Genomic DNA, 132958 nt, shown 5'->3' with positions numbered 1-132958 from the left:
TGATTTTCTCTTGTAGTTTTCCCTTCAAAGTGTTTTTCTACTTGTGTTTTAGAAAATCTGTCTAATGTTTGTTATTCAAGAGAGACAAACACTTTGGTTTCACATACTTGTCAAATCTAAGGGTGATTCTCGGTTTGGTGCCGTTAGTGCAAAACGTCATCAAGCAAAATTGGTTTAGAACCGGACTTCATTGTATCATAGAGGCAAATATCATCTTAAGGAAAGCGGCTACGCACCTTGAAGCATCTCATTCTTCTTCTTCTTCTTCTCATATCCACGATTGAAAGAATTTCTCCAACAATTCTAACCGTTCGATTTGTAGAGGCTTTTCTTGATGAATATGGGCCGTTACATTTTTATTTTTTCATTGTTCATTTAAGCCCTGTTTGGATTGCAAGAATTTTTTGGAAAAGTTTGAAAAGGAAAAAATCTTAGTTTCTAGAATTTCCTACCGTTTTAACATGAAAAAATATTACTTTTATGTTTGCGTAGGTAAGCTGGGATTGGCCCTCAGACCTCAAGATTGAAGAACAATCTTTTCCAATTGAGCTAGAGGCTCAACACCAACAAAAAAATTATAACTTGGACCAACAATATTTATTTTTTATTTGGATGAACTTTCAATTTATGATAACCCCTATAAATTAACCATAATCATATTAATTCCCTCTAAATTGTGGAAAGAAAAAATTCCCACAAAAAAATCTGTCAAAAATGTTTTTCTGGCAATCCAAACAAGGCCTTAGTAGCCATAAAAAAAATCTCTACTAATTGGAGGGTTAGAATCATCCAATCAAGATAGATTTTGCTTTGTAGCCCATGTATAACAAGACCAATGAAATAAATGGTTCGGATCATTGACCAAGTGGCCCCCCACTTGTACAGTTGCTTCCTCCATGTTCCCTTGTAGAAATGCGTGCATCCATCAGATAATCACCTAATTTGCATATTTTTGAAATGAAAAGTTTCAGGGATAGAGGTACAAGTGGGACCCACTTCTTCACTGATCCAAACCTTTATCTGTTTAGGCATTTCCATAGACGGTGATGCATAAAAATCACAGATTAGATGATCTTAACCATCCAATTCGTGGCCTCATTTTACTTGGGACACCCATATCTAGACCTGGCAAAAGCAACCCGTGCCCGCGGGTCGACCTGACCCACCCGCAAATTTGCGGGCACGGGTCTGACTTTTAGTTACCCGTCAAATGTAACCCGCGGGTTGACCCAACCAGCAAAAACACGGGCCGGGTCGGGTCAACCCGCGGGCACCCGCATTTTTACAGTAATTTTTAAGAATTTCTCGAAGAATGTTATCAGCACTTGGCAAATCATCCTATGGAAATGATTTTTGGTGCATAACCTATTTACGCTATGGCCCATCTAATGGACGGTTTGGATCATCCGATGGTGTGGGTCACATCATACTTTTAATAAAGTGAGAGTGCTCTCAGTAGTGTTGATAACATTTCCTTTTTTTTTTTTTTTTCAATAGGTGTAATACTCTGTGCAAAGATGAGCAAATGGCCGAAGGTTTCTAGAAAAAGTAAAAAACAAAAAAAAAGTAATCATTACAAAACAAAAGTAAAATAACTGAGTTTATAAAGTTTGAAATGAAAAATTACGGATAAATCGTTATGAAGTTATAAAATTACGAGAAAAATACAACATGTATAGAGTTATTACAATTACGGGAAAAACTTCTGCGGTGCGGTCAAATCACGTCAAATCAAGAGAATTACAATCCCATATTATATCATATTATATTTGCGGGTGACCCGCGGGTTGACCCGGCCTACCCACGGGCCGCTCGGTTCACCAAAATTCTGACCCGCAAAAATGCGGGTCATCTCTTGACCCGACCCGTGTGACCCGCACCCGCATCACCCGCCGGTTGACCCGGCCCGACCCACCCGTTTGCCAGGTCTACCCATATCCGGTGTATCTATGACTGCAGAGCAGCTAATTTACTTAACGTGAGAAGGATTCAAGGGACCTGATTGCTTCGTACACTGGAGTTGCTGTCCCATGTGAAGAAAAGGCGCGAATTTATCATTTCCAGAAATTTAATGTGTGACTCAACCATAACAAGCCCCAACAGATAAAGGGTTCGGATCATTAAACAAGGGGGACCCACTTGCTTGTACTGACCAGATAAAGGGAGGTTATATATTTACCCCTTTTGCTTCCTTGGGCTACCCACTTGTAGTGTAAAAGCGTAGTGTTAAACATGTTTTTAAATTTCGATTTCAGTAAAATTTTGGTCCTGGCGAAACCGAAATTTTGGCTGAAATCCAGAAATTTCTGACGAAATTCTGTAGAAAGTACCTAAATTTTGATTTTTGGGCCAAAATTTCAGTCGAAATTACCGAAATTCTGTGAACAAATAAAAAAATGGCATTTTTTTTTTTTAGAAATTTCTGCCTAATTTGGATCGAAATGTAGTAAATTTCGGTTTTGGGAGGGTTCAGTTTCGTATTTTTCCATATCTATTTCTCGTACTTTTCTTTTTGAAACCCTTGAAAAGGACTTCCTCCCTGCTCTTTCCCGACTCCTGTTTTTCCAAACTGAGAAAGAGAGACTATATACCTTTGTCTGGTTGACCCCAATATCTCACCTCTGGTCCAAAAATCACCGACCCAGTAAGTAAAATCCCCATTTTCTCACAATTTTCTTCGTGGGTTTTGTTCTATGAATCAACCCTACCTTATATCTTATCTCACATTTTGAGATTTCTCTTTGCATTTTTTGTTTCTGGGTTTTTCTTTTCTCGGTTATTGAAATGTTGTGTTTGAATTGGAATGGCAGAAGAAGAAGGTTGGCTTTTTTGGGTTATGTTTATGGTGTGATGACTTTGCCAAAGGAGCTGGAGCTCGAAAAGGATAGTGGATTTGAGCTCCGAATTCAAGTTCCTGATGTGAGAGGGGCAATGAAAGTGAGGTTTTTTTTTTTTTTTTTTTTTTTCTTTGTTTTTGAATTTTTAATTATGTGATCACTGTGATTACTGGGTTTGTTTTGTTTTGTTTAGTTATTTTATTTGTTTTTATGCAGGTGGGATTGTTGGGATTTTGATTTTCTATGTTTTTTATTTATTTATTTGGATGTGTGGAACTGATTTTTGTGATTTTGATGAACTGTAATTGTTGCTTGTTTCATTGCCATCCATTAATTGATATATCTTTTTTATTTTTTGTGGAGTTGTCAATTGAAAATCTGATTTTGAGGATCTTTTCTTCTCCTTCTAAGAACATTTGTTGATTTTTTTCACTTGGATTAAATTTCATTTAGATGAGTACCTCATATGTAATCTTTTATTTTAGACACCATTGGGTACTTGGGTCGTTGGAAGACCGGAGAAGGGAATTGTTAAATTTGAACTGTATCTTACTTTTCTTTAATTTTCTCTTGTTATTTTTATTTTTTTGATTAGTTGTTATTTTATTCTTGTGGTGTTTTCTTTTAGAGTAATGGTAGATGAGAGTATGAGCAACTCAACTCAACTCAACTCCACTCAACTAAGCCTTTGTCCCAAACTAGTTGGGGTCGGCTATGAATCCTTTAGAAAGGATTCGTTTCATAGAAAAGTGGCAAAGTTTACAGCCGGCTGCCAACCTGACGCTTACCCTCCTCCTTTATCCTGGCTTGGGACAGGCTGGACAGGCTGTGAAAACACAGGCGGAGTTAGAGTATGAGACTGCATGTATAATTTATTTATTTCTGTTATTCTGTTCAGATTTGTTATTGAATTGCTTAGTTTTGAATTGACAGGGACTGTATGATCTTAGAAAAATGAAAAACGTGATTTTGGTTGGAAGGTCATTGACATGTGTGTGGTTTGATGCAGGGTTTTGTGAGGAGTAGAGAAGCTCGGGAATTTCTAAGTGGGGCTTTAGCAGGGGCCATGACAAAAGCTGTTTTGGCTCCTCTTGAAACAATCAGGTAAGGTTTTCTCTATTTTTTGCCTTCTCCTCAATTGCTTGCTATCATGGTGGTTATTATATCAGCATCTAACTAAATGTGCTTCTGAATGTACACGAAGCTTCAATTTGTTTACATTAAAACCACGTCAAATAGGAAATGTGGTTAGTAATTTTTGAGCCCACCAACAAGGCTATAAACAGTAGGTTGTAAGCTTTAATGCATTATCTGAATAGTTTCTCTTTTACGAGCTAATTCTGAAATTGGACAAGGGTTCATGTGCTTGCTATCTTTGATGATTTTTCTAGGGTCTCGGCCGATCTTTGTAATGTCAATTACTTGATCAGCGGGAGAATTTTATTTGGTCTCACTGGAACAAAAATAAAAATGATTTAATACTGGTTTAGTTAAATATGACTCGGTGATTTACTTCTCTCAGTAGTTGTCCTTAAACACACTATGCATCTGGCCATTAGTGATATGATTTTTATTTGTCTATATATTAAAATAGAAATTTATTGACAACGTAATTCATACAATAGGATTTGGAGTTAAAACTACATTTGAGAACTCTATCATATAGTGGCTCAGTTGTTTTCTTTGGCTTTGATGTTGGATCCTTTTGCTGCATTTAATGCATCATGGTGTTCTGTATAGAAACATAATCTTATGGGAATTTCAATGTCTAAGATACTGAAAACACATCATCAAGTTGCAACTACTCTTCAAATTAACAAGTTGCTAGTGCTGAAAATATTCAGCGACATTCAAAAGGGTGAATCTTAAGCGACTTAAATCAAGTTTGAATTGTCGATCCTGTTTTGTTTTTTAGCACTTAAAATGCCAATGCAAAATTCCATAGATATTCTTCTCTGGTGATTCCGGAAGGTACTCTATTTCTTTGTGGCATCTTGGATGAGAAGCTGTGAATGCGATATTGGTCAATTTTTATTCTTCCTTGTCAAGAAGATAGGTGTATAAAATGTTACGAGGGAGATTTTTCTTTATAGGTTTAAAATGATGATAATTCTGAGACATCGATTGCCTCAACGAGAATTTTGCTGCTTCGAGTTAATTGCATTGTTCCTTGTGCTATAAGAACGCAAGAACCATATTTACTGGACTGTGAGCAACGTTCTGTAGATCCGAAGAATTGGATGGGGATGAGAATTTATATCAATTCCATAACATTTTAATTTATTTTTGTTTATTATCTTGTTATATATTCCTTAGATAGAGTTGTAATTGTACACTAAATATATCTTCCAATATTATTGTATAGCAGTCTGGATGCGTCTACTTGTAGAGGTATGCTGAGATCTTATGAAGTTATGATGCCAGGCACTAATTGACTTGACCTACTTTTTAAATTATAGTAGTTGAATATTTCAAGCCTTTAACTGTGTTATTCAAGTCTTTAATTAGTCGAGTCCATGTTTTTGAACATTGGTGTTGATGTTTCCAATGTTTGAACTAAAAGGACAGTAAAAGTGATTCCCGTTGCCTGAGATTTATTGCAAAACGAAATCGGTTTAAATCATAGCATCTGATTTGATAGTGCCACTTTTGCAGGACAAGAATGGTGGTTGGAGTGGGATCCAGAAAGATCTCTGGTAGCTTCGTTGAGGTCATTGAACAGCAGGGATGGAAAGGACTCTGGGCTGGCAACACCATCAACATGCTCCGAATAATCCCAACCCAGGCAATCGAGCTCAGCACATTTGAATGTGTCAAACGCACGATATCAAAAGCCCAAGAGAAATGGAAACAATCTGGGTCCCCAAAATTGCGAATCGGCCATGTTAATCTGGATCTGTCCTTTTCATGGATCTCGCCAGTTGCTGTTGGTGGTGCAGCTGCTGGGATTGTGAGCACACTTGTCTGCCATCCTCTCGAAGTTTTGAAGGTAAAGGAAGTTCTAGAGTATTAGTTGGATGAAAAAGATGAAATTGAATGGAAGAATGGGACCTTTGATGGCAAAATGCCAGTGTTAGAACTTAGAAGAGTCCTAGGGCTTACGTTCTATCTTTTTTCCTGATAACACACAAGTATGCTTGGATTCAGTAAGTGAACTCAAGGTTGCGACTTTAGGCACCTTCCAAAATACGTATAGAACTAACTGGATGCAGTTTGAACCTAACAAAAAAATAAACTTGAGTCCTATATGACAATTTTACATGACAAAAAATGGAAAGATATTTGGTTTTATGTTTGATTATGGCTTTAGAGTTAGAATTTATCTTGTAAGTTGAAAGGAGGAAATATTATTGCCGGTATTTAGTTAGAATTATCTTATAGGTTGAAAAGGGGATTTTTTTTTCCGAAAGGAGGAAATATTATTGCAGGTATCATATTAAGAATGACTTATTTTCACAATGTGATGGTTCATGACTTATTTTCACTTAGTGATGGTTCTGGTCCTTCTGGATGCTTTATTTGGCCTGGTACTGCATAGAAATGTTATGGAATGTTACAATTTGACGACACTTCATGAGGAATATTAAAATATTGTTGAGTGGGACTGATCCTTTTTCCATTTTTTTTTAATATCTCTACATCAGGGGATAATGTGGCCATCCTCAAAGTTAAGCAAGATGTACATGTCAGTTTGTCTATATGTAAAAAGATAAAATTAAATCAAATACGAAAGTTAATCATTTGCGAAAAGCTATATGGTTGGAAATGCCTACATTTATGGGTGGCAATTCTAGCCTCCTTCTATTTTTGTTCTTTTCCCAGAACAATCTCTAAAGAACTTGTGATTTTGCAATTTGTTAGATGCCCCTATCCATGGCATTTTTTCCCTCCACAAATGGCAGGGTTAGGAGGATCCTATTAGGGCTGATTTTTGGTACACACCCTATCCATGGAAGGGCCTTCCAAATGAATGCTTTGGATCACGCCAAAAATGTGGGGCCACATGTGTTTCTGAGCTCGAGCTTAGGAACACTTTCCTCTTGTAGTTTAAGGAAAGCGTTCCTGAGCTCGAGCTCAAAAACACATGTGGCCCCACATTTTTGGGGCGATCCAAAGCATTCATTTGGAAGGCCCTTCCATGGATAGGGTGTGTACCAAAAATCAGATCTAATAGGATCATCCTAACCCAATCAAAGGTGGAGGGGAAAATGGACAGACACTGTGTGTCCATGTTTCTGGCCAGTTTTTCCCTCCACAAATGGCAGGGTTAGGAGGATCCTATTAGGGCTGACTTTTTGTACACACCCTATCCATGGAAGGGCCTTCCAAATGAATGCTTTGGATCACCCCAAAAATGTGGGGCCACATGTGTTTCTGAGAACAGGAACACTTTCCTCTTATGGTTTTACTATCTGATTTGTTTTTCATGTTGTTGGAGAGAACAGAAACTCCGTTATTGTAATTGGATCTTCTAAAAGAATATTTTACTTAAGTTTTTCATTTTTATTTCAATGGGAAAATGACTTATTTAATGAAAAGTAAAAGGTTTCTTTATTAGTTTTTTTATCTGTTACAGGATCGCTTGACTGTTAATGCTGAGGCCTACCCGAGCATCGGCCGTGCTCTTATCAAGATCTACAAGGACGGTGGTATTGGCGGCTTTTATGCTGGCATGTCGCCCACACTGATTGGTATGCTCCCATACAGTACATGCTACTATTTCATGTATGAGACGGTGAAGAAATCTTACTGCCAAGCAAATAACAAGAAGATGTTAAACCGTTGTGAAATGCTTCTGCTTGGAGCTCTGTCCGGTAAGAATCTGGTTTTGTTTTTCATTCATTTGTTCTTGCAATACATCTTCCAAAAACAATGCGTCCATGGAATTTCTTTCAAGTGAAAATTTCAACCTTATTTCTTTTAGATGTTACTGAAACTGTTTCCCAGGTGCATTTTGATATATTGTTTTTCTGACATGCTTATTTTGACAAATCAGTACTTTGATTGGTTAGAAGCAATGTTGCTAGAGCGGGAATCGAAAGCGGGAATCGAAGGCTCCCGGGATGGTAGGAAGCGGGAATCGTGAAGTCGCCGGAGAGTTACCCGAGAGTCGCTTGGGAGTCATCGGGGAGTTGCTGGGGAATTGTTAGGGAATCGCTGGGAAGTTGGGCATCGCCAGAGAATCTTAGGGGAATTGCCGGGAAATCGTGTTTCACATAGCATTAAATCGCGGTTCCCAAAAGTAGGAATCGGATTTCCAGGGAATCATAAACCGCGATTCCCAAAACTGGGAATCGGGTTTTCGGCGAATCCGAACCTCCCAGTTTTTTGGGATTCGAGAAGATTCCCGTTTCGGATTCGAAAACCCGGGAATCGAGGTTCCCCACTCCCAGGGAAGAATCCTGCTTCCTTGGTTAGAAGCACTAGAACAGCTTTTATATTTTCTTAAATATGAATTTTTCCGTTTACCTTCCATGTGAGTATCTGATGTTGAGCAGATAATCTGATGACAAAACTCTTCTTCTGAATGTTGATAAATTGTTCTTCTGACATGCTTATTTTGTCAAATCAGTATTTTCTTAATTTTGATTTTTTTTTTGTTTACCTTCCATGTGAGGATCTGATGTTGAGCTGATAATCAAGTGAGGAGAATATGCCTTACAAATTGAAAGAATGCTGTTTCTGAGATGGAAGAGTTTTGATTCACCTCTAAAACATGTTGTTTGATAAGCACAGTTTTCATGGCTTCCTCTCCATTCACATACAAACCAATTATCTGATAAGCACATTTTGCATGAATCTGTTTCCTGGTGTGTAGTTTTGGCCTCCGATCAGTTAGCAGACTTGGCTGTGGATTGTTTACCTCAACTAAGAATTTTCGAAGCACCCCTTAGTTGGGATGTAGCTTCTTCATTGCCTTTCTATCTTGGTTTGTTTTTACAATGTGTTATTGCAATATCCATGAATTTCCCTTTTGATTCTCGCTGGGAGTTGGACTGGTAATTTGGGTGTTGATGGACAAGATCTAAAATTATGGGATATGGCACCTTGATTGGATTCTTTATTTGTGCTTGATGCATTGTTTAATTGTTTCCTTTTTTTTTATTCTCTCGTAATCTCTTTTACCCATGATTAAGAAGTAAAAAGTAAAGTGCTGGTTGCCTGACCAGGGTTTTGTTTTGTTTTCGTTAGGCTTCACGGCGAGCACAATCAGCTTTCCAATGGAAGTTGCAAGGAAGCGTCTTATGGTTGGCTCACTGCAAGGGAAGTGTCCGAGCCACATGGTTGCAGCATTGTCGGAAGTCATACAGGACGAGGGCTTGAGGGGTCTCTATAGAGGGTGGGGTGCAAGCTGTTTGAAAGTAATGCCATCATCTGGCATTACATGGATGTTCTATGAAGCTTGGAAAGACGTTTTGCTCGTCGAAAGAAACCAACTATAGCCGATTTTCCATTTGGGTTGGTCTCATATCACTTACTGATGACTCTATCGGAGAGTCTGATGATTTTTTTTATAGTGAGTTTGTGCTTGGTTTGTCAAAGTGCAGTTGAAAAAAGGAAGGAGGCATTGGTTTTATGGTAACAGGTTTCTCTGTCAAACAGGAGAATGATTTATATTGTAGTTCCTGTTGCTTGAAATGGCAGCATTTTGCTCATTCTTTTGATCTTTGCTAATTCTGTTTCTCTTTTGGAATTTTTCAGTACAAGAAGTCAAGAAGTCTTACTTCCATTATTAGTTGAATTATAGAGTGAAGCAGCTAAAATGGAGATATATGTTTTATATTGGCATTCAGTATTGAACCCACAACCTTATGTGTGATTTTAGCACAAACAACCCTTCACACTCTAAGAAAAAACAAGAGAAAAGGAAAGAGCCGGTAAATTTCTTGGTCTGATTATATATTTGTAATTGGGTAATGATATATTCCTTGTACAATTTTTTGTTAGATGATGTACTTAAACGTACTCCTTTGTGTTGACAGTCCTCTCTTTATTTTTCATTTTTCTGCCTTGGCTGGTGGAGGCCGTTGCAATTCACAAGAAAACAGCCAAAGGGAGGAGTGAAAGTTAAAGAGAGGACTGCCATTATAAAAAAGGCTACTGATGTTGGCACTACCATGTTTTGATAAGAACTAAATCAACTTGTCTTTTATTAATTATTATTTAAACAGCTGTTTTGTTGATAAAGTGAAAGTGTGGATCCACGTCATCAAGGTGGATGGAAGGACACTTTCCATGCATACAGCATCTTCTTTACAAAATTGGTTAGGAGTCCAAATCAACCTCCATTAATCACCCCTTCTCAACTATTACCTCCAGATCATCCAAAAATTGCTTTAAGAACCTAAGCACATTTATCAATCCTATCCCTATTACTTTCCACTAACTTGCTCCATCCCATTTTGAATTTTGATTTCTTTTTAGGAACAATTACCAATGGGGGACAAACATTAGGCAAAATTATCAACAGAACTCATGCTTTTCAAAAATTATCAACGAGGGACAAAAGAGCTCTTGTCAGTAAGAGCTAGACGAAAATGCCCTTTGGCATTTACAACACGTTTTGACCTTGTTTTTTCCTGTTTTTCTCTTCTTTTACTTTTCCATTATCACCTTTTTTATTTTTTACCCTACTAGTCATCTTCCTCCTTCTCCAACCACCATTGTTGCTGGCAAATCTTGAAAACTTGAATGTTGAGTTCTTACCATTTATCTCTTTGTATTTAGGTTTTTTTTTTTTTTTTTTTTTTTTTTTTTTTTTTTTTTTTTTTTTTAGGGTTTTGCACTATTTTTTATTCATCTATTTTTGATTTATCTTATTTAGGGTTTAAGCGTATTTTAGGGTGAGTTCTGGAGATAATGCATGGATGGCTTCACTCACTTTTTTGGAAGACAAATGGTTGTATAAGAAAAAGTTGATGTAATACATGAATGGATGGCTACACATTTTTTGATTTACTTAAATTTTTTTTTTCTAATACACAAATTGGGATGTAATACATGAAGCACATTTAATGAAAACAACATCCATTTCTTTTGTTATTTCTATCATGAGTAGAATTGTAATGCCATTATAAGAGTTGCTATAGGTAGGGGGTTTTGTAGCAAAAGGGGTTTATCAACTCTCTGGAAGGGGGTTAGTAACTCTTAAAAGCGAGGTTACCAATTTTCGAATGGGCTTATCAAGTGCTTGAAAATTGGCCGAGGTACTGAAGTTTTGGAAGGGGGTTTTCAAGTCTCTAGGATTGGAGTTATCTAGTATTAAAAATGGGGTTACCAATTTTCCAAATGGGGTGATCAAGTCCCTGAAAATTGGCCAAGGGTCTAGAGTTTTGGAAGAGGGTTTTCAAGTCTCTGGGATTGGGGTTATCTAGTATAAAAAATGGGGTTACCAATTTCTGAATGGGCATATCAAGTCCTTGAAAATTGGCCGAGGGTACTATAGTTTTGGAAGAGGGTTTTTCAAGTTTCTGGGATTAGAGTTATCAAGTATCAAAATAGGGTTACCAATTTTCCGAATGGGATTATCAAGTCCCTGAAAATTGGCGGAGGGTACTAGAGTTTTGGAAGGGGGTTTTCAAGTATTTGGGATTGGGGTTATCTAGTATCAAAATGGGGTTACCAATTTACGAATGGGCTTATCAAGTCCCTTAAAATTGCCCAACGGTACTGGAGTTTTGGAAGGGGGTTTTCAAGTCTCTAGGGTTGGGGTTATCCAGTATCAAAATGGGGTTATCAAATTCTCAATGAGCTTATCAAGTCCTTTATGAACACGTTTTTACTTCATGTTTTTTTTTACTCATTCATTTTCACGTTTTTTTCTTTCTACCCTACGATTCATCTTCCTCATCCTCCATTGAAAGGGAGAAGGAGAAATGCAAAACACTAAAACAAATGAAAAACAAAACCTAGATATTGAGAGATAGATGGGAATGAACTCACGTTTCAAATTTTCGAGTTTTCCCACCTCTAATGGTGGCTAAATGATGAAGAAGATTACTCGTAAGGTAAGAAAAACAAAGTTGAAAATGAAAAAGTAAAATAAAAAAGTGGGAAAGAAGAGAGAAGAGGGAAAAGCAAAACGTGTTGCTTAAGAAAGGGGCATTTTCGTCTAGCTTTTAATGACAAGACCTCTTTTATCCCTCGTTGATAATTTCTGAAAAGCATGGATCCTGTTGATAATTCTGTCTAATTTTTGTCCCCCATTGGTAATTGGTCCTTCTTTTTATACGGCAACGGCAAGTCTCATCATATACTTCACTAGGAATGAGAGGCCCACCGATTTTTTTTTTTTTTTTTTTGGAATGTGGGGCCCACCTATTTTTAATAATCCTAACCATTAATTGGCTGGGCTCCATTATAGAGATGGGTTACACGTTTATAACCAGGAAATCTCTCCCGTCAAATTACCCAAACCCTCTCATCATTCGATTAGCAAGAAAAATGGGTCATGGCCCACTCGCTTAGGAGATAAAATTCTATAAGGTATTGATTCTGGGGTCTTCCCTAACAACATCTCTGTGGATCCAAATGGACCATATGGACGTGGTTTGATCCGTTGATCTAACATGCGACCACAAATCCGTGGTTTGATCCGTTTGATCGGTTCGGTACGAGACTAACCCTCAAGTGGGAAATTATAGCCAATCCCAAGAACAACTTATCCAATTACTTATATACAGAAGGAGAATGTAACGGCCTGAATAGGCCATGACTTATTTGGGTCTTTTATTTCTCTAGGAGTCTTAGTTACGGTTAAGATATTTGAATAAGAGATAAGCTAGGTAGTAGTTAGTAGAGATGCCATGTGGGAATAGGAGCGTTATCTTTTCCTTGTTTGTAGGGATGCCGATGGGAATCTTTAATTTATCCTCGTTGTAGTTCTTTTGAGAGTTGAGCAATAGAATTAATTCATAGCATAGAGAACCGATGTTATTTTTGTAATTTTACCAAAAAATTGAAGCATTTAACCAGCCAACTTTATGGTTTGCGCTGTCTGGAGCCACTTTTCTCCATGGTGACGATATATCTGAGATGGAAAGCAGATCTCCTCTGCAATAATGGACCCGAATTCTACCCGAAATCTTATTGCTCACGATTCGGATCGATCCCATGAAATGCCGAAGAATGTAGAAAGTGAAGAAGCTCCGGGCATGAAGAGGAGCGGTTCAGAGTGGGATTTGGAGGATTTTTTAGAGCCCGAAATGAACGAGAATCGGAGCTATTTTAAAGAGGAGAAAAATGAGGGAATTAGGCTCTCTGCTGCTTTCTTTGCTGAAGATAATTGCTCCAGGGAATTGAGCTTCGATTTCGAAAACGGGGTTAGTATTTTTCTTCTTTCCTTTTCTTATTTTTTGTTGGAGCCACTCTCGGAACAGTCAGACGCAGGCAGTATTAAACAACATATAACTATCCACACGGGGACACGTTTATTAGATTGGAACCCTTGATTTGGTGGACCTTCATACCCATCCACATGGTCTTGATTCTGTCTGTAAAATTATGGCCCATAAAAATCAACGCTTCAATTTAACATGGACGGCCATATCTAAATAGAATCAACGGTTCACAATTAACAACAGAAAATATTAATTATTGTATGTTAGGGTTGCTAAGGGAAAAATCCGAAGTGAGAGACCTATCAAATGGACGGTTTGGATAAATTATAAGTGAAAACAAAAACCAGGCATATTTGGATGGCAGGAATTTTCTGGAAAAGTTAAAAAGGAAATTTTTTTCCAGACTTTCTTGTTTTTCCCATTGTTTGACTACTTGTGAAGAAAAATAAATAAATAAAATTTAAACGGGGTCAATTTATTATTTGAGCAATGATAGATACAAGGGAGCCCTTGCATAAAGAGCCGTATAAGGGCTCTTCATTGGATCCAAGTCATTTTCAGTTACAATTTTTGAAAAAGTAAGATCAGTTATATTTGATGACGTGGATCCAATCAAGAGCCCTTTTTTGGCTCTTTATGCAAGGGCTCCCTTGTATCTATCATTACTCTTTATATTTAGAGAAACCTTTGATATCCCTATAAATAAGTCATGACCATAACATTTCCCTCTAAATGGTGGAAGGAAAAAAATCACGGAATTTTTTTTTATAGCAGAAATACTTTTCCTGCAATCTAAATTGAACCTCATATTTTTTAAAAAAGTTAATTAGTGAAATATATTTCAAAAAACAAATAACAAATAAAAGGAGAAGGGGAAATGATATATTCGCCCCATTTTCTAACTTGGGACAGCCCCCTCTAGTGTAAAAGAGTAGTCATAAATACACTAGAGGGGGGCTGTCCCAAGTAAGGAAAGGGGGCTAATATATAACTTCGCAAGGAGAATTGAGGAAAAAAAGAGGAATTAGATGAGAATAATGGAGATCAACCGATGGAGAAGATTTTTAGGGCACAAATTATTTAGGGATTTACTAGGGACCATCCCAGAAGGCATTTCGCGGACCAGCCGTTGCATGATAGAGTAGCCACATAGGCACACTTTTTGTCTTATTCATTTAATTCATCCTATGTGGCTGCTCTCTCATGCAAGAGCTAGTCCGTGAAATGCCTTCTGTGCTGGTCCGTAGCAAATCCCACTTATTTGAAAGAAAACTTCAAGATGAGCAGATAGAGACTAATTTCATTTGATTTGAACTTAAAATGAAGGAGTTGTCGATGTTTTACTCTATACCAATCTTCCCTTATTCTAAATAGAACATAACTCTCTCATCCCTTTTACTTTTTTGGAGCTGTTTGTTTCGTTTGTAAGAAAATATCAAGATGATATAAGATAGAGACTTATTTCATTTGATTTGGACTTAAAATGAGAGAGTTGTGGATGTTTTTCTCTATACCTCCATGTCTTACTAAACAGACCATAACTCTGACTTGGACTTAAAATGAGAGGGTTGTGGATGTTTTACTCTATTCCTCCATATTTTTACTAAACAAACCATAACTCTCTCATCCCTTTAACTTTTTTGGTGTCGTTTGTTGCGTTTAAAAGAAAACTTCAAGATTAGGAGATAGAGACTGATTTGGTTTGATTTGGTCTTAAAATATGAGAGTTGTGGATGTTTTACTCTGTACCTCCTTTCGTTTTTACTAAACAGAACATAACTCTCTCATTCCTTTGACTTTTTCAAGCCGTGTGTTATGTTTGAAAGAAAACTTCAAGATGAGTAGATAGAGACTGATTTTATTTAATTTGGACTGAAAATGAGAGTTTTGGATGTTTTATCTAACAAGCTCTACTATACATTTTCACTACACATATATCTACATGCACAGCCAATATATAGTATGTAGAGAGAGAGATTCTTGTTACACATAAAAGGTGGGGCCCTGTGAACTGACAGTCTGGATCTTGTTATCATTTTAGAAGACAAATCCAATATAATTCAAGTCTACCCAGCCTTTTTTAATAATCTAGGTCTTTAAATACCCCTATTAAAATTGTGAGGAGTGATTGGGGGTGCAACTCGGGTCGGGTTGAGGGCAACCCTAAACCAACCCGAGATAGCATTCCCTCAACCCTAACCCGACCCAACCCGAGCCTCGGGTTGAGGATGGTCAACCCTAACCCAGCCCACCTCCAAATCGGGTCGGGTTGAGTTTGGGTTGAGCCGGGTTGGAGTCGGGTTCACCTAAGGCCAGACGGAAAAATACAAGAAAGAAAAACATAATCATGAGAAAATAATAATAAATTAGAGGTCAGAGGTTGGGTCGGGTCGGGTTGCCAAGGCCTCAACCCTAACCCAACTTGAATTTAAATTTGAGAAAATGCCAACCCAACCCGAGCCAAAATCGGGTTGAGCCCGACCCAAGTTGCACCCCTAGGAATGATGCGTCTCGCATTAGCATTCCTCTTCTAATCTTTTTTATTTATATTTCCAAGCATCTAATGATCCTCATGGTAAGTAGTTACTGGTTATATGAAACTCACGGGTATTAAAATGTTTGGTGTGGAGTGTGACACTAGCAGGATACAAAAAACAGCTACTTAGGTTGTGGTCAATTGAAAGCAGGTCTAGACTGGTCCCACAATCTCACTCCCAAGCATTCAAGCATTTCTGCAACAGTCGATTCTCAATCGTCAATCTGTGGTATGTATGGCATGAATTTTATATCTTAGAAAACCACTATAAAGAGGGTGGCTGTTAGGCTCTTCCCTAACAACCACTTTTTGGACCCACATCTGCCACGTGGATGTGATCAGATCTGTTGATCCGATAGGCAACCGTAAGGCCAGCCAATTTCCTTCCGAGAACAACTTAAGATCGGATGATCCTAGCTCGTTATTTACCAAGATCAACAGTCTCAATTGCACATACATGTCCTTGTGCGGGACCCAAATTTTAATTGTTAGCATTTAACAACATTATGGCTGCCGCCTAACTAATTGTTAGCATTCCTACGGACTTTCTTTCGGTAGGAATGCTTCATAGTTGTATTTCAAAACTCTATGGCGACGAATGCTGTCAATTTTTATTAATCGGGGCGAATCAAAGGAAGCGATTCTTTGATTCTTGAGTTCCAGACATAGAATCACCAAAATGGTTAGCAAACAGAGACAGATTCAGACCCAAAGATATTGACATACATCCACTAAAAGTTCTTTATCTGAAGTTGGTATTTGTTTCATATCCTTGCAATGTTACTTTCATGAATGAGAAAAGTAAGAAATTTTCAGAAGTGGTATTGACTTGTTTGTTCACTTGGATGCAGCTGGAAGTCCAGCTTCCCCACAGAAAGCTGGAAGTGGAGATAACAAAGTGAGGGGAGCAACAAGTGGTTCTTCAAGAGAGCAATCAGATGAAGACTTAGAAATAGAAGCTGGCCCATGTGAGCAGAGCACAGGCAGCATTGATATAAAGCGTATAAAGAGGTACATTTGATTCAAAATAACTGCATTTCCACTTCTTCTATTTGCCTTTTCCCGAAAATGACTAATGGAAATGCTGGAAAAAGAGTGGAAATATCACTTCTCAAGTATGTCTCTGTCGCCATGGTTCAGGATGGTGTCGAACCGGGAATCCGCTAGACGGTCGAGAAGAAGAAAGCAAGCACATTTGGCTGATCTTGAGTTGCAGGTGTCTGATTTTTTTCTTGTACTTCATGCCTACGTCTTTCGGTGTTCAATAATAGAAACAATAGAAGTTTTTTTTTTTTTTGAACGGTTGAAACAATAGGAGTATTCTGATAACTGTAACTTTTGCTTTGCCAAAATGAGTGATTTTTTCACATAATCTTCACATGTTCCATGACTTGGCAAAGAAAACTGATTCTCCATGAAATTACTTGATTGAAGGGTGGGAGCCTATGGAAAAATGATAACCACCATTTTCTTTCCAAAACTTGGATAAAAAGTTCGAAATTCAATCTAGATAAGAGCCAGAACTTCAAGGGCAACTGATATAACTCAAGGGGCATTATATTATTCAGCACTTCACGAATTCAACTGGAAAACTTTCGAATTTGCCCTCAGCCTGCATAGCAAGCTCATTGTTCTTTCAATTCCTTCAAATTTGTTTCTTAATTCTAATTTATTTCCACAGGTTGATCAGCTAAGGGGAGAAAATTCATCTCTATTCAAGCAGCTTACAAACGCCAATCATCAATTTACTGAAGCCGCTACGGATAATCGGGTGCTTAAATCAGATGTGGAAGCTTTGAGAATGAAGGTACAGCCATTTCACACTACTACAGTTATCTCTGCAACTGAAAACTAACCACTCAGAAACTGGTCCTAACTGGAATAACAAAAGAAGCCTTCTCTAAAGAATTTTTGTATGGTGTTTTGCAGGTAAAGATGGCAGAGGATATGGTCGCCAGAGGGTCCCTGACTTGCAGTTTGAGTCATCTCCTTCAAAACCATACTGGAACACCACAAGAACTACTTAATGCCAGTAACTTATGTCGGGTATCGGAAGCTGCACCGACTGTAGCAGTCAAGGACATTGGTATTTCAGTTTCTGGACAGGTTCATATCATCGGATTAAGAGATGGAGAGAACAATGATGGGAATATCAGGAATAGATTGAATCAAAGCCCCGCACTGCAGAGGATTGCAAGCTTAGAACACTTACAGAATAGAATTTCCAGCGAGGCACTGAGCTGTGGGTCGGAGATTTGGGCATGGGATTCGCATGTGAATCAGGTTTCCAAGCAGGGCTAAGGCCTCTGGCATGATCAAGGGAGAGTTTATGTTCTCCAGGTTTCTGTATTTTTTTCTGTCAAATAAACATGGCTTGCAATGACTCGAAGGCTTTGATCTCTCATATTTAGTTATATTTTGCAACTTGCATTCCTATTGATGGTTGATAGTAGAGTGGAGCTGCTATTGGAGCCTTAGTAAAAATAATCCTTGAATTCTAGGTATGTTTTGTGGACCTGTTAGGTTTGCGATGAGGGAGCAGGGAATGGAACTCACATTGGGTTCCTGCTCATCAGCTGTTGGGTTCATTGCTCAATCTGATAAATTATTTCTTGGCATCTAATTTTAACATGATGAAAATGTCAGAGGTCACAGTAAGTACGCAGCCAGTATTCTTTCCATGAAATCTTCTCTTAAAAAACCAATAATATTACTCAGAAAAGAAAATGCGCAATAGCCGTAGAAGTTTTTACAATGAATTAGTCACTTGAATGCTAGGTATACAATCAAGGACTGGTGAATGGATATACAGAATGCCACATACTAACCTTGAAGACCACATGGATCTTGCAGTCCAGCAGAATCTCTTCTTTTCAGAAATGGAGGAGAGCAAGTATTGCTAGGTTGAGAGCTTTGAGCAAAAAAGTACAAACAGAACAAGCACAACCCTGTTTCAGTAAATACACTAACAACCAATTCAGTTGGAGATATATAGACGCTGCAATAAGTTGGATATCTTTTGATGTTTAGAAGAATATGGAGAGTACATGGATCATAGAATCCAAAAATAATGAGGACATGACATCAAGCCAAGATGAGGTTGATAACCCAGAAAAGGAACCAAAATTTTCTAACCAAAGAATGTTATTCTTCACAATTTCAAAATGCTAAAATGAATGGCACATGGGGTTGAGCCTCTAGCTGAAGTGGTTAAGAATTTGTCCTGCAACCTTGAGGTAAGAGGTTCAAATCCCAGCTTACTTACCAAAAAAATGAATGGCATATGCAAAATTACATTTTAGATAAACATAAGTCGTATCAAGTAATTTAGTTTTGAATCAACTATTATGTACAGATCCTAAAAAAATATGAAAACTGTGTTGCGGTATTTAGCACAATAATTCCATTAGAAGCACTAGGTGCAGATCACAAAATTGGATTAATTAATAGCTAATGCAAATTGATGAACGCAGACAAATATGATTCTTATCGAGGCTTTTATTTTTAGAAACCATTTTTTGTACAAATCCCAATAAGATAAAGGAAACGACATTCTGGTATTTAGAACAAGTTTTCATTAGGAGAAACAAAATAGCCTGCAAAAATAAGTATTTAGATCTATAATCAAGAGGCAATTAAGTCAAGATGAAGTGAAAGAAGAGAATGTAAATGTAGTCGTGGAAGCTATTTTGGTTATTCTTATTTTTTGAACAAAAAGATGATTTGCCAGACCAGAGAGATGCCAATAAGATGGTTATTCTTATTCTTATACATCCATGTGATGCCAACGGCGTACTGAAGTTGTATCCATGAATCATAGGAGAGAGAGAGAGAGAGAGAGAGAGAGAGAGAGAGAGAGAGAGAGAGAGAGAGATGCATACCAGCAGCATAAGCAACAGTAGCATCCGAGGCCAATCGTCCCAAAGCTGACAACATAAAAAGACTAAGGGACACCTTAAAAATTACAATAGAAAAGTAAGCATGTAAGTATGATGTTAGTTCATCAATAATGCAGAAAGGGGCAACAAAGAAGAATACAATGACCTTTCTTGCAAAGACAGTGCACGTTGAAAATTACAAAAGGGGCCCTTGTTTTATGAAACTATATCCAGGAATTTGATTGAATAAGAGAAAAAGTCTAATATGATGTTTGAATTTATAAAGACCCATACAACGACTAGGATTTTTCAACTGGGTACTAGTCCTGCAAAAATCTCCAGTAAACTCTGGATGACTTCTCGTTACACGGAGCTCGAAGCATTTTTCTCATCATTAAGTCAATGATGCTAAGATAGGGGATGTGGGTTAACCGTATGAATTCTATTTTTGAACTGTCAAGGATCTGCAGTGTCTTCCAACATTACGTTGGGGCTTGCATGAGTGTGATACCTCATGCCAAGGCATGGAGCCCCTATCGAGTGCAACATCCTTTGAAAGCATGATATTTTCTCCAAGAGTGGTATCTCTTTCAGGGATGTAGAGGAATTTTTTGAATCAAGGTTTGCCATTCTATAAGAGGGTAAATGCCGTTTGAGACTAAGAGACAATCCTCTAAATATCCTTTAAACAAATAGAAATTGGATAAATTAGTGACTTTTGAAGACCATTGTAACTCTCATGTCTAATCTTTCATACCATTTTATTCTACACAAATCTATTTAACTTAATGTAAAAGATGAATTCAAAGTAATGTATGCATTTGATACCGTCATCGGCATGTCTCATTGTGAGGTTCTTTCAAATCCATGATTTTCAATCTAAGAGCTAGTGGATAAAGACTACCAAATCCAATAATCGAAAGACTACCAAAACCATGGTTTCACAATCAAAGAGCTAATGACTAATGTTTAGTTAGAGATCCAAGTCAAAACCATTTGGGGATGAGATAAATTTTGATTATTCAAAGGAGTTCCACATGTCAAGTGTTTTCTTCAACAGAAAAAGATAAAATGAAAAAAAATTAAAACAACCCTGCAATTTTACAATTGAGTTCAAGGTCTACATGAAAGTCTATGGCGTATGTGAATGAGAAGGCAATTGAAAATTAAGAGAAGATGAAAGAACAACAACATTATACAGATGTATAAACCGGCCATTTGGAAATATCAAGAAAGCCCACCATAAAATATAGAGAAAATGACCAAAAAAAAGGTCTTTATTATGATAATGACGTGTCCAGAGGGGAGATTTGAAAATGACTAATATAGAGTGATAGTGACTTGTTTGGGTGTTTTAAGACCAAAGTACCCCTCAGTTGAATTTATTTTTTCACTTTGGGAATGAGTAAAAAGATATTTTCACAAAGATATTTTCACCTCTCTCTCTCTCTCTCTCTCTCTCTCTCTCTGTAGCAATCACCGGCCTTTCTCGCCGGCCTCTCTCTCCGGCCTTTCTCTCTCTTTACTCTCTCTCTCTCCGGCACTCTCCGTCGACGGCACGGCACCCTCTCTCTCGACCTCTCGACGGCCCTCTCTCTCGACGGTACCCTCTCTCGACGGCCCTCTTCGTCGACGGCAGGGCACCCTCTCTCTCGACCTCTCGACGGCCCTCTCTCTCAACGGCACCCTGTCGCTCTCCCTCTCTCATAGGTTGGTACTCTCTCCCTCTCAGTTGTTTTTTGGGATTTTAGGGTTTTGAAAAATTAGGAAAACCAAAAATTAGGATTTTAGGGAAACCAAATTTTTAGGATTTTAGGGAAACAAAAAATTAGGGGTTTTGAAAACAAAAATCAGTTTGAAAATCAGTTTTCTCAAAACCCCTAATTTTTAACCCCTAATTTTTTAGTAAATCTATGGTTTAAAGTCCTAAAGGTTGGTTTAAACCCCTAAGTTTTTACTAAATGTATGGTTTAAAGCCCTAAAGGTTGGTTTAAACCCCTAATGTGTTACTAAATCTATAGTTTAAAGCCCTAAAGGTTGGTTTAAACCCCTAATGTTTTACTAAATCTATGGTTTAAAGCCCTAAAGGTTGGTTTAAACCCATAATGTTTTACTAAATCTATGGTTTAAAGCCCTAAAGGTTGGTTTAAACCCCTAATTTTGTACTAAATCTTTGGTTTAAACCCCTAAATGTTCGTTTAAACCCCTAATGTTTTACTAAATTTATGGTTTAAAGCCTTAAAGGTTGGTTTAAACCCCTAATTTTTTACTAAATCTATGGTTTAAAGCCCTAAAGGTTGGTTTAAACCCCTAATTTTGTACTAAATCTATGGTTTAAAGCCCTAAAGGTTGGTTTAAACCCCTAATGTGTTACTAAATCTATGGTTTAAAGCCCTAAATGTTGGTTTAAACCCCTAATGTGTTACTAAATCTATGGTTTAAAGTCCTAAAGGTTGGTTTAAACCCCTAAGTTTTTACTAAATGTATGGTTTAAAGCCCTAAAGGTTGGTTTAAACCCCTAATTATTTACTAAATCTTTGGTTTAAAGGCCTAAAGGTTGGTTTAAACCCCTAATGTTTTACTAAATCTATGGTTTAAAGCCCTAAAGGTTGGTTTAAACCCATAATGTTTTACTAAATCTATGGTTTAAAGCCCTAAAGGTTGGTTTAAACCCCTAATTTTGTACTAAATCTTTGGTTTAAACCCCTAAATGTTCGTTTAAACCCCTAATGTTTTACTAAATTTATGGTTTAAAGCCTTAAAGGTTGGTTTAAACCCCTAATTTTTCACTAAATCTATGGTTTAAAGCCCTAAAGGTTGGTTTAAACCCCTAATTTTGTACTAAATCTATGGTTTAAAGCCCTAAAGGTTGGTTTAAACCCCTAATGTGTTACTAAATCTATGGTTTAAAGCCCTTAAGGTTGGTTTAAACCCCTAATTTTGTACTAAATCTATGGTTTAAAGCCCTAAAGGTTGGTTTAAACCCCTAATGTGTTACTAAATCTATGGTTTAAAGCCCTAAATGTTGGTTTAAACCCCTAATGTGTTACTAAATCTATGGTTTAAAGTCCTAAAGGTTGGTTTAAACCCCTAAGTTTTTACTAAATGTATGGTTTAAAGCCCTAAAGGTTGGTTTAAACCCCTAATTATTTACTAAATCTTTGGTTTAAAGGCCTAAAGGTTGGTTTAAACCCCTAATGTTTTACTAAATCTATGGTTTAAAGCCCTAAAGGTTGGTTTAAACCCATAATGTTTTACTAAATCTATGGTTTAAAGCCCTATAGGTTGGTTTAAACCCCTAATTTTGTACTAAATCTTTGGTTTAAACCCCTAAATGTTCGTTTAAACCCCTAATGTTTTACTAAATTTATGGTTTAAAGCCTTAAAGGTTGGTTTAAACCCCTAATTTTTTACTAAATGTATGGTTTAAAGCCCTAAAGGTTGGTTTAAACCCTTAATTTTGTACTAAATCTATGGTTTAAAGCCCTAAAGGTTGGTTTAAACCCCTAATGTGTTACTAAATCTATGGTTTAAAGCCCTAAAGGTTGGTTTAAACTCCTAATGTTTTACTAAATCTATGGTTTAAAGCCCTAAAGGTTGGTTTAAACACCTAATGTTTTACTAAATCTATGGTTTAAAGCCCTAAAGGTTGGTTTAAACCCATAATGTTTTACTAAATCTATGGTTTAAAGCCCTAAAGGTTTGGTTTAAACCCCTAATTTTGTACAAAATCTTTGGTTTAAAGCCGTAAAGGTTGGTTTAAACCCCTAATTGTTTACTAAATCTATGGTTTAAAGCTCTGAAGTTTGGTTTAAACCCATAATTTTTTTAAAATGTATGGTTTAATGACCTAACGTTTGGTTTAAGCCCTAATAATTTTTCAGAAATCTATGGTTTAAGCCCTAATAATTTTTCAGAAATCTATGGTTTAAGCCCTGAGATACAATACAATCGAAAATATATGGTTTAAACCAATAATTTCTCACACCTTATTGGTTTAAACTCTAAATCTTGAATAATATATGGTTTAAATCAATAATTTATGACAAATCATTTGTTTAAACTCCTTTTTCGGAAATCAGCCCCTAAGTTTTGAAAAACAATGGTTTAAACCAATAATTTATGAGAAATCATTGGTTTAAACCCTTAATATTTGAGAAATCAGTTGGTTTAAAGCAGTTCCTAACTTTTTTTTCACCACATTCTGTTTCAACAGGTCGAAATCTGATTTAGTGGATTTGATTCCATCTTTTTCCCCTAGTGATCATCTCATCAAACCATGGTAATGCCTCCGTTATTCTTTTAAGCCTTGTATTTTTAAAAATGTTGTATATATCTAATAATGGTTTGTTTTGCAGGCGTCTTATGGTACGTCAAGATGCTGCCCCTCTAAGTTTGACGAATTCTTCAGGTCCCTCCGTTATTCAGTTTGGAAGTTTAAATTAATTGTGGAAGAGCGTGGTCGATGATGTGTTGTTGTTTTGCAGCAATGATTGCGGGTTGTTTGTGCTTAAGGAGATGGACTGCCTGGCACGTGACGTTCCGCCAGAGTTCAGTCAGGCAGATATAGAGCTGATGAGAGGACAATTGTTGGAGGATTTCTTAGAAGGGCGGTGTGGCACGGTTTTGAACTTGTAGGAGTTGATGAACATGCAGGCTTGGCGAGGTTGAATTCCATTTCAAATGTAGGCTTGTAAGAAACAATATCATTGTAATGTTTATATGTGGGTAAAGGCTGGGAAGATGCCAAAAATCATTTTTCATATCAACATTGTATTTGGTTTGTCTTTTTGTAGCAACAACCAGAAAATGCTGTTGTAAATAAGATAGGCTTTACATGGATATGTAAGTGGTACACATTCCAACACGAAAACATCTCTGTTGTTCTATATGTGGATCTTATCAAATACATGGATGATGGTTTGTACTCTAAAAATTTGTTTAAGATTTTGAGATCCAATGTAAGCCGAAAGTTGATTACTTCAGTCAAACTTATAAAAGTAAATTTGTGGCCAATAATCAGTTTTGAACCCAGACGTGGTTGGGGAAAATGAAAAAAAAAAAACAACGACCAAACTCTACTGCGGAATTCCGACGAACTTCTCGGAATTCCGCACCCGGAATTCCGAGAAAATCGTCGGAATTCCGCAGTAGCCATATACAGAACCCCAACAGATGAATATGTTACTGCGGAATTCTGCCGAATTCTCGGAATTCCGCAATAACCCAATTACGCAAAAAAAATTGTGTCAGAATTCTGATTTTTTTTTCGGAATTCCGAGAGTCGGCCCAGGCGCGCATAATGTCTGGACCGACTCGTTGAACTCATTTTAATTTCTTTCTCCCTTTTTCTCCTCCATCTCAAAAACCTCATTTGTTTTTGTTTTTTTCTTCTCTAAATCCACCATCCATCCTCCCTCCATCCTCGATCCTCTTCTTCCTTAGCAAACCCTACATTTCTCTCCTAAACTCTACCCACATCATTTTTCTTGAAACCCTTTCCCCTTTCTCTCATTTTTCCATCTTTTAGCTGTCCCTTCCCCTTCCTCTTCTTTTCCCCTTTCTCAATTAAGTCACAGTGAGAGGGGTACCGACCTCTTTTGTGCCGGTGGCGGGGAGAGAGAGGACCGGCGAGAGAGGTAGAGAGAGTGCCGGAGAAGACCGCCGGAGAGAGAGAGAGAGAGAGAGAGAGAGAGAGAGAGAGAGAGAGAGAGGTGGGTGGGTGTATACTGTTAAGTGCTTTGGGTTTCTCAAATTAAAAAAATCTAACAGCTGAAAGTAATCATCATAGCCTTTAATTTGATTTGATAGGGGGAGAGAGAGAGGGAAAGAGAGAGAGAGAGAGAGGGAGAGGGAAAGAGAAAAACGAGAGTGAGGGGCATTCTCGTCCTAAAGACTTTATATTAGTCATTTCCAACTCTCTCCCCTTGACAGGTCATTGTCATATCAAAGCCCTTTTTCTTGGTCATTTTCTCTAAAATATATTTATAAATATTCAAACTGCTACACAAATACTAATTGTAAATGAGTACAAGTCAAATACAAATGGAGTTGCATTAATGATGACCTTAAGAAACAGCCTCTTGTCATGTCCAGTCGCTGCAACCCTTAGTCCTGACTCTGCTCCACCTATCGTGTTAGCCATGCGTGCAAAAATGCCATTGGCAGTGTCTTGAGAAATCTGCCATTCAAGAGGATCCACAGGCACCCTATATGCAATTCCACCTAAATAAATGAATATTTCCACTAAAATTATATAGATTTTTTCCAAACCAATAGCTGTAGGAGGTCAAACCTACATTAAGAGGTGACGGTCATGCCAATAGTTCAATCCTTCTTACTTGCCCATACCAAATATTAGTCATCTATGGGCCTTTTGGATACCCGGATTTTAGAATCTTGGATAGATTTCCTCAAAAATTGTAATTGGGAGACGAGAGAAGAAGGAGACCGACGGTTTCGCTTCTCTTTAGAATCTTGGAATATAAGTAAGAAATCCAGGTTTTAGAAATCTCTACCCACATCACCACTTAAGATTCTTGCACTCTTTGGTTCCACAAGAGTAATAAGGTGTAATCCAAACCTAAGTTTTTTATATGGTGTAAGCCAGTATTAGGGGTGGACATGGTTCCGGGTTGAGAAGAACCGAACCGAACCGAACCTGCCTATTTGATTCGGTTCGGTTCCATTATATGGTTCGGTTCCGGTTCAAACTATTGGGAATCGATTGTACATGGTTCGGTTCTGGGTTTGGGTTCGTGGAACTGAGAACTTACCCCCAATTGATAAATCACCCCCTGTTCCGTGAGAAAATTCACCCCCCTTTAACGTTTTGCTTTGCCTTTTAAATTTTAATTCACCCCCCTGTAATATTTTGCTTTGCCTTCTAATCTTAGTGTACATTGTTGCATGACTGTGTGTGCGTGTCTTAAGTTTCACTGGATATACATTGGATTGCCTTTGTCTTAAGTCTACTATGACAAATTACAGTGATCTGGACTAATGATTGCATAATCTATCTTAAGAAAGTGTGAAAGAATATACATTGGATTGCATGGCTCACAGACCGGATAATGGATATACATTGCATAACTCAGAAACTGGGGTCGATGAAGTTCGGTTCCAGAGAAAAATGGTTCGGTTCTAGTTTCAAATTCTAGGAACTTAAATAGATTGTGCTAAAAATATCATTTCCATGGGATGATCCTAGCACTATGATCTATAGAGAAACTGCATATTATGTAACCTCTATAGATTGTAGGGGAGATCATCCTATGGAAAACATTTTTGTAGCATAGCCTATTTACATCTCGGCTCATCAAATGGATGCTTTGGATCATCCTATGGAGTGGGCTGTACAGTACATTTTGAAAAATATCGACTATGGGGGCTGGCAACATATAAAATCTCATCCAAACAAATAAACTTCTACTCTTTGATCTTGTCAATGAATCTCTATCTAGGGTGGAGCATAACCTAGCTATGTTAATCTTAACAAGTGGGATCTCTTTTTTATGATCAACGGTTCGATTAGCAGATACGTGTGCAACATCTACAGTAGGTCACTCCCAGGGGTATGTTGGTCAAATAATAATAATGTCAAACATTAGGGTTTCCCTTCCCATTTATAACTACGAAAAGTTAAAGAACCCTTTCTCTCTATCTCTCACCATCGATTGTACTCTCAGGGATTTTTCTCTTGTCACCGATTTTCCCCCCAAAAAATGGGTGTTTTCACGTTCGTCTGCAGAAGTTCCGGCAATGAATGGAACGCAAAGCAGTTCTCCGGCAATCTCGAAGAATCAGCTTCATCAACCTTCGAGTTGCAGAGAAAATTGGTGAGAGCAGCTCAATCCAGCGAGAACGGTGCTGCTCGGAGCTCATTTTCTATGATTTCTCCTTCCTCAGCTGTTTTCCAGGTCAGAATTTTTTTTTTTTTTCTTGTTCGATCTGTAGTTTTGTTCCTCATTTTGATCTGTTCTTCGTTAGGGTTTTTGTTTTATTTCATAGTCTATTTTTTCTTATTAGGCTACTTCATTTGCAGTCTTGTTTAGAACGACTATTTAGGGATTAGGATTGTCTGCTTTTGTTTCATTTTTTCAAATTTCTAAGATTTTAGGGTTTTCGAATCGTGTAGAAGACTATATTTTTCCAGGTATTAGTAAACCCTAAATTTTTTTAGGGTTTTAGAATCATTTCCAATTTTTCGTATTAGGCTAGTTCATTTGCAGCCTTGTTTTAGAACGTCTATTTAGGAATTAGGATTGTTTGCTTTCGTTTCATTCTCAAATCTATAGGATTTTTGGGTTTTAGAATTGTCTAGAGGACTATATTTTTCCTGTTATTATTATTTTTAATTTTAGTTTCTGGTTGATCTGTCTTTTGTTGTGATTTATAATTAAATATTGTCTTCTTGTTTTTTCAATCAGTTGTTAGAAGTTTATAAAGATAATTAACACAAACATCAAACAGTTCATTTCTGGTTTTCTTTTTCAAACTAAAATGCTCACATCAGCATTTGCTCCATACACATTGCTGTCTTTTGCAGAGGATGCTCACTACTCTAGATTGGTCATGGTGCAAAAATCATACCTATCTGATGGTCCAAACCAATCTCTCAGATAGACTTTTGTCTATTGAGTGTGAACCAGTGACTATTTATTGCCATTCGTCTTTGGGAATCCAAGTTGCGTTGGTTCCACCACCATCTCCAACCCGTTTAGATGCACATTGAAAATGGTAGTGAACCTTGTAAACCACAATAAAGGCATCTAACAATAGGGTTAGCGTGATGACTAGATACATATGATTTAGCATTTCTAGGCATATATCTAGATTTCCTAAGAATTATGTCCACAATTTTATCTCCATTTATGAAACCATTTACACATATTCTTAGCCTTTCATTTTCCATTTGAAGAAGGTTGTTTTGTTTTAAAAATTCATTTTTTCTTACCATTAAAAAAAATCATTTCTTTCTTCTTCCAAGCTTTTAGAGGAACTTGCCAATTTATGATTCTCTTTTTGAAGCTCACTACCTTGGCAAGTAAGCTCTTTTATTTCATTATCAAGCTTAAGATTTTCAGCTTTGTTTTCATCTTGAGAGTTTGAGAAAGATTTCTTCTGCAAATCTTTAAGTTTTTCCTTTTGTTTTTCATATAAATACAAAAGAACTTTATTTTTAGAAACTTGGCTTTTCAAAGCAATTAACAATTCCTCATATGAAAGTTACTTTCATTGTAACTGCCACTATCGCTACAACTGGAACTCTCTTTGTGAATTTGGTCGCAATTTTTTCAACCATATTTCACTTTTCTAAATCATTTTTCTTTTGCTTTTCTCTTTTTCTACTTTTTCTTGAATTTTGGAATCTCTCTCTTTTTTAATCTTTGATTTGTTTGCTATGTAAGAATTTTTTGCTCTCCTCCAGTTTGCATGTGGAAACGAATGCCAAAATAACTGTAGGAAAGTAATTCCTTACAATGCTATGTGCAATAATCACACGTGCCTTGTCCTGCATCTCCTGGAATTGCTAGAATTTGGTCTATCCATGTTCCTCTCAGAGTTGCTGTCTTTGGCTGGGCGGCCATTCAAGAGTGTATTCAGACAGTGGACTTCTTAAGGGAAAGGAAGATGTTGATTATAAATCATTGTGCTCTTTGCATTGTGGATGGGGAATCAGTGAACCATCGTTTTATTCATTGTAAGTTGGCTGGGAGGTATGGGGTAGTCTACTGGGGAGGTTTGGATTTTTTTGTGTCTTTCCTAAGGATATCCTTCAAGTGTTGGTAATTTCATTCCTAGCGGTAATTTGGGTGTTATGGAAAGAAAGGAATGCAAGAACTTTTAAGGTTCTTGTGAAAAGTGCCTCATACTTATCGTCTAAGGTTATTGCTCTAACGGTCTTTTGGGCAAAATCCCTTCCTAGCTTTAATTTCATCTCCGCCTTTGATCTTTGGAATGGATGGAGGGAAGTGTGTTTCAGTTACGAGATTAAAATCCCTATTGTTCAAGTTTGGTAGGAGAAGGGGTTTCTCATGCTTAATTTTGATGGATCTAGTCTTTGTAACCCGGGCCCGGCCGGTATTGAGAGAATACTTAGAGATGAGGAAGGAGTGGCGAGGTGGGCTTTTGCCTGCCCTATTGGAGTTGTCAACTTTAGTGCGGCGGAAGTTCGGGCTCATATATTTCCATGGTGTTTTTGCGGACTTCTTTAATGAGATAAAGGACATTGTGGTTATATCCAGTATCTCCTATCGCCACATTTGGAGATTGGCAAATGGAGTGGCAGACAAGTTAGCTAGGAGCGGGGTTCATTTGGAGTCTCTTGAGCAATATGATTTTTCTCCCTCTTTGACTTTTTGTATTCGCCCTCCTTGTTTGTATGTAGCTTCTGATCTCTCTCTTTGTATTCCTCTTTGTATTTTTTGACCATCACCGTCCTTTTAATGAAAATCTTTTACCACTAAAAAAAAAAAAATTGAAACGTTTTTATACGCATCATTAACAAGTTTCATAGCGCTCTATTATGCACATGAGGCTCATCTTGTTTGATATGAACTCTTCATATGGTGGTTTCTACATTGGCCAGAGTATAGCTTAAATATCAACCCTTTTTACTTTGTTTTAGAGTGGCTCTTTTGTCCATTAAATATGGCTCCTTGCATGTTTATATTTTGTACTTTCTTTATGGACTTCCATTGGGTAGTTATGATCAACCATCGGCAGTGACACATCCCAAGTGAGGCCTACCAGACCAATGATTTTTTTTAATGTCCGGATCCTTCAAATATTTGTGTTGCTGCATTATTATCAAATTTGAACTTGGTCACAACGATGATAATAATTGTCATGACCATCATTTGTTTTTCGGATAAATCTTTAAAATGGCAGGCTCTGCTACATACCACAGAGATTGGGACTGCCTTTTTTTTTTTTTTTGACTGTAGATTGTGAGTGACTATACTTATGATCTTATAGTTTGGATTTATTTCTATGTCTGAATTGATACCATTCTTTTTTGTTCTTTTTGTATCAAATATTCTCATATTCTTGTTAATTGCCTTTTTTAAATCTAAATTATTTATTGTTCTCAACAGCATGTCTTCCTTTGCTTTCCTTCCCTTCTATTGTATTTCTTCTTTCTGTGTTCTTTTCCTCTGCCTTCTTTATTTTGCCTTCTCCTTCTTATGGTTAGTTACAAGAAATGGGGGTTTCTGCAGGTGATTATTGGAGGAAGTGGCGGCGGCGGCGGTTTCGTTGCAGGTGGAGGAGGTGCTGCTGCAGCAGGCTCTGCACCAGCAGCAGCGGCGGAGGCGCCTCCGGCTGAGGAGAAGAAGGAAGAGAAGGAAGAGAGTGACGATGACATGGGATTCTCACTCTTTGATTAGTGAAAATTAATATTAAGCCAGAGTCTTTGGCAAATATTTCCTCTTATGTCATCTCTAGATGAATCTTATCAGATGGATTTTGCAGATTAGAGTTTGAGTTGAATTTTATAGTTTGCTGCTTTTGGTTGGGCTTTGCATGAATGCGATTTCATTGGGTATTATTGATACACATTAAATCAGGTAAGTACTCAGATGAGATCAACATGATCTAGAATTCTAGATGGTTTGATGGGCCCCAAATTGTTCAGGGTTTGAGAGTCATCTCTACATCTTTGGTAAATGATAGTGGTGGAGCAAATTCAGTGGGTAAAATTCTCGTCTAATGATTATCTCACACAGTTCATTTGCTTAATTATATCGAACAGTTCATCTTGCATTAGCTATTATGAAAGAAACGAAGGGAAAAGAGGTCTTCTTAAGGTTTGAAAAGGGAGATTTTACATGGTGCCCGGCCTTTAAGTCCAGTGTGGGCGGTACGATAAAAGTACCACCCTTGATAATGATCCAACAGTAGACTCTTAAAGGGAACCTAATAAAATGGATAGATGCTGTTATATGAATGCTTTTGGTTACCGTTAAAAAAAATTAAAAATTAATGCTTTGGGTTGTCCCTAAACTCTCAAACCCTACTGCCTTCAATGAACTATTGAAAATTCCTAGATTCACTAGTTCCACCAATGTGCTATTATTCTTCTTCTGAATGTAGTGAGCTAAAAACTATTTATTATTTCTTTCATATATTAGGATCAACAATGGAAAATGAGAAGGGATTTGTGAGCGGCCATCGCAGAAGGCACATTTCACGGATGGGCTATTGCATTTGAGGAAAGCCACACCAGCTCATTTTTCAACAGATTTTGTCTTCATTCATGGTGTGGCTGCTCTCACATGCAACAGCCCATCCGCGAAATGCCTTCTGTGATGGACGCTATAGCAAATCCCAAATGAGAAATATTAGTATCATCTCTAATATTGATATATCAGTAAGGTACCTATATTTACCTTGGCCAATATATTCCTTATCATGATGAAATCGCCAATGTATCACTTTTCATAAATGATTCAATAACACCAACTCTAACCTCTTAAGCTTTTGGAGTAATTGCTTGTTTCACAATTAGACCCACATCTAATTTCCTGCTTCTCTCTGTGAGGAAGAGTTATATTTCATTTCATGAAGTAGGGGAGGATAAAGAACACTAGAAAAACAATTGAAGAAATAAAGAAGAAGAAGAAAGAAAAAGACGAAGTGAGTAACTATTGTCATTTAAAAATTCCTTTTGCTGTTCTATTTTTTCCCTTTTCTTCTTTACTTTTCTACTTCTCTAATAACCAAACAATAGAAACCCCCGGAATCTAATTCATGTCTCCTCCCACTTCACTACTACCCAACTATTCTATTCTACTGTTTGGATGGCAAGAAAAAACATTTCTGATGGAAAGTTTTTTGTCTTGGAATTTTTTTTCTTTACACAATTTAGCGGAAATGATAAGATTTTGACCAATTTAGAGGGAAATGATAGGATTGGTATATGCTAAGGGCCATTGCAGTAGGCATTTCGCGGACGGGCAGTTGCACAAGAGAGTAGCCACATAGGCTCAGATTTTGTCTTATTCATTTAATTCATCTCAGGTGGTTGCTCTCTCATGCAAAATGGCTTCTGTGGTGTGGTCCCTAGCATATAATATAAAGGTAGGATTCTTCAAAAAAAAATTCCTTTCCAAACTTTTCCAAAAAATTTGCAATCCAAGCAGGTTGAGGAAAGTCTGACGAAGGTACCAACAGAACTAGAATTTTGGGGGATGAATATATGAAAAACGCACGAGGCAAGTGCCGTATGTTTGGATGCACAAAAAGTAGGAGAAAGTAAAAGTAAAAAATAGGAATGCTAAACTCAAGGGCACCCTTTCAAAAAGAAGGTGAAAGGGGCAGTGAAAGTATAAAAGATTTAATTAACACCTTATCCAACAGCTTAAGCTTTTGGAGTAATTGGTAGTTGGCTGCACATCATCTCATTATTAATGCACTTGGTCATCCATTGGGGACACCCTTTCACATCCTTTTTGCAAAGGCGTCCTTTAGTCTTGCATTCTTAAGAAGCCTTTGAGTGAGCAAATATTCCAAGTTTAAAGAGGTGCAAATCTATCATCTCCCTTATCTCCTCTTGTTTTTAATCGGAAAAAGGTCTCGTTCACTCTCTTTCTCTCTATACGCACTATTTTCTATGTCCCTCCTTACCAATTCTTTACTTACTGATTCTAGAAAGAGCTAGAGATTGTCATGGATAAGACTACTCTGAGTAGTAGAAGTAGCAGGCTAAGAAGTGTTGGTTTATGCGATGATGTGCTCATCGATATCTTATCTAGATTGCCCAAGAAGTCTCTTCTCCAATTCCAATGCGTCTCCAAAGGATTTTGTCATCTGATTTTCCAAGTTTTTTTTCTCTCATGGGAGAAAAACACCCCTACCCTTGTCTGGTCTCTTCTATGAACGTGGATATTATGCTCTTGTGCCTAGCACATGTTTTCCCACAATATGCTCAACTCTTAGTTTCTTGCCATCTCATTTTACTTGTAGGGTTATCCACTCTTGCAATGGATTGCTCCTATGTAGGGATGATTCTCAAACACAACTATATGTCTGTAATCCCATTACCAAACAATTCGTCACTCTTCCTCACGCTCCTAAATTCCATTCTACCCGTGCCATTGCATTGGCTTTCGAACCCCTCAAGGGCCCTCAGTATAGAGTCTTTCACCTCTTCAAACCAAGCCCAAAGGCACATATTATGGTAGAGTTGGGGATCTTTTATTCTGAAATGGATAAGTGGGTCAAGACCAAAAATATGAAACTTGATCGTATCCCTGGGCTTTTGGGCCAGCCTGTTTTCTTCAATAGTAGGCTTTACATGCTTACCAATTGGAACCAGCTGTTGTGTTTTGATTTCAAGAGGGAGCATTTTAGGCTGATCAAGCTACCAGAGATTACAAGAAAATTCTACTATGGGTGCTTAGGGGTGTCACAAGGGTGTCTAAATTATGCAGAGAACACTGATTCCCAACTGCGAATCTGGGTGCTCAAAGATTGTTCCACTGTTAGCTGGGTCTTAAAGCATGATGTCTGTGTCCAGCACTTACAAGAACAACAACCTGCAAGTCCTAAGCTACTTGTTTCACAACAATCTTCATGTTATTATATACGCTGTCCTTGGGTTTTCGAGCCTGTGGCTTTTCATCCGGATTTGGATGTGGTCTTTCTTCAAGGGGTGCAGAATGAGATCCTTTCTTTCCACCTCAACAGCCGAAGGTTGCGGATTTTTCTTTCACCAAGCTATTCTAATTTTAATGGGTTATCTTTCTCTCGCTGTCCCATGCCCTTCTCGCATTGCCCTGCAGCCTCTTTATCTCTCTCTGTCTCTCTCTATGATAAACTCTTAGGTATAGTTTGATAGTAAGGGACCATCCCACCCTTTCAATCTTCTAATTTACTGTCTGTTTCTTCTTTCCTCACTTATGGTTTGTGTTCTTTTAATTTCATATGTAATGGTCTTCACTTATGGTTTGTGTTCTTTTAATTTCACCTGTAATGGTCTTCACTTATGGTTTGTGTTCTTTTAATTTCACATGTAATGGTCTTCACTTATGGTTTATGTTCTTTTAATTTCATATGTAAATGGATGTTGTAACGGTTTGAATTGGATTATATTTGTTCATTTGACTATTATTACTTGGGATTTGCTATCGTCCATCGCAGAAGGCATTTCGCGGATGGTCTGTTGATGTGAGAGCAGCCACCTCGTGAATGGAGACAGAATCTGGTGAAAAATTTGTCATACAAAAGAAGCAAGAGTCCAATGACCGTGATTGTGAAACGAAAATAATACAAATGCAAAGAAAGAGGAAAAAGAGAAAATAACAAAAGAGAAATGTTCAAGTATGAATATACCCTAAAGAAGTCTTGCGATCAAATAGCAAGATCATCTCTCTGTCAAGACCCGAGTGAGCTAATTAATCCACACTCAAATTAGCGGACTGCGAGTCAAATATTTATATCATGACCCTCTAGTATGTCCAAGATAACCTCAACAACATCTGCGAATCTCCATGGAAAGCTAATCCCGTCTCTCACAAATATTGGGAGCCTGATTAAATTTGTTTGCCTTCTTACTTAATCACATTGTCAAAGAACCCTGCAGTTATACAGTCAAAGAGCCTTGTAGTTACATCCCCTACTTTTAATAATTTAAATGAGTTTCCTAGTGTGATCTCACGGGGATAATGTATGGAATTTCCAGTTAGAAAAAAAATGTATGGAATTTGACCAACATATCATTGTATCAATCCATAAGTTGTGGTTGCAATAATCTGTACCTTAATTTTTTTCCCCTTCAAATTTTCAACTGAATTTGTTTACTACCATACATTCAAACACCCCCAAAACTCCCTAACTTCATAATCATTTTATACTTACAAAAATTTTAGATCAAACAAACATGTCTACGCTGACTGTTGATGTTATCGTCATATGGCCTAGAGAATAGCATCACTTCGGCCGTAATTATTTCTTCTTCCTTTTTGCCTTTCTTATAGATGATTTCTGAATGATGGGACAAAGGCCGACCCCAACTGGTTTGGGACAAAGGCTTAGTTGAGTTGAGTATAGATGATTTCTGAATGATGGGCCTATGCAGTGCATAAATCCCTCCAAATAGTTGAGTTGAGTTTAGATGATTACTGAATGATGGGTCTATGCACTGCATAAATCCCTTCAAATATTGTCTTTTGGAAGGATTAGAACTATGAAACTCTCACCGAAGGTAGTTGGTATTCTTTCTTTCTTGAGGTTTGCATTTTTTTTTCCATTTTCTGTGATTGAGTAACATCCTCTACCGTGATTTTTTTTTATGATAAATTGGTGTCTCCAAGTGGAGATAAGGGTGAAGTGCTAAAAATCTGCAAACAAAAAACATGAAACTAGTGTCTCCAAATGAAGGGAATTTGGAAGTGACAAAAAATCAGGAAACAAAAAACTCTACTCAATATCGGATCGTCTTTTTTCTTTGTTCCCTCTCAAAACTCTCTCCTTCTACTGCCCTACCCATCTCTTATCACTTGAAGACACCGATTTATCATGGAAAAAAAATCCTAACTGCCAGACACGGCCTTAGCAGATTTCATGTCATTTGTCAACTCAACTAAGCCTTTGTCCCAAACTAGCTGGGGTTGGCTAATGAATCCTTTAGAAAAATTTCATGAAGGTGAAAGAATTTACCCTGCTCAAATTGACTTTAGTCTAATCCATCAACTCAACTAAGCCTTTGTCCCAAACTAGTTGGGGTTGGCTAATAAATCATTTAGAAAATTTTCATGAAGAAGGTGAAAGAACCTACCCTGCTCAAATTGACTTAATCTAATCCTGACACAATCATTTTCGGGCTCCATATCATTTGTCAACAAAAAAAAAACTGCTATCCAAATAGCCTCTTTCAAATGACTCACCGGTGATGAGAATTCTTGAGAGTAGGGGTGCAACTAGCGTTGGGTTCAACCCGAATTTTCGGCGGGTTGGACTTCTCAAAGTTTGAGTCGGGTTCAGGTTGGCAATTAGGAACCACAAGAGAATTCGGGTTTGGGAATCAGGCAACCCAACCCAACCAAAATTTGAAAATTCCCAAAAATCAAAGTTTGTTTGTTGAAAAATCCAAAAAACAATAATTCTTCTTTTGCAATTACCACTCCGTGATTAACAGCAAGATATTCCAATAGCCAGGTCAACCCGACCCAGCCCGAATTGGGAAATCAGTTTGGGTTCTGGAGAATAATATTCGGGTTGGGTCGCATTCAGTTTGGCAAATTAGAGTTTCAGGTTGAGCACAACCTGACCCGAGTTGCACCCTACTCGAGAGGAGAAATAGAAGAAAAGTTTAGGCATCAGGAAAAGATTAAGGTCTCCTAGAGTGCGGTTTCAAGCAAATATGAAATTAGGACACGAGCGGCTTTGATGTCTTTTGCAAGTAGTACAAGAGTAACATATGAAACGGTTTCCTTTCAAAAAAAAAAAAAAAAAACCAACCCGACCCGAGGAAAGTTCTCTTGTAGGGTATTGGAAAACCCAACCCGAGTTGCAAAAATCCAGAAACCAAATTCAACATGGAGTTAGAAGTCAAATGCAATAATTTACAAGCACTTCCTGCACATTGAAGGGGAAAGAAATGGTCACTAAAAGCGCCATGATATAAACAAGGGATATGAATCCTCCAATTAAAGAAAGCAGCATTGATTGAAAGGTTCAGATGATCGGAAAGGATAGAAATTTATAGGATACCCTTGTCGAATATGGGGGCAACTTTAAGGACGGAAGGGATTGTCGATTGTAGAATTGTAATGAAACACTCTCTGGCAGGCCTGCTGTATATGTAGCAGATCTGTTCAGTGATTTAAGACCGTTGATCTAATGAGCTACCAGACATGGAGAACTCTAGTGTGCTGGATGGAAAATCAGATCAACGGCCACGAGACATTCTAGCTTGGAAAATAAAATAAAAATTCAGGGGAAGCATGTATAACATAGAAAATCACATCAACAGACTCGTTTGCATAATTGTGTGCCAAACACACAATGGGGCCAATAATGTTCTTTCAAATACAAGAAGCAAAATACAAGGCACTCTAAGGTGTACTGTGACTCAGAAAAAAAAATGAGGGCTAATGGGTCAGTTAAAAACAGTCCATCCACTCTTAAGGAACTGTGATTTGAATGGCTCACATTGTCAAAAAATTGGGTTCATAGTGGTGATGGGTGGGCACATTTAGTTGCTATTGAACTTCGATTTCATCAACAGGTGTTAAAGAAATCAACACTCTGACTGAGGCAGTGCCCCTTTACTACTTTCTCACATAAATTCAGGACACTACTGCAAACAAGTTTTTATTACAATGCAATCTACACTACTCAAGTTATATACATATGTAACATACAATTTCAAGAAAAACATATAATACATACAAACTAACTTTACAGTATAAGTAGAACTACTTACAGAAGAGGCATGACCTGCAAATTTTCCAGGCACTAGATAGCCTCTTCAAAGAAATACGATTAGGGAGGAAATTGCTTCTCAGAGCTGTGATTTTCCGATGTGAGATGAAAGAGCCAGTGGGTGTTTCATGCGATGTTTTCACCCAATGAAATGATATTGGCGGGTCCTGAGAAACGCCTTTTCTATTATGATTCTGAAGCGCTGATTTCTGTATCAAACGGAACAATTCAAAAAAATGGAACAATTCAAGGATTGGGATATGGTAACAATCAGCTAAAAATTGCCACATAGGAAAAGAACCATACAGAAACAAACACTTATTTGGATGCTATTTGATATGCACTGATGCGACATGGATACGCTCAACATCCATACTCTCTTTGTTTTGTAATTGTAACAAAGGAGTGACAGTTATGGTAACAATCAGCCAGAATATGTTGCATACAAAAAATGCCATTAAAAAGACAACTAGTTGAACTTGAAGGTGATGTGACAGTCATGGGGCATATTCACATCCAACACAGCATGCACATATTCATGGTGTAAAATGATGGGCCCCACCCATGCTATCCATGTGGTATAAAAAATCCACTATAGGAAATATTCCAGTAAAAATTTACCATATAAAAAGTTAAAAAATAACAATTTTTCTTGGAAAGAAACAAACGACAATGGAAACAAAAACATGGTTAGTATATTATGTGTGTATTTATCAATTGGTAGCTAACGTTTAATAGCAACATGCAAAAAGATATAATAGCAACTATATACATGGTTTTAAATTTCGGCCAAAACGAAATGAAGTGGCTGAAATATTTCGGTTTCGGCCACGAACAAAACGAAATTTACATAAAGTCGTTTCTTTACAAGATTTCAGCAAAATTTAACTGAAATTCCGAAATTTTGCCGAAATGTTGCCGAAATTTAAGTTCAAATATCGTTTCTAGCCATTGCCATTTTTACAAAATTTCCACTGAAATAGCTTAAATTGACACAAAAAATCGATGAAATTTATACCGAAATTTTAGACATTTAGCTCAAAATAAAAAAAAATGAAATCATTATCCTATTTTTTACATGATTTCGGCCGAAATTTCAGCTGAAACCGAAGCGGAAACTGAAATTTAAAACTTTTGTCAAGACGTCGAAGAATGACAATAAATTTCACAAGAACAGAGCAGGTACACACCTTCATCAGATAGTTGTTCAACCCGGGCAACAATATGCTTCCCATATGTGTATTTCTTTAATGCGTGCAGGTGAACTCTTATGCGATTAAGCAATATTTCACGTTGCTTATCAGTACATGTTTCAAGAATCTTCTGGACCACATAATTTGCAAACTGGTCCTTCATCATTGTCTAGAATATAAACACCAGACGGGAATTAAATTCACAGAAAACAAGTTCCAATGAAGCACATTATACAACACTGTATCCACAGTTAATTTTAAATTCACAGAATAAAAACAACAGCTTTATCAACCCATGTATACTCAACAATGAAAATATGGAATCAGAACAAGAACAGAACGTTTTTAACAAGTATAAACTGCAAGTCCAAAATGAACTTTTTTTTTTTGGAGCGGTCAATGAGTTGAAACTAACCTATGAAAAGTTAAACAGCTAAAACTTATGACGCAGGTTAGCATAATAAGTAGCCATCAAGGTTTAAGGCAAAGCATGATCTATTGTCCAATTCCATGTTACCTTTCTAAAGCAGTTACAATTACCTCAACATGATCTCCACATCTAAAGAAAAAATAATAGTCAAAATTGTACTGGTAAAGGGGATAAAACTAAAGCTTCTTGTATGTTGACATTGGATGCTCCAAGTTCACTAAGTTGGATTAGGACGATGCAAAAAAATTATTGTACATAATCAATGGTTAATTCTAACCAATGGATGCAACATAAGATCTAGTGAGATAGGTACAGGAAAATGTGCCCAAATTTAACAGCAAGTCAAATGAGACTTAACTAGAAGCTAAAAGAAAATGAACCATATGATACTTCTCAGGAAGAAAAGTGGCAAGGCAGGTACAACATAAGATAGGATAGAACAAAAATAAGCCAAGTACTATTGTTATTATTAGAAAATGAAAAGGCACAAGATCCCTGCCACAGGTTTGTATGGTGGAGAAACAACTTAGTATTGGTTTTGGATCTAAGTCACAAATATCGTTCTCGGGAATTTCTCAGCAAGGGAAAATTTTGGGATATATTAATTTTTTTGAGGTTGATATAAGGAGAAATGATAAAAGTTTCTTTAGAAACATATAAAAAATATATATAATTAAAAAAATATAAAATAAATAATATAGTGATATATCACAGTAAATGAAAATATAGTTATAATTTTAAATTCTAGGGGATTATTTCGGGATTTTGTTGTTTTATCTAAATGTCATGATAAAATTGCTATATTTTGAAAATGTCGGAGATATTTGTGACATAGGTCAGGATAACTGTTTTCATAGGTAAATATACCTAAGACAGACAAACAGGAGACAGAAATGGAAGAGAGGAGAAAGACAGATAAATCCCACATCTTGGATAAAAAGGACGAAAGTGAGCATTCTGCTGGCCTCCTGTCATCTACAACCTAACTGAGATAGCAATAAATTACAGAAAACCCCTTCAGGGAAAACATATTTATAATGGAATATAAAATGCCTATTCTATCCATGTACATACAACATAAACATCTAATATTGTCTAGAGAAACTAAATGCCTATTCTACAAATGTATATACAACATAAACGTCTAATATTGTCTAGAGAGACGAGTACAAAACATGTTTTTTTTTAAGCCCGGAATTTATCTAAGAACTCAGGCGCGTGTGCCTTAAATTTTATTAATATGTAAAGAGTACAAGTGGGGGGGGGACATACCACCTTACCTCCAAATCTAAGAAAAAAACTACTGACAATGAATACTAGGAATTCCCAAAGCATCACATTTAATAGTAACCCTAGCGGCAGATCCTTTCAATATCTAAAAAATTTATTACATTTACTTTCAGACATAATTGGCCAAAGAGTCCTTCCAATATCTAAAAACTTTGTTACTTTTACTTTCGCATGCATAATTGGTCAAAGAGTCTAGAACTTGATTTGCTTCTGTATAAGCATGAAAGATCTGTGGTTTACGCTCCAAACTCTGGCTACGCAAGAGGCAGCAGAGTTCGAAACAGTCCTGTGGTAGAATGATTTGACGTCGAAAGTCCCAGAATAGCCCCAGATCCAAACCCTTTTGTCTTCCCCTGACCTTTCGATATTGACTCCATCAAGTGTTGCCATCAAATTTGCCACCCTATCCAGTTATCTGTTGAAGAAGTTTCTCCTGAAATTAATATTCCAATTCACATTGACATCTTCTCTGACTTTTGTTATTTTACTGTTATTTTTTAGTTTTTTTTTACCATCTCTGTAGCTGGTATCTTTTCTTTTCTCTTCATAAAGCCTATTTAACATTAAAAAAACAGATTCATTACGGGCTTCAATGAATTCTACAGACCAGCTGTCCATCTACAAATTTTAAGAACACACACAGAAATCACAGATTTGTTACTGGTACTCTGACTGCCTGGTTAATTTTAGCTACCCATCTACACATGAAATATGCTACGCCTACAAGTGATCGAACTTCTGATATACTTACAATCATGGTTTCAAATTTTGGTTTCGGAATGCGTTTCGCTCCTCACCGAAACTGAAATTTCAGCCGAAATATTAAATAATGAATAAAGTCCGGATTTTTTGGTGAAATTCCTTAAATGTCGGACCAAGAAAACGAAATTTCAACCGAAATTCGAAATTTCAGTCGAATTAAAGTAAGGTTTCGGGTATTGCCGATTTCGGTTTCGGTGCTGAGTGAAATCCGAAATTCGGTCGAAATTTAAAACCATGCTTACAATTTTGACACATAAAGATTAATACACACATACATCTATATAGGCATAAATATATCCATTCAGCATATTTTCTAAATTATAAAAAGTTATGCCGGTCTAGTTAATAACATTTATAAACACTAGTTTTCCTTTATAAAAAATATTTTTGTAGCAACCATTTAATTGTATAGTTCAAAAAAAGAAATCAAAGCAACATTTATTTTTCAACAGTCAACAAACTAAGAAAAACACAAGTTGCCCAAATCAACTAAGAGAATCCCAAGTTGAATCAACTGAGGCCGGAAGCAAGTAAATCCGGATCTGAATTTGTCAACAGGGCTGACTACATGCATATGTAATAGTATCGGAACAGCCTTAGGAATATCCTTAAACATCCAAGCATTGACTTTTCTCAACCCCCAACCCCTCTCTTACCACGACGTATATTTCACAACCATCGAAATACCAATGAGAAACTATTTAAAAGTAATCAAATTAGGACACATGATTCTAAATTCAAAAGCACATTTCTTTCTCAGTCGGCCCACATCAAACTTCCATTTAGGACTAAGACTACATAATGGGAAAGAGAACCTACATTCCATAAATTACATTAGTATTTTCTCACATTGCGAAGGACAACTGAGAGTAACTTGCAATTACTGAATAAAAAGAGAATAGAACCAAGTATCAATCTTTAAGAGCACCGGAAGAATAATAAACAAGTAAATGTTCTATTCAAAAGCAATCAATACTTTTGGTTACAACGTACCAGCAAGTTATCGTTTCCTTCTGTTTGTCCGACAATTTCCTCAATCAAAAATTCTCGTTCTGCAGCATCACCATGCTCCAAACATTTCTCAATAACATTGGATGCAAATTTATGCTGACTCATCTGTACAATTTGCCCAGCCAGTTTCCTAATAATTTGGCTTCTTTCATGTTGTTTTCCTCGCTCTAAAACATGCTGCAATCAGTTTAATCATATTAGAATTGACATCCAGTAAACAAATTGAATGTATGAGTCCATTCAAATATCAGGACTAAAGGCCCACTAGGAAGGCAGGACATTTGGTTTGGAAAGAAAAACAAAATCAGGTATTTTTAAAAGCAATATGAAGCAAAATTTATTAAAAACAATGAAAAGAGGTACCAAACAATGCCTTATAACAGATCGTCTAGCTAGGGAAGGAGTAGATAGGCAATCTTTGGTCCCTCCTTGGAGGTTCGCTCCCTTTTGTTACGAAATCTTGGATAGAATAGAGGGATCCTGCAAAAATTGCATTCTCTGTTACCATCTACTTTATTTGGCTTGAAAGAAACCAAAGAGTGTTTGAAGGTAAGGCCTCCCACAAGCAAGATATTCTCAGTAGCATTCTTCTGTCCACGCGTATCAAAGTGCTGCACCTGAAGCTTCAAGATAGTTCGAGTGATCTTGCGACCAAGATCGCATCACATTTTAACCTCCCTCTTTTTCATAAACAAAAGCCCACCAAATTCTGCAGATGGATTCCGCCGGATGGGCTCCATCAGAAGCTGAATTGTGATGCGTCTCTAAGCTCCGATGGAGGATCCGTGGGGGGCATTATACGAAACAGTACAGGGGATCCCCTGGGATGCTACTCTCTTTGTATCCCACCTGCTGCCATTCACGAGCTAGAAATTGAGGCCGTTCTTCATGGAGTAAAACTGGCCACGGTGCTCAACACCAGACATATATGGATTGAATTTGATTCCGTTCATGTTGTGCGTGTTGCTAAAGGCATCCAAAAATGTCCGTGGAGGAGCTTAGGGACTATGGATTCAATCACCTCGATCCTTCAGCATTTTAACTCTTGGGATATATCTCACTCATGGAGAGAGGCAAACAAAGCTGCAGATATTCTCTCCAAATTCGATTATCAATGTAAGGGTGTATCGATCCTCCCCAACCTTAGATCCCCCCCCCCCTCCCCCTTTAATGATGCAATCCTCTCCGATGCATCAGGAGTTGAATATGCTAGAATGTAATCTTTTTCTTTTTTAATATATCTGGTCGGGGTCCGCCCAACCCCAGCTTACCTACCAAAAAAAAAAAAAAAAAAGGATCCTCTATCTCTTTCAATCATGCAAGGAGATCGGCTAATAGTGTGGTAGATCGTCTAGCTAGGGAAGGAGTAGATAGGCAATCATTGTTGTGGTTTGATTTCTTGCCTCCTTGAGCTGTTTCTGTAGTTGTATTTCTTTTTCTTTTTCTTTTCTTGTATTTTCCTTGTATCCTTTGGGTTGACCAGCCCTGTCGCCTGTTCTTTTTATTAATATATTCTTGCCAATAAAACAATGCCTTGTGACAGAGGTTACCAGTTGGATGCATACATTTCCCCCAAAAAAATGATGCAGGAATAATTATAAAATGGCTTCACTTATAATGAACCCTTTTAATTACCAGATGAAAGTAGTTGCGAAAAAATGCCTAATAGCATGTTATCATGCATATCTAGTCCAAGACAAAAAGAATTTTGAATAAGAATAACCAGCATTATTGTTCACTAATTCCACCAAGATCATCGGATGGACGAGAAAAAAAAAAGGTCATTTTTATGTCTCTACCACCTAGTGATGCTAGATTGAAGGACATCCCACAAACATGTGATCTGAAACCCTTGGGACAAGAAGAATGAGGAAGTTCAGCTATTTCCACAAAACTATGAAAAAGATAACACATCATGGTTGCTACCTATCACCAATTCTTCAACAAGCTAAGCAATTGCATCTGGAGATTGATATTTCTCATCCCAACAAACACATCAACGCCTTGGAGGTAAGGATAAAAATAAACAAGGGCAAAGATGTAGGAGTTTTGAAGACTCAAAGGTCTCAAAGGGACACTCTGAGAATGATTCTTTCAGTAAAAGAAGAGGAAAAAACAATCATAGTAAACAATCATGACTTGACAACTCGAGTAACACCAATCAATCCCAAAACTGAGATTTGAGTACAGAGAAATGCACAAGCACAGTTGAAAACAATGACGCCATGAATAACATGACATACAAAACCCGGTGTCAAAAACTCCCACAGCCAATTCTCTCTTGCAACAACATCCAAAACAAGAATGGATCTTTAACAATAATTTCAACTATCTCAAAGTTACTGCATGTCATCAAAAGGTCAGTCGTTTCTTTGACTTTGGGAAGCATGAAGTTTGATCAAAGGTCGCTGAAAGTAGGTTAGGAAGATTCACCTTATTCCAAAATATAAATGGAAAGATCTTTAACAATAATTTCAACTATCACAAAGCTAATGCACACCATCAAAGGGTTGATCAAAGGTTGCTGAAAGTAGGTTAGGAACAAGAATGAGGTGATTTAAAGGCTAATGATTTCTTGGGGAGGAAAAAGATTGATTGAAGATAGCCATAAGTAAGGCAGGTATAGGATTTTAGTATTGTTTGCGCTCTGGGGACAATGAAGTCTGAAGGTGGCTAAATGTGGATTAGAGACACGAAGAGGAGGTGATTCCATAGTCTTCACTCTTGATGGATCCATGCATAGTTTTCAATTTCCGCCAAAATCAACAAGAAAAGACCGAAATGTTTCCGATTCCATCCCCATCGAAACACATGCCGAAATTGAAATGCATAGGGAAATCAAAACCATGTGTATTATTGGTATACTATACCCGTAATTATATTTATATGAATTGCATGTGAAATGTAGCGTATGTATCATGTATAAATATTTACAAGAATTACACGTGAAATGTGATACGCACTGAATTATCAGACATGTGCAACAACAAATGACACTAGCTTTTTTTGTTATTAAATCATTCTGGGTGGGTTTTTTTTTTTTCCTATGTGATTTTTTTAGAATGTATTTATGCTTATTCTAGCACTTACTGATGTTTCATCTTAAGTATCCATCATTTGCATATGTTTCACTATGTTTGCATAGTTTTTACAAGATTTCCACCGAAATTTCGAAGCAAAACCTAACTGTTTCCATTTTCACACCAATCAAAACCGAAACCAAATTGTAAAACCTTGGATCCATGAAGCAAAAACTTCGATGGCAGCAAATTGGGCCATTTGATTTTACCAGTAGCAGGGAACGCTTATGAGATCTTAGAGAGGAAGTTAATTAATGTTTCCATGACCAATAGGCTTTAAAAATTCAATCTAAGTTGAAGCTCAAGCAATGTTGTAGGGATCAAGTTGGCAAATATGGAAGAACCTCCTACGATGGAAGTAGATTCTCTAAATGTCATCACACAAAAACTAAATCCAACAAATCCACTGGGTAAGTTCATGTCTTCGCCCACGATTTTAAACTTCCTATATCACTGAACTTAACAAGGATTTCACAAATAAAATAAAATAAAAACATTCCAAAAGGATATGTAAGTCACCAAAAGGAAAGGGCAAACAAACAACACAGTGAATAATAGGTATACAAGGTGTCACCTGAGTAACATAATTGCCATACTGGTCTTGAGCTAGAGAACAAGCTGATTGCAAGATCTCCTCCACGATGCACTGACTGTGCTTCTCATCATTGCAATGCTCCAAAACTCTCTGTCACACATATCCACACAAAATAAATGAATAAATAAATAAATATAAGGGCGATAGAGGGAGATAAAGAGAAGAAATCAGATGTGCGGGATTAGAATAGACAAAACAATAAGTGGAGCCCTCACAACTGTTTCCGATCCCCTTACTTTACCTGGATAACACGACAACCATAAGGATGAGTGGAGAGTGATGCTACTTGACCACGTAAAGAAGAGATGATAAAGTCAATTTTCTCTGTTGGCACACATTCAATGCATTTCTGTATAACATGGTTTCCATTTTGATCACGTACACATTGCATAACATGCCCATCAAGTTCAAGGACAAGCTGAGTTTTCTGATCAAGCTCAATAACTTCAAGCGCCTGCACCAAATTCACTGAATGAGAATCAGACAAATTTGTTACCCATATTTTGATTGGTAGAAAATATAATAATAATCAGTGTGACATTTCAATAGGGAATCAAGTGTTACATAACATAATAACCGGTGAAGCAAATTATATAAACACACACACACACACACACACACACACACACAAGGAAAATTATATATATGCCTTGTTTAAGTAGAGGCCCACAACCAGAACTGACAATAATTGCTCTTCAGGATTCACAGCAACACAGATACATCCTAAGATATACAATACGGTATCATAAAAGACCTATAGCATATGAGCAAAATACTATAAAGGCTAAAAGATTTTGGATCCGTGACTATTTATGAAAAATGCATATAAGTAGGGAAAAACGAACAGAAAACAGATAACAAAATTCCTATTAGATAAAGTTAGGTTTGTAGTCTTAAAGGAAAACTATTAAATAAGTCAATCGCCAACAAAAAAACAGGGATTGTGAGGCTTTCAAAAGAACTAAAGGGCAGCACAGATAATCTCTGAAAAACTTCTGGGACTGCATTTTAGAGAGACGGTTGTTTTCTACTAGGTGAAGATGTTCTAGTAATAAGATCACTTTTATCTCGTCCAAAAAAATTTTAAGGTAATTTTTCCATCCAGGAAATGAAGAGCAACTAAGTAAATCTTGAAAGGTCTAGTCAATTGTGCATTTTGCAGGTGCACTATAAGTGACTTGTTATGATTATTCATCTAAGCTAATCATCTTGAAGTATTTAATCATTTGGGAAACCATAAAACCAGAATTCCTAAAGGCATTTTTGTTATGATTATTCATCTAGCTAATCATCTTGAAGTACTTAATCAATTGGGAAACCATAAAACCAGAATTTCTAATGGCATTTGCTTTTATACAGATTAAAAATTATATGACACAATTTAGAAAAGATGTGAAGAGATTTACAACATAAAGTTATAATACCTTCTGAATTACTCGGCACCCATACATCTGAAGGCTCAAAGGCAAAATATGGCCAGCAAGCTGATTAGCAAGTTCTTTCCTTTGCCCAGGGCTTCCATGCTCAAAGAACTGCGGGAATACAGAAGCAGTTTATCCAAACATTTTACATCATTCAATAAACAATGTATAAAATCCAAACCTGATCGGGAAAAGCATAGATAGAAGATGGAAAATCAAGAAAATGGAGATCAGGAATACAACTCAACTCAACTCAACTCAACAAAGCCCTTGTCCCAAACTAGTTGGGGTCGGCTATATGAATTCTTTAGAAAAAATTCATAAAGAGGGTAAAAGGAATCTACCTGGCTCTAATCCTGGTTCTTGTTGGGTTCTTCTACGTGGATCATTTTCTTCCATTCTATCCTATCCAAGGTCATGTTCTCTGTTATATTCCTAGCTATCAAGTCTTTCCTCAATGTTACTACCCGAGTTGTTTTCGGTCTGCCCCTACCTCTTTTTACTCCATCAATTTGGCACGAGTCGCCTCTTCTCACCGGAGCATCCAAAGGCCTACGTTGAATATGTCCAAACTATCTTACGCGGTGCTCTCTCATCTTCTCCTCAATTGGAGCCACCCCAACCTTTTTACGAATGTCTTCATTTTTAATTATATCTAGCCTTGTGTGGCCGCACATCCATCTAAGCATTCACATCTCCGCTACACTCATCTTATGCACATGCTGCTTCTTGGTGGCCCAACATTATGAGCCGTACAGCATGGCTGGCCTCACAGCTGTCTTAAAAAACTTTCCCTTCAACTTGAGAGGGATTTTATGGTCGCACAGAACTCCTGAGGCAAGCTTCCACTTCAACCAACCTGCTCTTATTCTATGGTTAAGATCCTCTTCAATCTCTCCTTCCTTATGTAGAATTGAACCAAGATAGCGAAAACAATTATCCAAACATTTTAATTCATTCAATAAACAACGTATATAATCCAAACCTGGTTGGGTAAAGCATAGATAAATGATGGAAAACTGCACCTTTTGAATAACATAATTTCCAAACACATCAGTCATCAATGTTGGAGCATGGGGGAGAACTTCTTCAAAAACAGATGCCTTCTCTTCATCACTACAATTTTCCAGCTTTTGCTGAATAAACCGACTCCCATGTTGGTCAGCGCTGATACCAAAAATGCACAAACAATTATTTTATTTTTTATTTTTTTGCATGGGAAACAATGCTACAAATATATGATTTTATGGATATGAAATCAAAAGAATTTATCTAGAAGCTTGCCTGAACTCAACAATACGCCCCGCAATATCAGACAGCTCAAATCTGCGAGTTTTGCTGGATTTCAACTCCTCAAGAAAAGAATATGGTTTTGAGTCATCAAATTTTTCTGTTCCTCTTTGTCCTTGCCATCCAGAATATGCTCCTACATCTCTATTGGTGCCCACTGGAAACCTCAAATTCTCAATTTTCCTTCCTGAAAAGCTCATCCCAGACATAAGCGAGCCGGGTAGAACCGGACTCGCAAGAGGAGAGGTTGGGTATTGCATCAGAACACCTAAATTTGGGGGACTTCCGTATGAATTTGGACTGGCGATCCCCACTTTTCTAGGGCTTGGAATGCTTAGAGCTCGACTTCTCGGATACTGGGACTTCTGGTCAGCTGTATATGCAGCCAGGGGAGGCCCTTTCTGTGGATCAAAAGTATCCTGGTTTCCTATAAAACCTACACTAGATGCCAATGGATCATATTGTCCTGTGGCATTGTATGCATCCTCAGAAGGATGCTGAAAGTAGGGCATATAAAGAGGATCGGTGAAAGAAGGCTGCAGTGCTAACCCAAACTGCCCATAAAAATTGTACAGGTGTTGCAAATCGGATCCGGGTGCAATATTTCCCCCAGTGGGCCCACCTGCAGAGTGAGCATTAAAGCCTGGACCCGCAGTATTATCGAAAGCCATGGGAATAGCACTATGAGAAGGATAACCAGTTAAAAATGGAGGCATAAGTGCAGCATTCAGAGCGTATCCACCTATACTATACTGGGGAGCAAAAACGCTTGAAGGCTGCAAATTTGGGTAGAAAGGATTTCCCGAAGCCATATAAGCAGCGGCAGTTGCATACAAAGGGGGGGTTGGCTGCACCTCAACTGAAGAAAACTTGGGGTGAGCATAAGAAAAGTGATCCATACCATTATAGGAATGGTGCATTCCTTGAGAAATCATCGGAGAATGGGGACCCTGAACTTCAGAAATGGTGCCTCCTTGTGGATACAATTGGTACCGTTGCAAATTGCTATGTTGAGCATGTTGTCGCTCTTGTTGATTTCTACGACCCTCTGTATTGGGCAGGTTTGATATACTAAAAGCTTTCATTTCAGATTCAATGCTACTAATATCTGACCCACTCACACCACTATTTAAGACATCGTCATCCAAATGAGCGTCCCCACTGATTGATTCCCCTTGTAGGCCAGGATGTGAACTTTCTGTTGTGTCAGAAGATGATGAGCCTGGAACAGGGCCCGCAGAAGGATCACTATTTGATACCAATCCAATGACATGCACACCCAGAGTGGGTGTACTTGAACGAATGCCCACGGTTGCCGTGTTTGACTCCTGTATTTTAGCCACATTGATGGAAGAATCAAGTGAAGTGTTGACATGGGGATCTTGTTCACTTGCTACCTCTGTTGCTCCATGACTTGATGAGCGAGACTGGTTATATACAGGAGATGGAGTGCGTGGAAAGTCTTCCTGGCAGATTTGAAACAATCATACAACATAGGAATGATATTTACAGACTAGAAGAATAGAAAGAGATAATCTATTTTAAAGCACTAGCAAGCCAAACTCATATGTAATGTAAGACAAAAAACAATGTGGACCATAGAAAATAACACCAGTTTATAATAAGGGAATGAATGTATTAGAACACAACAGTTTTCACATGTGATAAGTACAACATTACAATTCATACACAATTATCCCAAGATTAAGTTCCTTGCCTGTATCAAATCCACCAGACTTTTGTGACGACCTGTCAATGACGTTGTGAACTGTCCTGCCAGAAACCCAACACTGGAATCTGCCCAATCACCAGAAGCCTGTCTAGGTGATCTCTCATCCTCGGGCTCCTCTTTATGAGTAGAGAGGGCAGCTCGAGGTAAATAAAAAGAACCACTACTACTGTCATCAAAAGAAGTCAACCTTCGATTATCCCCAAAACCGCCAATATGGTGAGCTAGACGCCGGTTCTCCTGTGAGACAAGGGGTGGAGGAAGCCTTGGATTCAAATTAACATTAGACCAGTAGTATGCTAAGTAGGCCGGATCGGAACGGAGTTGCTCTTCAGACGCGTAATTTTCAATCGCATTGTTAAAGTTCACCAAGCTCTCTGCCAGACTAGAGTTCTGTTGACCAATAAGGTTCCCAATAGCGGCAAATGAACCTTCCATGCTTGGTGGTGCACTTCCACTCCGACCAGGGACCACGTCCCTTCCATTTCCAGGAAGCCTATGGCCCCTCAAAAGGAAACCTAACTCCTGCGCTGCCATATTACTTGACGATGATGTAAATGTTGTGGGGTCCTTAGATGAAGGCCACTCTCTGGCTCTACTGCTATCCACCACTCTCATTGGACTCTCAGTCGTCATTCTACATGAAACAAAGAAAAAACAGTAGAACTCCTTCACTAAAACTGATTTGAGAGTTTCCACAAAAGTAACATGACAATATCAATGTTTGTCACATTTGTTATTATGATGAGAAACTACGGGAAAATTAGCACGCAAAGAAATAAACAGGAGACAAAGAAATATCCAACAAGATGGCAAAGACAAACATCCCAAATAGATCATTCATCATAAAATAACTTGCCCAGACATACAATCAAACTGCAATAAATCATAACCTTATGAATCAAAAAGCAAGTTCAAAGCCTTGTAATACCCTCTCAGACATGACGTCATCCAGCATGTTTACCTTGAAATCTGACTGGAAACAAAGCCAGGTTATTCTTTAGTGCCCATTTAGATGCAAAAGTAGAAGTACAATAGACGGAAACTAAAGTAAAGTAGCATTAAGTAAAATAAATTTTACTTTCCATAGGGTGTTTGGCTGTCATTTGGGTGTCATGGGAAAGTATAAGGCTGCCCAAATAGGCAGCCTCTGATGATCACTGGTTGCAGGTGACTCGCAGGCTACCAAACCAAAATGCCCTTATGGTGGTATCACTATCACCACGTTCCTCAAGTCCTGAACGAACATGGACTCACGAGGTTTTGGTTCTCGTTCAGAAAACAACAAGCCAACTTCGATTCTGGCTGGATAGGATGGGGTCGAGGAGGAGGTTGCCAAAAGTGAGTAGGTCTGTCAGGTGTGATGGAAGACACTGAAAATGCGACGGTAAGATCTCCAAAAGGGCTGGATTTCACACTTACGGTGGATACAGCTGCTTGCAAACAACAACCGGAGAGAGACGATGACAGGAGCGACCAGAGGGTCAATTTCTGGCAACAAAAGAAATGGTAGTGAAAACAGAAACTGGTTCACACCAACGGAAAAACAACATTAAAAACAATTTTCAAAACCGAGAATGTTGGTGAATGATTCCAACCAATTTACGTTCCTTTTCCGCTTGATTTGAGAGGAAACTAGAATGCCCTTCATTCGAGAGAAGAAGAAAAAACTCGCCGACAAGGAATGCCGTCGAAATCGGGATTGGCGAGCAAATGTTCTTGGGAAGGGGAATCACTCTCATCGAAGGAACACCATCACTAGATCTCCAATGCGGAAGCAATGGTCTCCAATGCGGAAGCAATGGTCTCCAATGCTGATTGTCGTCCGTCTTATAATTCTTATTACTTGATCTTCCTAACACCTCTTGATGAACCTCTTTTACGTGTTGGAGAAAATCAGAGCCAAAACAACTAAAAACTTCCACAAGCTGAAAACCCTATTCAGATTTGATGATAACTCAAGCTCGACTCAACTCAAAATGGTTGAGAACTAGATCAAGTTTTTCATCATTAGAAAGATTATGAGATCTGATTTTTAAAGGTATTCAAATGAAGGTGCAAGTCTATGGCTTCCTTTGTCTTTCTTTCACTCATCCCTGCTTTAAAATTTGGGTACCCGTAAGCTTCTAGCAATTACTTGCAACAAAAGAACAAAGAGAGGAGAAACATCAACGATACAACCAAGTGCCCAGGCTGCAGGATAGATATGTTGTTGTCATGGTAATGCTTGATCAAGTTCAGCAAAATAAAAAGTACATAGATATATCTCTAAAGGGGTTCTCATTTTTCATGTCACAAGTAGGTATCCAATTCATCCATGTTTTTGACAAAAGACCAAGAGAAATCCTAAACCTGAGGGTTCGGTTGCAAAAATCCAGGACCATTGGAAATGCAAAATTAACTGACATGGATTCAATGGGGCGCCCTTGCGACAAGAATCTTGAAAGGGCGCCCTTAAGTATAGCTTTCCTCAAAGACCAATTAACCTATAAAAACAGTGGGTACCTTGAATAATTATAGGCTATATGCATATCTTTACACAACAACACGAGTATCAGATTCACTAAATAAATCACAGAAAATACTGTAAGCAGATTTGGATTAAAAGAACAATAGATGAAAAAAAATGAAGATAAAAATGCCATTTTTAAGTACAAAATAGAAGTTCAAAGAGAAGCCTTTTTAAAGCCTACGCATTCACAGCTCTAAAAAATAAACTCCTGAAGCATTATCAACATTAATCTTCTATTAGCTAGAGACAAACCCATGACGGAAAGTACAAGAAAACCAAGTTTTCTATCAAAATAACATCCAAAACAAAAATAACCCATCCTATAAACTAGATTTCTACTCAAACGCTCCAAGCAAACAGAAAATATGAAATCTAGATTATCGTAAACCCTAGATTACCTTCCAGGGGTTTAAACAAGAAATTCATTTCTCAAACCCTAGATTATCTTTCACAGTGAATCGACAAAACAGGAATAAGGATTAAAAGCTTCATACCTGGTTTTAGCAACCAAGAAACCCTAGCTTTCTAAGAGAAAGCTCGAATTCATGTAAAACCGAATGAAAAATTCGGATTACTGAAATTCAGCTCACATAAAGAGAGAGAGAGAGAGAGAGAGAGAGAGAGAGAGAAATCCGGTCTCGAGGTTTTTCCTCGCTCGAAAACCGAAATGTAGACAGGTTTTGGATCTTTCTTTTTATAAAACAAGATCTATAATGACTCAAATACCCTTTTCTATTTCTGAAAGTCGAATAATGCCAAACGCATCTTCCTGGAGCTAGTAAAACCGTAAAATCTTCCTCGGGACACCCCCTTCAGTGTATTTATGAGCTCTGAGTTATGAGTTATACTTATGACTACTTTTTGACACTAGCAGTGGGTAGCCCAGGGAAGAAAGGGAGTGAATATATCATTTCCCTTTTTTTTTGGATGAAGACGACACGTTTGCTTCCGGAATAGATTTTGACCTTAGATTCGGGAATAGGCTAATAAAAAAGTACGGTATGGCTTACACCAGAGGAGGATGATCCAAGCTGTTCATTTGATGGGTCACGCATAAAAAATTATTCCCATGGGATGATCCCAACCCTCCGATCTTTAGTGGTTTCCATAATTTATGGATTGGAGGGCTACATATATGGAAATGAGTTTTTGGGCACAACCTATTTACGTTGTGACCCATCAAATGGACGGTTTGGATCATCCTATGCTTTAAGCCATACCGTGCTTTTTTTAAAAATACACTGTACGGGCTTACACCATATAAAATCTAGGATAATCATTTTCAAATGACGATTTTACCCCCTCCTTTTTTATAAAATCCGACGTAGAAATTTGCAGTACTACTGTGAATGGTCAAGAGAAGGGTAAAGAGAAATAAAAAGACCAAATTGCCCCCATTTAATAAATTTTCGGGAAGTAATTTATTTTCATCATATGACTCTCGCTTCGTTGATTTCGATGGTTAAAAGCAAGGGTACTTTGGTAACGTAGTGCAAGGGATATCGACCGTCAGATCTTCAGCGAAGATTCCGTTTCGGGCTTTTAATCAACGGTTGGGATTGAAGCTAAAGGAGCATAGATTCAGGTGCTTGTCGGAAACCGAATAAAGATGTTGTTAGCTTTTGACAAGTGTCGGTGGGACCCACATTGGGACGGCTGGCGGCTCACGTGGTGGAGCGAGATGCGTTCTCACGTGACCAATAAGGGAGATCTAAGTGGGGCCCGCTTCGGATGGAACAATAGAGTGATTATGTGGAAGCGGGGCCCACGAAGAGAACAAATCAGGACGAATCTAATTGTTTCACGGAAGAGACGATTCTGAGCTGAAAATTTGTTTTTCTTGGGCGGTTGCGTCCGACTGCTGAAATGAAAAAAGAGACCTGTCTCGCAGGAAAAACAGAAAAAGACGCCTTCCGATTGGTGACATCATCAGCTTTTCGCTTTCCCCGGATGTGATTGGCTATAAACATCCGTCCACACAGTCCTTTAGGCCCGTTGGGCCTGACCATATCTTGGCTAGACCTGGCAAACGGGTGAGCCGGGCCAGGTTTCACCTAATCTGTACAGGTCCGGGTGGTACGTGCCGGGGTTTTACGGATCACAATTTGGTGAACCTGGACCCCACCCCGTGCGGGCCGGGTGGGTCACCTGGTGTTTTTTTTTTTTTTTTTTTTTGCAGTTTTTAGTCCTACACTATAATAGGATGATCCAAACAGTTCATGTGATGGGCCATAACGTAAATAGGTTGTGCCCAGAAAATCATTACCATAGGATGATCCTAGCCCTCTGATTCTATGGAGGAATTGCATATTATTATTTATGGAAACCTCTATAGATTGGAGGGCTAGGATCATCCTACGGTAATGATTTTTGAGGCACAACCTACTTACATTGTGTTCCATCACATGGACGGTTTAGATCATCCTATGATATGGTCCGTACAGCACTTTCAGAAAAATAAGGGCTTACACCATATAAAATCTCATTCATTTGGGTTTTTACGGGCACCCACGGATCCACCAGGCCCGGCCCAGTTTTGACGGGACCCGTAAGGCCAAGTCAAATTTCAACAGGACATTAATTTACAACCGAGTGTACACATGACACATCCCCATTTCTGCCATGGGGTACAATATCTAGAAAGAAGGGAGGGTGATAAAAGGGGGAACATCCACCCCGCTAACCTTTTTTGAGAGATAGTTGGCTGTTGAATTGGCCTCTCCAATGATGAGTGATTTGAGGAGTTGAAATGACATGATTTTTCTTATTTCTTCCAGCATTTGCTTTTCCCTCTATTGTTGCTTCTTTACCATGAGCATCACTTTTCTATGCTACATGATTTCAGGCAGAGACGTCAAAATGGACTCTAGAAAGGTAAGGCTCTGGTCGATTGGTTGCACACTTGCACCCATCACAATTGCTTAAAACATTTAATTATTTCAATGGACCAAGGAGGCATTACTTAGCTTTAAAGACATCAAGCAAAAAGGCATCATATGACCCTATTTCAATGGACCAAGTTATTTTAGCTCGATTGCTGAGCCTCTCATATAGGCATTGGGTTACTCTTGGCCAAGAAAGAAGGTCATTTGCTACTTTACTAAAAGCTCAATGATGTTCACTAACGATACTCTGTGATATAGAATTTTATGCCATCATACAAACTCTAGCAGCACTCCCTAGTGCAAAGAGAATTCATAATCTTTTCAAATAATGAGGCCTTTAACTACATCAACGGTCAGCACAAGTTGAATCCAAGACATGCACATCCGTCTTGCAAGAGTTCTCATTCACTCTGAAGCACAAGAGTGGAAAGCAGAACACAAAAATGTGGGTGTCTTACTTGCAAGAGTTCTAATCCACTTTGAAGCAGAAGAGGAGAAAGCACCACACGGCAACAATTGCACTTGGTCAAAAGAATATTCTACTAAGAACTTAATCCCAATGCTCGCACTTGCCAATGGCATCTACCTGCCTGAAATAGAAACTGGGCCTTTTGATTGATGGTGAGATCATGGTTTTAAATGTCGACCGAAATTCGAAATAGGTAAAAACTGAAACGGTCATTTATTTCGACCGAAATTTCAGTTTTTCCAAAATTTGACCCAAAAAATCTTTTTTTTTTAATATTAATTTAATATTTCACCGAAATTTAATATTGAATAAAATATTTGTTTCGGGTTTGGTACCAGATTTCGACCGAAATTTCGAAATTTCAAGGTCCGAAACCAGTACCGAAACCGAAATTTTAAACCTTGGGTGAGATTGCAGTTTGAAAAAGGCCAACCCTCTGTTTTCTTTTATGTGAAAGCAGTAGTAGGTCCCATCATTGGCAAACAACTTCCAGCCGTTGGTATTCGATTGACTTCACAACAACCGGTCTAATTAAGACCGGCATATAATACAACATCAGAGATGTATAAACACTATCAATGTAAAATCAAATCTTCAACTACATGGGGAGCATTTGAAATGGCTTAGAAAATCCTAGTCTGAGATTCCCGACTAGACTGCAAGAATTTTTTTGAAGGCAATAATATCCGATGGAAATGCTGTTAGTGATTTTGCATTTTCAAAATCATGTATATTACATGTTTTAGTGTTTTGGAAAATGTTTTATCAAAAGCATTTGGGAAAAAAAAAATGTTTTCTTGTAAATATTTGCTTTTACAAAAGGATGTAGAAGTGTAGTTGAAAAGATAGTCCCGTACCGGATGAGAGAAAAGAAAGAGAAGGGCTTATAAAGCACTACCTTTTCTAACTCTTGTTGATTGCACATTGGGTTGAACCCATGGTTGGACCCGCGGGACGGTGCAACGCACCGTTCGCACGCTCGCGGCGTGGGCAATGGGCTATAGGGCGCATAGTGGCGCTTTATTGGTGCGTTGTAGAGGTGTTTTTCACACTGAAAAGACACCAGATGGTCTATAAAAATGTGCAAACTTCAGTCATTTCAAATAGAAATCGAATTGGCAATTCTGACAGACTTTACACTCTCTTCTACACTCCTACAAAAATTCCCAAGTATTTCTACATGCTGTTTTTATTTTGTTTACTGTTCTAGATACTGTTTTTCTGCAGAAACAGAATCTAGAGATTTATCTAAGGCTTGAAATTTCGGAAGGGCATTTCGGGTTTGATTCCGCTAGTGCTACGCGTCATCAAACATTAGTAGGGCTTCTCTACTAGGCTTCATTGTATCTTGGAGGCAATTCGCGGATCCCCTTTGCACACTACTAGTGGGGGCGAATCTTGTCTTAAGGAAAGTGATATCACGCCTTGAAGCAACAAGTTTCTGTTTTCTATCATCAACAGTACCCTCAACAAATTTTCCAACAAATACAACGCCCAACTACTGTAAACCCAAAGATGTTAATTTACATCAAGAGTAAGTGTTGGAACTATATATGCCTGATTTTACATGAATTTATTAGATCAATGGCTAACATATATGTACTTATTTGTATATTGGTATACTCTTTGCATATATTAGATGCTGGAAGATGCATCTCAAAAGTCAAAACTTACAAAACAGCCTAGATAAGAATTACGGGAGAAAATGGGATCATGTTACCAACAAGTCTCCATCTACTCAACACTGAATTGTCAAGATGAAAACTTACCTCCCATAGTTTGCCTCGAGGAGGGTATTACTCAATCACAGAAAATTAAAAAATGCAAACATCATGGAAGAAAAGAATACCAAATACCTTCAGTGAGAGTTTCAAAGTTCTAATCCTTCCAAAAGACAATATTTGAAGGGATTTACGCAGTGCATAGGTCCATCATTTAGAAATAGTCTATAAGAAAGGCAAAAAGGAAGAAGAAATAATTATGACCGAAATGATGATGTTCTCAAGGCTGTATTGACGACAACATCAACATTCAGCCTAGCCATGTTTGTTTGGTCTATAATTTCAAGAAGGAAGTATAACATGATTATGGAGTTGTGGAGTTTTCGGGGCCATTTGCATGTATGGAAATATGAAATTTCTGTTGAATCATTTCAGGGAAAACTATCAAGGTACATAGTATTGCAACCACAACTTACAACTTATGGAGTGATTATGGAGTGATACAAGGAAATGTTGGTCAAATTACATACTTACATACCGGCATTGTTAGTTGCCCAAATAACATGATTATCACCTATACAACCTTTTTCAGGTAAATATCGTTGAGAGATTAAAACATTTCAGCTAAATAAGTAAGAAAGCAAACAAATTCAATCAGGCTCCAAAGATGAACTGACCACGAGATGATATGCACTACGAAATTATTCTGGACGAGATTACTCACAATTACAACACTAGCCTGCTTCAACGTTAAATCATAATATGTTTGAACCAACTGATGCAATACCCAGACTTGTGTATCAAGAAATGAGTATTGGAAAAACTAATCTAGCGGATTTATAATTAGTAAGAAGGGTCAAGTTTTATCTCGATTGCAGTAATACTGTAGTCCCCAACAACTTTTTAGGATGTTCCTTCAGGAACCCATTCAGTTCAATGATATTGACATGGTTCAAGAATTCTTCCCAACTCTCTCTGGAGCATCACAAATGTTGGATATCAGTAATACTGTAGTCCCCAACAACTTTTTAGGATGTTCCTTCAGGAACCCATTCAGTTCAATGATATTGACATGGTTCAAGAATTCTTCCCAACTCTGTCTGGAGCATCACAAATGTTGGATATTAGTACTTGCAAGACCGTGCTTTAGAAAAATGGCTAACGAAACCCATTTAAGATAAAAGAAAATGAAACTATTCTAGCAGCTAAGAATGTTGCGCCTATAGGGCATTCTAATTTTGATTTAATGTTCCCAAACAAATACCACGTAGGAAAATAATAAAATAAAATTATTTGCCATAACTATTTGATTGTTGCAACCTTAACTTCTCCAATCAACACACACACCCACACACACATCTAAAGTGAGATTTTTGACAGCCACCTTTCCCTCTCCTCCTTCCACTCCTCTCTTTCTCTCTTTCTTTTCTCTCCATCTCTTCCTTCTCGCCTCCTTCTCTACTTGTCTTTCACTTTCTCTCTTTCTCTTTCTTGCCTTCTCCCCTTTCCCTCACAGCTGATCTGCAATTGTCATATCTCCTCCCCTTTCTCCTCTCCTCATCCTCTCCCAAGGTTTGAAATTTCGGTTTCAGTTTTAGTTTCGGTCGAAAACGCAATTTCAGTTTCGGTGGAAATTTCAGCGTAAATCTTATAAATTTCGGCCGAAATTTAATTTCGGTTTTGGTTTTAGATTTCGGTCTCGGCCGAAATATGAAATTCCGGATTTTGGCCAAAATTTAAAACCATGTCCTCTCCCTTTTCTCCCCACTTACCCCGTAGCAGGGAGAACAACTGGCTCTTCAAGCTCACTCCCAGGTGCGGTTTCAGTCTTTTCTATCTTCTCACCCTAATCTCGCATCTCCATTCTCCTTTGATTCTTTTCCCCTTTCTTTTCTTCTCCCTATAATCCCCGCTCTTTCTCCTTATTCTTGACACCCCTTTCCATAACCTTTTTCCTTACACATTATCCTATTATCACATTACCCTAATTCGCTTACTTATTACCACTCCCTATCCACGACTAGATTTTGTTGAGCCCTAGATAAATTTGTAAGCAAATAACAGTCAAATTGCACTCGCAAGTGGAAAATTACATAAACAAAGCGAAAAAGGTCAATTTTACACAACAACCACCACCGTTTCTTTCATTTTTCACAACGAAAAAAGCATAGAAGTATTACTAAGAAGGGCTAAAGAGTGCACCATAAGTTACTTCCCATATTGAACTATATACACTTTTATGTTCCAAAGTTCCAAGAAATTAACCTGTGAACCCTGCACTTGCACCAGCTAATCAGTCTGAGCTAGATCATATTATCATCGAGGGAGCTCGCTCAACATGGTCAAATGTGGGAGAGATGGGATTAGCTTTCCATGGATATTCGCGGATGTTCTAGAGGTAATCTTGGATATAATAGAGGGTCATGATATAGAGATTCAACACATTTAATGATGGGCTAATTCAGATGTGGATTCATTTTCTCACTTGGGTGTTGACAGAGAGGTGATTCTGTTATTTGATCACATGCATTCTTGAGGGTATATTAATAATTGAACATTTCTCTTTTGTTATTTTCTCTTTTTCCTCTTTCTTTGCATTTGTATTACCTTCGTTTGATCATCTTGGTCATTGAGCTCTTGCTTGCTTTCTGTCATTAATTTTTACCATTCAAAAAAAATCTTGTGATCCTTTTCACTTAAGAGTAGTGGCATTGTGAGTAACAATAGCTAAACAAATTATATATATATATATATATATATATATATATATATATAGGGAAATGATATATGTGCCAAGTGTTTTTGATAAACATGCGCTCCACTTGTTTGTCGTCTAGCATTTAAAGGGTTTAAAGCGCTTTTTGAAAACCCTAATATCCTCTGACATCCCTTTAAATACTACACGACAAACAAGTGCAGCGCATGTTTATCAAAACCAAGGAAGCAGAATTCGTTCCTCTAGGCGGGGAATCGCGAACCGTTTGGAACGCGAATTTGATTCGGGATTCGATTTGAATCCCCGAAAATTGGGAATCGGGGTTCGGATTCGTCGGAACCCCAATTCCCAATTTATGGGAACCCCGATTCCCACTTTATAGGAACCCTGATTCTCTGGGATTCCCCAGCGAATCCCAACTCCCTAGCGACTCCCGGCGATTCTCCGGCGAATCCCCGACGAATCCCCGCGAATCTACGTTGACTCTCTGGCAAACCCACGATTTCCGCTTCCTACCATCCCCGGAGCCTTCGATTCCCGCTTTCGATTCCCGCCCTGGCAACCTTGATCAAAACACTTGGTGCAGATATCATTTCCCTATATATATATATATATATATATATATATATATATATATATATATAATTTGGGGAATCCGGGGAATGTGCTTTCACCTTGCCAATTCCTGGGGACCAGAATCCAAGATTTCCAAAGGGTTTGTGGGATTATTCTTCATTAGAATCCCCGAGAGCGAGAGGCTCATTTGAGTTGGACATGATAGCAGAACTTACCTTGGGAAGAAGAAGCTAGAGACCAGCAATCTCAAAAAATGGGCCTTTTGATTTACTGTGAGATTACAGTTTGAAAATGGCCAACCCTTTGTTTTGTTTTCTGTGAAAACAGTAGTAGGTTCGATCAATGGCTAACAATTTCCAGCCGGTGGTATTCGATTACCTTTACACCAACTGGTCTAATTACGACCGGCGTATAATAAAACATCAGAGATGTATAAACACTATCAATGTAAAATGAAATCTTCATCTACATGGAGAGAATCTGAAATGGCTTAGAAAATCCTGGTCGGAGATGCCCAACTGTACTGCAAGAATTTTTTTTAAGACAATAATATTCAATGGAAATACAACGCCCAACAAGGGTAAACCCAAAGATGTTAATTTACATCAAGAGGAAGTGTTGGAACTATAGATGCCTGATTATACACGAATTTATTAGATCGATGGCTATGTGTACCTATTTGCATGTTGGAATACTCTTTGCATATATTAAATGCTGGAAAATGCATCTCAAAAGTCCAAACTTACAAAACAGCCTAAATAAGAATTAGGGGAGAAAATGGGATCATGTTACCAACAAGTCTCCATCTACTCAACACTGAATTGTCAGGATGATAACTCACCTCCCATAATTTGCCTCGAGGAGGGTATTACTCAATCACAGAAAATTAAAAAAAATGCATACATCATGGAAGAAAAGAATACCAAATACCTTCCGTGAGGGTTTCGAAGTTCTAATCCTTCCAAAAGACAATATTTGAAGGGATTTACGCAGTGCATAGGTCCATCATTTAGAAATTGTCTATAAGAAAGGCAAAAAGGAAGAAGAAATAATTATGACCGAAATGACGATGTTCTTAAGTCTGTATTGATGACAACATCAACATTCAGCCTAGCCATGTTTGTTTGGTCTATAATTTCAATAAGGAAGTACAACATGACTATGGAGTTGAGGAGTTTTCGGGGCCATTTGGATGTATGGAAATATAAAATTCTGGTGAATCATTTCAGGGAAAAGTATTAAGGTACATAATATTGCAACCACAACTTACAACTTATCGAGTGATACAAGGAAATGTTGGTCAAATTCCATACTTACATACCGGCATTGTTAGTTGCCCAAATAACATGATTATCACCTCTACAACCTTTTTCAGGTAAATATCTTTGAGAGATTAAAACATTTCAGCTAAATAAGTAAGAAGGCAAACAAATTCAATCAGGCTCCAAAGATGAACTGACCACCAGATAATATGCACTAAGAAATTATTCTGAATGAGATTATTCGCAATTACAACACTAGTCTGCTTCAACTTTAAATCATAATATGTTTGAAGCAACTGATGCAGTATCCAGACTTGTGTATCAAGAAATGGGTATTGGAAAAACTAGTCTAGCGGAGTTATAATAAGTAAGAAGGGTCACGTTTTATCTCGATTGCAGTAATACTGTAGTCCCCAAGAACTTTTTAGGATGTTCCTTCAGGAACCCATTCAGTTCAATGTTATTGACATGGTTCAAGAATTCTTCCCAACTCTGTCTGGAGCATCACAAATGGATATTAGTACTTGCAAGACTGTGCTTTCAAAAAATGGCTAACGGAACCCATTTAAGATAAAAGAAAATGAAACTATTCTAGCAGCTAAGAATGTTGCGACTAGAGGGCATTCTAATTTTGATTTAATGTTCCCAAACAAATACGATATAGGAAAATAATAACATAAAATTGTTTCTCCATAACTATTCGATTGTTGCAACCTTTACTTCTCCAATAATCACACACACCCACACACGCATCTAAAGTGAGATTTTCAACAGCCACCTTTCCCTCTCCTCCTTCCACTCCTCTCTTTCTCTCTTTCTTTTCTCTCCATCTCTTCCTTCTCGCCTCCTTCCCAACTTCTCTTTCTCTCTCTCTCTTTCTCTTTTTCGCCTTCTCCCCATTCCCTTGCGGCTGATCTGCAACTGTCACCATCTCCTCCCCTTTCTCTCCTCCTCATCCTCTCCCAAGGTTTGAAATTTCGGTTTCGGTGGAAATTTTGGTGTAAATCTTATAAATTTAGGCCGAAATGTGAAATTCCGGATTTCGGCCAAAATCTAAAACCATGTCCTCTTCCTCTTCTCCCCACTTACCCCGTAGCTGGGAGAACAACCGCCTCTTCTTCCTTCCCTTTTTTCTTCCTCTTTCCCCTATTTACTCTCTTTTGCTCTTCTCATATCTTCCCACGGCTGATATCACATTACAGCCACCTCTTCTCTTCCCCCCCCCCCCCCGCCTTTTGCTTCTCATCTTTCTCCCTTTACCTCTTTAATTGATCTCTCTTTTATCGATATCTCTTTATCTTGGTGCAGAGCAACCATCTCTCTCTCTCTCTCTCTCTCTCTCTCTCTCTCTCTCTCTCTCTCTCTCCATCCATTAGCAGGATGACCAAGGCACAAGGCCTAGCACGCTCACTCCCAGGTGCGGTTTCAGTCTTTTTTATTTTCACACCCTAATCCCATATCTCCCTTCTCCTTTGATTCTTTTCTCCTTTCTTTTCTTCTCCCTTATATAATCCCCACTCTTTCTCCTCATTCTTGACATTCCTTTGCATAACCTTTTTCCTTACACATTATCCTATTATCGCATAACCCTAATTCGCTTACTTATTACCACTCCCTATCCATGACTAGATTTTGTTGAGCCCTAGATAAATTTGTAAGCAAATAACAGTCAAATTGCACTCGGAAGTGGAAAATTACATAAACAAGCGAAAAAGGTCAGTTTTGCACAACAAGAACCTCCATTTCTTTCATTTTTCGCAATGAAAAAGCATAGAAGTATTACTAAGAAGGGTTCAAGAATGTTATTGACAACGCAACAGCATAGGATGTTCCTTCAGGAACCCATTCAGTTCAATGTTATTGACATGGTTCAAGAATTCTTCCCAACTCTGTCTGGAGCATCACAAATGTTGGATATTAGTACTTGCAAGACCGTGCTTTCAAAAAAATGGCTAACGAAACCCATTTAAGATAAAACAAAATGAAACTATTCTAGCAGCTAAGAATGTTGCGCCTATATGGCATTCTAATTTTGACTTAATGTTCCCAAACAAATACCACGTAGGAAAATAATAAAATAAAATTATTTCCCATAACTATTTGATTGTTGCAACCTTAACTTCTCCAATCAACACACCCACCCACCCACACATCTAAAATGAGATTTTCGACAGCCACCTTTCCCTCTCTTCCTTCCACATCTCTCTTTTTCTCTTTCTTTTCTCTCCATCTCTTCCTTCTCGCCTCCTTCTCTACTTTTCTTTCTCTTTCTCTCTTTCTCTTTTTTGCCTTCTCCCCTTTCCCTCACGGCTGATCTGCAACTGTCACCATCTCCTCCCCTTTCTCCTCTCCTCATCCTCTCCCAAGGTTTGAAATTTCGGTTTCGGTTTTAGTTTCAGTCGAAAACGCAATTTCAGTTTCAGTGGAAATATCAGCATAAATCTTATAAATTTCGACCGAAATTTAATTTCGGTTTTGGTTTTAGATTTCGGTCTCGGCCGAAATATGAAATTCCGGATTTCGGCCAAAATTTAAAACCATGTCCTCTCCCTTTTCTCCCCACTTACCCCGTAGCAGGGAGAACAACTGGCTCTTCTTCCTTCCCTTTTTTCTTCCTCTTTCCCCTATTTACTCTCCTTTGCTCTTCTCACATCTTCCCACGGCTGATATCACATCACAGCCACCTCTTCTCTTCCCCACCCCCACCCCTTTTGCTTCTCATCTTTCTCCCTTTACCTCTTTAATTGATCTCTCTTTTATCGATATCTCTTTATCTTGGCGCAGATCTCTCTCTCTCTCTCTCTCTCTCTCTCTCTCTCTCTCTCTCTCCATGTAGCAGGATGACCAAGGCACAAGGCCTAGAACGCCCACTCCCAAGTGCAGTTTCAGTCTTTTCTATTTTCTCACCTTAATCCCATATCTCCCTTCTCCTTTGATTCTTTTCTCGTTTCTTTTCTTCTCCCTATAATCCCCGCTCTTTCTCCTTATTCTTCACACCCCTTTGCATAACCTTTTTCCTTACACATTATCCTATTATCACATTACCCTAATTCGCTTACTTATTACCACTCCCTATCCACGACTAGATTTTGTTGAGCCCTAGATAAATTTGTAAGCAAATAACAGTCAAATTGCACTCGCAAGTGGAAAATTACATAAACAAGCAAAAAAAGGTCAGTTTTGCACAACAACAACCTCCGTTTCTTTCATTTTTCGCAACGAAAAAGCATAGAAGTATTACTAAGAAGGGTTAAAGATTGCACCTTAAGGTACTTCCCACATTGAACTATATACACTTTTATGTTCCAAAGTTCCAAGAAATTAACCTGTGAACCCTACACTTGCACCAGCTAATCAGTCTGAGCTAGATCATATTATCATTGAGGGAGCTCACTCAACATGGTCAAATGTGGGAGAGATGGGATTAGCTTTCCATGGAGATTCGCGGATGTTCTAGAGGTAATCTTGGATAGAATAGAGGGTCATGATATAGAGATTCAACACGTTTAATGACGGGCTAATTCAGATGTGGATTCGTTTTCTCACTTGGGTGTTGACAAAGAGGTGATTTTGTTATTTGATCACATGCATTCTTGAGGATATATTAAAAATTGAACATTTTTCTTTTGTTATTTTCTCTTTTTTCTCTTTCTTTGCATTTGTATTACTTTCATTTGACCATCTTGGTCATTGAGCTCTTGCTCGCTTTCTGTAACTAATTTTTACCATTCAAAAAAAATCTTGTGATCCTTTTCACTTAAGAGTAGTGGCATTGTGAGTAACAATAGCTAAACAAATTATATATATAAATACATATATATGTGTGTGTGTGTAATAAGAGATATCAGAACTAGAATTCTTCAATATTAAATAGGAAAACAACAAAATTCGTAGTTGACGGGAAAAAATGAACCTTTCCCACTCAAACAGTTAATATGTCTATTAAATATTAAACTAAAAGCAGAACACAGATCATGAGTGAAGAAAGAAGAAACAGACACTCTTAGTTTATCATATAGTGAGAGAAAAAGAGGCTGCAGGGCAATGCGAGAAAGGGATGGGAGTGACAAGATTAAACCCATTTAAATTAGTGTCGCCTGTTGAACAGAAAATCTCCAACCTTCGGCTGTTGAGGTGGTAAGAAAGGATCTGATTCTGCACCCCTTGAAGAAAGACCACATCCAAATCTGGATGTAAAGCCAAAGGCTCGAAAATCCGAGCAGAGAGTATATTATAACATGAAGATTGTTGTGCAACAAGTAGCCTAAGACTTTCTGGTTGTTGTTCTTGTAAGGACTTGATACAGACATCATGCTTTAAGACCCAGTTATCAGTGGAACAATCCTTGAGCACCCAGATTCGCAATTCGGAATCCGTGTTCTCCGCATAATTTAGACATCCTTGGGACACCCCTAAGCATCCAAAGTACCATTTTGCTCCAATCTCTGGTAGCTTGATCACCCTAAAATGCTCTCCTTTGAAATCAAAACACAACACTTGGTTGTAATTGTTAAGAATGTAAAGCCCGCCATTCAAGAAAACGGGCCGGCCCAAAAGCCCATAGATAGGAACAAGTTCCATAAATTTGGTCTTCCTCCAATTGCCCATTTCAGAATAAAAGATCATCAACTCAAACCTATCCTCCATTGGGCTTGGTCTGAAGAGGTGAAAGACTCTATAGTGACGGGACTGACTGGGGTCGAAAGACAATGCGATCGCATGAGTAGAATGGAATTTAGGAAGGTGAGGAAGAGAGACGAATTGCTTGGTAATGGGACTACATACATAGAGTTGTGTTTGAAAATCATCCCTGCAGAGGAGCAATCCATTGCAAGAGTGGATAACTCTACAAGTAGAATGGGATGGTAAGAAACTAAGAGTTGGGTCTATTGTGGGGAAACACGTGCCTGGCACACGAGCTAAAGATCCACGTTCATAGAAGAGGCCGGACATAGGTAGGGGTGTTTTTCTTCCTGGGGAGAGAAAAACCTGGAAAATAAGAGCACAAAATCCTTTGGAAACACATTGGAATCTGAGGATAGACTTGTTGGGCAATCGAGATATAATTTCAATCAGCACATCATCAGATAAATCAACAATTCTGCAACTGCTATTTCTACTTAGGGTAGTCTTATTCATGACTCTCTTTCTATCTCGAATCAATCAATAAACCCTAGTGATTTCACTTTAATAAAATGAGAGAGAGAGGGAGAGAGAGAGACCTGTTATTACAGTAAAATGAAATGAAAAGATGTCATTACCGGAGAGCTTTGAGTGCTTTCCCTTCCTCAAAAACGAAATACCCTAGAGGCTTAGTCACAAGTCAAGTAAGTTTTTATATGGGGAAATGACATCCCCCACCTCTAAACGGATAAAATCACCCCCCTCCTCAACGTTTTCTATGAGAATGTTTGACGGATAAATTGACCCCCTTTTATCTAAAGAAGGGTTAGCAAACCTTGGAAAAATCATTTAGGAAAATGTTTCCGTGGTTACCAAGAACCTATGTTCACAATTGAAGATCTGACCTTCTCAGTATGAGAAACAGATAAATAAAGATTATAATATCCCAAATATCATAGCCCATAATCCTCTCCTCGACTCTATCGCTCAATATCTCATGCACACACGCATCTAGACAACTCCAAAGAGGACCTCGATCCGTCCTCTTCCATCATAAGAACCAACACCTCACCGTTGTTTGTTATCGTTAAACCCGTCAGCTCTATCAATGCCTCAACTGTGAAAGAGACACCACCACAAACCCTCGTCACTTTGTGCACTTTGTTTCTAGCCACCCATTAAGGTTATTGGAATATTTTCAACTATTGTATTTCCTGTTAGACGATACAAACTGTCACAATTTTCTTTCTTTATCAAAATCATGTTGCTACGTATGATTTCTATGGTTTCACTTATAGAGTATTTGCATTCTCTAGATACCAATTGGCTTAGGGATGTCAAAAAATTTGCATCTTTGAGACCTATGTCATGCCATCTAATGTGAGAACTACTCTGCCAAACATGTTGATCTTCACTGTACTAACATCTATAATGTCACAAGTAAAAATATTCTATCCTAGAGCAAGTATGAATTGAACACCCAAAATCTAAATTCACTCACCAAGAGAAGTTCCTCACCGATAGAAGTGATTATATGTGGAGACAGTGAGGACATCTCCATTGACCTATTTCTCCTCATCTGCGATTATTATCATTGTATTGCCAGAACTCCCACTCCCATCGTTCTCTCTCTTCATAGAATGCCATAAAAAATTCACTACATATGAATTTTTTAGATCTTGACCTATCTTTTTTAGATTCTTTGTCAAATGACTTTTCTCTTTGATTCTCCTCATGAGCAATCAATCTATGATGGGAGAAAGCTCACCCACGCTTCTCAATTCTAGTGGTTGGAGAGGGGCAATCTATCTCTTTAATTCTCTTCAATTGTCCTGAAGACTAGGCTTTCTCCTAATCTAGTTTTATAGCTAGAAGTGAAATAGTGGCATCTTCCATCTTCACTACATTTTTTTTTCAGCAGTAGCTTTTCACCGCATTTTCGTATGAATTAGGAAAGGGGTAAGAAGAAATAAAATAGGTTTGACATAAAAACCTATGTCCACGGGCGATGATTTGATCTTCTCACCATGATAAATAGATATATTACAAGAGGTTTCATACCAAATCTCATAGGCCATAACCCTCTCCTCTCTCCCCATTGAAAGGTCTAACTCACCGTTCAAGAGACAAAGCTCTCGTCCAGAGAATACCCTCATCACTTTGCTCTTATTTGTAAGGCATATTATATGCCATATGCCTTACGTAGTTATGTTTAACCTAAACCAAACCGAAAACCCACCCCATACTACAAGAAACAAGCTCTTTAGTGGCAAAAATAGTCATCGCTAAATATCTTGATGTCGTCACTAAAAGATTTTAGTGGTGACAAATTCGCCGCCACTGAGTTGCCACTATAGATGTATCACTAAAGATAATAGTGACGACTATAACATATCGCCACTGATGAGATATCTTTTAGTGATGACATAATTGTTATCACTAAAAGCCTATAGAATAGTGACAAGACTTGTCGCCACAAAATTGTGAAGAAGTTGTCACTAAAAGGCCTCTAGTCGCCACTAAATAATGTGATTGAAGAATCTAAAACTAGGTTTTAGTGACGACAATTGTCGTCACTTATTATTTATTAATAGTGACAAGAATGGTCGCCACAAAATTGTGAAGCAGTCGTCATTAAATGTCATACATTCGCCACTAAAAGAATGACTTAAGAATCTAAACCATATATTTAGCGACGACAAATGTCGTCACAAATTATTCAGTATTAATGACGACTTAAAGTTTGCCATTAATATTTACTAGTTCTAACACTTTAGTGACAACTTTTTCTACGCCACTAAAGCCTTAATAATAATAATAATAATAATTTCTTAATATTTATTAAATAATTTTTAAAACCTGTGAAATATTTGTCACGCAATTAAAATATATACAAGCCTATGATCTTAATCACAAACAATTCAAAGCAAAACTAGATTTAAATTGATATGAAACCATGTCTTCACATAAACAGAAATATTCATTAAACAGAACAAGCTTCCCAATACTAACGCAAAAAATAAAGTTCATACATTTAACCAAAAATCTAGAAAAAAAAGAATCCCAAGTCTAAATTGCATGTAGTGCATCTCCACGCTCAAGAAAATAACATTTTCTGTTAGGGACAAAGTAGCTCTGTCAGCTTCGTCACACTAAGTTCAACAAGCAGTCCATTGGCGTCCTCTTGAAATTCAGGCTGAGCTATATACACACTTCAAAAGCAACATCTATTCCTTCGCTCATCTGTCACCAAATAAAAAATAGTATGATTAACAAATGGAGAATAAGTAGTATAACATGCATTATAAGAGTGATGTACAACTGAAGTAAAGAGTAAAGGAGTATTAATAATAAAGATGTCAATAATGGAGATGTTGATATTTTATGCACACACATAATCTAGGTGAGTAAAACACAAGTGTTCTGCAAATGGGGTGAGAGCAAAATAGGGCTTTTAGGAAGTGAGCAAAATTTTTTTATCACTTTCCAAAAAAAAAAAATTTAATTGCATTTAACTTACTGCGAAGGAGGTGCAGACAAGAGGCCCCCAGTGCGTGTTCCATTAATTTTCCCATAAGATTGTCTTCTAATGCCTTCTGTGATGCCTCCATTGCATTTTGTGTTGCCCGAAATTCATCCCCCATCTCTTGCATCTCCCTTTTCTGAGCTTTGAGCTGCTAAAAAACAACCCATTACAATGTCTATTTTAGAATCCAAGGGTTCAAATAACAAACAAAACTACCCATTTAAAGACTAATCTAAGTAACCCTGCTTATATCCAAATCAATAAAAGAACTGACTTGCAAGATATAAAAACTGAAAACCCCTACTAAAAATATATCAAATTAGGTACAAAAAAAAAAAACAAGAACCATGAAAGCACCCATCAATAGTTACAGCTCCCAAATCTATGTAAGAAGGATTTCATGCCTATCTATCAACGCATTTCAGTAGTTGTGTGCCTTAAACGTCAGTGATATTCTATTGATCAATGCATTTCAATAGTTATGTAACCATCAATCAAGCTTGGAATGAGAGATCTTAGCCTTACTACTACAAAAAAGAGTAACATCATTAGTATAATTAAAACCCATGTTGAAAATTTGTGATTTGCTAGCGTCCATCACGTAAGGCATTTCACGACTTGGGAAACAATATGCAAACCGAAATCAGAAGGGGGTCTTGGCCTAAGGAGACTAGGGGATATGAATAAAACTTTACAAGTCAAGAACATATGGCAAGTCCTCAACTCCCAGGCCTCGCTGTGGACAACTTGGTTCATGAAAAAATATGTCAAAAGTAAAAACATATGGACAATGTGTATAACATCAAAGCCATCATGAGGAGTCCGAAGCTTTCTCAAAGCCAGGGAGATTGCTAGACCTTTCATTTGCTACCAGGTTGGAAATGAAAGCAAGATTGATTTATGGAATCAGCCGTGGCACCCTGCTGGTCTTTTATCCTCCCTCATTTCGAGGAGCTGTACAGATTCATCTCTGGCTGGTCTTCATCTTCTTTCTCAAATTCATCAAAATAATCAGTGGAACCCAATCCTTGAAAAATCTCTCTGAATGAAGAAAAATCTATTCTGATGCAAGGCCTGTTCAGCAATTCTGCCACAAATACTCCAATATGGATGCCTCAAGCAGATGGGAAATTCAAGACCAAAAGTGTTTGGGACAAAATCAGATCAAGGGAATCAATTCCCTCATGGACAAAGACAGTTTGGTTTAAAGGATGTACCCCAAGGGAAGCCATAATAACCTGAAAAGTAGTTCAGAACAGCAAGAGACAGACTTCCGTTTATCCAAATGCCTAACAGAAGTTGTCCCCTGTGTTGTAGAGAGATGGAATCTTCGAACCATCTGTTCTTTTCCTGTGGTTTTTCAGCTTAGATCTGGAGATCAATTCTTTCGAAGGCAGGATGGAGAAGAAAACCAAAAAAAACTATGATTTGGCCGATACTTCGAATTTATTGCCGACACACGTGTCATGTCCGACACGACACCCGTGTCCACAGGTGTCGACACTCCTTTAGACACTTTCAAACGTATTGCTAGAAGTGTTAGCAACTTTATATGTATGTGTATGAGTGTGACACTATTTCTAGTTTTTTATGGGTTTCCATATCAGATACATCGTATCCGTGTCGAAACTCGGCACACAAATCTGTGTCCACAAATCATGAGCATATGTACTTTCTATTTTAGCCGTGTCCCCGTTTCTAAATTTTGGGAGTTTGAGGTGTCCGACACCCCGTGTCCGGGTCGAGACGCGACACTCGTGTCCGTGTCCACAAATCATAGAAAAAAAAACCATTGCAGAGGAAGAGAACTGGATTAGCCAAAACTTTAAAGGAGAAGGTCAAACTGCTTTAGCAGTGAAACTTGGATTTCAAGCTTCGATCTATCATATTTGGAGGGAAAGAAACAAGAGAATCTTTGAACAAAAGTCTACTCACAAAACTCAGATTCTGAAAGACATCCTAGAAAAAATCAAATTCAAAATCAACAGTTTCTCTGGGTGTAAAGACTCAATTACTGACAGAAATATCAGTGCAGCTGCACTCTTTGGATATAAATTCCGTGAAAAGAATTCTTCAGATAATTCGTGTTGCTTGGGAAAACCGAAGCAGGGGGAGGTCAAATTAAATTCAGACGCCTCTCTAGAAGATGATGGGGCAGGTATTGGTGGTTTGATAAGGAATGAAGAAGGAATGCTCCTAGCTATGTTTTCCATGGAAACTAACAGAGAAGAAATATTTGGTCTTGAACTGGGAGCAATTCACAAAGGAATCCTGTTAGCCCGGCGTAGAGGTTACTCTGGGATTTGGATCGAAGTTCCTTTTTTCAAGGATCCTTCGCAGACAAACACACCCCTACAAGTTTCCAATATATTGCTCCCCTATAAATCAGCTTAAAATTTTTGCAAGATCATTAACTCTCCATCCCATTTGTTCCTTTTTCAAGAGAATCCCTTCATAGACAATCGCATCCCTTCCGTTTATAATTTCCAAAGTACAAAACCTACCCATACATGTCTTTCCAGTAGGGGTGGACATGGTTCGGTTCGGTTCGGTTTTGGGGTATACCCAGAACCGAACCATATATAATCGGTTCCTTGAAATTGGAACCAGAACCGAACCATATATGTTTGGAACCGAACCGAACCAGAACCATATATAATCGGTTCGGTTCGGTTCTGGGTTTACCCAACCTTCACCAAATGTAGATATTTTTCCTAATCGTATTTATAATCGGTTCGATCCTGTTTATATATGAACTACAAAGACTAACATGCACGAATTTGGAATAATTAGGCACAAATTTGCACAAATTTGGGCAATGCAAAAATTATATATGACCTACAAACATGCACAAATTGGAATAATCAAGCACAAATTTGGGGGGTGAATTAAAATTTTAAAGGCAAAGCAACACGTTAAAGAGGGGTGAATTAAAAAGGGGGTGGGGTGATTATATCAAGCGATGAGGCATTGGGTTTTAAGGTGAGGGTCGGTTCTCGGTTCGGTTTTCGGTTCCGGGATCCCAAACCCAGAACCGAACCGAATTTCCATCGGTTCCAGGTTATCAGAACCGGAACCGAACCGTATAAATATGGAACCGAACCATATGTGCCGGTTCGGGTCAGTTCCTCGGTTCGAACCGGAACCATGTCCACCCCTACTTTCCAGTAATGCCTCCTCACCTCCACCTATTTAAAAACAATTGGGCGATGATGGGTTTTTTATCTTCAATATTTTAGTCTGCACTCCTTCCACACTAACTTCCCTGCCTCCTTCCGTCTGTCCAATATCTTCTGCTTATGGCAATTATATGCTCCGGCTCCTTCATTAATATCACCCCCGCCAGGTATTATTTAATTGTTTTATTTTTACTTTATAGGAAAAATGTTTATGAAATTTCCTACATTTTTCGACAAGTAAAAAGATAACCTGAACCGATCTTATTCAATTTTTACTCAAAGGGACTTTCAATTTTTAGAACATCCCTTCAAATCAACCACACTAATACAATTTCTCTCTAAATTGTAGAAGAAAATTTTCCATCAGAAATGTTTCTCTAGCAATCCAAACAACGTCTAGATTTCTGTGTTAGATACATGGTTTTCATCGCAAGCGTAATACCGCACCATCACCATTCAATCCTTTACTATGTCTATTTTGGTATAGGGAAATGATAAATTCGCCCATTTTCTTCACATGAGACAGCCAACTCCAGTCTACGTGGCAATCATGCCCATTGAATCCTTCCCAAGTGAAGTAGATCGGCTCATCTGCAGTCATAGATGCACGGCTTCTAGCTGTCCCAAGTAAACCTAAAAAGAGGCGGATATATCACTTCCCTTTAAAGATGATAGCTCTGAAACCGTTTCATGCTGATATGGACCGTCCTCCTTCCATGATAAGGATATGCCACATCTGGTAGGTTTCTCTTTTTTTGGATTTGTATATCTTACAGTTTTTTCTGTCATTATCACATATAGCTGAACACTCCTTATATTATGAATTATCTTAATCAGTAAAAATTTCATATTGTTACCAATGATTCAAGTTGATTGGACTGGATTTTGTCTAATAAGGGTCTTCTGTCTTGCAATTTCCATTCTTAATTCTTATGTGGTTTGTTAGGCATCACCGGTTTCTTATATTTGTTTATTGGCTTATTCCATATGTGTATGCATTATAGGAACTGTCATGAATTACAGTTTTCTTTTTATTATGAAATGGTTTATGTACTACCAATGTCAAACTACATATCAAGTTGATGATGAAATGCAGATCCCACGAGCCATTTCCAACTCATCTGATTGTTCTAAGTCAACTTACATTCTCTCATAGCATTGCCTAACCCATCTATTCGTTATTTTTCCAATTTCAGAATCGTTCTTTTTTTCAGTAAAAAAAGACATTCACCCGTGCATCGCACGGGCTGTCTCACTAGTACCCAAATAAGAAAAGAGTTAACCTCACTAATATGATCAGACCCATGATGAAAATCTAATTTCTTTTTATTTTTCATAACAGCAGAGACAAAGTAGTGAGGAGCCAACACCAACACCACACATCAAAGGGAGATTAATTATGAAATCATTAATCAAGAAGAAACAACACCAACACCACACATCAAGAAACAATCTATTAGAAGAAGAGCATAACTAAGAGAGGAAACAACAAACTCATCGAAAATATCGCTTATATACATCCCAAACGATAGAAGAAACAGGAAAAAATCAAAACCATGAAAAAAAGGGAAAACCACCACAAACTGCAAACCTGAAACGAACCTTCTTCTTGTTCTTCAAACCTTAAATCCTAAGAGACCCTGAAAAGAGAAAAAAATGAAAAATCAGAATAGAAAAGAGATAATCAGAAATAAATAACAGATTAAACCCTCGAAAACAAAGATGGAAACCCCGGAGAGATGATTACCTTGTCCGAAATCAAGGGATTTCTTGGGCGAAATTTTTAGGGAGAGGGAAATAGTTCTGAGATAAGATTAGGATAGATAGAGAGAGGGAGAGAGAGAGAGAGAGGAACAAGAAGAAACCCTAGATTCTTCGTCTGCTTAGAGGAGAAGAAAGGAGATGGATTTGGGTCAATAAAAGGAGAATAAACCCTAGAATATTGGGGCTTTTTGAGAGAAGAAATGGGAGGAGATTTCGCACAGGAGGGAAACAAAAAGCTGCGCGGGAGTGAAAAGGATTGATTAGGGCATTATTTAATTTTTTTAGGGAAATGATAAATGATCCCCTTTTCATCACTTGGGACATCCAGCTGCATTGTACGTGGCAATCAGGTCACTTAATTCCTTCAAAAGTGAAGTACATCAGGCCCTTTGCAGTCATAGATATACTATAGCCAGGTGTCCCAAGTAATTAAATGGGGGCATTTATCATTTCCAAGTTTTTATACGGTGTATGCCTTTTCAAAAAGTACGGACCACACAGATGATCCGAACCGTCCGTGTGATGGGACATAATGTAAATAGGACGTGCCCAAAAAATCATTTCTATAGGATGATCCCAACCCATTGATCTATAGATAAACTGCATATTATGAAAACTTCTATAGATCGGAGGGCTAGGATCATCGTATGGAAATGACTTTGTGGGCACAACCTATTTACGTTATGGCCCATCACATGGACAGTTTGGATCGTGCTATGGTGTGGTCCGTACCATACTTTTTGAAAAATAAGGGACTATAAGGGCTTCCACCATATAAAATCTCATCATTTTCCTTCTATTTTTTTTATAGTCACACAACGGAGTGGTTTTCAAGACGGTCACTAGATGTCCACTACTAATAGGTAGTTTTCTTGTAGTATGATCATATGAATGGATTGCTAGGCTATTTGGTTTAACGATGCACCCTATGAATTCCAAAAATCATGAATGATATTTTCAACCATTATACTAGATTTCCTATAGTTTATATTGATCATGTATTGTCTTTTTTAACAAACATTGACCAGCATTTTAAACACCTTAACATGACTTTACAAAGGGCAGTGATAAATTGACCCCCTTCTATGATGAATTCACCTTGTATTTTTTCAAAATGGATTGTAAAGCCTTCACCATACGGGTGGGATCTGAGTTCACCAAATTTTGACATGTAAAATTCCGGGTCAATTTTTAGCCGGACCCGTACGGGTTGGGTGAAACACAGCCCGGCCCACCCATTTGCCAGGTCTATCTAAGATCTAGTTAGTCTCTTATCTACAAATGTACACTAAGTTTGCAAATGAAGATCATTATGTCCTAATAGATCTTCTTACCTTTTCTTTCTTTTTTCGTTATAGCATGTCCATTTGGAATGGAATCAAGACCATATTGGTCGCCTAATGAAGACCAACGGTCTTACTTGTACATACATACATCGGTCTGAAGTGTTAAAGTCATAGTCAGTCTCTTGTAATTGAACACACTACCCCATTGACATTATTGAATGTAATCAATTGGTGATTCTTGTCTTAACAGTCCATTCATAGGCAATTTGAAGATGGCTAGAAATTTTCAACTTTTGTGATTTTGGGATTGTATGACACGGTGGGGCCTATCATATTATTTAGTCAAATTTGCGTGCCATTGCATAGGATTAGTGACGCTGTATAAAGTGGCCACTAAATTAAATCTTTAGTGGCGACTAAAAGGTCTTGTCACTGAAATCTAATTATTAGTGGCAACCTATATTTCGCCACTGAAGAAAAGATTTTCCATTAGACCATTTTAATGGCGACTTATGAAAGGTAGTTACTGATACTAAACACGCCAACATTTCCCATGAAAAAAATTTCCCTGCCAGCAACAAGATTGGAAGTCACCACTAATGTATTAATTTTAGTGGCGACAAGTGGCGACTTTTATTTGTCGCCACTACAAACTAGTTATTAGTGGCAATTACCAGGTCGCCACTAAATTAAATCTTTAGTGGCGACTAAAAACTCTTGTCACTAAAATCTAATTATTAGTGGCGATTTATATTTCGCCGTTGAAGAAAGACCATTATAGCGGTGACTTCTGAAAAGTCGTCACTGATATTATTCCCGCCAACATTTCCCGCGGAAACTTTTCCCCGTCAACGGATAAAGTGGCGAGATGTTTAGTGACAAGACAGATGTTGTCGCTATACTTAGGCAATTACGTAGGGTTAGTGACGAGATATAAAGTTGCCACTATCTTATAAGCTTTTGTGACAATTTTTTTTAATTAGCGACAAGAAAAGAAGTGGCCACTAAGGTTTTTATTTTAGTGGCGACTTTTATTTTTCGTCACTAAAAACTTGTCATTAGTGGCGAAATGCAGGTCACCCAAAACACCAACTTACAAGTTTCATGATCTTCTCATGAAGACAATGAGCCATAAAAATAATCCAAACTTTTGTGATCTATGCAACTATTGGTTTTGGTGTGTTAGGCATAGGGTGTAAGAAGTTTCTAATTGAATGGCCTTGCATTAAGCAATTCTTGAATTGGCAGCATCACTAGGTTTTGAAAGGTTCTTGGGCTCAAAGTTTCTGCTCTAGCAAGTTGCTAAAGTTAGCCCCAAGAACCCAAAAGAATTTGGATGAGAATGGGTAAAGTTTAATGGGAGCATTCTTCTAAATGACCCTTGGTCACTCTTCCTTGCTCAGAAGGGTTAAGGAATGCAACTAGCTGATGCGAGAAAAACAACCCATGATGCTAATCCGAATACCAGTTCAATTTTTTGCACAAACAATTCTATAATAGTTTACATTACTCTTATTCCTGCATAAATGTCAACATTAGGGAGAGCATTCGCGTCAATCCTAGATTAAGCGGTTCTTGCCTCGGTATCAAATTTATTTATTTTTTTTTCAAATTGAATTTGTAAAAAGGCCTTTTAATTAAAGAAAATTCTTGATCGAATGCTAATTCTAGATTAGAGTTTACCTACAAATTGCACCAAAAATATGTTAAGGGTGTACACCAACCTAGCTAAACCTAAGACTTTGTAGCATGCTAATACAAAAGTTAAGGAAACATCTTGGAAAAGAAATAATTAATTTATATTATCGTGGGCTGTTCATTTTTTTAGTGGGTCAAATGTAGCAATTTGGTCACTAGTCTCTTATTACTAGGTCTGCTCTCGCTCTCATCTAAATATAGATGAGAGTTAATACACGGATTCCCTTGTTTTGATTGAATTTTTTTTTAATCTCAAGTTCTTTTCCGCACATTCTCTTCCTCGGACACCCCTTGTAGTGTAAAAATAGTCACAAATACACTAGAGAGGATAGCCCGGCGAATATATCGTTTCACTGTGTGCCGGCGTGTGTGATTAAATGTGTTGATCAGTTAGTCTAGCTCCTTGATCTATAATGAAAAGTTGAGGGTTTTGTCAAGAAAAGCTAAACCATTAATTTTCTTGTCGGTGTTATTCCTATGGATGGGATTCAGACCACATGGATCACCTCATAATTATTCATGAAATCAGCGTTCTTGATCACAAATAGAGGTGCCACATGAAACCCATGTTCGATGGTTGAAACCCAACCTCAAAGGTGAAAGTTTAGGGGATCAGTCTCATAAAAAATGTAGCTTGAGTCCTCCTGCCAGTTGGGTCAGATATTTAAGTATTTTGACGACCTTTGGACAATTTTAAACCATTTACTTTGAGAGGGAAGTCAAAAACTAAAAAACGCTTGCATTTCTCTGTCATTAGGCCTCTATACAGGACCCACTACTACATAACTCATTAGAATATGCCAAGTGATATATTCACCCCCCTTTCTTCCCTGGGACAGCCCCCTCTAGTGTATTTATGAGTACATCCTTTTAAACTACAAGGGTCTGGCCCAAAGGAGAGAATTGTTAAAGAGAATCTTTAAGCGTGTAGCGTGTTGGGAGGATTGTAAGAAACGGGCTTTACGTGCCAGGCTAGCGAAATGAAATTTCTAGGATGATGATCTTTTTGCTTCTCTCATTATCTGCACCCAAAAAATTTAAAAAAAATTCCTAACACCTCCTCAATCTCCTCTCTATAAATACTCGAATTGCTAATCATCGTTCAATTCTCAGTACGGCAAACTAGCTATAGTAATGGCTGTAACCACATATAACCAATTCTTCCTTCCCTTCCTCCTTGTACTACCCATTCTTCTCTTCATGATCTTGAACCACATTCTTCGCAAAGGTACATCTTCAAAATCCCCTGTCCCACCTGGCCCAACTCCATGGCCCATCATAGGAAACCTTCTTGACATAGGAAAGAAGCCCCATATTGCCCTAGCCAAGTTATGCCAAACCTATGGTGCACCCCTCATTTCAGTAAGGCTCGGCTCGCCCCTCTTAGTAGTGGGATCCACCGCAGCCGCAGCCACTGAAATTCTAAAGACCCACGACCGTCTACTCTCGGCTCGACATGTACCAAACATAACCAGCGTCAAAAGGCCAGATCCTCACAACTGGTCGATACTTTGGGCTCCCGAATGTAATGATCAATGGAAGAAACTACGCACCATTTTACGATTAGAGTTGTTCTCAACTAAATCCATCAACGAGCAAGCGCCGGTGAGGGAAAAGAAAGTGATGGAGATGGTGGATTTTCTAGTTGGAAAGGAAGGGAAAGTGGTAAAGTTGGATGAAGTGGTCTTTGCCACTGTGTTTAATATGTTGGGTAACATATATTTATCAAAGGACTTTATTGAATTGGAGGATGGTGTAGTGGCTGGAGAAATGAAACAGCTTTTTTGGGAAATGGGGGAGATGACCACCACTGCAAATATAGCTGACATTTACCCAATGCTGGCACGGTTTGATCTCCAAGGCCTAAAGAAGAAGGCTTGGGATTTTTTGGATAGAGCAAGTTCTATATGGGAGGTTTCTATTCAGAAAAGGAGGGATGGCAAAGATGGTGATGTTTCAAGGAGAGATTTCTTGGACATTCTGATCCAGAATGAATTCACCAACAATCAGATTAACAACTTGCTTATGGTATGGTGACACACACACTCTCTCTCTCTCTCTCTCTCTCTCTCTCTCTCTCTCTCTCTCGACCCTTTTCCTATTTTCCTTTGAAAAATATGAGTGTCTCTCACTCTCTGGACCCTTTTCCAACTTTTCTTACGTTCTGATACTGGCATGTGTCACGGTATTAAGCATAGTCACATTGTCTAATATTTCTATAAGAGAAAAGATATTTCCACCATCTTTTTTGTTAATTACAGCACTAATCATGCAGACTACAAAACAAGCTATTCTTAACAGTTTCTCTTGAATGGACAGGAGCTTTTCACAGCAGGCGTTGACACTAGTGTGACGACCATTGAATGGGGAATGGCAGAGCTCATCAAACACCCAGAAGCCATGAACAAAGTTATTGAAGAACTGAAAAGAGAGATCAAAGAAAATGTGGTGGAGTCTAATCTCCCTACCCTCCCATACCTACATGCTTGTGTAAAGGAGACCTTGAGATTACGCCCTCCTATCCCTCTTCTCCTTCCTCACCGAGCTCCCGAAGACTGCGAGATGATGGGCTATAGAGTCCCCAAGGACTCTTTAGTTCAGGTGAACGTGTGGGCCATATCAAGAGACCCCGCGACCTGGGAAGAACCCCTAAACTTCAAGTCGGAGCGTTTCCTCGACTCCAATTTGGATTACAAAGGGAACGATTTTGGGTTCATACCTTTCGGCGCTGGAAGAAGAATTTGCCCTGGACTACCCATGGCTACTAGGCAAATTCGTTTGATTATGGCGTGTTTGATCTACTACTTTGAGTGGTCCCTTCCCTGCGACATGAACCCTAACCAGCTAGACATGAATGAGAAGTTTGGCATCCCTTTTAAGAAGGAACAGACTCTCCTTCTCATCCCCAAATTTAAAAAATAATCACTTCATATTGCTTTAAAGTGTTTTTGAGATGGGTCCAAATAATATCTTAGGTTTTAGTACCTAGGAGGTGCCCCTTTTGGAAAGCATGTTGTTGTCCTGAAATATTGTTGAAACCCTGTTATCTTGTTAAATTATCTAATGATTTTGATTTAGCTTTTATTAAGAAAGGAAATGATATCCATGCTCCATTTATTTGATAATGGAACTCCTCTCTTCATTTTATACTTTTCTAATTAGCAATAACAAGAAAACAGCATCAACTATGTGCCAACCTGATTCATGCGAAAAATATGTGATCATGACTTGATTTGGGGTATTCCCATGAGATTATTACCTACATGGTCTGGGTACCACACCACATTGACACCCCATTTGTAAAATCAATTCATACAAAAATCAACAGTTTAATTCATCTACTTATAATATTTTTTTTAAAGATAACGATTTATCTACTTATAATATGCATTATATTAAGTAAACTAAGTTTCTTTAGGGGATCTTAGAAACTCTAAACAAGCATTAAACTAAAGTTTACCTAAATGGATGCAAACAAAACTAGAAGAAAGCCTAAACTACAAATTAAACTACATACTGTTAAAAGTTTCTTTCGAAACATGCTAACCATTATCCATGAGTCTGGCCTTACATTAAGGCAACTCTCTCTTTTGGAAACTAACCACCTAAGTTTGGGAAGGTTGTTGGTTTGCACTAAAGGACTTGCTATTCTTGTGCCCAAGTTGCCAAACGAATTTGGCTGAGTTAGGAAAGTTCCATGGGAGCTCACTTGGCTTATAAATAAGGCCTTTAGTCCTTCTTCCTCTCTCTATTGATTACCACCTCCTGTTAGGGTGAGTTTACGCTAGAAACGGAAGATTTACCATTAATCAAATTGAGAGGAGAAGGAAGAGAAGAGCAAAGGGCATTTCTGGGTCGATCTTGTGCTCGGGAAAGCAAAGATAATCCATTGGTTTCTTCAGTTTTGGGAAGCGCAATGGCCCAAGGTATGTCTAACCCTTTTGTTAGAATTTAAACTTTTCTTTGATTTGAATGCCCAAGATCCAAATGGATCAATTTAGGCAATGTTAATTTAACATTTGCTACAAGAGCTATAGGTTAAAAGCATTCAAATTTGAAGAAAATCAAGCATTTCTTAAAAAAGTGCTCATTAAAGACGTAATTTTTGGAAACAGTAGTCATATTTTTGAAAACTTTTTGGCTGTCAGAAAGAGGGGTTGCCACTAAAGAGGTCTGAATTTTGCGGCGATCGGCCAAATTCATTTTATTCTTCGACAGATGGATCCTACTATGATCCAACGGTTGAGGAAGTAAGTATAGCCAAAGATGGGTTCAGTATTGGAAAATGTAGGATTTTTGATAAATTTGGAATTTTTTTGACCCGGACCATATTCCGGAGATCGGCTGGACCTTTTACAAAGCTGGATAACCGATGACTCTCCCCCTAAAATTTAATAATGATTCAACGCTATTTTGCTTCTCAAAGGTAAGGCATTTTATTACTAAGAAGCTGTCAAGAGGAGGGGAAAATCTCATTTCTCTTTATACTAAAAGAGCTTACACCGTATAAAGAGAAATGAGAGCTTACTGAGAAACTGACAGTGGGGAGGGGGGATTTTATCCGTCGTCGGAGGGAAAATCTCATTTCTCTTTATATGGTGTAAGCTCTTATAGGCCCGAATTTTTCAAAAAGTACTGTACCGACCACACTATAGGATGTGGTCCAAACCGTCCATGTGATGGGCCATAGCGTAAGTAGGTTGTGCCCAAAAATTCATTTCAATAGGATGATCCCAGCCCTCAATCTATAGGGGTAATATGCAATTCCTCTATAGATTGAGGGCTGGGATCATCCTATCAAAATGACCCCGTGTTTGTTGGCATGGGCCTGGTGCCTCCCATTACTTCCACCAATAGGAGCTTACAACCATGGTTTAAAATTTCGGTTTCAGTAACGGTTTCGGACCCCTGAAATTTCGAGAAATTCAGAAATTTCGGTTGAAATTTGGTAATAATTAAAAAAGCTTATTTAATTCATTTCGAAATTTGGGACCGAAATTCCAAAATTTTGTAACATTTCTTTTTTTTCTTTTTTTTTTAAAATTGCATTTTCTCAAAATTTCGGACCTAAATTCTCGAAATTCTGAAATTTCAGCCAAAATTTGGTAGAGGCCAAAATTCCAAATTTCGCCAAATTCGGTTTCAATGATTTCGGTCAAAATTTAAAACCATGCTTACAACATAACCCAGTATAAAGAAAGCAGCACTGCCAAATCAGTAGGTCTTTAAATACTAAAAGATGAGATTTTACATGGTGGCACTGGCTGACCTTTACATGTAGAGTTCGGAGAGAGAAAACCCCTCCGTCCCTTGATTTTTGATCCAACAAAAGCTCTTTTTTTTACTTTTTGTTGGGTAAAAATCAAGGGCAGAAGGTTTTCTCTCTCCGCCCTTGTTCCCACACAGTCAGCCACCATATAATTTCTCCCAAAAGACAACATAAGTTAGCTGGCACATCAAAACATGGTAGCGCTAAAAACAATTCCCTTTGCAAACAGCTAAATATTAGGGGGATTTTCGTGGTACGACGTATTTACTTATGGTTAAGATCTTTGAACAAGATGGACCCCACTCTATTTTTATAAAAATATGTGCACATGCACCATATAACGCATATTTATTAGAAAATTCATTGCCGCCCTTATTCCAATTTCAAATCGTTCATTTGAGGGGCCAATATAAATAGGCCTTTCACCAAAAATCATCTCCAAATGATGATCCTAACCCTCCAATCTGTAAAGTCTGATCAGAGGGTTTGGATCATCCTATGGAGATGATTTTATGGGCAAGGCCATGTTGGGCCCAACAAAAGAGTAGTTTGGATCTTTGGATTAGTTGGGCCCAATTATTATTATTATTATTTTAAATACACTACTTATGAAGGCCTTTCTGCCTGTTATGGCACCAGCAAAAAACATACACTTCTTCAACAATTCACTTGTTAGGCACCACCAAAGGATCATGTTTGGGGGAGAGAGAGTGTGAGTGCAGCTTGTACCAGAGAGAGATGGGCCTGTTATGGCTTCACAATAGGCACAGGAGGGTGAATATATCCTGGAAGGGGTGAAAAATTCACCGACCTTCTCTTTTTCCTCTTTCTTTGCATTCGTATTACTTTAATTTGACAATCTCGGGCATTGGGCACTTGCTCCTTTTCTCTATTACATTTTTTACTATTCAAAAAGATTAATCTTGAGATCCTTTTCACCTAGAGTTGCGGCATTTTAAGTAACAACAGGCAAGACTAGAGTTCTTCAAACAACAACAAAGTTAGTTGACGGAAAAAGTGAACTTTTTGTAAGCAGAAACACAAATCCAATTTATTTCTCATTTGAACTTTAAAATAGACTTACCTGCCATGATTGAGACTGCCATTATTTTAGAGTAAAACTTGTAATTTCACATATAGATCAACATTCAGAAATGTGAAGTACAATAGCTAACAAACTAAACCCTTGCTTTTGGGATGAGAAACACGAGTTGTTCTCTCACTAGAGTTAGACCAAACTTTTCATCCATACTTAGCTCGCTGGAGTCCCCTCCATTTGGAAGAGACCACTCAAAAGCGTACATCAAAGAAGCAACAATCAGCTGAACAACACGAGTAGCTAAGGATAATCCAGGACAGATTCTCCTTCCTGCACCAAATAGAGTAAATTCAAAGTTGTTCCTTCTATAATCCAGATTAGATTCAAGAAATCTTTATGGAGAAAACTTCGAAGGGTCTTTCCATATCTCACTATCTCTTCCAATTGCCCATATATTCACAAAAACTCTGCACCCCTTTGGAATTGTGTAGTTCATCACCTCACAATCATCTAGCACTCTGCGTGTTATAAAAATTGATGTGCAAATCTGTAATTTAGGATGAGATAATACCTTATACGAAATTAATCTGGTAACTCCAAAAGCAGATTTCAACAGTAACAATTTTCTGCAATAATAAACTGTAAAGGAAGAACAAATCGTTAGATCACTTATCGAGTTGAGGCACGAAGAATCTTCGTTGTCCTTAAGGCAAATCTCGCCCCCAGTATGACGAATCAACGGTGCAGATGGGCGTCACGGCGTATGCCTCCAGGATACAACAACTCTCGCTCCAGGGGTGTGCACTCACGCAGCCCGGATGCCTAACAACTTGCTTATATGTGCCAAAAGCCTTGATCAGAAAGGTTGGGGAAAACCAGAAGGAAAACCAGAGAGAAGATAGCAGAAGAAGAATCAGTTCTGTGTGTCTTTCTATCTCTGTAAAACCGTTTTTATAGAAAAATAAGAGACACGTTGGGATGAAACGTCGCACTCTTTTAGTGCGTGAGAGACGTTTCCCAAACGGTCACAAAACCAAGATTTAAGGAATCTCAAACGGTAAAAAGTATTAAATAATGATTAAAGAAAAAAAAAAGAAAAAAAAAAGGCTTTGGGCCCACGCGCGCGGCCGGCCGAGCCGTGCCGGGCCGGGCGGCGCGCGTGTGTGGTAATACCAAAAGCCCACCGGACCCAAGTGGGTGATCCGTGCGCGTAGGATTCTCATGACCTCTTTCTCATTCACAAGACTAAGAGAGTGAAAGTATATATATGGCCACTCTCACCCTCTCACACTTCCCATCTAGGACTAAAGTTTTCTCATGGCTTTAGTCCTTTTGGAGGGAAGCTCTAACTTTGAGTGAGAAGCCCTAAAGCAAAAAGCAAAGCCAATGTAAAAGACTAAAAGCACCCCTTTGTAAGATTGAATTACAAAAAGACTTTTGCATAAAAAGTCAACAATCCCCCACTAATTCAAAATTACAAGAAATAAATCATAAATGTAAATAGATTTGATCAAGACAAAATGTGTTATGCATCAGTAGAGGTGTCTTTTGGACTTGAACCTTTACTTAGTGCAGGTATATCGAGTTTATCAAGTACTTGGTGAATATACGTCTTGAACCAAGCACTTTTAGTAATAAACTGAAACAACATACCACACACACAACACAGAAGGCATAAGCAAGTTCATACGGTGTTGCACTTTTCGGCCATGTGCTATATCCTAATTTCATGAGAGCTCTAGAGAATTTAGCCCAATTCTCATAGGAAGCGGCCACACTTCCACACTCGTATAGGTGTATCTATCAGGAGTGCCCTGTAACTACGCACCCCACTGACAATCAGCATGACAGCTAGTCAGCTATAGATAACATTAAGAGTCCTACAACTCATCCTCTTACCGTTACAGGTTGCACCCACACCATAGGGATAGGCTTAGTGAACTTAATTCACATACAACTTGGTGCAAAACAGATCACTCAAATAACTTGTTTTTCCCATTGAACCTACTTCTTGGGATCTCCAGTCAGATAGGTTGGGTTCCTGTTATAGGTGATCTAAACAGTGGGCTTCAGCCCCATCCCCCTCGATGTGCTTATGACTAAATTTTTATTTAGTCATTTTGTAAGACAATCTGATATATTATCAATTGATCTTACAAAATCTATGGTTATCACTCCATTCTTCAACAACTGTCTTATGGAGTTATGCCTCCGACGAATGTGTCGGGATTTTCCATTATATACATTATTACCTGCTCTTCCAATAGCAGCTTGACAATCACAGTGGATTGTAATACCTGGTACTGGCTTATTCCAAAGTGGAATATCAGACAGAAGGTTTCTAAGCCATTCGGCTTCCTCACTTGCTTTCTCTAAAGCAATAAACTCAGACTCCATAGTGGATCTGGCTATACAAGTTTGCTTGGTAGACTTTCAAGAAACCGCTGCACTTCCTAGAGTGAAGACATATCCACTCCTAGATTTGGTCTCAAATCCAGATACCCAATTGGCATCGCTATACCCCTCTAGTACAACATGATATTTAGAAAAATGCAAACCATAGTTTATGGTTCCTTTAAGATATTTCAATACTCTAATTAGTGCTTCCCAGTGATCACTATCAGGATTACTGGTATAGCTACTGAGTCTACCCACTGCATAGGCTATGTCTGGCCTAGTGCAGTTCATCAAATACATTAGACTCCCTATAACTCTAGAGTATTCAAGTGGATCTACTCCACTCCCTTTATTCTTACATAATCTTATACTAGAATCATATGGGGTAGCCACAGGTTTACAATCAAATTGATTAAACCTCCTTAATATTTTTTCTACATAATGAGACTGAGTTAAAATTATTTCTTCTGGGTTTCTATTTATTTTGATACCCAGGATTACATCTGCCTTTCCCAGATCTTTCATATCAAAATTATTTGATAAAAATTTCTTAGTGTCTTTAATTACACTTATGTCTGTTCCGATGATCAACATATCATCTACATACAGACACACAATAACACCATTATCCCCACTAAATTTGCTATAAACACATTTATCTGATTCATTTATTATGAATCCATTTGATAGCATCACACTATCAAACTTCTCATGCCATTGCTTTGGTGCTTGTTTTAAACCATATAGAGATTTTATAAGTTTGCATACCTTTTGCTCTTGGCCTTGGATTACAAAGCCTTCAGGTTGATCCATATAAATCTCTTCATCTAATTCACCATTCAGAAAGGCTGTTTTGACATCCATTTGATGGATTTCAAGGTTATAGATTGCAGCTATGGCAATAAGGATTCTAATAGTGATTATCCTGGTTACAGGTGAGTAAGTGTCAAAAAAGTCCATTCCTTCTTTTTGCTTAAACCCTTTAGCTACTAGTCTAGCTTTGAACTTATCTATAGTTCCATCAGTTTTTAATTTCTTTCTAAAGATCCACTTGCAACCAATAGGTTTACAACCAGGAGGCAGATCTGTCAAGATCCATGTCCCATTACTCAAAATAGAGTCTATTTCACTCTTGACAGCTTCTTTCCAGAATGAAGAATCTGGAAGTGACATTGCCTCTTTATATGTCTTTGGATCTCCTTCTAGAAGATAGGCAATGAACTCTGGACCAAAGTTTTTCTCTACTCTTGCCCTTTTACTTCTTCTAGGCTCTACAGATTCCTCAGACACTTGATGCTCTTTTTCTATAGATTCATTGGGTCTTTTTAGTGTGTTCTCACTTAGACTAGTTTTATAAGGGAATATGGTTTCAAAGAATTCAGCATCTCTGGATTCAATTATGGTGTTAGGATGCATATCAACATGATCTGATCTATAGATTAAGAACCTATATGCACTACTGTTTTGTGCATATCCAATGAATGCACAATCAACAGTCTTAGGACCTAACTTAGAACTTTTAGGATCTGGAATCCTAACTTTAGCTAAGCACCCCCACACTTTAAGGTATTTAAAATGCGGTTTTCTATTCTTCCATAACTCGTAAGGAGTTTTGTCAGAATCTTTAAATGGAATTTTGTTTAAAATATAACAAGCAGAGAGAAGAGCCTCTCCCCATAGGTTCTGAGGTAAACCTGAACTCCCTAACATAGAGTTTACCATGTTCATTAAAGTTCTGTTTTTACGTTCAGCAACTCCATTTTGTTGTGGAGAGTAAGGTGCAGTTACTTGATGAATTATGCCATGAGATTCACAAAAAGCACTAAAATCATTAGAGGTGTACTCACCTCCTCTATCAGATCTTAGGATTTTGATCTTCTTTTCTAGCTGATTCTCTACTTCAGATTTGAATGAAATAAATTTATCAAATGATTCATCTTTATATCTAAGAAGATAAACAGTACAAAATCTAGAGAAATCATCTATAAATGTAATAAAATACCTTTTTCCTCCTCTAGTTAAAACATTGTTTAAGTCACATACATCACTATGAATTAAACTAAGAAGTTCTGATTTTCTTTCTTCTACTCTATGAAAAGGCTTCTTAGAGTACTTTGATTGCACACAAATTTCGCATTTATCTACTATTAGATCACTTTTAGGAATTAAACCTATGGTCATCATTTTCTTTAAAGATGCATAGTTAACATGACCTAGCCTACCATGCCATAAACAAGAAGAATCAATAATATAAGTAGAAGAAGAAGATGCTTTATTCATAATGTTCTCAGATACATTCAGTTTGAATAAACCCTCACTGGAATAACCCTTCCCCACAAATTCACCATTCTTAGTAATGACAAATTTATCAGCCTCGAAAACTAGTTTAAAACCTTTCTTGATCAGAAGTGACCCAGACACCAGATTCTTTCGTATATCTGGTACGTGAAGGACATCACAGAGCTTCAGAACTTTTCCAGATGTAAGCTTCAATAGGACTGTTCCTTTACCCGCCACAGCAGATGATGACGAGTTTCCCATGAAAAGCTGCTCTCCATCCCCTACAAGCTCGTACGAAGAAAATACACTTCTGTCACTACAGATGTGTTTGGTGGCACCAGTGTCCACCCACCAGTCCTTCACGTTGCTAACCAGGTTCACTTCAGATACTACAGCCGACAGATATTGATCTTCAGCCATATTTGCCTGAGGCGCATTATTTCCTTGAGGGTTTTTCTTCTTGTCATTTTTGCGACAGTTTTTAGCATAGTGACCTGCTTTCCCACACACAAAGCAGTTACCTTTCTTTTTCTTGAAGTCCTTATTATTTTTCTTGAAATTTCCTTTTCCAGATCCAGACCCAGGTTTAGAATAGATTTTCTTTCCAGATGAAGATTCAGTGAGATTTGCCTTAGAGTTAAACTCATAGGCCTTTGATTTCTGTTTTCTGAAACAGTTTTCCTCTTCAGTTCGAAGATATACAAATAGATCTTGAAGAGAAAAATCGTTTCTGTCATGCAGAAGGGTGTCTTGGAATTTCTCCCATGAAGGTGGTAATTTTTCAATGATTGCACCAATTTGGAGCTGTTCTTCTATTTTAATACATCTAGCAAGAATATCAGAAACAATCAACTGGATCTCATTTACTTGATCCATAATAGATTTTCCATCTATCATCTGATATCGGAAATATTTTCCAATAAGATGTTTCTTAGAACCCGCGGCTTCAACCAGGTATTTCTGCTCTAGAGTTTCCCACAACTCTTTGGCAGACTCAATTCTGAAAAATACATCGAACAACTGATTACTGAGACAACTCAGTATATGGCCTTTACAGAGATAATTGTCTCTTTTCCTTTTCTCAGAGAGATGGGTTCTTGCAGGTTCTTCCTCATCAGGTGATGGTTCAGGAGCATTCAAGATATAATATAGGTTCAGAAAGGTCAGAAAGAATCGCATCTTTTCTTGCCATCTACCGAAATCCGATCCATCAAATTTTTCCGGTCTTTCGGTTTGGGAAGTCATGATGATTAATTTCCAATAATCGGAATCCCAAATTACAGATCACAGATCGTAAAGATTTGCCTTAAGATTGTTATAAAAATTGATGTGCAAATCTGTAATTTAGGATGAGATAATACCTTATACGAAATTAATCTGGTAACTCCAAAAGCAGATTTCAACAGTAACAATTTTCTGCAATAATAAACTGTAAAGGAAGAACAAATCGAGAGTGAAAGTATATATATGACCACTCTCACCCTCTTTCTCATTCACAAGACTAAGAGAGTAAAAGTATATATATGGCCACTCTCACCCTCTCACACTTCCCATCTAGGACTAAAGTTTTCTCATGGCTTTAGTCCTTTTGGAGGGAAGCTCTAACTTTGAGTGAGAAGCCCTAAAGCAAAAAGCAAAGCCAATGTAAAAGACTAAAAGCACCCCTTTGTAAGATTGAATTACAAAAAGACTTTTGCATAAAAAGTCAACAGGGGAAGAAGGGGAACGGAAGGGTGTAGGCGAAGAGTCTCCTTTATGCAGGCTTGGAGATAACTGAGATGAACAAGATGTGAATCTCTCATTGTGCTTTCACCATTTCTTCGCTTGCCAACCACTAGTACTAATTCATCCCTGACTCTTTTCATCACTTGGGGGTTTTTTATGAGCTCCGACATTGTCCACTCGATCGTTGCGGTGCTTGTTTCGGCCCCTGCCAAGAACATGTCCTGCCACCCAGATAATGAACATAACTGAATGTTCTCTCACTACAAAGAAATTAATATAGGTTTTGGCCACTAACTAAATCCGTCACCATAGAGCAAAAATCCGTTGCTATAAGTAATTACCGACGGAAAAACGTCCGTCCCCTTCTCGTGACGGGTTTTCAACGAAATGGCAACCGATTTTTTGCCCCAATTGTGAACAGTTAAGGATGGGAAAAAAAAAAAAAAAAAAGCGTTGCTAAAACATAATTTTTTTTATAAATGAAGTATTGCCAATCCAACGGAGCCACCATGATTATCAATCAAAAGATAAAAAGCTAAGGTTTTCTCCCAATCCCAAAAACAAACAGTAGAGCGCGGAAAGGGGCCACATGATTTGTTGATTGAAGAAAGCGGTTTTTCATGTAGTGGCCTATCTGCCTCAAGGGAATACCAATTTTCTTTTTAAACGGTGAATATGTTAAATAGCGAAGAGACCATGACCCAGGCCATCATGGGAAATAGCAGAACATAACAACAATAACAAGCAAACAAGATAAAGAACTGCTCAAGGAGGAAGATGAACGAAACACTCTAAATCCCAAAGTTTTAAAAAATATTATTTGGGTCATATGCCAACATCCCATCTCTACAAAAATTTAATTTTTGTATATTGAAAATATTTAAAAAAATCATAAAAAATATTATTAACTTGGGATTCCAAAATCTGTCGTTAAAAACATTTTTAGTGCCTGATGTTGAATTATTATTTTTCTCATCATATATCAAAATCCGTCGCTAAAAACATATATTTTGCTTGGAATTTAAAACACCCATCGCTAATTCTCCATTAATGGAGACTAAACTAGTTTCGTCGCTATAAATCTTTTATTGGGGAAAGACAATGGAAGGATTTGTATGAGAATACATACCGAAATTAAGGCTTTAAGCTAGAGGTCACTAAACCCAGCAGAGAGCAACATGTCTAAGAAATCGTGCTTTGAATCATGGAGGGTCTCCTTCCTTTCCCAGATTAAACCATCCCATACATCATAAATCTTCTTATGGAAAGCCAAGCCTTCGCGATATAGTCCTTGAACATCCAGTCCAGCAAGTACTGGGTTGAAATCGGCGAGATTCGGAGCCACACCCAATTCCATAATTCTGGAAATATTGTCCTTCAAACCCCCAAAATCGCCATACTTGTCTGTGAGATTGTAAACATCTTTAGAGAAAATGGCATTACCCAACATGTCGAAAACGGTCTTGAAAGCCAATTCAGAAATATTCACTGCCTTTCCTTGCTCATTTTCCAACAGAAATTTCACCATTTCCGACACTTTTTCCTCCCTCATCTGGGCTTGCTGATCTAACGTCTTGGTCGTGAACAACTCCGCATGGCAAACTGCTCTCAACTCTTTCCAGTGCTCGTCGCATTCTAATGCCCACACCAGAGAGTACCTGTTGAAATATAAAACATTACTCTTTAACAGCTTAAGTTTTTGCTGTAATATATTGTTGGAGTAATTAATTGGGTTCAAAATCCCAAGACCCAACAGACTCTTTGATATTGAAAATCCGTATGCACAGCCAACCCAAAAAAGCGGACTCACATGTGAAGGAAAGTGTTGAAATATAAATAATTAAAGACGGCTTTACTCTTTGGCTAACATGCACTGGTTAAGGAGAATTTTGGAAACATAACTGTACACATGTTTTGATAGTGTAAAAGTCTCAAAACATGTGTAAATTATATTTCCAATGCTCCTTAACGAATGGGGCACTAAATTATGTTTCCAATGCTCCTTAATTGTACACATGTTTTGGGGTAATTGGTTGTTTTACAATACCCAGTATAATTTTTACCTCGGAAGGTCTGTGGAAGGTATCGGGCGGAGACAATTCAGTCGTGGGTCTTGAGGATTTCGGCAGCGGCAGCGGGGGATGAGGCTACCACGGCTAGCTGGGTGCCGAGCCTGAGGGAGAAAAGGGGGCCGTGGGTCCGGGCCAGGTTAGCTAGCTTGTCGTGAGTATTTTTGCCGAGTTGCATAAGGTTGCCTCCGATCGGCCATGGACGAGGTCCTGGCGGGAGTTTTGTGGGCGGTTTTCGAAGAACAAAGGTTGTAAGAAACCATGACAAGGATGTGAAGAGAAGAAGCAGGGTAAGTGCAATTTTCGCTTCTTCCATAATGTTATGGATTTGAAAAACGATGAGTTTCTTCCAAGTATCTTTGCCTTCATGTAAGATAAAATGTTGAAAAGGTGTTTATATATAAAGGGGTTTTTACAAAAAGACTAACCTACTAATGCTGTATTTGCAAATAGAGTAACATGGTTTGCTAATTTTTTTGCATATGGAGTAGTGCCATCATCAAAATACAGTAGTGCTTATAACATTTCCCTTTGCAAAAAATGGCCCATTCTCTCTCTCTCTCAGTAGTGCTTATAACATTTCCCTTTGCAAAAAATGGCCCACTCTCTCTCTCTCTCTCTGGGCGTTTTTTATATTTACACCTGTAAAATTCTCGTTTTGGTATGGTACCTTTGTCAGACACGGTTTCCTTAAACAAGAAGAGGAAAGAGTAGGGATTTTTCCGTCTTTGGTAATTCTGTTCCGATGCACATGGAACATAGATAAGTAAGGTTTCTACTTTCTACTTTCTATTGCTTCGTTATTAGAAAAAGGGAGATGATGTTTTTCGCACCCCCTGTAAGATATTGTGGCAGACTTCAACCTTTTTCACGTAAAATCACGTTACAATGGTGTGAATTATCCTACAGGGGGTGCGAAAAAACCACTGCTCATTAGAAAAATGGAAAAGTAAAGAAAATAGAAAAAAGAAAAAGGTCGGTGCACCGCAGGAGGGGGGTGTTGTATACTTGTATAATCATTTCCCTTGGGATTCTGTGTACCATAGGAGGCTCTAAAAACTTGTGCAGACTGTAACTGTGAAGAATGTCCGAGTCTGAGAGTCTTTGAACAAGGACTTTTGACGACTCTGGGTAACTCTGGGGAATCAAGCCCAGGAAGTGTGTGAGTGACTATGAGTCCGATCTGTAATTGCCATCATACCCACCTCGATCAAAAGATCCTCGCCCTTCGATTATATAAGGCAATCACTTAAATTATGCTAAACCAACGAGTTTTGCAGGAGACGTATGGATACAAGGATTTATAATCATAGATTTTATAAGCAAAAACCTAGATTGCACATTTTTGGGATTGTAAAATTCAAGTTTTAGGCCATGTTCAGTTTAGATTGTTAAAGCCGATTGTAAGACCCTAATTGATTATTGGATAAAAAATTATGCTTAATTTTGAGCCCAATAATCGGCTTGGGGCCAGAGTTGGTTGTCACAATCTAAAAATGAACAGGACCTTCGCTTATAAAATCCAATTTCTAGATTGTTAAATTTAGGATTTTACAATCTCGGATTATAAAATCCATGTATCGAAATGACCCCTAATCTTATGGATGAGATGTTTGTTCGGCATGGCCTTGGTGCCACATGACATGGGTCACTCATTAATTATGTGGGTTCCATCACTTCCACCAATAGGAGATTACAACATAACCCAATGTAAAGAAAGCAGCACTGCCAATTACCAAAGCAACCTCTACAAGAAAGTCACTTCTCCTTCCTAAAAGACACTTATCGAGCCTTTAAGCCTAGTTTACTTAATTGATCATAGAAGTATGCTAAAATAAGGGGTGCCCTTGCAAAAATCAGCTGAAAGGGCACGTCACCAAAGTGTAAGACATAATATATTTGCCACCTTTTCTTCCCTAGCCCGCCCCCTTCAGTGTAAAAAGTGCAGTCATAATTCATAAATACACTAGAAGGGTTGGCCCGAGTAAAAAACAAATGGGACGAATGTCCTTCACAAAAAAGTACTTACGATTTGCAAACAACTATATATTAGGACGCTTTAATGACCAGATTGCCCTTATACATTTCAATTCTGCCAACCCCAGTCCAATCAGTCCACAGAAACATCTACACACTCGCAAAGAAATTAAAAAATACTTACAATTTTTAAACTACCAAACTACCCATACACAACCCTACAAATTACTCCCCAGGCCTCACCTTAGCCCACGTGTCATTCTCCCATTGCTTCATCAGCTCCTCGTACCCTTCCGCCGAACTAACGGCGAACTCCGTCAGCGAGCTAACGGCAACTGACATTCCCGCACACAAAACCCTAACGGCAACCTCCGCCGTCTTCTTCGCCGTTACCTCCTCTTCTTCTCTCTCCACCATCTCCATCTTACCCTCCGTCGAAAACCCGACACCGAAACGGTTTGATCTTTTCGTCTCCTCTTCTCGTAACTGCTGTCCGTACACCGATCCGATACCGGCCGCGAAGAAATCTAAGCCGTCAATTACGGGGATCTCATTAACTGCGTCGAGGAATCTGGACCAATGGATGCAGATCCCGTATATCGGGGGTGTATCGGAGGATCTGCGAGGAGAAATTGGTAATTTCCCTATATCGGTATCGGATCGGACGCAACGGAGGACCCACCCGGTTAGGGAACGGACGTAGGATCGCTGAGAGGCGATCCAGGAGTCGAAGCAAGCGCGCCAATTTCGGAGCTCCGAATCGAGATTCGCTGCGGATCGGGCGAGTCGGTTGGGTTCCGGACCCGATATTTCGGAGAGTTTCGGGGAAGCGTCGGTGAGTTTCATGGAGGAGGCGAGGAGGAGCTTGGCTTCGTCTATCGTGCGCTTTTGGGACAGGTGGCATTCTCCCATCACACGCCACATCTTTGCCAACCTGTAACATATAAGGGCAAAAAAGGAAAAAAAATTGATATTAGAAGTGTCCTGCTAAGATGCGCAGGTGCGTAACACGCACCCCCTTATGAGATCTTCACTATTGAAACAAGCGAGTGCAGGTATGAATTTGAAGGACATGAATGCTTATGAAAATAACCAGAAATGACTTGGGATTGTGAGATTTTGAAGCACAACAGATGACTCATGCAAGTGTTAGCTGTAACAAAGCCAACTTGATTTAAACATACTCCCATGCTCATACAATCTAAGTTTTAGTCCTAAATTATGTCAACCCTATTGGTATATTTCAACATATATTAAGTCATTAGGCAGGACAATTGTAAAAGCAAATCAAATAAGACATGCTTGCATGTTGGTGAATGACTATATTTCATCTTGTTGCCCTCAGTAGAAGACTGAACTACAACCAGGTTGACTATATTTCACAGAGCCAGAGCACGAAGTAGTTATTGGTTTCTCTGCCACATAAGAAATACTCCATTTGGTTCCTTTGATATTGTTTACAAAGTCTCAGATTTTATTTTGAGTTCTAATCTAATGAAATTCTCACCTATTTATCAGGATAAATACACTCAGAGAAAAAGAATCTGACAAAAAATTCCTTATGTGGCTCTCTGAATAGGCTTCATTCTTCAAGTCAACATTCCTATGTTGCCTTGACTGAAAACCCAGAGAAGAAAGTAGGAGAAGAGACAGAAAAATAGTAGAGATGTTTTTGGGTTTTTGTATATTTTTTAGAAGAGAAGAATTGGTCTTACGTAACAATGCAACCGTAAATCGGCTCCCAATATCATTGTTAAAACAGACAGATAAAGTGCTAATCACGCACGCCTCACTAAAACACATAATAATAAACATGATGGAAGGCTATAAAATGCTCTAAAATTGGCAATATTAAATGTCATTAGAAAGGTCATTAGAGTAGGTTTATATTGAAAATAAATAAATAAAACAAAAGAAAAAAGAGAAGATCCACAAAGAGCACACACGCACATGCCACACCACAGCTTGACCTGGCTCAACTCGGCTAACACTGTATAAAGAATTTCCCCAAAGGTCCCGCTCTACACTACAACCTTAAATCATCTTTCAAAGGCAGTGTTAAAATGGGCAAACAATGTGTAAATCATGCATGCCTTGCTAAAACACAATAACAAGCAAAATAAAATATTATAACATATTCTAAAAATGGTAATATTAAACATCATTAAAAAGGTTAATAATTTAATTCTATATTAAAATAAATAGGAAAAAAGAGAGATCCCACAAAGAACACACACATGGCATAACACGGCTTGATTCGGCTCATCACATGCTCAATGCAAAGAATTTTCTGTAAGCCCCCCCTCCACGCTACAACCCTAAATCGTCTCTCAAAGGCATTGTTAAAACGAGCAAATGTGCTAATCACGTACGACCTACTAAAAATGGTAACATTAAACATCATTAAAAAGGTCAATAAAGTAAATTTATATTTTAAAAAATAAAGTAATAAAATAAAAAGAGAGGGCTAGCAAAGAGCACACACGTATGTGCCATGCCACAGCCCCCTGCTCACTTAAAAGTCAATAATCCCTCACATATTTTAAAACAATAAGAAATAAAGGCAAAGAGAACAAGTTATGCATTAATACATGTGTGTTTTTTACTTGAACCTGTACTTAGTATAGGTATATTGAGTTTATCAAATTCTTAGTGAACTTATGCCTTGAAGAAAGAACTTAGTATAATATACTAGGTCAACATATCACACGCATAACAAATTCAAACATATGTGTTCTCACGTTGTAGCGCTTTCTAGCCATGTGCCCTATCTTAGATTTCATGAGTGCCTATAGGAATGAAGCCAATTCTCATAGGAAGCGACATCACTTCCATATTCATATAGGTAACTCCATCAAGAGTGCCCTACAATTACACACTGTACCTCATTGGTAATAGGCTGTACCTCATTGATAATAAGCCAGACATCTTTAAGAGCTTGATAACTCAACCTTTTTACTTTACATGTTGCACTCACTCACATCATAGCATAGGCATATGGAATTAATTCTCTAACATTATGGCTCAAACATTCTCTAACATTATGGTAATTCAATAAGATTCATTCCCAATGATGAACTTAAGACCAATTTCTTAATTAGTTATTTGTAAGACAAAATGATAAATAATCTGTTGATCTCACAAAGTCAATTGTGATTAGTTCATCCTTGATTAATTGATTCATGGAGTTATGCCCTTGCGATTGCATCTTGGCGATTACCATGAATAAATATACAAGGAATTGACTTATTCCAGAACAAGATATTCATGAGAACATTTCTGAGCCATTCAACTTTTTCATTACTCTCTGTAAAGCAATGTATTATGATTCCACAGTGGATTGGGCTATGCAGTTTTGCTTATTGATTTCCAAGAGTCTGCAACCCTTGCTAGATTTTGAAATATCACTTCCAAATACTTTAAAAATCAATGGTTGCTGCCTGTTTTTGTATCTTTTCGTTCCCGCTTCTTAATAAATTCTCTACTTAATCATAAAAAGGATTCTGTAAAGAGACATAGGACCGTATCGCTTTTAGGTACTGAGAAACTAATTTGAGATCAGCTAGAGTCATGCTTGACTGAATCCCAGAGATAGTGTTGCCTTACTCCTTGTGCATTGAAAGGCTTCAATTCTCTTCAAGAATATGCATTCTAAAATGGCTTTAAAAATGATTCACTTAGTTCATGGTTTCTACATAGAATGAACATTCCTCCCTGGTTATTATTCCCCTATCTTAGCCTCCCCCAATCTCAAATTTTAGATCATTACATTCCTTTCTGACTGTTGTAATCAATCTGTGGTATGCACTATTAGTCTATATGCAAACCATGTTAATTAGGATTTATTTATTTGATGAGCAAGCACGGGTCTTGATAACCATAAAATGAATTGCAAGGGCTTTATGTATGGCCATTCCTAGGAAAGAGATGGATAACACCTGTCAAATCGGAAAACTAGAAAACTAGGATCTATCAAGACTGATCTTCTTGTATCTTTAATTTGGAGTGATGAGGTTTTGTCTCCTCAGGTTTATTGATTTCTGACGAGACATGGTTAATGCTCCAAATCAGGTTTTCTATATTTTTCCAGCTCCGATTCAAATTAGTAAGATTTGATACATATAATGGTTTCTTTATCTACATATAATGGTTTCGTTATCAACCAGTAAACTAGGATAGATCATGATTAACATCATACCCGATTGATCTTCTTGTATCATCTTCAATCCTTTGATTAGGAATAAAAATTTGAGATTTTTCAAAACTGCTAGCTCAGTAGCCTACACTTCCATCAGTTTCTCTATAAACAGTTTGCACATTATTGCTGGCTTCAATTCAAATTGGACTATTCTCTACTAAATGTTGGTTTATCTAGTTACAAACCCATTTATTCTTTTGACATACATCTTATATTTGGGATCATATATCTATCAGGCTACTAGATACCAGGCCCCATATGGTCCATTCTGGTGAATTGGCTCACTTTCCTTCATGATCAAATTATAATACGTGAAGCACTTTCTATGAGTTCTTTTCTCCTTTCCTACAAATTCATCGAGCACACTCAAAAGGTATGCAAATCAGTTTAATGCTAATTTTCCTGAACTAGATATCCTTAACATGATTACCATTTAATGCCGATATGGAAAGCAGTGTATGAGAAGTTCCCGACAACTAAAATGAATTAAAACAAACTGAAATTAACAGACAAGTACTAGGGGTAGAATCAATGGTTAAGATTATCATGTTAACTGCACAACTAATGGGCTTGAAGTAAATAACCCATGTAATGATTATCTAAGAAGGATTAGTAGCAGATATGAATTTTGACAAATATACGTACCCTTGTATCAACTCCATAAGCTGTGGCTGCAATTCCTCATCCCTCAATGTTTCAATTCTCTTCGACACTGACTCTACTGAATGTATAGAAACTTTGATTCGAGTATGAAGATCTCTTATGGTGGCTCTTGTCTTATCCACAACAGAAGGATCCTCACCTTTCACATCCTGGTTCCTGAGTTGCGCACATTTCTTTTCATATGCTATTCGTATGCGCTCTCCCGACTGTCAAGAAGACAACATAAATCATACCACCCTGAAGATTTGCCTTCGATATCCCATAAAACTACTAGGCATACATGCATTGACTTCAATGATACAATACAGTTCCAATAAGAAAAATACCTTAACTTCCTCATATAGCTTCTTCTCCCATGCATATAATCGATCCAATGTCGATTGGTGACTTCCAGAGAACATACAGGATTCCTCAGAGACATCGCTACTGCTGTCATAACCATCATCTCTGGAAATGGAAGAAGAGTGAAAGAACACAGATGATGAGGAACGCGATGATGCTGAACGGAACAAGGAAACTGGATTCAACATTCTAACGGCTGCACAAAAGAGAAGTATATCAGCAGATACACTAACAGCAAACATTAGGACCAAAGCATCACTGCAAAAACATGACCTGAATATTTGGAAGCTGTTAAATTCGCAGAAATTTCATCTTCACCAGAAGAGTGGCTGTGTGTATGTGTCTATAGGGAAAAGTGTTTCTGGTCAATCAATCAGATAAGTTATCTGGTCGGCCGACCAGAAAGAGAGTGGGGCCCATGTTGTTTGGGTGATGCAAACCACTCATTTGATGAGCCCTGATATAGATAGGGTGTGCCCAAAAAATCAGCTCAATAGGATCATCCTAACCCTTCGATTTGTGGAGGTTAAAATGGACGGGTATAAAATGGAAGTGTGTGCGTGCGTGCGTGTTTTGGTTGCAGTCTTGCAGATACTTGTAATCAAAACTCATTCAGTATAAAATCCTACATGTTAGAATTGAAAGGCCTAAACATTTGCAAATTAATCAGCTAAAGACAATACCTGCGAGTTCATTGGTGTTCGAACAGTACTGTGCTCTGCTTGCCTCCAACATAGTTGAAACCTCATTAGCAGAATCACAAACTATCATGAACTGAGTCTCGAGATCCTTGACGACCTCGGCCATACTTGTTGGTCTTCGGTTCACATAAACAGTAAAACCAGGTGTTTCATCCACAGCCTCTGTATCACCCACCGCCTGCTCTTCATTACTCACCTCAACCTCTACTGCATGTTGGGTTTCCGAGACTTCAACACTTTCTACAGCCTGTGATTTTAATCCCTTGGCTTCATGCTCGGTATCGGTTCCATTGTCGACTTCCGAATGCTCGTCATTGGCAGGTGTGTCACTACCAAAATTCAAGTCCATCTTAGTTCTCTCATCCCTTTCATCCACATTCCCTGTTTCTCTGTCTTCATCTTCTTCCAAGTCAGGAATCCCCTCTTCTTCGCGGACCTGCCTCAATCCTGTCATCTCATCATCAACTGTTTGGTCAAGGCTTTCCCTAGTGGGGCATCCATATGTATCCAATGACGAAAAGGGGTTCCAAAAGAAATCCCATTGGGAAGTTTGAGGCGATGGTGGAGGAAAGCTTGGTCTGTTGTACGGAGACGATGAGAAAAAAGATGAGTGCATAGGTGATGATGACTGCATGGCAAAGAACCCATCAATTCCAAAATGATGCATGGGGGCGTAAGATTCGACCCGCACAGTCTCCGGTGATTGAGGCCTCTCCTCAACAGCAACCGACGGGTTTCCACCTGACCTCAGGTAATTCACTACACGGGATGAGCCGGTATTGGGTTGAATTGGGGCATTGGACAAGGATTTCAAAGGAAGAGAAAACACTTCAGGGTTCATTTTTTTTATGGGCGTGAAAGGGGGAGTTGTATACGGATCGGAGAAGAACTCACGGTGCTCGTCTCCCTCAACATAATTCCGAAGTGCGAGGGAGACTCGTCTTAGGGACTGAATATAAGCAATGTGCCCAACAGCAAACTGAATTCTATGCTCAACAGCCTGTTTGATAAATCTTCTCCTATCCTTACAGAGCTGGACTGCCTCCTCCTCATCCAACTTCGAAGTAGAACATCCCATTTCTCCCCACAATCTAAGAATTCGCCAGGCTCAAATCGAAATCAGAGTTACTCAAGAAAAACCATATGTTCCTCACCAAATTCATAGGATTCTGTGGGATTGCTCAGCAAAACATGAGAAGTTTGAGACCTTTATTTATTACAGAATTGTAAACCATTTGATGAGCAACAAAAGAAAGCTGCATCACAAATATTGTTCTTATAAATCAAGCTTAGCATCTAATATACAAAGTTAGAAGTCAGTGGATTAAATTAAAGAGAAAACAGTCAGAAGATAAATGGTACTTTTCGTAGTTCCCAAGTCACGCATAGTGATACATAGAAGACTTGGGAACAGATGAAACTTACCTCGAGAAGAAAGCAGTTTGGATTCTTTTGAACCTTCTCTTCAGACTTCCTTGAAAGCCCAGAGCTCTAAAATTCCAAGCTTACCTCCAGAAGCAAAAGGACATACCAAGACTGAAAAATTAAAATAAATGCTTGGGTCAGAGAGATTATATTTACGCAACGAAAAAGGCAAAAACATGCATAATTTTTTTTTAAAGGAGAGTAATAAGGATTAGAGAACAGTTTGTGTAGTTAAAAAATCCAACGGGAAATCGGTGTTTATTTATAGAAGAGCTTCAGAGGATGATGAGATGACACATAGTAAAATTTAGAAAATTGGAAATAAATATGATCTCTATTTAAATTCCAAAAAGTGGAAAATATATTAAATTAAAAACTTTATTATGGAAACAAAGCCAATGATGCTTCCATCAGTAAAATATCCAAAAAATAGAAGAAACTGATGAAAGTCCAATATAAAAGAAATTTAAAAATAGAGATAGATTTAATATAATTTTTGTACAATAAAGAAATTACTCCTAGAAGAAAATGTGATGATGAACTCTGCTAATAAAATCTCTGAAATGTCAAAGAAGGTGAGGATTCAATTAAACGATGGTTAGATCACCATCATAAGAAAATATTACAAAGAAATATACTAGAAAAAAAAACTCTAAAAAGCAAAAGAAGAAAAAGAATTGACGGGAAGAAAAAATAAAAAGTAAAGAAAATTCATTTGCAGAAAAGACTGATATGAGGAAATCTACTGTTAACACTTAACAAAACTGAAAAAGAAGAAGAAGATGAAAACTCAAATTTAGAACATTAAAGAAGAAATAAGATGAATTTCTCAAAAGAAGATAAAGATTCAAATTTGGGAAGAATGAAAAGAAGAAGAAGAAGAGTATGAGGAAATCTACTGCTAAAACTTCATAAAAGTGAAAAGGAGGAACACCCAAATGCATAAAACTAAAAGAAATGAAAAACCAATAAAAAAATAAATGGTGTGATGAAACCTACATCTAATTTTTTTATAAAGAGGGAAAGAGATGAGATTTAAAAAGCTGAAAAAGTTCAAAGGAACATGTTTAAGAAGGCAATGGCCAATGGGTATTTGATTTCTATAACAAAACATTACAAAAATGGTGTTTAGAATCTAAGGAAATGAGAAATCGACCTGATTTTCAGAGGCAGGTAGAACACGCTACTGATTGGGATATTGGAGAGAGAGACATTGGGAGAAGCAACGGTCATTAAAGTCGAAAAAAGAGTTTTAGAGGCAAGAACAAAAAGAAGAATAAGAGGCAAAGGAGAATAAGACTATTCGTAGGAATGACACTAATATTTTACTATACTACAGAAATGCCCTTTTTCTCGTTTTCTTATGTTCCTACTAGAAAGTTCCAATGACTAATGCCGTTGTTTGCCGCCAATCCCTTTCCCGGCCTCCCCTCAAATTAGGTTGAAGTCTTTTTGGGTGAAGCTATGCTTTTGGTTGGTTGGCGCCTCTTTATGTTGGCCCCCGAGCTTAGGCCCATTTTGTTTTATTTTGTTCTTTTCTAATTTATCTGATTGTAGATTTTTGGTTTCTTTTTCACTCTGACCTTCTTGGAGGTCTGTTGTCCCCCATTGTGTGTTAGGGGTTGTTGTTCTTTACTCTTTCATTGTTGTTTCTTTCTTTTTATCAATATATCTGGTCGGGATCTGCCTAACCCAGCTTACTAATCAAAAAAAAAAAAAAAAAAAGTTCCAATGACAATGATAAAAAATGCAATGTGTGTGCACCGTAATATGATGGAACACCGATCAATCGATACGTACATGTGGACTCTACGATGGACCCACACGGTCTGATGGACCATTCGAATCCGAACTCCAAGGGATAGGATCCAATGACACATTCAGGTCCAAAACTATTTTCGATCCATTCATAGAAAACTAATAAAAACCCTTGAGACTGTCCTAAATTCAATTTAATTATAACATTTTACAAGAATGCCGTCCAATTATTTATAACTTTAAGTACTATTTCAATGGTATTTCAGTAAACAACAATCATAAGCATTTTTTTTGAACTATTCCTATTTTGCCATTCACCTCTCTTTGTCCCGATTTGAAATGGATTGTGAATGAGGCACAGGAAGTAGGATCCAGAGAGCAAGCCGGATCCAATCTGACCCATATAAGGGATTTGAATGTATCGTGACTAAGAAATAGGTTGGTCCGGTCCTAAGTGGATCCAGGTGGGTCCCACTTGGATGCCAGATTTTGCCCTCTCATGACAAGCCTGACCATACGATCAATGGCTCTCTTTTTTTTACTTGGAGGGTCAGGATGATCTTAACCTCTTGAACTTTTTGAACTGCCCGTTTGACATAAAAATATTGGAGGGTTAGGACTTAGGATTATCATAGGGAAAAGAATTTTGGGGCATAACCCATCTATGACAGCGACAAACAAATGAACGGCTTAGATCGTCCAAATAACTAGGCCCCACTAAGTGAGTCAGCTGGTACCCCGTCGGAAATTGGTGGAGAAGGGGAGGTTAGAATTTTAAAAAAGCAAAAAGAAGTGGGCTAAAAAGAAAAAGAAGGAATCTGGTACGCTAAAGCTAATCGGATTGCCTCGGTAACAAGGTTCCTTGAAAATGCCCCTCATTCCGCTACACAATTTCCAAAATACCCTAAAATTCTCTCTCTCTCTCTCAAATTTTACCCATAAAAAATGTGGGCCCACTTTCTCCGAGTCCTGACGGCTGACGGAAATGGACTGAAAATACCACCAAAAAAAAATGAAGGGAAACAATATATTCGCCCCGTTTTCTCTCCTGAACCACCCCCTTCCAGTGTATAGAGTCATAGAGAGTAGCCATAGATAAACGAAAAAAGGGGGCGTTACGCAGAAGAAAAGGGGGCAAATATTTCAATTACCTAAAAAGCAGGGGGCTCCGCAATGTAAAAATCTGGGCCCTCCAGGGATTATTGAGAGGGAAGTGATATATTAGCCCCCTTTTTTTTACTTAAGACAGCCTCCTCTGGTGTATTTACTATTTACAACTAGGGCTGCAACTCGAGCCGGGTTTGACCCGACCCGCATCGACCCGACCCGAAAATAACCTGGGTTGGGTTCAGGTTTCATGGGTTTCGGGTCGAGCCGGGTTGAGCATTCAAAAGCCCGCATGAATCTCGGGTCGAGCCAGGTTTGAAGGGGCCCAACCCGATCCGACCCGAGTTACATAAGTTATAGTATGTACATTTTTTTCTATTGTTAGTTAAAAGTTAAAAGTTAAAACCCACGCACCCACTGTTATTGTATGTGAGTGTAATTTCTGCTTCTATGAGTTGAGTTGATTCAAGTGTTTAACTCAGCATTGTTTGATTGTAATTACAACATTGTTTGATTACAGCATTGTTTGATTCAAGTGTAATGTGAGTGTAATTGCATCATTGTTTGATTCAAGTGTAATGTGAGTGTAATTTCTACTTCTATGAGTTGAGTTGCCTTGCCAAACAAGAATTTTCCTTAAAAAATTGCGTCAAAGTGAAAAAACCCGACCCCAGATATTTCTCGGGTAGGGTTGGGTTCTCCAAAACCCGACCCGCCCGACCCGAGTTGCAGCCCTATTTACAACTCTTTAACACGAAGAAAAGGGGTGAATATATCATTTCCCTTTCAATAATCCCTGGAGGCCCCACATTTATTGGAATCAATCAAAGAGGTGGGCCCTACTAGGAGTGGGCCACGGGCCAAAAAAGCACATTTGGGATTAATCCCGATCAAAAGTCAACGGGTCTGACTAGCCAAACACTCTCTACCAATTGGGATTTTAGGATTAATCTCACCTGTGATTTTTTAGGTCCCACACATTTGGGATTACACAAGACCATTGATCTATAACTTTCCATTGATTTTTTCTCTAATACTTTTCCCCTCATAAAACCAGGAATTAGCTCTTTTGAAGAGGATCACCATCCATCGCAAAGGTGAAAGAGATGAGATAAAGCTAGTGGGAGAGGACTGCCAAATGTGAACATGTATGTGGTTGCAGAGCAATCTAGGTACTCCAAGCCCCACAAATTGTGAAGATCGAAGTTTATTGAACTTCCACAGACCAATGGAAACGGGTGTTTTAGATCGAATTTGCAGAGCCCGAAGAGAGAAGATCAACAATCTAGATTAAGAAATGAGATTTAATGTGAAATTATTTCACAAAAGTGATCAGTATAAGAGCATCTCATCCTATTAAGACATGGATGTTTAGTGTAGTCATAAATTAACTACAACGGCATTAGTAGTTAATTAAATTGATTCGTCTAAAAGTTTAAGCAGTTGGAGTCCATTTTATTTACACATTTATACTTGGGATTTGCAAGGGTCCATCGCAAAAGGCATTTCGTGGCTGGCCACGTGAATGGAGACGAAAGCTTTTGTCTCCATTCACATGGTGGCTGGTCTGACGTGCGACATACCAGTTGCGAAATGCATTTTGCGATGGTCGCTAGCAATTCCCTTTATTCTTACAACAATTCTCCTCTAGTGTGGCCCCTCTTTTATTTGGGTTGGTTGTACACCTGGCAGATGTGGCCCCTCTTTTGGCTTGACAGTATCCTTGGATTTTTAATATCAAAGAGTTGTTGGATGTGAAGCAACCAACTACTCCAAAAGCTTAAGTTGTTAGATCAAGACCGCCTTTCTGCGATGCTCCCTAGCGAAACCCAAAATATAATGGGAAAACATGGGGTGTCATGTTCATGCCCCCAAGCTATTTAAACATTGGAAAAGCATTTTATACTAAAACAAGAGTTGTCACCCCCTAGAGGCCTAGAGTAATTAAAGCTTCATAAATGCAAACTTCTTTACGTAGCTAGATTAAATACTAAACATAAAAAAGAAGTTATTTAAGAGCTTTAAGACTAATGTTGTTATAGGGCTCCACACTTAAACACCAGGATGCATTATTGATCATAGTGGGGCTACATTTCCTTTTCCATCTTTTTTTTTTTCATATATTTAATACATTATAGTATAAATGTATAGTAGTAAATAGAGTCTATATGGTTTAATTGCTTGTTATATAAGGTTTTCAATATCTATTATATTTATGAGGTCTTAAATAACTTCTATTTTTATATGGGAATTGCTAGCGTCCATCGCAGGAGGCATTTCGTGGCTAGTCTATCAAGTCATACCAGCCACCTCGTGAATGAAGACAACTGTTGTCTTCATTCACGAGGTGGCTGGTCTGACATGCTACGAAATGCCTTTTGCGATGGACCCTAGCAAATCATTTTTATATTAAGTATTTAATCTAGCTACTTAAAGAAGTTTACATTTATGATGCATTAATTACTCTAGGCCTCTAGGGGGTGACAACTCTTGTTTTAGTATAAAAATGCTTTTCCAATGTTTAATACCTCAGGGGCATGCACATGACACCCCATGTTTTCCCATTATATACAGGGAAATGTTATTAGCACTACTGTATTTTAATGAGGGCACTCCTCACTTTATTCAAAGTACAGTATGGCCAGCACCATAGGATAATCCAACCCGTCCGTTAGATGGGCCACAGCCTAAATAGTTTGTGCCCTAAAATCATTTCCATAGGTTGATCCTAACCCTCCGATCTGAATGTTAGAGGGTTGATCCTAACCCTCTATAGATCAGAGTGTTAGAATCAACCTATGGAAATAATTTTTGTGGCACAACCTATTTAGGCTGTGTTTGGATCATCCTATGGTGGAGGCCATACTGTACTTTTAATAAAGTGAGGAGTGCCCTCATAAAAAAAATAACGATGATAACATTTTCCTATATATAACAATCTGCTAGGGACCATACCAGAAAGGTGGGCCCTACTAGGGGTGGGCCACAGGCCAAAAACACATTTGGGATTAATCTTGATCAAAAGTGAACGGGTCTCACTAGCTAAACAGTCTCTACCAATTGGGATTAATCTCACCTATGATTTTTTTGGTCGTACACGTGTATGTGCAATCAAGACTGCTATTCTATGAATTTCCATTGGTTTTTTTCTCTATTATTTTGTACTCATAAAACCAGGAATTAGCTCTTGTGAAGAGGATCACCGTCCATAGCAATGTAAAAGCAATGTGAAAGAGACGAGATAAAGCTACTGGGAGAGGACTGCATCTGCAGAAATGTGAACATGTGTTTGCAGAGCAATCTAAGTACTTCAAGCCCCACAAATTGTGGAGATCGAAGTTTATTGAACTTCTACAGACCAATGGAAACAGGTGTTTTAAATAGAATTTGCAGAGCCCAAATAGACAAGATCAACGGTCTAGATTAATAAATGAGATTAAATGTGAAATTATTGGATTTAACCTTTAACCAAAGTAATCAATATAAGAGCATAAGGGTAAGCAGTGCATCTAGGACAGCATTAGTAGTTAACTAAATTGATTACTCTAAAAGCTTAAGCTGTTGAAGTCTGTGTTATTTAATCATTTGTAACTACATGTGTGGCCCCTCATTTTTTGGGTTGGGTGACACATGTGGCCCCTCTTTTGGGTTGGCCTAACACTTGGATTTTTAATATCAAGGAGTTGTTGAGTTTTGAACCCCCCTCTAATACCATGTGAAGTAACCAATTACTCCAAAAACTTTAAGGCGTTGTCGTCTGAAGAGCACAGTTTACAGAAAATCAGTGAATACCTGATACCAACTCCATGCAGTAACTGAAAGTTTTACTCATGATTCCAGTGTTTTTAAACTCTTCAGCTTACAATATAAAAGGTAACCAAAAGACCCTAGTGGGTCTTCCTGTTTTGGCAAACAGAACTGTTCATCTAAAATGAGGGACTAAATCCCCCTTTGAACAGAATTCAGAGGCATTGCAGCAATATGTATGAAAGTTCAGGGCACTTTACCAGAGAAATTAACAGTCTCAAAGTTTCTCAAGAAGGCCTTTCCGCATATAAATGCTAGTAGAATCTGTTGTTTTGTAGCAATAACCTAATTTATTAAGAAAAGCAAAGGAAATTACAGCAGGATCTGAGATTGTCCCACCCAAAGAAGTAGGATTCGTACATGGAGTTGGGGATTCGCGAATCCCTGAATCGCAAATCCGAACCGTGATTCGATTCGAATCCCCGATTTTCAATTTATGAAAACCCCGATTCCCACTTTATAGGAACCCCGATTCCCAGGCGATTCCTTGCGAATCCCCATCGAATCCCAACTCTCCAGCGACTCTCAGCGAATCCCCAACGAATCCCTGTCGACTCTCTGGCAAACCCACGATTCCTGCTTCCCACCATCCCAGGAGCCTTCGATTCCCGCTTTCGAATCCCGAATCGAATCCCGCTTTCGATTCCCCCCTTGGCAACCTTGGTCCCACCACAAACATCTCTCTAAGAATACCCACTTTTGCTAAGAAATCAGCTATAACTTTAGCCTCTATGAAACATGTAAAAATTCTTATCCATGGTCTGGATCAAATACCAAGGCTCTGGACACTGTCAATCACCCATCAAACTCTTTCCAAAACAAAAATAATCTGTTGTATAACACGAGGCTACAAATGTATATAAGAAAAGTAACAGGACCGAGAAATTATAATACCTAAAACAAAAAACTGAACACTTTTCAACTAAAATACTCTCTAATAAATTAAAGACTCCCTACCCAATTAAAAGTTTCTTAATACATGTGTGGGGCGTATTTAAAAACTCATAACTCAAAGAACTTAAGTGATTTTGATAAGAAAAGATGAGGACCCCTATGACTTAAAAAGCTTAACACTCTATAAGCGTGCGCTCTTCAACCTTGTTTGAATCTTTTGACCCAATCCAACCAGAAAATCCTTACTGCCTCTCCTTTGTCGTCTCTAGCCCATCTCTGCCCTCCCTGGGTTTCTAAAGAACTGCTAGTTTAATGCCATTAGTGTGAAACTTTCCATCCCGCAACCTTCTTCTCTTTGGTATACCTCCTTTTATGATTTGCTTCTATTTTCTCAATAGATTTTTGAGTAATAGATTTTTGAGTGAAAAACCCCCCATAGCCATAGGTCCTTACCAATCGCCCAACTAAAGAGAAAACACTTCATTTCCATTTTGTCAGGGGTGAAAGCTTTCCTTCTAACTGAAGAAACCAAGCCAGCTTCATCCTAAAAAATCCTACATGTTCCCTTCTTACCAAATAACCAAAGCCTTGGAGGAAACCGTAGACCAAAAGTTGAACTCTAAAAAGCAAACAAAGTACATCTCAATGGTCTTGCCAATATATTGACACAATGGGCTTTGTTAGGCAATTTCGTGGAAAGCCATTTCACGGCTTACTTTTGCACGAGAGAACAACCACCTCCGATGACTAAATTGAATAAGACAAAATTTACTAAACAAGTGAGCCTGTGTGGCTGTTCTTTCCTCCAAAAGTGAGCTGCAAAATGGCTTTCCACGAAATTACCTAGCAAATCCCCCTAATGTCTCTAATTTTTTCTCACTAAGTCAATAAAAATTAAACATATATGTTGGCATAGAGCACATGGCATTTTCTTGTCTAGATTTTATCTCGCAAGGAAAAGTATGTGCGGATAAATGTACAAGTGGGACCACTTGCAAAATGTCTACTTTATTTCCTACCTTGCCATGGAGCCAAATCCACCCCTAATGGATGATTCTAGCTCTTCAATTTTTCGGCGCTAAATGGACAGCGAGAAAATATATATTTAAAAAAAAATATGAATTGTATTCATCAAGAAAGCCTCTAGGGTAAGAATCGACCAATGTTGCATGGATTCTTGGCCCTCCTTTACCGAATCCACGTCGACACGTTTTGACACGCAAATCCAACACAACCAGATTCTTGCCGTAGCTGTATCCTGCAGGAATAATGTTTTTCCAAGTGAATCCGACATGTTATTGTCTCTTTCAAAATGTGAATCCTCTACATTTTTCCTTAAACGCATTTTCTTCTTAACCTTTTTTAAAAAAGCACAACATGTCCTCTTTTAATAAAAATCCCAGTGTCATGACCATCCTGTTGAAGTTTCTTTGTTTATAAAGTCATTTGTAATTCAAAATTACCAATGGTTGAATGCTTTAGTTATTCAGTGGCTTTGTCTTTTGTGGACTTTGTCCTCTTATGGCAGACTAGTGCTCACTTTCGTTTTCCCTCCAATTCTTTGAAAGTAATGAGAAAACAATTAGTCCCACATGGGAAGTTTGAGTGGAGAAGAATGGGGATATATATTGTTCCACTTCTCTTGTCCTGCAAATGAGAAGAGGAGAAAGGGGGTCCTACGCACACAACCCACGCATTAGGCCCGGTGGGCTTTTGGACATACCACACACGTGCGCGCCCAGCCCGGCGTGGCCTAGTCTAGCCGGCCGCGCGTAGGCCCAAGTTTTTCTTTTCTTTTCTCTCTTTTTACTCACTTAACTTACCAAATATTTCCTTTCTTAACGTTATCATTATTTCTTTAATTGTTTTTGTTACCAATTGAGATACTGTTTCCACGTCTTTAGTGGGGCCTTTGGAAAACGTCTTTTACACACTAAAGGGTGCGACGTTTCGCCTTCTCTCTGTTTTCTATAAAGTCGGTTTTGAGATTAGGCAAGAGGTATCCGAATGGAAAGCTCTCTATGATTTTTTTTCATCTACGTTTTTGTTTCTTGCTATTTTCGTTTTCCCCAATTCTTTTCTGATCAAAGCTCTTTGGCACATACAAGCAAGTTCGAAAGGAGTCCGGGCTATGTGAGTGCACACCCCTAGAGCGAGAATTGTTGTATCGGATGCATGCGTCGAGAAACACATTTGCACCGTTGATTTGTCATAGTGGAGGCAAGAATTATCGAATCGACGAATCCTACTTTTTGGTGTTTTGCGGATCCAACACCTTGAATCTGTGTTGGATCGTGGCTCCCACATCCGAATCCATGCAACACATGAATCGACCAATGAGAGTGGATTTTGCTCAATGGTTCATCCAATACAAGGCCCAAGAAATAAATTTTATGGATTTTGTTTTACATTTTCAGAATCAATTTTGCCAACAAAATTGATTATTGGGGTAAACAATTTTCAGTCCAATAATCACTTTTGTACTCATAATCGAATACCAAAATCTAAAACAAACAAGGCCTAAGCAAGCGCCTCCACATACCACACATATGGTATGTTCTTTAATGCATACAGAGTCTAACTTTTTCTTTTTGCAAATATGCCATGTCGTTTAATGCATACACTACGTATCTTTCTCTATTGCATATATGGCATGTTCTTTAAAGATACACTGCATATGTATTAAAGAACATACCATATGTGCAAGAGAAAGATACATAGTGTATACATTAAAAAACATGCCATTCATCAACTGGCTACGCCTATATAAGTGAGCACTACAGCATAGGAAATGAAGCAGGGAAGTGAAAGACAGGGTTCCATACACTGCTGTTTTGTTTGATTTTTGCTGTTGTAGGAGGTGGGAAATGCGAGGGCCATTGATAGCGATTGTCTAAGCGCCATGCATGAAGAGGTAGAGAGCAGAATGTAGCCAAGGATGACTTGTCGACGTTGGCCAAGTGAGGGAGTCCATCAATTGCAAGTCATCGGCAAGTTGTCTTTGGCTACATTGGGCTCTCTTCTTCTCATGCATGGCCTGGATGACCCCAACGATACGTTCAGCTACCAACAACAGATGTCTTCATCATGGTAACCAAACATCAAAAAATAAATATCGAGAGTTGGAAATGTTTGCAAAAGTATGATAGACTGGTATACCAAGGTCTAAACATCCTAGCCCCCTAATGAAAGGTCATCTTGTTTTTATTTCATTTATTTAATTTGTTATCTTGTAGCATCTGTGCGTGTATCTCGCATATTTTTCTTTTCACAAAGCCCAAGTTCAAATCAATATTTCAAGTGAATCTTTTGAGTTTCCTAGTAATCTTCATATTTATTTTTTATTTTTATTTTAAATAATAATCTTCATATTTATGAACTCATTTTCCTACTAATATTCATGTTTAGCAGTCCACGGATTGATAATTGGCTAAGCCCAAGTATTAAAATTGATATTTCCTGTAAATCTTTTGAGTTTCTTAATAATCTCCATATGTATGATCTCATTTTCCTAATAATCTCCATGTATAAAGGGAGACCCAACTTATAACATTAGATCAAGATCTGATGGCAATAAGAAATTTCCAGGGTAACCTTTCCATGTATGATTTTCACATCGGATCATTGCCTACTCATATCAGACATTAAATATTCATAAGTTTTACTACCGTGACAATTTCCATGTGGAAAAGCCCATCACACTCAATGGTGACATGTGTCTTTAAAATGATCAAAATATCCCAAGCACCATGCACTGCGATGGTTTTTTCATTATTTAGCAATCATAAGAACATTTTCCAATGCTACGATTACAATACCTAAAAGTTTAATAAAGTCCTAAAACCAAATATGTACGGTATTAGTATTACCAATTATGTTATATATACGAGTAAATCTGTACATAAATACATGAATTTATATGCACGGTCCTTCATTTTTTACATAAAGTGAGAGACTTATTAGTTATGATCATGGTTTAAAATTTCGGTTTCGGTACCGGTTTCGGACCCTGAGATTTCGAAATTTCGGTCAAAATCCAGCACCACAAACAAAATGGTATTTTATTCAATACTAAATTTTGGTAATTTTGGTCGAAATTTTGCTAAAATAATAATAATAAAAGGTTTTTTTTGTTTAAATTTCGGGCAAAATCGAAATTTCTGCCGAAATAAATGACCATTTCGGTTTTTGTTGATTTCGGTGTCGGTCGGATTTCGGTCGAAATTTAAAACCATGGTTATGATTAAATACTTCAATGTAAACTTCTTTAAGTAGCTAGATTAAATACTTAATATAAAAATAGAAGTTATTTAAGACCTTGTAAATATACTAGATATTGAATACCTTATATAACAAGCAATTAAACCAGAGACTCTATTTACTGCTATACATTTATACTATAATGTATTTAAATATATGAAAATTAAAATTAAAAAAAAAAAAAAAAAAAAAAAGGAAAAGAAAAGGTAGCGCCACTATGATCATTAATGCATCTCTGCTACCAAGGAATTAGAAAAGCTAAATTGTTCATTTGTTTTGGTATTGATCCTACATATGGTAGCGTCTGTGGAGTTGGTGTTATTTAATCATTTATGCGTCAACATTTATTTGCTTTAAGACTGATGTAGTTATAGGGCTCCACACTTAAACATCGGTCCCCGACGTGTGTGGGGGTCCCATGCCACACAGGCATTCCCATATGTAGGGTCAATACCAAAACAAATGTATAATTTAGCTCTTCTTTCCTTGGTAGCTCCTCCTAGAGATGCATTATTGATCATGGTGGGGACACCTTTCCTTTTCTTTCTCTTTTCTTTATTTTCATATATTTAAATACATTGTAGTATAAATGTATAGTAGTTGATAGAGTATATCTGGTTTAATTGTCTGTTCTATAAGGTATTCAATATCTATTATATTATATTTATAAACTCTTAAATAGCTTCTAGTTTTATATTAAGTATTTAATCCACCTACTTAAAGAAGTTTACATTTATGATGCTTTAAATACTCTAGGCCTCTAGGGGGTGACAACTCTTGTTTTAGTATAAAAATTCTTTTCCAATGTTAAATAGCCTAAGGGCATGAACATGACACCCCGATGATTTTTTAGGTCCCATACATGTATGTGCAATCAAGGTCGCTGATCTATGACTTTCCTGTGAAACAACCAATTACTCCAAAAGCTTAAGCTGTTGGAGAAGGTGTTATTGAATCTTTTATACTTTAACACTACCGCTCGCCTGTTGCCCCTCTTTCTAGGGTTGGCCTACATGTGGCCGCTCTTTTGGGTTTGACCATTGCATGTGGTTTTTTGCTATCCAGGAGGTTGAACCCAGAACCTTTGGCTCTGATACCATGTCATAATTAGGGATTTCACTAATTCTTGGATACCTTACAATCAAGCCTATCTGAGTGTTTATATAGAACACTCAAGACGATAAATATAGAAAGCGTTATTCAAGATTTGACAAGATAATCCTAATCTAATCTTCATACCTAATCAACCACCTAATCAAATCAACAATCAGATCTAATCAAATCAAAGATTCGATATTCTCTAACATTTCCATTGATTTTATTTTTTTCTCTAATATTTTGTACTCATAAAACTAGGAGGAATTTGCATCACCATCCATCGCAATGTGAAAGAGGCAAGATAAAGTTACTGTGAGAGGACTGCATCTGTAAAAATGTGAACATGTTGTTGCAGAGCAATCTAAAGTATTTCAAGCCCCACAAATTGTGGAGATCGAAGTTTATTGAACTTCTACAGACCAATGGAAACAGGTGTTTTAAATAGAATTTGCAGAGCCTGAATAGACAAGATCAACAGTCTAGATTAATAAATGAGATTAAATGTGAAACTACGGGATTTAACCTTTAACCAAAGTAATCAATATAAGAGCACAAGAGTAGTAGTGTATCTTATCCTATTTAGACATGAATGTTTAGTGTAGTCATAAATTAACTACAACAGCAATAGTAGTTAATTAAATTGATTACTCTAAAAGCTTAAGCTGTTGTGGCCCCTCTTTTATTGGGTTGGTCGTAAACGTGACATGTGTGGCCAAAGCAACTGATTACTCCAAAAGCTTAACCGGTTAGAGTTGGTGTTATTTGGTCATTTATACTTGAACAATAGTGCCATTGCAAATTTGATTTTTGTGCAAGTTTTATCCGAGAGTAGTGAGCAAGATGAAAGCCCAATAAGAGATATTAGTGGAACAATGAATTCAATTACGACCGGAACTCCAAGTACTATATAGGAGGTGAAGAAGGCATTGGTGTGGCCTGAACTAGTCTACAATGGTTCACAGAAAATCAGTGAATCTGATCACAACTACATGTAACAGAAAGTTTTACCAATGTATCCAGTGTTTTTAAACTCTTCAGCTTACAATATAAAAGGTAACCAAAAGACCCACATGGCTCTTACATTTTGGCAAATAGAACTCTGTTCATCTAAGATGAGAGACTAAATCCCCCTTTTAACAGAATTCAGAGGCATTGCAGCAATATATGTATGAAAGTCTAGGGGACTGTACAAGAGAAAATAACAGTCTCAAAGTTTCTCAAGAAGGCCACTCCACATTTAAATTCTAGTATAATCTCTTGTTTGTAACAATAACCGAATTTATTAAGAAAAGCAAAGGAAATTACAGCAGGATCTGAAATTGTCCCACCACAAACATCTCTCTAAGAGTACCCACTTTTGCTAAGAAATCAGCTCTAACATTAGCCTCTATGAAACATGTAAAAATTCTTATCCATGGTTTGGATCAAATACCACGGCCCTGGACTCTATCAAACTCTTTCCAAAACAACAAAAATCTGTTGGATACCATGAAGCTGCATATGTATAAAAGAAAAGAAAGAGGACTCGGAAGTTCTAAAACGTAGAACCAAGAATTTGAACACTTTTGGATTAAAATACTCTCTAATAAATTAAAGACTCCCTACCCAATTAAAAGTTTCTTAATATATGTGCAGAGCGTATTTAAAAACTCATAACTCTAACAACTTAAGTGAATTTGATGAGAAAAGACTACGACCCCTGTGACTTAAAAAACTCAACCAAAAACTCAAAAAACTTAAGTGAATTTAAAAACCTTCGCTCTTCATCCTTATTTGATTCCTTTGACCCAATCCAACCCGAAATTTCTTACTGCCGCTCCTTACTCGTCTCTAGACCTTCTCTTTGGCATACCTCCTTTTATGATCTGCTTCTATTTTCTCAATAGATTTTGAGTGAAAAAACCCCCCATAGCCATAGGTCCTTACCAATCACCCAACTAAAGAGAAGACACTTCATTTCCATTTTGTCAGGGGTGAAAGCTTTCCTTCTAACTGAAGAAACCAAGCCAGCTTCATCCTTGAAAATACTACATGTTCCTTTCTTTTCAAATAACCCAAGCCTCGGAAGAAACCATACACCAAAAGTTGATCTCTAAAAAGCAAACAAAGTACATCTCAGTGGTCTTGCCCATAATATTTATGCAACAGGCTCTGCTAGGCAATTTCACGGAAAGGCATTTCACATCTTGCTTGCATGAGAGAACAGCCACCTCCGATGAATAAATTGAATAAGACAAAATTTGCTAAATAAGTGAGCCTATATGTTGGAGTTAACTCCTCCAAAAGTGAGCCGTAAAATGGTTTTCAAGGAAATTACCTCGCAAATCCCCCCTTATGTCCCTAATTTTATCTCACTGAGTCAATAAAAATTCATGTTTTTGTATGTTGGCACAGCCGCACATGGTATTTTCTAGTCTTATATTTAATCTCGCAAGGAAAAGTATGACCAGATTAGACCTGGCAAAATGGGACCGTACCCGCGGGTACACCCGGCCCGCAGGAGTACGGGTACCAATTTCATTACCAGCGAAAAAAAATACCCGTACCTGTGACCCGCGGGTAGGTCTGGGTCGGGGTTTGGTGCCCGCGGGTTACCCGCCATTCGGTTTTCAACTTTTTATTCTTAAGGCCTAAACACTAAACAGTAAAAAATAGACTATGTGGGTGGGCCAACAAAACAAGTCAAAGCAATCAGACTATGTGACTGGTATCTTTAGTTGTTCCAAAACAAACACTTGTTAAAATAAATGAAAAATTGTATGATGAATGGGCGTATAAACATGTACTCATCATCCCATCCTTGATATTTGATCCAACAGCAGCTGACTTGTTAAGAAGCTGCTGTTGGATTTAATATCAAGGCTTGTACATTCATCGTACCACCTTTATGTGTTCATACACCCATTCATCATATAATTTCTTTTGGTAAATATATATATAATTTCTGCTCAGCTCGTTTAGTTTTTAAGAAGGCTCGTGTTCGGCTCGGCTCGTTTAGTTTTCGAAAAAGCTCGGCTCGGCTCGTGAAATATTCGAGAAAGCTCGGCTCGAGCTCAGCTCGACTCGTTAAGTGGAACGAACCGAGCTTAAGCTCGGCTCGGCTTAAGCTCTTCTCATCTCAAGAATGATTAAAAACATACATCTGTGGGATTTGAACCCAAGCCCCCTCTAAATCCAGCGCCTTAACCACTCGGTGAAACCTTCATTTGTGATAAACAACCCACATTCTTTTATTTTATATATAAAAAACAAACATAATCCAAGCTTTAAAGCTCGGCTCAGCTCAGCTCGTTTATGAAAAGAGCCTAAAAAGCTCACGAGCTTTTCCGAGCCGAACTATACAAAGCTCAAGTTCGGCTCGTTTATTTTGGCGAGCCTAATTTTTGGGCTCGGGTTCGGCTCATTTAGTAAAAGAACAAGCCCGAGCCGAGCTTTTAACGAGCCAAACCCAAACATGTTCGCGAGCCAGCTCGGTTCATTTGCAGCCCTACTACTAAATGGACAGCAAGAAAATATTTATTAAAAAAAAAAACAATGATTTGTATTCATCAAAAAAGCCTCTAGGGTTAGAATCAACCAGTGTTGCATGGATTCTTGGCCCTCCTTTGCCAAATCTGTGTCGATATATTTTGACACGCAAATCGAACACAATCAGATTCTTGTCGTAGATGTATTCCGCACGAATCATGTTTTTTCAAGCGAATCCAACACATCATTGTCTCTTTCAAAATGTGAATCCTCTATATTTTTCCTTTAAACGCATTTTCTTATTAACCTTTTTTATAAAAGCACAACATGTCCTCTTTTTATAAAAATCCTAATGTCATGACCATCCTGTTTACTTTTCTTTTTTTATAAAGTCATTTGTAATTCAAAATTACCAATGGTTGAATGCATTTGTCATTTAGTGGCTTTGTTTTTTGTGGACTTTGTCCTCTTATAGCACACTAGTGATCACTTTTGCATTCCCTCCGACTCTTTGAAAGTAATGCGAAAACAAGTAGCCCCACATGGGAAGTTTGAGTGGAGGAGAATGTGCATATATATTGTTCCACTTCTCTTGTCTTGTGAACATGGTTTTAAATTTCGGATTTCGGTCAAGACTGAGACCGAAACGTTCCGAAACCAAATTGGAGAAATTTCAGAAATTTCAGCGAAATTTGAAAGAATACATTAATTTTTTATTCCTTTTTAGGTAATTTCGGTATTTCGTTTGTCTTTACCGAATTTCGGCTGAAATTTCGGGATTTCTGTTGAAATTTTGGTTTCGGGTAGGTCTGAAATTTCAAACCATGCTTGTGAATGAGGAGGAGAAAGGGGGTCCTATGCGCACAAGCAACCCATTAGGTCTGGGGGGCTTTTGGACATACCACACACGTGCGCCCGACCCGGCGCGGCCAAGTCTGGCCGGCCGCACACATGGCCCAAGTTTTTCTTTTCTTTTATTTTTGTTTTCTCTCTTTTTACTCTCTTAACTTACCAGATCTTTCCTTTCTTAATGCTGTCATTATTTCTTTAATTGTTTTTATTCCCGTTTGAGATACGGTTTCCACGTGCTTGGTGGGCCGTTTGGAAAACATATTTTACGGAATAAAGGGTGCGACGTTTCGCCTTCTCTCTGTTTTCTATAAAGTCAGTTTTGAGATTAGGCAAGAGGCATCCAAAATGAAAGTTCTCTGTGATTTCTTCATCTTCCTTTTTGTTTCCTGCATTCTCGTTTTCCCCCAATTATTTTCTGATCAAAGCTCTTTGGCACATACAAGCAAGTTCAAAAGGCGTTCGGACTGCGTGAGTGCACACCCCTGGAGCGAGAGTTGTTGTATCTTGTAGGCATACCCATTTGCACTGTTGATTCGTCATCGTGGGGGCGAGATTTGCCTTAAGGACAGCGGATTGATTTCGTACCTCAACTCAATAAGTAACATATTTCTCTTTTTTGTTTACAGTACTGTTCAAGCAGGATTGCAGTTTCTGATAATTTGTTCATCACTATCTGCCAAGGTTTTTCCAAATCCAACACTTTGAATTTGTGTCGGATCGCGGCATGCAAATCCGAATCCATGCAAAACAGGAATTGACCAATGAGAGTGGATTTTGCTCAATGGTTCATCCAATACAAGGCTTAAGAAATAAATGATTTGGATTTTGATTTACATTTTGAGATTTTGACCACAAAATTGATTATTGGGGTCAACATTTTTCAGTCCAATAATCACTTTTGTACTCATAATCTAATACCAAAATCTAAAACAAACAGGGCCTAAGCAAGTGCCCTACATGGCCACATACCACACATATGGTATGTTCTTTAATGCATACAGAGTTTATCTTTTTCTCTTTGCAAATATGGCATGTCGTTTAATGCATACACTACGTATCTTTCTCAATTGCATATATGGCTTGTTCTTTATTGCATACATTACACATGTATTGAAGAACATACCATATTTGCAAGAGAAAGATACATAGTGTATACATTAAAAAAACATGCCATTCATCAACTGGCTATGCCTATATAAGTGAGCACTACAGCATAGGAAATGAAGCAGGGAAGTGAAAGACAGTTCCATACCCTGCTGTTTTGTTTGATTTTTGCTGTGGTTACGAGGTGGGAAATGTGAGGGCCATTGATAGTGATTGTCTAAGGGCCATGCATGAAGAGGTAGAGAGCAGAATGTAGCCAAGGATGACTTGCTAACGTTGGCCAAGAGAGGGAGTACCGCAACTGCAAGTCGTTAGCAAGTTGTCTTTGGCTACATTGGGCTCTCCTCTTCTCATGCATGGCCTGGATGACCCCAAAAATATGTTCAGCTAACAATAACCATGCCTTCATTCTGGTAACGAAGCATCAAAAAATAAATATCCTGGTAACCAAGGTCTAACCTTCCTAGTTCCTACCCTCTAAATGAAGGTAATCTTGTTTTTTTATTTTATTTGTTTTCTCGTTGTGTCTGTGCCTGTATTGCATATTTGTGCCTGTATTGCATATTTTTCTTTGCACAGAGCCTGAGTATCAAATTGATATTTCCAGTTAATCTTTTGAGTTTCCTAATAATCTCCATATTTATAATCTCATTTTCCTAATAATCTCCAGGTCGAGCATTCCATCATCTATCGCGGGTCTCATGTTCAAAAAAAGATCATCTATTGCATATCTCAAAATCAATGTAGCACATATACTTGGTGCAGCAAGACTTCTCATCCCCACTTGATTCAACCCTTTAGCAAGTGATGAGATAAAGGGAGACCTTTCCATGTATGAGTTTCACACTTATAACATTAGATCAAGATCTGATGGTAATAAGAAATATCCAGGGTAACCTTTCCGTATATGAGTTTCACATCGGATCATTGCCTATGCATATCAGATATTAAATATTTATAAGTTTTACTACTGTGACAATTCCATGTGGAAAAGCCATCGGGCCCATCACAATCAATGGTGACATGGCCTCTAGTGTAAAAGAGTAGTCATTAATACACTAGAGGGGACTGTCCCAAGTAAAACAAAGCAGAGAACATATCACTTCCCTTGAATGATCTTAGAAGCTCAATGGGGACCTGATGGGGACCCTGTTAAAAGACACTAAACAGCTGGTTTTTGTTAACATTTACCTTGAAAGATGGACACTTGCATGTGAAATGTGAATAGTAGACTTGTGAGGATCTATCAAATCAATGGTCTTGCCCCAACATTTATTCAACATGGGATGAATGATCAATAAGATCATGCCTTAATAAGGATCATTTAGTTAATTGACTCATCTCTTGTGCGCACAGGACTCGTGGTTTCTGCTAGACTTCTTGCCCCAACAAATCCTCATTATCGGTAGAGGAATATTATGAAATTGCACAGAGAATTAAACAAACTTCACAACATTACAAAGAACTTCAACACATTATAGTTATCCTTGGGTTGGACAACTTATCTTTAGAAGATCATTTAACCATAGCAGGAGCACGAAAAATCGATCATGTCTTATCACAGCACTTGTTAGTGGTTTAAGTATTTGCTGGGTCTCTAGGAAAATATGTCAGTCTCACATAAATGATTAGGGGGTTTCAACTGATCCTTTCCGGAGAATTAGGAAGTTTCAGCCAAGTCAATGGATCATCTATTCATTCACCGCAGTTTTGTCAGAGATGAGGTTATTAATTTTAAGCATATTCGGTGATTATTGATTATGACAAACAACTTTGCCAAGTTATTTGAGGCTTAGGCACTCCTTGGCATGATAAACGAAGACTGCTTTGGAGTCTGGCCTTCATTGGTTTTGTGGAAGTTAAGGAACCGCAGATTTTCCAAGGATTCCAATTGAGGGGCTAATAGTGTTCAATAGAATTTGGGCGTCCCCCCCCCCCCCCCAGACGGCTGGCTAACGTTTTCCCACCATTTTGACCTCTCTCTCTCTCCACACACAACAGGAACAGTTGGTGGGCCCAACAGAAACCGTTGGTGGAATGGTGAGCCCATCTTTGAAGAACGTAGGCCCCACCCATACCACACCATAGGATAATCCAAACCATCCATTTGATGGGCCATAAACGTAATTAGGTTGCGTCCCAAAATATTATTTCCATAGGCTGATCCTGGCCCTCCGATCTAAATAGAAACTACATCTTATGCAACCTCTATAGATTGTAGGGTTGTGATCATCCTACAGAAATGATTTTTGGGGCACAACTTATTTACATTGTGGCCCTCAAATGGACGGCTCGGATCATCCTATGGTCTGGACGGTACACTTCATTTTCAAAAATATGGGTGGGGCCTAAATTGGTACAAACCACACCATAGGATGATCCAAACCATGGACGGCTTGGATCATCCTATGTTGTGGACGGTACGCTTCAATTTGAAAAATATCGGTAGGGCCTACGATTGGGCCTTAATGTTAGTGTTCGACCAACTCCATAGAATTATCCAAACTATGGACGGCTTGGATCATCCTATGTTGTGGACGGGCCTTAATGTTACTATACGACCACAAGATGATCCAAACCATTCATTTGGTGGGCCAACCCTTTTGGGGGCACAACCCATTTACGTTATGGCCCATCAAATGGATGGCTCGGACATCCTATGGTCTGAACGGTACACTTCATTTTCAAAAATATGGGTGGGGCCTAAATTGGGCCATAATGTTACTGTACGAATCACACCATATGATGATCCAAACCATGGAAGGCTTGGATCATCCTATGTTGTGGACGGTACACTTCAATTTGAAAAAATATCAGTGGGGCCTACGATTGGGCCTTAATGTTACTGTACGACCAACTCCATAGGATTATCCAAACCATGGACGGCTTTGATCGTCCTATGTTGTGGACGGGCCTTAATGTTACTTTACGACCAACTCCATAGATGTTCCAAACCATTCATTTGATGGGCCACAATGTAAATAGGTTGTGCCCCAAAAATCATTTCCATAGGATGATCACAACCCTACAATCTATAGAGGTTGCATAAGATGTAGTTTCTATTTAGATCGGAGGGCTACGATTAGCCTAAGGAAATGATATTTTGGGACACAACCTATTTACGTTTATGGCCCATCAAATGGACGGCTTGGATTATCCTATGGTGTGGTATGGGCAGGGCCTACGTTGTTCAAAGATGGGCCCACCATTCCACCAACGATTTCTGTTGGGCCCACCAACTGTTCCAGTTGTGTGTGTGTGGAGAGAGAGAGAGAGAGAGAGAGAGAGAGAGAGAGAGATAGACCGAGACCGGTCAAATGGTGGGAAAGTGACATATACATTAAATCGTAACGTTTAACGGTAGCCAGCCGTCAAGGGGGGAAAATAGCCTACAAAAGGTGGGGGGGATATCAGCGCCCTAGAATTTTCATAAGAGCCCAACAAATTAATGGTTTGGATCATCTAACCATGTAGGCCCACTGTACTTATTGAAAAATACATACAACTACACGGACACCGTATAGTATATATTGTGAAGTGCAAATAGGATCCTATAAGAAGCCTCACGAGCATCTATGAATCAATGGTTCGCAGGTTCTGTCTTATTCATTTAATTCATATTAGGTGGCTGTTCTCTCCTGCAAAAATGAGCCGCAAAATTGCCTAGCAAATCCCTTGCCAAACTTTGGACTCAATAAGAGCATATCTTAATAATAATCATTTGGTTAATAGGCTCATAAATTTAAACTTTCCCTTCTTAATCTCTAATTTTATCTCACTGAAGTCATAAAAATTCGTGTTTTTGTATGTTCGCACAGAGCACTTGCCATTTTCCTGTGTATAAGTGATAGATGCACAAAGAAAAAAATACGAGGGGATAAAAGTACAAGTGGGGCCATTTGCTAAATGCCTACTTTATTTCCTAAGCCTTGCCATAGAGCAAAATCCACCCTTGATGGACGATTCTAGGCCTCCAATTTGTGGGCTAAATGAGAGAGAAAATTCGGAAAAAAGAAAAAGAAAGAGAGAGCAATGGTTCTTATTATTCAAGAAAGCCTCTACAAATAGGATGGCTAGAATCGTCCAATGAAAGTTAATTTGCTCAATGGCTCATCCAATACAAGGCGTAAGAAATAAATGGTTTGGATCATCAAGGCCGTGTTTTAGATTGAGAATCAAATTTGAGTACATAACTGATTATTGGGCTCAACAATTTTGAGCCCAATAATCACTTATGCTCTGTTTGGATGCTGGTTGATGTTGAGGGGATTTAGAGAAGAAGAAGTCAAAGAGAAATCAAAAGGAAATCAGTCAACGGGGAGATTGTGAGCAAATCTCCCCGACGTTGTTTGGTTGGGAGTAGGAGATGTGCAGGAGTTTTTTTTACCGTAGTTTTTAAGATTTTTTTGGGGAATTTTATCAGCACTACTGTTTTTTTATGAGGGCACTCCTTACTTTATAAAAAGTACGGTATGGCCCGCACCATAGGATTATCCAAACCGTCCATTAGATGGGGGGTTAGGATCATCCTATGGAAATGATTTTTGGAGCATAATCTATTTAGGCTATGGCCCATCTAATGGACGGTTTAGATCATCTTATGGTGTGGGCCATACCGTACTTTTAATAAAGTGACAGTGCCCTCATAAGAAAACAATAGCATTGATAACATTTCCTCTTTTTTTATAGGAATTTGCTAGCAAACTTCTCCTATGCCACTTCTCGGCATGTGGCCATCCTTGTGCAAAGATGCGCACATCGGCAAAGGTTGCTAGCAAAAGCAAAAATAAGCAAAAAAAGTAATCATTACAAAAAAAATTAAAATAGCAGAAGTTATAAAATTTTAAATGAAAAATTACCTAGAAGTGGTTATAAAGTTTGAAAATGACTGAAAAAAATTCCAACAAAATATAATAAAATATGACAATTACGGAAAAAACTACAAGCAATAGTAGAAAGTTATGACAATTACGGTCTATTTTTTCGTCCGGCGAATTTCGAGATTCGAGGGTTCCACGTCACCCGACAAGCGCCCGACATAACCGGCGGTCAAAATTTCAATTTATGCTAAATCCCTACCAAACACCCCTCGGGTAATTAGGAGAATTACATTCCCTGCTATTTTACTCAAAAAAATGTAACCAAACAGAGCAATAGGCCTAAGCAAGTGCCCCCACTTTTATTTTTGTCCTCTCAAGTGGGGCCACTTGCTTAATAATGTTATACGTCGGATGCTCTCCACGTATGGTTTTTTTTTTTTTTTCCTTTTGATGGCATAGGGTCTCCACATATGGTATGCCCTTTAATACATGTTCCTAAACTATCTAATCCATGAGTGCACAACAATGTAAAACTCACCCAAAAAATATGGCTATAGAATAGTCCAACTGGTACCAGTTGTTAGGCACAGAGATGATTTGCAACACAGTAGAGGTTTGGTAGTGAACAATTTGAGGAGGACCCGACAGGCTGCTTCCCCCTGGTTTCAAATAAAACCATAAAACATGGGCTGTTTTGCATATTGCTTTTGATGATTCTTATTCCTCTTAAAAGCCAAGACCTTTCAAGAAAGTCATCTTTAAAATTTCATTGTCTCCTTTGCCTACAAATATTGAAAAAAAACACATTTCAAAGGCAATGAGTCAAAATTATTTAAAAAGTTCCGGGTCTAATGAACTAAAATATGCCAGAATTTTGTGGTCCCACACGCCAACATGATATAATAAGACAAACCCACTTTTATATGCGGAATTGGATCGTAGGGCAATCACAATTCGACCAGACAAGAGACATGTACCGGATATGGTTTTGATCACAAAAATTCAATGAATTAAAGATGGAAGGAGAGTTGATGCCATGAACCTAAGACGTCAACAAGCTCATGACAATGTCACGTTGTCACGAGGAAATCGCCTAACCTTTTTACAGGCAGGAAAACAGGGAAATGGAAACACAAAAAAGGATGCCATGATAAAGAGCAACAGAACAAGAATAATACCAACCAACCCATCCCTTCACATCATGGGTTGCTTTGAAAAAAGCCAAAAAAATCGGTGGATCCCTCTAGTAATAAACAAAACAAAACAAAAACAAAAAGCTAATCCCGACCTCCAAATTATGTCCCAAGCATGGCCCAGTTATTTCCCCCACACTCACAAGATACTATTCCCACAGTACCCAAACAACCATTCGAATGACGGGTACCCTACAGAAGTGGTGTGGTGCACCCCTTCCACTCACCATTGCATGCTCTCTCCAGTCCCACTTATGGAAAGAGGGCCCGCAAATCTTCAGCTGGGCCCAAAGCTGGTTTACCAAAAACAGGAAAGTTTTGAACGATATGAGGTGGTGGGTGTTTTTTCGGGCTTTGGCATCATGCTCTTTTCATGAGAACAACAGCCACATGACCCTTTTGGAATTTTGTTGGGGGAGGAACAAATCTTCACACCCACTTGGTTTTTCGGCGCAACCCGAATGGTTATGTATGGAATAAAAAGCAGAAAGCACCCATTCATCAACAGGCTAAGCCTATATAAGCGAGCACTACAGCATAGGAAATGAAGCAGGGAAGTGGAAAAGAGAGTTCCATACCTGCAGTTCTGTTTCATTTTTGCTGTGGTGGAGGGTGGGAAATGCGAGGGTCGCCGATAGTGCTTGTCTTACGGCCTTGCATGAAGAGGTAGAGAGCGGATTGTAGCCAAGGATGACTTGCCGACATTAGCCAACTGAGGGAGTACCTCAATTGCAAGTCGTTGGCAGGTTGTCTTTGGCTACATTGGGCTCTCTTCTTCTCATGTAAGGCTTGGATGACCCCAACAATACATTCAGCTACCAACAACCAATGCCTTGATCCTGGTAACCATGCATCAAAAAATGAATATCCAAAGTTGAAAATGTATGCAAAAATACAACAGAATGGTATGTCAAAAGGTATAAACTTCCTAGCCCAGTAATGAAGGTTATAGTGTTTTTTATTTCATTTATATTATTTGTTATCTTGTGTCTGTATGCACGTATCATATATTTTTCTTTTCACAAAGCCCAAGTATCAAATTGATATTTCCTGTAAATCTTTTGAGTTTCCTAATAATCTCGATATTTCTGATCTCATTTTCCTAATAATCTCCATGTTTAGCATGCCATGGATTGATAAATGGGTAAGCCCAAGTATCAAATTGATATTTATTGTAAATCATTTGAGTTTCTTAATAATCACCATATTTATAATCTCATTTTCCTAATAATCTCCAGGTCTAGAATTCCATGGATTGATAAATGGGTATATCCAAGAACAACTATCACGGATTTCAAAATCAATGTAGCACATATACTAGGTGCAGCAAGACTATCTCATCCCCACTTGCTGCTTTTTAGCAAGATAAAGTGAGACCCCATTGATATCTCCGACAAAGTTCATGAATGGTTGTGTAATATGATATTGGGAAAACAATTGGCAGGGATTGCGAGTTTAGTGTACCTGCATTCTAGCTGTTGCCAGTTCTAGTTCTCAATTGGACTATAATGAGGAACATCTCCATGGTGTCCCACCTTGGACATCGCCCCATTTCTTTCTATGTTTCCTTCATTCTCTTGGTGACTTTAATTGTGATGTGTTAATTTTCTAAGGACAGTGTAATGCCTATTCTGTTAGTAGAAATAAAAAAATATGATGTTCCCTTTAGCATGTTTCACTTAATGATTGGAGGCCTACTCCATAGGCTTCTTTAGATATATATTAAAATAAGCTATCTCGTCCTACCTGGACTTATCTACTTGAGTCTCATGATGAAGTTCCTATTGTGTTTAGGCTATTTAACAAAATGGTTCAAAATCAATTTGGACTAATTTAATCAAAGGAAAGGAGCATTAATCAAAGGAGGTCATGCCATGCTTGCAGGAAAATGGAACATGGTTGCATACATCTTGTCCTATACCCTAAACAAAATGTGTGGTAGAACATAAGAACCGCCATCTTCCTGAAATTACACGCTAACCACTTAGTGGTATAAATATCTTGAAATCTTTATGCTCTAAGGCTCTTCTAAGTACATGCTTTCTTATTAGTCGTATGCCTTACAAAATGCTAAAAAGGGAAATCTTCATTATCTGTTCTGAAACCTAATGATCCTTTATTTCATGTTATTTTGGAGGTATTTGGTTGTTCTACTTTTCTTTTTTTTTTGAAATGGCAATAAATATATATCATAGCAAAAAAAAGGAGGCTGAGATGGACCACCCATATATACAAAAAGAAGCAACAAAGAAACAGGAACGAAGAAAAAAAAAATACAGAGAAAACCCCTCCTCAGGGAGGAAGGTTGTTCTACTATATTTGTTCATGAAGATTATTCTCGAAGGTATTGGTTAGATAAGATCTCTATCAATTACATGTTTGTTGGTTACTCCAATTTTCAAAAAGGGCTAAAACGCATATCCTCTACTAGTCATTCATCACTATGAATCATTCAATGCTATTCCCACGAGAAAATTTCTTCCTACTCACCGAAGGGATCTTTTATTTCCCCATTCTCCTCAGGCGGAGAGTGTTTGATTAGTATGTGTTCAAGTGTTGTGTTCCAGCCCCCTTTGGCTCTCCTCCTGGCTCCTACAGGATCAATTGCACCAGATCTTGTGAAGCAACTGCACAAGTATGAGAGAATAAAGAAGAAAAGAAGCGCCACTACAAATAACACCAAAATTTAGTGATAAAATTTTTTTTTTTAAAAAAGAAATAAAACCAAAATTCAATTGGTTTTTGAAGGTTCAGGTAACATTGATCAAATTCCTTCTACTCATCCAGCTCACATTCCTTCTTTGTCTATGTCTGAAAGTAGTGGTCTTAATCTTCCTATTGCAGTGAGGAAGAAGCAGAGATTATGTTTTCTTCATCTCATTAGTCATTTTGTTACATATCAACACTTGTCTACTGCCTACCTATCTTTTGTTTTCCCGGTCTCTTCTTCGAAGGTACGAAGAAATGCCTCTAAAGATGTTTCTCAACAGAACGAAAAAAACTGCTATATGGTTGAAGAAATGCATGTTCTTGAGAAGATTGGAACATGCAAGATAGCAGACCTGACAAAAGGGAAGTTATGTATGTAAGTTCATGTTTCATTTGAGGTTCAAAGCCGGTCTGTTGTAAAGTATGAGGCATGGTTAGTGCCAAAGGATTCAGTCAAACCAATGTTGTAAATTACATGGAGACTTTTGCACCCATTGCTAAACTCAACTCAATTTATATGATGTAATTGCTTGTTTTCAACCTAAATCAGAACCACCACCACGCACCTCACCCCACCCCACACACACAGACACAATTAGGTTGACATTAAGACTGCTTTCCTTCATGAAGAGGTTTGGGAGGAGCTCTACTTGGCACTAATGGGAAGGTTTGCATATTCAAGAATGCAATATAAGGGCTAAAACAATCTTCTAGAATCTGGTTTAAGACGTATAGAAGTGCACTTATAAAGCTGGGATTCAGAAGAACTGAGTAGTCCTCGTTTGTAAAGAGATAGCAAGCAAAATGTCAGCCCGAATGAGGTGAGTGGAGCAATAAAAAGATTATCCATTGTCTCCTCTCCCTTCCTTTGCCCATTGCCTTGGCTTAGACTTAATGAATTTAACCCTCTACACAACCTGAAAATCCACAGGACTGCTAGCATTAGCCTCGCCCAACCACTCTACCAATCTCTCTCTCACAGTTAGGCCACTTGACACGATCTTAGGGCAAAGCAATCTGGATCGTGCTAAGAACAACCCGCTCCACAAAGGGCGCATCAAGAATATATCCAACTGAGAGAATTTCGACTCCCAGAATCAAAAAAAGCCTTCATGCTTCCTGAGATCAGCAGTACATCTGATCTCTCGTTAGTGAAACTAGTGGCATTAAAGTCCCCACCAATACACCAAGGTCCTTGCCAGGAGTCTGTCAAAGATCTATTGCCCTGGAACAAACTTGAATAACGAACATTCTCTCCTTGGGAGCCTCATGTATCTATAGGCTTGTTCAAAATTTGGGTGAGATTTCCGCTCCAACAAAGATTTAGTGCTCCGGAATAAACCATCAATGATTAGCATTCTCTTCTTAAAGAGCACTTTACAAATTATAGTGCGCAAATATTGGGTGAGATTTTGAAGGATTTTTTATGAGTACACCACATGATAAGACTATATGCTTTGGTCCCAAAAATATATTGGTTTTAATTTTCAATGCATCTTCTCTGCCAAAGATGATGATTACACTAAACATGTCTAACTCCACCAAAATCATATCTATGACAATGTTAGAGAAATAAAAAAAGCAAACTAAATACAGTAAAAGGAAAAAAAGAAGTTAATTCACAAAAATTTGATAATGAAAATTGTCTTAAAAAAAAGTAGCCTATGTATGTATGTGTGTACAAGAAAACAGCACACGTTATGCACTAACATAATTCCTCCAAAATAAATGCTTTCTATTTGAAAATAAGATTATTAAAATAGAACAAAACCGAGAGCTTGAGGGGCCTCTATGGACGCCACCAAAATTGCTTTCTACTTGAAAATAAGATTATTTTAATTTAATCTTATTTGAAAATGGGACATTAAGTCTTCTTCGTTAGCCATTAACTATATCAATTCAAGAACTACTCTAACCATTAATAATCAAATAAAACCCAAAACCATTGGCATATAATCCTATATGCAAATAATTTTCTAGAGTAACCAGAGGCCCTAAATATATGAGTTCACTTCCCAAACTGTGATTGTTAGGATGATCTTAATGATCAAACTTGGTTCTCACATAGCACACAGATGATCAACACCATTGAGAAAAAAATTTAGTTATATAAAAAGAAAAATGAAAAACCTAACAATCTTGTAGTCTAAATCCTTACTTTATAAAAGAAAAAAAGGAAAAAAGGTAACAAGGAAAGTTGGCTCTAGACCCTACATATTATGTGTACATGATCAAATCCATTGAACTAGTGGGGAACCACACATAAGGGAACCTCTAGTTTAGGCCTATGGTATGGAAAGGTTCAAAACTTCTCACTAGTAGGATATTCTCACGCTGACTTTGCCGGATGTAGAGTTTATAGGAAGAGCACTAGTGGCATATGTCAGTTCTTAGGAAGATCCCCTGTGTCTTGGTTCACAAGAATCAAAACTATGTTGCCCTATCTACTACTGAAGTATACATAGCAGCCGGAACTTGTTGTGCTCAAGTCCTATGGATGAAGAACACACTGATGGACTACGGTCTAAAATTTGATATTGTTCTAATCCACTGCGGCAACACCAGTGCTATGAACTTGTCTAGAAATTCTATTCAACACTCAAGAACCCAAATACCAGATTCCATCTGAATTTCATCCAAGAAGGACGAAACGGAACGAAATGGAACATTTGAGGGCCGTTTCCGTTCCAGATTTCAGTCCGGAACGACCATTTCGGACGAAACAAAACGGAATTTATAACTAAGCATCAGTTGTCACATCCCAG

The 132958-nt window shown here is 38.0% G+C and overlaps 6 protein-coding genes, 2 long non-coding RNA genes and 2 pseudogenes across 19 annotated transcripts in view; 4 read left to right on the top strand and 6 right to left on the bottom strand.

Moving 5' to 3' along the window:
• The first annotated feature begins 2304 nt into the window (after positions 1–2304).
• Positions 2305–9567, top strand: LOC143850860 (putative mitochondrial adenine nucleotide transporter BTL1). 2 transcript variants are annotated; one of them, XM_077360132.1, is made up of 6 exons: positions 2305–2644; positions 2811–2937; positions 3847–3941; positions 5493–5826; positions 7414–7651; positions 9030–9567. In XM_077360132.1, the coding sequence occupies exons 2-6, from the start codon at positions 2851–2853 to the stop codon at positions 9278–9280; spliced, it is 1005 nt and encodes a 334-aa protein (XP_077216247.1). In that variant the 5' UTR covers positions 2305–2644; positions 2811–2850; the 3' UTR covers positions 9281–9567. The 2 variants fall into 2 exon arrangements, with proteins under 2 accessions (XP_077216247.1, XP_077216246.1); XM_077360131.1 differs by lacking the exons at positions 2305–2644; positions 2811–2937 and adding an exon at positions 3472–3688.
• Positions 9568–12836: 3269 nt separating this feature from the next.
• Positions 12837–18137, top strand: LOC143851671 (basic leucine zipper 9-like). 2 transcript variants are annotated; one of them, XM_077361161.1, is made up of 6 exons: positions 12837–13159; positions 15822–15942; positions 16565–16724; positions 16854–16929; positions 17395–17520; positions 17643–18137. In XM_077361161.1, the coding sequence occupies exons 1-6, from the start codon at positions 12899–12901 to the stop codon at positions 18012–18014; spliced, it is 1116 nt and encodes a 371-aa protein (XP_077217276.1). In that variant the 5' UTR covers positions 12837–12898; the 3' UTR covers positions 18015–18137. The 2 variants fall into 2 exon arrangements, with proteins under 2 accessions (XP_077217276.1, XP_077217275.1); XM_077361160.1 differs by having other exon boundaries at positions 15819–15942.
• Positions 18138–27236: 9099 nt separating this feature from the next.
• LOC143851723 (large ribosomal subunit protein P3-like) lies at positions 27237–31101 on the top strand. The gene is made up of 2 exons (XM_077361208.1): positions 27237–27510; positions 30814–31101. Exons 1-2 carry the CDS (start codon positions 27316–27318, stop codon positions 30979–30981), a joined length of 363 nt encoding a protein of 120 aa, XP_077217323.1. The 5' UTR covers positions 27237–27315; the 3' UTR covers positions 30982–31101.
• A 6792-nt stretch (positions 31102–37893) lies between these two features.
• LOC143849478 (pumilio homolog 5-like) lies at positions 37894–54011 on the bottom strand. 2 transcript variants are annotated; one of them, XM_077358495.1, is made up of 11 exons: positions 53828–54011; positions 51715–51797; positions 50810–51458; positions 49087–50558; positions 48828–48969; positions 47806–47913; positions 46623–46835; positions 46361–46471; positions 42689–42883; positions 39211–39382; positions 37894–38229 (listed from the first exon to the last, which is right to left on the bottom strand). In XM_077358495.1, the coding sequence occupies exons 3-11, from the start codon at positions 51455–51457 to the stop codon at positions 38207–38209; spliced, it is 3084 nt and encodes a 1027-aa protein (XP_077214610.1). In that variant the 5' UTR covers position 51458; positions 51715–51797; positions 53828–54011; the 3' UTR covers positions 37894–38206. The 2 variants fall into 2 exon arrangements, with proteins under 2 accessions (XP_077214610.1, XP_077214609.1); XM_077358494.1 differs by lacking the exon at positions 51715–51797.
• A 4836-nt stretch (positions 54012–58847) lies between these two features.
• On the bottom strand, positions 58848–68599 carry LOC143850945 (F-box protein At5g07610-like). 4 transcript variants are annotated; one of them, XM_077360241.1, is made up of 3 exons: positions 67083–68599; positions 62631–62720; positions 58848–59508 (listed from the first exon to the last, which is right to left on the bottom strand). In XM_077360241.1, exons 1-3 carry the CDS (start codon positions 68099–68101, stop codon positions 59361–59363), a joined length of 1257 nt encoding a protein of 418 aa, XP_077216356.1. In that variant the 5' UTR covers positions 68102–68599; the 3' UTR covers positions 58848–59360. The 4 variants fall into 4 exon arrangements, with proteins under 4 accessions (XP_077216356.1, XP_077216357.1, XP_077216358.1 ...); XM_077360242.1 differs by lacking the exon at positions 62631–62720 and having other exon boundaries at positions 58850–59508; positions 67083–68596; XM_077360243.1 differs by lacking the exons at positions 58848–59508; positions 62631–62720 and adding an exon at positions 62902–63458 and having other exon boundaries at positions 67083–68596.
• Positions 68600–70505: 1906 nt separating this feature from the next.
• Positions 70506–76348, bottom strand: LOC143850984 (uncharacterized). The gene is made up of 3 exons (XR_013236151.1): positions 76038–76348; positions 75882–75930; positions 70506–71259 (listed from the first exon to the last, which is right to left on the bottom strand). It is a non-coding gene; the product is annotated as an uncharacterized LOC143850984 (long non-coding RNA).
• Positions 76349–80172: 3824 nt separating this feature from the next.
• On the top strand, positions 80173–81993 carry LOC143850013 (putative (S)-N-methylcoclaurine 3'-hydroxylase isozyme 2 pseudogene; annotated as a pseudogene).
• A 3396-nt stretch (positions 81994–85389) lies between these two features.
• Positions 85390–94203, bottom strand: LOC143849607 (putative (S)-N-methylcoclaurine 3'-hydroxylase isozyme 2; annotated as a pseudogene). Its single transcript, XR_013235730.1, has 4 exons — positions 93796–94203; positions 92878–93406; positions 91735–91969; positions 85390–85871 (listed from the first exon to the last, which is right to left on the bottom strand). The product of XR_013235730.1 is annotated as a putative (S)-N-methylcoclaurine 3'-hydroxylase isozyme 2 (transcript).
• Positions 94204–95848: 1645 nt separating this feature from the next.
• LOC143849606 (nitrate regulatory gene2 protein-like) lies at positions 95849–104426 on the bottom strand. Of its 4 annotated transcripts, none has more exons than XM_077358685.1 (6): positions 104280–104426; positions 103124–103234; positions 101681–102954; positions 100982–101193; positions 100638–100861; positions 95849–96728 (listed from the first exon to the last, which is right to left on the bottom strand). In XM_077358685.1, the coding sequence occupies exons 3-6, from the start codon at positions 102774–102776 to the stop codon at positions 96020–96022; spliced, it is 2241 nt and encodes a 746-aa protein (XP_077214800.1). In that variant the 5' UTR covers positions 102777–102954; positions 103124–103234; positions 104280–104426; the 3' UTR covers positions 95849–96019. The 4 variants fall into 4 exon arrangements, with proteins under 4 accessions (XP_077214800.1, XP_077214801.1, XP_077214802.1 ...); XM_077358686.1 differs by having other exon boundaries at positions 101681–102867; XM_077358687.1 differs by lacking the exon at positions 104280–104426 and adding an exon at positions 104123–104141.
• A 22025-nt stretch (positions 104427–126451) lies between these two features.
• The window catches only part of LOC143851976 (uncharacterized), a 7031-nt gene continuing 524 nt past the window's right edge, over positions 126452–132958 (bottom strand). The window contains exons 2-4 of one of the 2 annotated variants that reach the window (XR_013236574.1): positions 129975–130076; positions 128063–128323; positions 126452–127073 (exon numbers count right to left, since the gene is read on the bottom strand). This is a non-coding gene — a long non-coding RNA (uncharacterized LOC143851976). Of the gene's footprint in view, positions 127074–128062; positions 128324–129974; positions 130112–132958 lie in introns of both variants that reach the window. The other variant, XR_013236575.1, reaches the window with a different exon arrangement.

Source organism: Tasmannia lanceolata, unplaced genomic scaffold (genome assembly GCF_043159265.1).
Source record: "Tasmannia lanceolata isolate RefF3 unplaced genomic scaffold, GAP_Taslan_0.1 ptg000018l, whole genome shotgun sequence".
In the NCBI taxonomy this organism is placed as follows: Eukaryota; Viridiplantae; Streptophyta; class Magnoliopsida; order Canellales; family Winteraceae; genus Tasmannia; species Tasmannia lanceolata.
The sequence above is the reverse complement of the archived record's forward strand: the minus strand, read 5'-3'. Positions and strand labels throughout refer to the sequence as shown.

What these genes read in the sequence shown, in the direction of transcription:
- LOC143850945 (XM_077360241.1), bottom strand. Translation starts at nt 68,101, where the DNA reads ATGAATAAGACTACCCTAAGTAGAAATAGCAGTTGCAGAATTGTTGAT. An exon ending in TACCACCTCAACAGCCGAAG is followed by an intron (nt 62,721 to 67,082) that starts GTTGGAGATTTT and finishes CCTTTCTTATAG; the next exon opens with ACAATTTCTAAATGATGGAC. An exon ending in CTTCGAAACCCTCACGGAAG is followed by an intron (nt 59,509 to 62,630) that starts GTATTTGGTATT and finishes GTGATGCTCCAG; the next exon opens with ACAGAGTTGGGAAGAATTCT.
- LOC143849478 (XM_077358495.1), bottom strand. Translation starts at nt 51,457, where the DNA reads ATGACGACTGAGAGTCCAATGAGAGTGGTGGATAGCAGTAGAGCCAGA. An exon ending in GGGCGTATTGTTGAGTTCAG is followed by an intron (nt 48,970 to 49,086) that starts GCAAGCTTCTAG and finishes TTTTGGTATCAG; the next exon opens with CGCTGACCAACATGGGAGTC. An exon ending in ATGGCAATTATGTTACTCAG is followed by an intron (nt 42,884 to 46,360) that starts GTGACACCTTGT and finishes AACTGATTGCAG; the next exon opens with CATGTTTTAGAGCGAGGAAA.
- LOC143850860 (XM_077360131.1), top strand. Translation starts at nt 3,485, where the DNA reads ATGAGCAACTCAACTCAACTCAACTCCACTCAACTAAGCCTTTGTCCC. An exon ending in AAAACACAGGCGGAGTTAGA is followed by an intron (nt 3,689 to 3,846) that starts GTATGAGACTGC and finishes GGTTTGATGCAG; the next exon opens with GGTTTTGTGAGGAGTAGAGA. An exon ending in ATCCTCTCGAAGTTTTGAAG is followed by an intron (nt 5,827 to 7,413) that starts GTAAAGGAAGTT and finishes TATCTGTTACAG; the next exon opens with GATCGCTTGACTGTTAATGC.
- LOC143849606 (XM_077358685.1), bottom strand. Translation starts at nt 102,776, where the DNA reads ATGGGATGTTCTACTTCGAAGTTGGATGAGGAGGAGGCAGTCCAGCTC. An exon ending in GAACACCAATGAACTCGCAG is followed by an intron (nt 101,194 to 101,680) that starts GTATTGTCTTTA and finishes TCTTTTGTGCAG; the next exon opens with CCGTTAGAATGTTGAATCCA. An exon ending in AGCTATATGAGGAAGTTAAG is followed by an intron (nt 100,862 to 100,981) that starts GTATTTTTCTTA and finishes TCTTCTTGACAG; the next exon opens with TCGGGAGAGCGCATACGAAT.
- LOC143851723 (XM_077361208.1), top strand. Translation starts at nt 27,316, where the DNA reads ATGGGTGTTTTCACGTTCGTCTGCAGAAGTTCCGGCAATGAATGGAAC. An exon ending in CTTCCTCAGCTGTTTTCCAG is followed by an intron (nt 27,511 to 30,813) that starts GTCAGAATTTTT and finishes GGGTTTCTGCAG; the next exon opens with GTGATTATTGGAGGAAGTGG.
- LOC143851671 (XM_077361160.1), top strand. Translation starts at nt 12,899, where the DNA reads ATGGACCCGAATTCTACCCGAAATCTTATTGCTCACGATTCGGATCGA. An exon ending in GCTTCGATTTCGAAAACGGG is followed by an intron (nt 13,160 to 15,818) that starts GTTAGTATTTTT and finishes GTGTGACACTAG; the next exon opens with CAGGATACAAAAAACAGCTA. An exon ending in TGGAAGCTTTGAGAATGAAG is followed by an intron (nt 17,521 to 17,642) that starts GTACAGCCATTT and finishes GGTGTTTTGCAG; the next exon opens with GTAAAGATGGCAGAGGATAT.